This window comes from Diceros bicornis, chromosome 12, assembly GCF_020826845.1.
Source record: "Diceros bicornis minor isolate mBicDic1 chromosome 12, mDicBic1.mat.cur, whole genome shotgun sequence".
NCBI lineage: Eukaryota > Metazoa > Chordata > Mammalia > Perissodactyla > Rhinocerotidae > Diceros > Diceros bicornis.
The window spans coordinates 56,438,964-56,569,882 of record NC_080751.1 but is presented as its reverse complement, the minus strand read 5'-3'; the positions used below and the strand labels follow the sequence as shown (position 1 = coordinate 56,569,882).

Genomic DNA, 130,919 nt, shown 5'->3' with positions numbered 1-130,919 from the left:
TTCTCATACTGTAGTGTTTATAGGAATCACCTGGAGTGTTTTTAATGCTTCCCTGCTCACTCCCCTCCAACATGTTTCTGTTGTATGTGTCTAGGGTGGGGCCTATGATTCTGCTTTTGAGATTGGTGTAGGAAAATAGACCATGGTCTCTGCCCTTAAATTTAGGGTCTAGTTTAGAAAGCAAGAGCGATTAATAATCAGCTAAACATATACAAGAGCCAAATAGTTGTGATCCAGATTTTAAGTGCTGTATTAATAGAAGAGTAAGTTTAGCTGGTGAGAATAGTTGGGGGTGGCTTTTTTTTTTTTTTTTTTTTTTGGTGAGGAAGGTTGGCCCTGAGCTTGCACCTGTTGCCACTCTTCCTCTTTTTTACTGAGGAAGATTAACATTGAGTTAACATCTCTGCCCATCTTCCTCTATTTTGTATGTGGGATGCCGCCACAGCATGGCTTGATAAGGGAGGAGGGACGTGAATTGGTTCTTAGATATGTAGATCAATGGCCAGAGCTAAGGGGAGGGTAAGAAGGAACCATGGGCAAATCAGAAACAAGCTTTGCTTATGTGAGAAACAGCAAGTCTAACTGGACAGTATGATCAGCAGTGGGGAGTCCTGGTAAGCCCTTGAGAGTGGTGAGAGCAGTGTGCTGGAGGGAAACAAGTCTAGATGGGTTGGAAGAGGAAAAACAAGGGTTCTAGAGATCACATAGGAAGTCGTCATGTTAACTGAGATTTGAATAGGACCCGATTCAAATCATGGCAGAGGGCAATGCAGATTGGAAGTTCAGGGGAATATGTGAAGGGGAAAGAATATTTCTTGCCTGCTAGGAAGCGTAGTAGGGGCTTGTGGCACTATTCTAGGTTCTTTGGGTTATGTCATCAACAACCTGGTGAAGTAGTAACCCATTTTACAAAATAAGAAACTCCCAGATTAAGTCATTTGTTTAAGGTGGCACAGCCAGTTGGTGCTGGAGTTGGATTTTGAAACCAAGCTTGATGCCACTGGCCATTCTACTTTCACCTTCACCGTATCAGTTTCTCAGGATAAGGTCCTAAGATTTAGTTATGATGATTATAATGGGGTAATAAGCATGTGCTATAGCCAACAGGAAGATAGAATACTAGAACATAGTCTTATCTAGTTAAATGTAACCATTTAGTCCAACCTTGGTACCTTCTGACAAAGACTAATGCCCTTGAAAAGCACTTGGCTCTGTTTGCTACTTTTTTTTTTGCTTTAAACCTATACTACCCCTTACCACCTTGCTGATTTTATGTTTCCTCCTACTTTAAACTATCTTTTGGCTGAAAGTAAATGAGGCAGTTGCAATTCTCTAAATTGGCTTTTGGAGGCTATATACTTTGAGGGGTGTTTTTGTTACTTATTAATGGCTACAACAGTGAGTACTAGTGGTGAAAACTCAAAAATATAGGGGAGAGGAAAGAAGGCAGCTGAGTATAGTTTATGCTGACTTCTTAGGTGGATTAGAGATAGTGTATAATAAATGACTACTACAGTAGGACTCGATATGAGATCAAAAGCCACATAAGGGATGTGAGTGCCCTAAGCCAGAGAATGTTTTGCTAGGACACTGAATTTAGGTCTGAGATGTTCAGCACCAAGATGAAAAGAGAGGTCGTGTGTTCCTGTTGTATCCAGTTAAAGAGAAGGTAACAGTTGCTAAGGAAAGAAAATCTCTAGCACAAAATTCAGAAGCGTCACTGTTAAAGGTCGTTGAACTATAAAGTGAAAATGTCTCCAATGCAAGTTCATAAAATGCATAAATTTTCTTATATGCCTCTATCATTTTTATTTCAGTAAAATGCAAGAGTAAATTGTAAATTGATGGTGACAGGTCTACAGGGAGCTTAAGTAATAAAGTCTAGGTTTGCAGCTTTGTGGTGATTTGACTTGGCTGTAGACAGAATTTATTGCTTCTTAAAGGTAATTAACATTCTCATTAGATTGTGAGATGGTCTCAATTGGTCTTTTTTTTTTTTAAAGATTTTATTTATTTATTTTTCCCCCCAAAGCCCCAGTAGATAGTTGTGTGTCACAGCTGCACATCCTTCTGGTTGCTGCATGTGGGACGCGGCCTCAGCATGGCCGGAGAAGCAGCGCGTCGGTGCGAGCCCGGGGTCCGAACCTGGGTCGCCAGCAGTGGAGCGCGCTCACTTAACCACTAAGCCATGGGGCCAGCCCTCAATTGGTCTTTTGACTGGAGCTGGAGAGTAGTCAATCCAAAATGAAGCTCTCCAGTGAGTGCTTGAAGTGCAGGTTTTTAGTGTGAAATGAAAAAGGTCCATTTGCTTCAGATACCAGATGTGCAGGTAGCAGAGTTGATACTGCTTCGAAAACAATAGGACTCTAAGGAGAGGCCGTGTCACCTGTGCCTCCTCTAAAGTGCCTGGAGTATGCCATTAAAGCCTCTTACGTTTCACTTTGTCAATCACAGAAACAACTTAGGTCTGGAAGATATTGAAGGCAGATGCTGCAGTGAAACTACGTGTGTGATGAAGGTGCTAGCTGAGCAGCACTTTGTCCAGGCAAGCTCACTGGGATGAGAGAGAGAGATCTAAGTAATTCTGTAGGGTATGGGGCTGCTGCTCTGCCTTTCTCCGTGGCGTCCTCCCATTCCTGCAGTGAATCTCCCCACTGGGAGAACGCTGGAGCGTGGGCTGTTCACTCATCCCTCTTCATCAGCACAGGTTACACTCTGTCTTTCCTCCTACCAGGCCACTTAAGTATTACCTAGGAAATAAATGTTTGAAGAGAATTGTTTAAAGAACAAATCCCTAGGATAGGGATCACTTCCAGTTTAAACTCTAGGTCACTCATGTGGGATGTTACATTGATATTCTTTTACTTATTTATTTACTAATCACCCACCTTTGAGACTTCAACCACTGATGACTCTTCCCATCCCTGTCACCTAGGACTGTTCACTTTTCTTACATTATCTCCTGTCTTGCTTTTTACGTTCCCACGCTCTAGTTTTCGCCCCTGTACCTCTGTTCTGGACCACTGCATTATTTTGCTAAGTTATCATCGAGTGTTGGTCTCCCTCACAGACCCCTAGTCCATCTTGCACAGATCAGAAGGTTAATCTTCTGAATGCCCCGCATCCTGCTCAGGAATGTACAGTGGCCCCATTGCCTACAGCAAGGATCTGTCATGGTTTGAGCGCAGCTTGTCACTGTCCAAGCTTCTGGGGAAATAAAGCAGTGAGTTGAGCTGATGTAACAGTTGAGGACCTTCTCCAGGCCCCAATGCACTGTTACAGCCTCTACTCTCAACCAAAGTGCTACACAAAGCCACTCAGGTGTTCGCAGGCCTCAAAACGGGTCAGATAACAAAACCATTGCTTCTACCACCCCTTTGCTTAACACCTCTCTGTATCGGTTTTGGTTCTTAGCTGCAAACAGTGAAAACCAACTTTGGCTAATTTAAACAGTGGAGGATGTTTATTAAAAGGATACTAAAATTAGATTTTTATAAGAAGGTGGTAGTGGCATAATTTTTCATTTTCCACAAATCCCTCCATAAAAACACAGCAATTAGGATAGCAAAACCCATGAACAACGTGTACAGCACAGCTGTTTGACAAGGTAGCCCCACAAACCCCCCGACACAAGCAGGTAGGGACAAACCTCTAACAGAAGCAGGAGCTGCATGATATCAGCATCTGTGCAGAAGGAAACATAGGGAAGAAGGGCATCTAATGGATCTCAGACTCCAAAATAACCAGCAGGTTTTTGAAGGCTCTCCAAGCCAATTTGAGAGCAGCGGCTGAAACCCAAATGGGTTTGCACGCTCCAATAGCAAGTGAGTGCAGGGGATCCACTATACTCTCTATGAAGACTACAGCAGTCTGGGCCCTAAGAAATTCCCTTTTCCCACTAAAAGGAACCAGGGCTTCTTGGAGAAGTGGCAGATTCCACATTTGTGGCAGGAAGTTTATAAGATGAGCCAGAAAGACATTGTCACATCAGACAGCAATTCTCAGAATCTAAGGATGTGTCAGTAGGTCTTGGGAGCCAACTTGAAGAGGCCCACTCCGGCCAAAGAGAGGACCCCCTCCCCCTTTTAAGAAGTCATTTGCTCTCTCAGAAGTGCCTCTCTGCCTTTCCCCATCTCCTACTGTGGTGATATATAAGCCCCAAATTCTAGGAGACACATTCTTCTGTGAACTCCCGGATACATAGTGAATAAAAATCTGGTTTTCTCTTGCTAATCTATCTTTTGTCAGTTTAGTTTGCAAGCCTCCAAATACTGCACCTAAGAGAGTAAAGTTTTTCTCCCCAACAATAGTAAATGAGTTAAAGTTTTTCTATAGAGAAGTATTCCAACAAAAAAAGAAAGAAGAAATAGAATTTTACTATTTTGCAGCCTCTCGTGAATGAATGGATCTAGGAGTGATCAATGGCTACTAACTTCACAAAGAAGGAGATCCAACAAAATAGAGCCATTCACGCACCTTCTGACCATGGACACAATACTTCTTATGATGTGCCATGCCAAAAGATATCAAACCTCAGTCAGATCAAACCTCTGGTCTAGATCCAACTACCAATTTATAGGAAGTCGGAGGACAGAGGAACATTAAATTAAACTACGTTAATCAACAAAATCCAGACTGGTAAATTTTATAGGACGGTTGATCCAGTCTCTTCAACTATTAAATTTCAATGAGGAGAAAGAGACTGTAAAATAATGAAAGACTGGAAGAAAAGAAAAACAGGCAAAACTAACCCATAAAGTGTTTAGGGAAGTACAGAGGTAATACACTATAAAGAAAATTGAGGACATGATTACCCTAAAAGTCAGGATGGGATGTTCTCAGCAGGGAGGGAGGAGTTATAAATGGTAGGAGGCACATGGAGAGTTTTGAGGATAGCAAAATCCTATCTTCTTGCATGGATGTTGTTTACAAGGGTATTTGCCTTAAAACAATTTATTAATCTACACATTTGTTTTATGTGGGTTTTGAAATTTGTATTATATTTAACCATAAGGGCTCTGTGTGTGTGTGTTTAAAATTATATTGGGTAGCTCACAATCTCCAGGACCAGAGAACCGGTTTCAGAGGCTGCGCAGCCAAGACCAACGCTCAAAATCAGGCTTAGCGGAACTGGTCTGCTAAAGCCCTACCGTCCCTGCTGCTGAACACGGTGCCCCAAGAATTGTCACTGCTGCCTCTGGAAACAATATAGCTACCACCAATTGGAAATCTTTGCTAAAAGTCGATACTGTGCAGCCACTGCTTCTTTGTTTCAGTAGCTTCTTCAGACATCTTGGATGGTGAGGTTGGTGGTGAAGCCCAAAGTCCGTGCCCCAGATGCCAGGCAAGTGGCGGAAAGGATGTCTCATGTCTTCAGTTTCAATAGTGGGGGGCTGAGCTCTTGACTGTAAGGTGGGGGATTCAGGTCCTGGGTGGACAAAAAGAACAACAAATGTCCCCAACGCTAGTGATGCTCAAACTCTACTGCGCATTAGAATCACCTGGGAAGTGCTTTAAAAAAACCAACGCCAAGGTTGCACACCGGCCCAATTAACACAGAATCTCTAGGGTGAGACTGGAGTGTTAGTGGTTTTTGGTTTCACTTCCTATGTGGTTCCCACGTGCAGGGGAACCAATGCCTACACCCTTCCCACTCAAAGCATGGTCTTCAGATGAGCCACATTGGAATCACCTGGGAGCTTGTTAGAAAAGCAGAATCTCATCACGCGTGTGGGCGCGCGCACACACATGGAGCCGTACTGAATTAGAATCTACCTTTACACAAGAGCCCTGGGCGATGCACGTTCTAATTTGAGAAGGGCTGATCTACACTCTTCTTCCAACGCCAGCTGAGTCCCACCAGTAGGGATATTCCCCACTCCTGAGCAGGGAAGTGACCTCTCCCTTCTCTGTACCGAGAAGAGCACTTTCGATCTACATATTCTTGAGCATTTATTGCAGCCTTCCTTGGATGTGGGTAACTGTCTCCCATTGGCTCATCTCCTCACCAGACTGTCAGCTCTGGTGGGCAGGGACCCTGTCTTGTCCTCTTTGTGTCTTCACATCACTTAGTGCACTGCGCCCACGCAGCGGGAGCTCAGGAGTGTGGTAAGTGAACCTGTGACTTTCCTTCTGCTTCTTTCTCTCCACCACTTCAGCAGGGGCTGCGCGGGCCTCCTTGTTCCCACCCCTACTTTCCTGCACTCACATTTGTATTCCAATTTATTTTTTTTCTTTTGTTTTGTGAGGAAGATCAGCCCTGAGCTAACTAACATCTGTTGCCAATAATCCTGTTTTTGCTGAGGAAGATTGGCCCTGGGCTAACATCCGTGCCCATCTTCTTCTACTTTATATGGGATGCCGCCACAGCATGGCTTGACAAGCGATGCGTCAGTGCGCACCCGGGATCCGAACCTGGGAACCCGGGGCCACCAGCAGTGGAGCGCGCGCACTTAACCGCTGCGCCACTGGGCGCATTAAAGTTCCCATTTAAAGGCAACTTCAAACATAACTTTAAAATTCAAGTCCAGGTCTATTCCTACCAACCACCTCCAGATACAGGATCAACTGATTGACTCCTGTGGATCTCCATTCCCTTGTCTCTAAAAGGAAGTGGACCAGAAAGCCCTTGGAGACTCAGTCCAGTGTAAATTTTCTACGATTCTGAGGTTGTGCTTTGTAGGATAAACCAAGACTCACACTACGCTAACTCTTGTGAGCTGGCAGGGGTGGATCTGGAGAAACTCTAAGTTAAATATAAAGTCCCTGAGCCACCTCGTGACCATTCCTGGGAACTGCGTTTCTTCAGTGTGTCTGGAGAAACTTCCCCAGAGCCCCTCGGGCTGAGACCCATCATCGAGAATTTATGGTAAACATAGCCACACAAAATTAAATTCGCTCTCCCAACCCCCACTGAAATGGAAGAAAGGAATTTAAAAAGTATAGGAATACAAAGACAAAAAAAAAAAGGCAAGAGATCTGTGAGAATTAAAATTTTTATTTATGCAAAAATTGAACAAAGCTTTTTAAAAATGGGAGATGGAAAACAGAGCTAACTGTCCTTCCGCAGAAGTTACAACCTAAATGTTTTCAAAGGGGGATGCTGATAAGAGGGAGCAGACTGGCCCTGAATCTTAAGAGTTCCAGGATTTAGAGGCACCAGGTACCATGGGGAAAGTCAGGCATGTGGCAGTAGGGTAAAAATGGGGATGGGTAGAAAGTCTGTATAAGAAATAACGGGATCCCCAGGTGTCCCTGCCCACCCCTTGCAGCCAGGCGTTGCTGCCACCCCTCCGCGAGGTTATTATCTGCAGAAATGGAGTGACAGAGCCTCTAGTCTGAGGACAGCAGGCAGGGGGAAAGGTGGAGGTGAGCCGTAGGATCGAAAACAAGGCACTCAGTGAACACCTGCTTCTTGAGTAATGGGCTCCTTGGACTCTTTCCTTGCTTCTCCCCCACCTTCCCCAGAATTTTGGCAGCCAAACATTCATACCCAGGTGGAAGATTAGGAAGGCCTTCTCTGGAAAACCTGGCCCAAGAGAAAAGACCCACAAATACCGTCAGTTGGAGGTTTACCAACCGGAAGGCCGGCTCATTGCAGATTTTTCTGTGTTGAAGGCCTCCAGTCATCAAGACAGATGAACGTACATGAAGTTTCCAATCTACCTAAACATATATATGAAATCATTCTAACATATAGAAAAGTATAGAAAAATTAATAAAAATCTGCATACCTGACACCTAGATTTAACAGATTATTTGCATTCAGGTATTCAGTTCTTCATGTTAACCACAAAAGAGAGAATAAAACAACAAAAAACAGAAAAGAAAAACAAAATGCAGAAAATGAAAGAAAAACCCCAAACTCACTTTAATATTCTTGGATATGACATGATATTGAATCCATAAAGCACGAATAGGATGCTATAAAAAAAAGAAACAAAGAATGAGATAGATGGGGCCAGCCCGGTGGCATAGTGGTTAAGTTTGGCACGCTCTGCATGGGCGGCCCAGGTTCGTGGGTTTGGATCCCAGGTGTGGACATACACTACTGGTCAAGCCATGCTGTGGTGGCAACCCACATCCAAAGTGGAGGAAGATGGGCACAGATGTTAGCTCAGGACCAGTCTTCCTCAAAGAAAAAAGAGGAAGATTGACAACAGATATTAGCTCAGGGCCAATCTTCCTCACCAAAAGAAAAAAAAAAAGAATGAGATAGAATTCACTAAAATAAAAACTGTCAACTGAAATAAAAGATTAAAGAGAAGAATTAGAAAATAAAAGTCAAGGAAATCTCCCAGAAAGTAAAACACACAAGCAAAAAAAAAAAAAAAAGAGAGAGATGGAAAAGAGGAGGGAATGATAAGAAATTTAGAAGGCCAGTCCAAAGGCCAAAATTTGATTAATTGGAGGTGCTGAAAAAGAAAATAGAGGAAAGTAGAAGGAAGGTGATTATCAGAGAGAGTACAAGAAAACTTCCAGAACTGAGGGATCTTAGTCTCCAGACGAAAGGGCCTAGCACAAAAGAACGAAAAATTACCTACACCAAGGAATGTCCTCATGGCATTTCAGAACTCCAGGGATAAAAGAAAGGATTTTAAAAAAAGAAAAAGCATCCAGAGGGAAAAAATAGGTCACATACAAAGAATCAAGAGCCTGAATGATACAAATTTTCTTAAAGTAATACAGAGCCCTGGAAAACAATGGGCAATGTCTTCAAAATTCTGAGAAGGATGTTCTCTGTAGAATTCTACACTCATTCAAATTACCTGTCAAATATGAAATGACGTATTCGTATAGGGAAAGAGGTCAATCTTCTCCCGGCCTCCCCTTTTCAGGAATCGATTAGAGGACATACTCCAGCAAATGAAAAAGTGTGCTGAGAAAGAGGGAGACCTGAGCCCAGGAAGCCGGCGCTGCAGGGCCATGCTGCTGGCCTAGGAAGCAACCAACCCCAAGTGGCACCGGAGGCCGTGGTCTCCAGGAGGACGAGTGGGAGAAATCTGATTGACAGGTGTGTTACACAGCTCGTGGACCGTGTGAAAATAGGGAGGAAAGTCTTCCTATCAGCCAGGAGCAGTCTCACAGAGCAGGGATACAATCTGCCTTTTTTATCACAGGATCCCCAGGGCCTAACTGGTCCTGGCACATAGTAGGTGCCCAGTAAATGATGTTAAATGAGTGAATGAATGAATGAATGCACGAGCGAAAGTTCATCAAGCTTCATATCCGTGCTTTAAGCCAGGCAATAAACAGACCAGCTCCTCTTCCCCACTGCAGACACCTTGAAATGCAGGATAAATATAATTTTAAATGCATAGCCAAGTTCTCAAGAAAGGACAATCTGAGAGACAAATAGGTCACTTAGAAATCATATTGCACGGCTGTAATTTACAGATGCCCAGAGATGGAACATGACAAGCTCGTGGTCACACAGCTGATAGTAACTGAGCTGGGGGAGCCCAGGTCGCTCGCCTCCAGCTGAGGCTGTTTCCACCCTATCCTGGTGCCCTCCACTGGAGAACTAGCAGAGCAAAGTCCAGGCTTTGTGGTGAATTAGAACCTCCACTCCGGGCTGTGATAAATCCTCACCCTAGAGGAGATGCGTTAAGCAGGGGTGAAACAGCCCCCTGACTTTCCTTTTTTAAACTGGCTGCAACAATTAAAGAGGAAGTTGTTACTCCAGGCAAATTTTTAAGTGTTGACAAAACTGGATGATTCTGAAAGCAAATGCTTTCTAGAGAAGCAGTTCCAAACCATTTAGAATAGGGGAAATCTCTTTTAAGGGCATAATGTTTCACATAAGAGCAGGGAAAATGACAACTTGAAACATGCTGAAATATCCCTACTACTTACCAAAGATAAAAGCGCCGGCCCTTGATTGCAGACTCCACATCCCCCTCCAGCTCCACCCATTGCTCTCGCCCTTTTATAGCAAAACGCCCCGAGAGCTGTCCACGCTCCTCTCCAATCCTTCTTGCACTCCGCCTTGAATCAATCAAAATCGGGGCTGCGTCTCCGCCACCCCATCAGGAGAGCTCTTGCTGAGGTCAGAGCGGTGCTCAGTCTGAGACGTTGACTCCCTCAATAGCTCTCCTTCCTGGACACTTTCTTCACTTGGCTTCTAGGATAGCACTGTCTCCCCAACTCACGAGTCCTCCTCCCTCTGGCTGGTGTCTTCTTCCTCTTCTTACCTCTAAGTTTTGGAGAGTCTTAGAAGCCAGTTCTCAGATCACTTCCCTCCCCTTTGTCTAAACTCGTGCCCCAGGGAACTCCATCCAAGCTCAAGGCCTTAGACACCATGCAAGTCCTGATGTCTCCACGACTCCAAACTCATCCAGCCCCCTCCGCTGGTGTAGCTGTCCTAAGACAAACTCCTGGTCCCCCCACCCAACGCTGCCCACAGCCGTCCCCACCTCAGGAAGTGGCAGCGCCGTCCTTCCCGTTGCTCTAACCATCCTCGCATCCCCTCCTCTCTCACACCTCACATCCAATCCATCAGCTAATCCCATTGGTTGTACCTTCAAAATATGCGGAGAACCCACCACATCTCACCACCACCACGGCTCTCCTAGTCCAGCGCCCGTCACTTCCAGCGAGTAATAACGGAAGAGCTTAAGGGGTCGGCTTCCTCCCTTGCCCACAAGCTCCTCCCAACATAGCAGATACAGTGACCTCTGAAAACATTTAGATTGTGTCATGGTTCTTCTGAAAATACTCCAAAAGCTTCCTATCTCACTCGGAATAAAAACTAAAGTCCTTAAAATATTCCCCATTGCCCCCATTCCCATTCTGACCTCAAACAGGCCAAGCTCTGCCTCAGGGCCTTTGCATTTACTGTTCCTTCTGTTTGAAATACTCATCCTCCATGTATCAGGGCAGCTCACACTGTCACTTCCTTGTGGTCTCTGCCCAAATGTCCCTTATCATCCAGGCCTTCTCTGGCCACTCTACAAGAGAGGGCAGCAACACCACCCCAGCCCTGGGTTCCCCATCCTCCACTTGCTTTCTTTTTTCCTCTGTGGTTCTCCCCACCATCTGACATATTAAAACTTACTTGTTCAGTAGTTTATTGCCTGTCTCCCTACTGCGATACAAGCTCCATGTGGGCAGGAGCTCTGTCTTAGTCACTGCTGTGTCTCTAGCACCTAGACCAGCACCCGGCACACGGCAGGCACTCAGTAAGTACTGGTTGAATGAATGAACCTGCTCTCTCTGCCTCTACTTCCCAGTGGGAAATTCTCTATGAGGAAAGGGGAGAGCAAAGCAGACATTCTTGCTGCATTTTCTCAGGGTCGTGGAGGGATTCCTAGTGTCCCCAAAGATGCTTGTCTGAGCCCTCACAGGGAAGGGGCAAGACAAAATACAGCCTAATTCCCTGCTATGCCATCCGCTTTTATAATCTGATCTCAGCTAACCCTGACTTAGGATACAGACTCCGTGAGGTATGTGTTAATGTCCCCATTTGGCAAATGAATAAGCACAAGCTCAGCAAAGTTACATGACTTGTCAGGATCACACAGCTCACAGGAAGGAATACTCAGGCTCAATCCCAGAGAGGTCTGACTCCCAGACCTGGGTGCCTACCTCCTGTCTGAAGTCCAGGCCCTAATGAAGGGCCACTCCACTCCTTGATATCTGTACTAAAAATAAAGCAGTACTTTAGAAAATAACATAAGAAGTCTATAGACTATGATATTATCACAGAATATGGGACTTTACCCTGCACCACGCAGAGGCATATTGTATACAACTGATTAGAGTTTACAATTCCTTTATTCAGAACTGACTAAATGCCTTTGTTAATATTTAATTCCCCATAATATTGTAATAATAAGTGTTTATATAAAAATACATATAGAATAGACTCTTGTCGTTTATAAAATAGCCTTATATGAAACAAGTCTCAATAAGTTTAAAAAGATTGAAAGCACAAAAAGCATCTTCTCCAACCACAATGGAATGAAACTAGAAATCAAAACAGAAGGAAAACTGGAAATTTTACAAATATGTGGAAATTAAATGATATACTCTTTTTTTTCATTTATTCTTTTTTTTTTTTTTTTTGCTGAGGAAGACTGGCCCTGAGCTAACATCCGTGCCCATCTTCCTCCACTTTATGTGGGACGTCACCACAGCACGGCTTGACAAGCGATGCCTTGGTGCACACCCGGGGATCTGAACCCGGGCCGCCAGCAGCGGAGCGCGTGCACTTAACCGCTACGCCACGGGGCCAGCCCCTCATTTATTCTTTTTTTAAATGAGATATAATTGACATGTAACATTACATTCATTTCAGGTATACAACATAATGATTCGATGTAGGTATATATTGCAAAATGATCACCACAAGTCTAATTAACATCCATCACCATACGTAGTAACAAATTTTCTTTTTCTTGTGATGAGAACTTTAAAGATTTACTCTCTTAGCAACTTTCAAATATGCAATACGGTATCATTAACTATAGTCACCAAGCTGTACATTACATCCCCAGGACTTATTTATTTTATAACCAGAAGTTTGTATCTGTTGACCCCCTTCACCCATTTTGCCCACCCCCACTCCCCACCTCTGGCAACTACCAATCTGTTCTCTGTATCTATGAGCTCAGTTTTTTTGTTTTTCTTTTTAGATTCCACATATCAGTGAAAATTCCATACTGTTTTGATTACTGCAGCTTTGTGATATGTTTGAAATCAGGGAGTGTGGAGTCTGCAGCTTTGTTCTTTCTCAAGATTGTTTTGGCTATTCAGGGTCCTTTGATATTCCGTATGAATTTTAGGAATTTTTTCTATTTATGCAAAAAATGCCATTGGAATTTTGATAGGGATAGCATTGAATCTGTAAATTGCTTTGGGTACTATGGATATTTTAACAATATTAAGTCTTCCAATTCATGAATGCAGGATGTCTTTTCATTTATTTGTGTCTTCTTTAATGTCTTTCAGCAATGTTTTGTAGTTTTCAGTGTACAAGTGTTTCACCATCTTAGTTAAGTTTATTCCTAAGTATTTTATTCTTTTTGATGCTCTTGTATATGGGATTGTTTTCTTAATTTCCTTTATAGATTGCTTATTTTTAGTGTATAGAAACGCAAGTGATTTTTGAGTGTTGATTTTGTATCTTTATGGAATTTGTTTATTCTAGCAGTTTTGCTTTTTTGTGTGTGTGGAATCTTTAGTGTTTTCTACATATAAGATCACATCATATGTGCACAGAGGTAATTTTACTTCTTCCTTTCCGATCTGCATGCCTTTCATTTCTTTTTCTTTCCTAATTGCTCTGACTAGAACTTCCAGTACTATGTTGAATAGAAGTGACAAAAAATGGGCGTCTTTGTCTTGCTGCTGATCTTAGAGGAAAAGCTTCCAGGTTTTCACCATTGAGTATGACGTCATCTATGGGCTTTTCATATATGATCTTTATTATGTTGAAGTAATTTCCTTTTATTCCTAGTTCATTGAGTATTTTTATCATGAATGGGTGTTGAATTTTGTCAAATGCTTTTTCTTCATCAATTGAAATGATCATGTGATTTTTGTCCTGCATTCTCTTAATGTGGTATATTACATTTATTGGTTTTTTTGTATGTTGAACCATCCTTGCATCCCGGGCATAAATCCCACTTGGTCATAATCTTGGTGTATAATCTTTTTGATGTGCTGTTGCATTCGGTTTGCTAGTATTTTTTTGAGGCTTTTTGCATCAATATTCACCAGGGAAACTGGTCTATAGCTTTGTTTCTTGTAATACTTTTTCTGGCTTTGGTATGAGGGCAATGTTGACCTCATAAAATGAGGTTGGGTGTTTCCTCCTCTTTGGTTTTTTGGAAGAGTTTTAGAAGGGTTGGCATTTAATTCTTCTTTAAATGTTTGGTAGAATTCTCCAGTGAAGCCATCTGGTCCTGGGCTCCTCTTTGTTGGGAGGTTTTTGATTACTGATTCAATCTATTTACTTGTTATAGGCTTGTTTAGGCCTGTTTCTTCTTTTTTTTTTTTTGTGAGGAAGATCGGCCCTGAGCTAACATCTGCCAATCCTCCTCTTTTTTTTTGCTGAGGAAGACTGGCCTTGGGCTAACATCCATGCCCATCTTCCTCCACTTTATGAGAGACATCGCCACAGCATGGCTTGACAAGTGGTGCATCGGTGCACGCCTGGAATCGGAACCAGGGAACCACAGGCTGCCACAGCGGAGCACGTGCACTTAACCACTTGCGCCACTGGGCCGGCCCTAGGCCTGTTTCTTCTTGAGACAGTTTTGGTAGTTTGTGTGTTTCTAGGAACGTGTCCATTTCATCCAGGTTATGTAACTTGTGGGCATACAATTGCTCATAGCATTCTCTTATAATCTTTTTTATTTCTGTAAAATCAGCAGTAATGTCCCCATTTTCCTTTCTTATTTTAGCAATTTGAGTCTTACCTTTTTTCCTTGGTCAGTCTAGCTAAAGGTTTGTTATTTTTGTTGATCTTTTCGGAGAACCAACTTTTTGTTTCATTGATTTTCTCTATTCTCTGTTTCATTTATCTCTAATCTTTATTATTTCCTTCCTTCTGCTAGCTTTGGGTTTAGTTTGCTCTTCTTTTTCTAGTTCCTTACGTGTAAAGTTAGGTTATTGATTTGAAATCTGTCTTCTTTTTAAAAATAAGCATGTACATAAATTCCCCTCTTAGCTCTGCTTTCACTGCATCACACGAGTTTTGGTATGTTGTGTTTTTGTTTCATTTGTCTGAAGACGTTTCCTAATTTTTCTTGCAATTTATTCTTTGACCCATTGATTACTTAAAAGTATGTTGTTCACAGCAAAGGAGCCAAGGATATACAATGGGGAAAGGACAGTCCCTTCAATAAAGGGTGTTGGGAAAACTGGACAGCCACATGCAAAAGAACGAAACTGGATCACCATCTTACACTATATAAAAAAATTAACTCAAAATGGATTAGAATTGAATGTGAGACCTGAAACCATAAAACTGGAAGAAAACATAGGCGGTAAGCCCCTTGACGTCAGTCTTGGCAACGATTTTTTGAATCTGATCCCAAAAGCAAAAGCGACAAAAGCAGAAATGACTAAGTGGGACTGCATCATACTAAAAAGCTTCTGCACAGCAGAGGAAATCATCAACAAAAAGAAAAGGCAACCTACTGGATGGGAGAAAATATTTGCAAATCACGTATCTGATAAGGTGTTAATATCCAAAATACGTAAAGAACTCATACAGCTCAATAGCAAAAAAACACACAATCCAGTTAAAAAATGGACAGAAGCTCTGAATAGACATTTTTCCAAAGAAGCCATACAGATGGCCAACAGGTACATGGAAAGATGCTCAACATCACAATCATCAGGGAAATGCAAATCAAAACCACAATGAGGTATCACCTCACACCTGTTAGAATGACTGTTATCAAAAAGACGAGAAATAACAAGTGTTGGCAAGGATGTGGAGAAGAGGGAATCCTTCTACACTGTTGTAGGAATGTAAATTGTGGCAGCCACTGTGGAAAACAGTATGAAAGTTCCTCAAAAAATTAAAAATAGAACAACCATATGATCCAGCAATTCCACTCTGGATATTTATCTTAAATGAAATGAAAACACTAGCTCGAAAAGATATCTGTACCCCTGTGTTCATTGCAGCATTATTTACAATAGCCAAGATATGGAAATAACCTAAGTGTCCATTGATGGATAAATGGATAAAGAAAATGTGATAGACACACATACACACACACACACTGGAATATCGTTCAGCCATAAAAAAAGGAAATCCTGCCATTTGTAACAACATGGATGGACCTTGAGGGAATTATGCTAAGTGAAATAAGTCGGAGAAAGACAAATACTATATGATCTCACATGTGGAATCTAAAAACTGTATTGCATATTTGAAAATTGCTAAGAGAGTAGATCTTAAAACTTCTCATCACAAGAAAAAAAATTTTTGTAACTGTGTATGGTGATGGATGTTAACTAGACGTACTGTGGTGATCATTTCGCAATGAATACAAATAACGAATCATTATGTTGTACACCTGAAATGAGTAGAGAGCCCAGAAATAAACCCTCATGTGTATGGTCAAGAGGCCGACTTACCAAGAAGGTGTTTCTACCAGCTGTTCAGTTACCATGAGGTGACTGGGTGGGAGCTCTCTTACAAGTTCTGGAAACTTCTTGGCTTGATTAGAGCAGCAAGCCCAGGGCTCTCAGTTGCTGCCTTCCACCCCTGCTGCCTGGCTGGTGGCGGGAAGACTGGTGCAAAGAGCAGCAAAGCAGGTGGAAAGGGTAAATCTCTGGTTTATAATCAGTCAACTTGCCTGATTATAACAATAGCAGCCACGTTGGTTTTTTTTTTTTTAAACCTATTTATTTATTATTTATTTTATTTTTTCCCCCAAAGCCCCAGTAGATAGTTGTATGTCATAGCTGCACCTCCTTCTAGTTGCTGTATGTGGAATGTGGCCTCAGCATGGCCAGACAAGCGGTGCGTTGGTGCGCACCCGGGATCCGAACCCCGGGCCGCCAGCAGCGGAGCGCGCGCACTTAACCGCTAAGCCATGGGGCCAGCCCGCCGCGTTGGGTTTTTTTGTGCTAAGAATAATTCCATTTCCCAAGGAAATGGAGAATCTCTCCTTTTCCTGACCTGGTTCAGATGATATGTCAGTATGTTAACTCCTAGGGTTTGTTGCCATCTTCAAAATGTCAGATCTGAAGTCTGAAGAAGGAAGCTAACAGTCCTTTGGAAACATGAATATTGTTCAGGTTTTATCTATTGCTCAGATTGGTAGAGCAGAAGTTTTTAATTTTAATGAAGTCCAACTTATGAATTTTTTCTTTTGTGGATAGTGCTTTTGATGTATCTAAAAAGTCATCGCTTAACCCAAGGTCACTTAGATTTTCTCCTATGTTATCTTCTATGAGTTTTATAGTTTTATATTTTACATTTAGGTCTGTGGTCCATTTTGACCATAATTTTTGGGTCAGATTTGACTTAATTTTTGTGAAGGGTGTAACGTCTGGGTCTAGATTTATTTATTTATTTTTTGCATGTGTATGTCCTGTTGTTCCAGCACCATTTGTTGAAAAGACTGTTCTGTCTTTCACCATTGAATTGCCTTTGCTCCTTTGTCAAAGATCAGCTGACTATATGTGTGTGTGTCTATTTCTGGGCTCTCTATTCTCTTCCATTGATGTATTTGTCTTATTGTTCAGATCGGAATTTCAGTGGAATTATTGGACAATGTGTCTCAGCAGACAAAGTTAAAGCTGTTAGATCCTTAGCTAATTCATTGACTTGATTCACGCAAAAGATGTTGGACAGTTTCTACAGTTTTGCTTCATCATTTGCTCTCACTTGGGTCCAGATGATACCAAGTCCATCTGAAATGTTTATTCAGGCAAGTGTCGTTCTGAATGGTATGAAAGACAACTAGCACAATATCTCTCTTTTGGAAAACAATTCCCATGAAGTCATTTTTAAAGGATTCTGAAACGTTATCTTGTGAAAATAAACACACAACGTTTAAAAGCAGGAGATGAAGGGGGGAGGGAGGAGGGTGAAAGGGATAATTCGGTACATGTGTGTGGTGATGGGTTGTAATTATTTTGTATTTTGGTGGTGAACATGATATAATCTATGCAGAAATAGAAGTACAATGATGTACACCTGAAATTTTTACAATGTTATAAACCAATGTTACTGCAATAAACAAAAAAATTTAAAAAAAAAAGCAGGAGATGAAAAAGATAATGAAGCTTCAGTTTAAAAATGTCTTAGTGATTGTGAGGCTTAATTAGAAGAAGTTTTACAAAATAAAAAATATGGAATAATGAAAATAATAAAACACGATCATTTATTACTTTTTTCTTAAGCTTAAAATACTATTTAGAGTCAAAACTTTTTATTTGCTTTGGATAAACAGGCATTATTTACTTGAAAATAAAGCAAATTAATAAAAAATACCTAAGGAATAAGAGGCATAGTTTGATTTACTGTATTCAGCACTATTTACCAAAACTTAAAATTCTAGCTTCCTGAAATAAATATTTCATGAGTTATTTATTTTTAGGAAGGAGTATTTCAGGAAAAACCTATAGATAAGGATTGGGTTTCAATTCATCTTTATCCCTATAACATTCTCTTTTTTATGATAAAATATAAACATGCAAAAAAAAACCTTCTTGAATAGACTCCTTTCTACATTTTCTTGCATAATGAACTACATTAGGTAAATTACAAAGGTCAATCAAATTGTGGTTCCTTCCTACTTTGCAGGATTCTAATACATTTTATAATTCACATCACAGAAACAAGAAAGAAAATTTTAAATGAGCTGTTCTTCATTGTAGAGGACTTAAGAAAAGGAAATGAACACAATGTTATACCCTGACTTTAATAAGGGCTGGAAGTCAACAAATTGAATTCATTTTCTTAATGTCCTTATGAATGTCCCAGCCCCCTATAAGAATGATGACAATATCCATGTGGTGTTCCAAACATCAGCAGTAAGAAGGACTTCCAGACTGTTCTTTGGTCTATCCAGTCTGCTAGCAGAGAGGGCAGTGATTATAGTGTTCCATCCACAGAGATATGCAGCAACTGGACAGAATTGTGGACACATTTCTCTCAGACGGCAACACAAACTTCTTACTTGTTTTCATCTCTGACAAGCATCTCTCAGCTGGCCTCGACAGATGGTGCTGCCCAGATTACAGTCCACAAATCACTAAAAGGAAGCAGTAGTCCTTGAAGAAATGGCTGATTCCAGGGCTGGGCAGGGAAAGTACAGAATGACCCTGGAATGTCCTATTGTTCCAGAAAGTAAGCAAAATTCCAAAGAATTATGGGGACCATGCCAACGGGACACAGGAACTAGCCAAAAGGTGCTCCTATTAGTCAAATATAGGACAGTTTGAGCATCACAATAAAGAAAGAATTTAAAAGAATTCATGAATTAATAATAAGGGGAGGGGGAGGACAAGCTCCTCTTTACAGTAGAATGCCAATTAATGCCTGTATAAGGAATGATAGAGTTAGAAAATCACCATTTTGCAACCATCATAGTGATAATTGATTCAGGCAAGAATCAGCAATGGATGCTATCATTGGATGCAAGTGTGCTGAGGAGCAGGATGTTTACCCCGTCACAAACATCTTCCCGCTGATTCATTACTAATCACAAAGGGAAAAAAGGTACCTTTACAGTGGGGACACCTGGCAGACACCACCTTAACCAAGTGATCCAAGTTAACGTCACAAAAAATGGAACACACTGCCATCACATGTCTCCTGATGTGATGTGCTGAGTATTCCTGACAATGATGCATCAGCCCAAACTCATCATTCTACAGAACAAATGGACTGTACTCTTCAAGAACGTCAATTTCTTAAACGATAAAAATAAGGCTGAGAAACTGTTCCAGATTAGACTAGAGACATGACAACTAAATACAATGCATGATCCCCTAGATTAAACCTTGGGAAAAGATGCTATAAAGGACAATATTGGGATAATAAAAAATTGAATATGGACTGAATATTATGTATCAAGTTTCCTGAATTTAATAGTTGAACTCCGGCTGTGTGAGAATGTCCTAGTTCTTAGGAAATACATGCTGAATGGGTACTTATGGGCAAAGGGGCATGATGTCTGGGTCTTGCTTTCAAATGGTTCATAAAAAAAAGAATCATACATATCAAATTGTGAATCTAGGTGAAGGACATATGGGAATTTGTTTTAATATTCTTGCAACTTTTCTATAGGTTTAGCTTTTTTCAAAATAAAAAGTTTAATTGAAAAATAAAGTTGGGTCACTTCTACTTCTGGTAATCGTTGAGTGAGATCCTACCAGAGCAAACCCCACAGAAAAAAAAAGATAAACAACTCTGGACTTAATTCAAAAAAGCAGGTAAATGAAGCCCCTAGAGAGTGAACTATAGATACCAAATTTAAGTGAAACTCTGTCTTTAAAGGCTGAAATAAAAAACTGTCAACCCAGAATTCTATATCTAGTGAAAACATTTTTTAAGAAATAAGGTAAAATAGACATTCTTAGATAAAAGACAGAGAACTCGTTGCCGGCAGATTTGTGCTACAATAAATGCTAATATTCCTCCAGGCTGCAGGGCTGTAAGACCAGACGGAAACTTGGATCCTCAGAGAGGAATAAAGAGCGTCAGGAATGGTAAATATGTAGGTAATGTACAAGTCTATTTTTTTCCTTTTTATTTCATTATGATATGTAGGACTCTTGAAAGGAATAAAGACAACATTGTCTTATTTGGTTAATAAAATATATGTAGATATAATACATATAGCACTATAGTATATTGGAGAGGGATAAATGCATCTATATGTTACCTGTTTTCTACATTTAATACTGAAGTGGTACAACATTATGTAGACTGTGAAAATGTAACAATGAATAATGTAATCCCTAAAGCAACCACCAAAAAAAAAAAATAATAATGGAAAGAAGTATAGCTAAAAAGCTGATAGAAAAAATAGATTTATTTAAAAAGAAAAAAGAGGCAGGAAAGGAAGAACCAGAGGAACGAAAAACAGAGGAGATGAAGAGAAAACAATAAAACAGTAGGTATGGAGAGGAACTTCCTCAACCTGATAAAGGTCATCTACAGAAAACCGACAGCTAACATCACACTCAATGGTGCAAGAACAAAGAGGCTCCTTCTAAGATCAGGAACAAGGCAAGGATGTCCCTTTCACCTCCTATGCAACATAGGACTGGAGGTCCTCCACAGTGTAATTAGGCACAAAATAAAAGGCATACAGATTGGAGAGGATCAAATAAAACTGTCTTTATTTGTAGACAACATGATCACATACATAGACAATACCAAGGAGTCTACAAAAACAGCTATGAAAACTAATAGGTGAATTTAAGAAGGTTGAAGTTCAATATTTTAAAATGAGCTGCATTTCTATTCAGTAGCAAAGAACAGTTGGAAAAAATTTTTAAAATTATATATATAATAGCATCAATAAAATATTTAGAAGCAAATTTAGTGAAAGATATACAAGACCTGTAAACTAAAAACCACAAAACATCGCAGAGGGAAATTAAGCGCAAAATTAAAGAGAGGGCCCGCCCTGTGTCTTAGCGGTTAAGGGTGCGCGCTCCGCTACTGGCGGCCAGGGGTTCGGATCTTGGGTGCGCACCGACGCACCGCTTCTCCGGCCATGCTGAGGCCGCGTCCCACATACAGCAGCTAGAAGGATGTGCAGCTATGACATACAACTATCTGCTGGGGCTTTGGGGAAAAAAAAAAAAAAAAAAAGGAGGAGGACTGGCAATAGATGTTAGCTCAGAGCTGGTCTTCCTCAGCAAAAAGAGGAGGATTAGCACGGATGTTAGCTCAGGGCTGATCTTCCTCACAAAAAAGAAAAAAAAATTAAATAGAGATATACCATATTCATGGCTTAGAAGAATCAATATTGTTAAAATGTCAGTTCACCCCAAATTGATTTATAGATTCAGTGTGACCTCAGTCAAAATCCTAGTAGGACTTTTAAAAGAAATTGACAAGCTGATTCTAAAATTTCTATGGAAAATACAGATAAGCAAAATTTTGGTGTTTCCTTTAGTCTCTTTTTTTTCATGTATATATAAGATCATGCTGTTTTGTAACTTGCTCTTTTTACTTAATGTATTGTGAAAATATTTTTGTTCACTATTTTTTTTCTATAGGGTTAGGACCTAAACTCATATTTACTGCTTGCAATATTATTTTTAACAGCGGCACGGTGTTCCATTGAATGGATGTACTGTAACCATTTCCCTGTTGATTAACACTTAGATTGTTTCTGAAGTTCAGTTTTCACAAGCAACATCATTATCAACATCACATAATGAATCTTTAAGAAAATTCATGGTTATACATTCAGCATAAATTCTTGATTTTGGGGGAGGGCGTCAAAGGGGAAGTACGTTGTAGTAGTTATTAATGCTGTTCACCAACATTTCCAGTTCTCCTTCCAGGCATGTGGTAGGATTGAACTTCCCTGCTTGCTAAGAATCCCGTGGCCACATTCCCATTGCACCGTGATTAATGACGTTCTAGATCACGGCTCCTCTATCAGCCTGGGTCCAGGAGTGAAGATGTCTTAGGTCAGATCCCCAGGTGATTTGCAGTGAACATGTAGTGTAAGGGAAAAATAAAACTTAGTTGATTTGAGCCATTGAGATTTTGATATTGTTTGCAGTTCCACCGCCAGCACATTCTGAATGATATACACATTTTATTTTTTTTATTTTTTATTTTTTTAAAGAGAAGAGATTTTTTTAAAATTTTTATCTATTTATTTATTTTCCCCCAAAGCCCCGGTAGATAGTTGTATGTCATAGTTGCACATCCTTCTAGTTGCTGCATGTGGGACGCGGCCTCAGCATGGCCGGAGAAGCAGTGTCGGTGCGCACCCGGGATCTGAACCCGGGCCACCAGCAGCGGAGCACGCACACTTAACCACTAAGCCATGGGGCCGGCCCTGATATACACATTTTAAAGGCTGCTGATACATATTATCAAATTGTGCAATAGGGAATAAATAGAAGATGTCCTCTATATGGACGCTAAAATATCACTGGAATAAATAAGAACCATGATGCCAGTTAACTTGATGCCCACATGCGATTCTCATAAAACTGGTACCTATTTCCATTGCACATTGCAGGCAACAGCCACGGGGACGGTGTGACCACGAGCCCTGCTGCCGACCCTACGAGCATTCAGCTGACAGGCATCTGAGGACACAGTCATGATTCTGTATGATGCATAGCTGGAGCTGCTCCTGGAGAGAAATAGTGATATTATTTAAATCGTATACCCCAAAGCTGTCTGATCCTTAATATTGAGAAAGACAATCTGAAGGACAGTAGTAACCACAGTTTGAATAAAATGTCAGAAGTGTATCCATGGAAATTACTTAGTGATTGTGAGTGAAATGAAAGACAACTCCAAATAAATCAAGTGGTTATGTATGTTTAGCACAACTAATAAATTTGAAATAAAGAGGTAGTGAATGAATTTCTTTTATCAAAGAAACAGGTTGAATGAGGGCCCAGGGTGGTAATCTCCCTGGTGCCCTAAGAGAAGGCAAGCTGGCTGTACCCCGCTGTGGAGCACCTGCCATCCCCACGAAGCCTCCTGACTCCTCTCTCCCAGGGCCCAATAGGCCTTCACCCCAGAGGGCCCCAGCCTTCTGTGAGGCCTGGCTCTCCTTCTGGTGGGCAGCGAAATGCCTGCTTGGAGAATATTCCTATATCAGGATGTTGGAGGCTGGCAGGGCCTCAGACACCATCAAGTCCCATTCCTTCATTTGTAAAGTTTGAACTGGCTTTTAATTATCAAATAAAAGCCTCTTCACTGACTAAAATTTTGAAAGCATTTAGAAAGCAGGGAAAAAATATCACTTACTCCATGACCCAGACACAAACTTTTTTTCTTTTTTTTTGTGAGGAGATCAGCCCTGTGCTAACATCCGCCAATCCTCCTCTTTTTTTGCCGAGGAAGACAGCCCTGGGCTAACATCCGTGCCCATCCTCCTCCACTTTATATGGGATGCCGCCACAGCATGGCTCGCCAAAGCAGTGTGTCGGTGTGCGCCCGGGATCCGAACCAGCAAACCCCGGGCCGCCGCAGCGGAGCGCGCGCACCCAACCGCTTGCGCCACCAGGCCGGCCCCCAGACACAAACTTTTTTAACATTAGAGCATGTTTCCCTTGATTGTTCCTTTTGTTTTTTTATTTTTTATTTATTTATTTATTTTATTTATTTATTTTTCCCCCAAAGCCCCAGTAGATAGTTGTATGTCATAGCTGCACATCCTTCTAGTTGCTGTATGTGGGACATGGCCTCAGCATGGCCGGAGAGGCGGTGTGTCGGTGCGCGCCCGGGATCCGAACCAGGCCGCCAGCAGCAGAGCGTGGGCACTTAACCGCTAAGCCACGGGCCGGCCTGATTGTTCCTTTTCTTACAGTTCATTCATTCATGAAATCTTCTAGCCTGACTTTTTTACATAACACTATACCATGAGAATTTCCTCAAATCATTACCATTCTTTTGTAGGCATCATTTCTATTGGGTGCATAGTATTCCATGGTACATTTGCCTTAGAAATGCCTAATGACAGTCCAGCCCAGAGATGAGGAGATACAAATAATAATATTTATGACTACCATTTATTAAAATGTGTACCTGAGGGGCCGGCCCGGTGGTGCAAGCTGTTAAGTGCATGTGCTCTGCTGCGGCGGCCCAGGGTTCGCCGGTTCAGATCCTGGGTGCGCACCGAGGCACCACTTGGAAAACCATGCTGTGGTGGTGTCCCATATAAAGTGGAGGAAGATGGGCACGGATGTTAGCCCAGGGCCAGTCCTCCTCAGCAAAAAAAAAGAGGAGGAGTGGCAGATGTTAGCACAGGGCTGATCTTCCTCGCACACACACACAAAAATGTGTACCTGACACCATACTAGGTGTTATATACATTCTACATGAAGCGGGTACTATTTTTATCCCCATCTAACAGTGAAAGACAATGGTGTACTGGTAAATGTTTTAAAACCACTCTCCAGAAAAAAAAAAATCCTGATTCACAGCATTTGCCAATTTCTATGGTGTAAATATTCCCACTGTGGCTGATTTCAAGCTGTCAACATGACATCACAGAACACAAAATTGGAAGAGATGAACCATTACACACCATTACATAGTTTTTCCACCATACAGATACAATAGACACAACCTCAAGAGCATAGAAAATAGTAAAATGTAATAAAATAATCAGGATGTGATGAATCTTAGGTATTTATTATGGTTGTTGAATATAATTTGTTTATTTGTAACTTTTTATAATTTAATTTTTAATAATAGCTGTGTTTAATAACCCACTTGTGAAGTTCCTGTAATTTTGACAATTGGTTCTTCCCACCACTGGAAAGAGGTTAAGTGACTTATGAAGTCCACAGCCATTGGACTTCAACTGTCATCCTCCCAGCCCTAGGGTCATTTTGCTTTATCTGTTGATGCCTGCTGTAAGCCAGATACCATATTAGTTCCTGTGGAGAACTGAATATGAATAAATACAATGGGAGAGGAGTATATAAGTAAATGAATATAACACAAAATAATAAATTATATAGTAGTGGTGTGGTATGCACACTGAGAAAAGAGAGTTAGTCCTGTGTTGGGAAATTAGATGTTTTAAAAAGAAGGTGACACAGGCAAAGATCAACAATGGCTGCTGACATTACAAAATAGAGACAACTCGACATTATGTGCCTCCTGATGGAAGAACCACCACCTCCTGTAACATAGTTATGCCAAAAAAACAAAACTCAATCTGAATTTGATTTGCTACCTACATTCTGCTACCAAATGCAACATATTAAACTACCCTAAAGGACTGAATCAACAAAATCCAGACTGTGAGAAACATTACAGGACAAATAATCCAGTTTCTTCTACAAATAAATTGCAAGGGAAAGAATGTATGGATCTTATTGGGACCTTGATTCAAATAAATTGTAAATAAATTCCCCAAGAAGACAGTTGGGGAAATATGAACACTGAATAAATATTTTATGATATGAAGAAAATATTGTTAGTTTTTTAGTTGTGTAATATTATTGTTCTTATATTTTGTAAAAAAAGTTCATATCTAGAGATACATATTGAAATATTTATAGATGAAATGATATCTAAGATCTGTTCAAAGTTCTATAAGGACATTTATGTTCAACTGATCTTTGACAAGGGTGCCAAGACAATTAAATGGGAGGAAGAAAAGCCTTTTCAACAAATGGTGTTGGGACAACTGGATATCCACGTGCAAAAGAATGCAGTTGGACCCCTACCTCACACCGTACATGAAAATTAACTCAGTGGATCATAGACCTAAATGTAAGAGCTAAAACTACAAAATTCTTGGAAGAAAACATAGGAGTAAATGTAGCCTTGAGTTAGACAATAGTTTCTTACATATGACACCAAAAGCACAAACAAAAAAGAAAAAAAAATAGATAAATTCAACTTCATCAAAATCAAAAACTTTTGAGCTGCACACAGTACCATCAAGTGAAAAGACAACCCACAGAATGGGAGAAAATACTTGCAAATCATATCTCTGATAAAAGACTTGTATCCAGAATATGTAAAGAACTTTTGCAACTCAACAATAAAAAGAAAAATAACTGAATTTAAAAATAGGCAAAGGATTTGAATAGACATTTCTCTAAAGAAAATATACAAATGTCCAATAAGCACGTGAAAAGATACTCAGTACCATTAGTCATTAAGGAAAAGTAAATCAAAACCACAATGAAATACCACTTCATATCCACTGGGATGGCTATAATTAAAAAGACAGACAATAAGTGTTGGCAAGGATGTGGAGAAATTGGAACTGTCATATATTGCTGGTTATGGTGCAGTCACTTTGAAAAACATCCACTTACCATATAACCTAGCAATTCCACCACGAGGTAGAGAAATGAGCACATATGTCCACACAAATGTTCATAGCAGCATTATTCACAATGCCAAAAAAGTAGAAGCAACCCAAATGTTCATCAACTCGTTAATGAATAAATAAAATGTGGTGTATCTATGCACTGGAGTGTTTTTCAGCCATAGAAGAAACGAAGTACTGATACATGCTACAGCATGAGAGAACCTACAGCTAAGTGAAAAAAGCTAGCCACAGAAGACCACACATTTTATTATTCTATTATATGCAAATGTACAAAATCAGCAAATTGATGGAGACAGGAAGTAGATTGTTGATTGTTTACAGATAGAGGGAGGGCTGGGGAAAGGGACTGACTGCTAACGGGTACAGATTTTCTTTCAGGGAGGGATGAACATGTTTGAGAATTTGACAGTGGTGATGGTTGCACAATAGAGAGAATTTACTAAAAACATTGAATTGTATACTTTAAATGGATGAATTGTATAGTATGGGAATTATATCTCCATAAAGCTGCTGTTTAAAAAAAAAAATTCTACGAGGAGAGGAAGTAAACAGAAATAACATCAGCCATGGACTGATAAGTGTTGTAGGGCCTGCCCCGTGGCTTAGTGCTTAAGTGCGCGCGCTCTGCTACTGGTGGGCCCGGGTTCAGATCTGGGCGCCCACCGACGCACCGCTTCTCCGGCCATGCTGAGGCCGCGTCCCACATACAGCAACTAGAAGGATGTGCAACTATGACATACAACTATCTGCTGGGGCTTTGGGGAAAAAAAGGAGGAGGATTGGCAATAGATGTTAGCTCAGAGCCGGTCTTCCTCAGCAAAAAGAGGAGGATTAGCATGGATGTTAGCTCAGGGCTGGTCTTCCTCACCAAAAAAAAAAAAAAAAAAAAAGTGTTGAAGACGGGAGATGAGTACATAGGGATTCGTAACACTATTGTCTCTACTTTTGTTTACATTTAGAATTTTCTGAAAGAAAAATTGGGTACACTATTTCCTAGAATTCTCAGAGGTTTACCCAAATGCTCTCTGGTCTTCCCTAGTCCATGGGCTCAGAGAAGGCCATCTGTCCTCTAGACGGGTGGGGCGGGGTTGTTTTATACATCCCCGAGCCACCGCTGGCAGCTTTCACCATCTTTCCACTCCATGGACCACTTTGCCCACTCATGAGCAACTTGGCCAACCTCTGCCACAGCCTGGCCACTGGGCCACTAGTGGGCCTTGGCCACAGCTATGACCCCCTCCCTTACCCCCTCCTCCAGACCACTGACCTCTCGTGTGTCTTCTCCTCCAGCCAGTAGGGAACCACCTTCTACTTGTCATCACCAACCCTGTCAGAGGTGGAACCCACAGCAGAGCACCTGGGATCCCAGTGACCCACTCTTGCCTCTGCCCCTCAGCCCCACAGACTCCCCCAGAGGGTGAAGCTCGGGCACACCCTCATACACACCCAGGCCGCCTGGCTCTTTCACTTCCAGACCCAGGTGCTCAGGCTGGCCTCTCTGCTGAACAGCTTCCTCCCTCAGGGTGCTTCCTGGCTCTCTCTCCTGCCGCCGTTTTCCATCAATCTCAGCCCAAGGAAAGATCTAAGTGGTTCTGACTCTAAGTGAGGCTGAGTTCCTTACTACCTGGCTCCTGAGCCCCAAGCAAATCAAGAGGTGAATGTGTCTGGACACTTGTGTCAGGTCCCTGGAGATTTGCGAACTGTTAAAAAGCCCTGGAGAGGCTCTGGAACATTCTTCAATTGTTAGGAGGTGGGTCCAACCAGTTGGGTGACTCTGCCTGATGTCTCACACCTGTGGGGTCCCTGACTCAGCTGAAATCCAGAGTTATAGGGGTTTTGGTATGAAATATGAAGAGTGGCCTGGGAGGAGAGACGACTGGAGGAGGAAGTGAAGTCAGGCTGGACGGCAGGGTTGGAGAAGATGAAGGGGTGCCTGACATATGTGGAAGCAGAATTGCTAGGACTTGGTGACCAGTTGGATGTAAGGGTTAGGGAGATTTCCAGGTTGGGGACCAGGTGAAAGGTGAGATCCTTAGCTGGGATAGAAAATAAAAGAGGACCAAGTTCAAGTGTGATGGTTGAAATGGAACACCCATGAATGCCTCGGTGTGGGTAGAGGGGCATAGCTGGAAGTTGAGGTCTAGAGCTGAGGTGAGCCAGAGACGCTGAGTATGAGAAACCACCGTAAGTGTGGCGCCTACATCCAGGGCTCAGAGGCATCTCTCAGAGATGGGGTGACCATATGGCCCAGTCCCGGTTTATATCTGCTGTCTTAGTGTCTGGTTTACGCCTATTGTCCCAGTTTGGATGACAAATTATACGGCCACTCACTCAAGACAGAGCCTGCAGAGTAGAGAAAGAAAAGTGACTCTAAGTCAAGCCCCTTTTCATCCACTTGCTTCTTCCGGCCTCCTCATCCTCCTACCTCAGACCCTCCATTCCCTCCTTAGACTCCTATGTTTTCACCTTTCTCTATTTTCTTCTGCCCTTCTGCCATGTTTTTCTTTCCCACTTCTCTAGGGAAGAATGCACCCCCACCTCTACAGACCCAAGTGAGCTCTGTCCACCTTGGTTACCCCAAGTCACACCTCTGTGGTGGCTGAAGGAACAGAAAGCCTGAGGGCTGGCTACCCAGCCTTCCCCCAGGGGACAGGCCGTGAGCAGTTCTGTGTGTTGGGCCTTAGCACCGGCTGGAGGCAGGAGGCCTGTGTTCTCATCACAGCTCTCCTTCTTTCCTGCTGTGTGACCTTGGAGCAAAGCATTTCTGCTTTTGGAGTCTCCCTTTCTTTCCTCTGCAGAAGACGGAGGTGGAGCAAGTGATCTGAAGTGTCTCTTCCTGCTGAGAAGTTGAGTTCGTCTCATCCGTTGCCATTCCTCTTGGAGCTCAGGTCAGATCGTGTGGGATGTCAGTCACCTGGGAAGAGATGGTTTTGTGTGTACCTGTGTGAAGGCCTCACTGAGGTACCGGCTGAGGACTAGGGTCCACGGAGCCCTTTAAGGACCGGCCTGGGGGCTAAGGCCTACTTCTTGGCGGCCACACGGCCCCTCCACAGTCCTGCACCAGCCCCTGATCACCTGCAGAAGGCGCTGCAGACACATTGAGGGCCAAGGGAGTCCTCCGGCCCTGCTGCCCGATTGAGGTCACCGTAGCTCCTGGGAAGGGCTTCCCAAGAGGAGCTCCGGAGTAGGAGCCAGAGGGGTTGAAAAGGAAGAGGGGAGGAGAGCAGAAGAGGAAGAGCAAATTAGAAGAGAATGAGAGAAGGGTCCGAGGGAGAGGACTCCACCGCCGGTACGTGCCTGAACCTCAGTTTCCTCATTTACAGAACGGGAGCGACCACATACCGTGTGCTGTGTACATGCTGGAGCAATCTGGCTCGCCTGACTTGTGAAAATCGGTGAGAGGGCGCTGGGAATTTGGAAAGAGCTCTGTAGTGGCGCTGAGAGGGTGGTATCAGGCTGCAGTGGCAACCAGGGAAGGCAGTAGGATTTGTAGTCAAACCCCGGTTCAAGTCCGGGCTTCCACTTGACCTCTCTGAGCCTCAGTTTGCTCATCCGTGAAATGGGGTTAATGAGGCGGCCTCGCCCGGCTGTGTGAAGCTGGAGGTGACAAATGTCTTAGAGGCAGCGACCGCTGCTGGGATCGCAGCGGCTGAAGTGAGGGCAGGAGCTTTGGGAAGCGGAGCAGGACCGCGGTGGGTGGGCTACGACTCCCGGAGGCCCGGCACGAGCGGGCGAGGAGGCGCCGCTCCGGGCGCGGAAAAGGGGGTCCAGACACACTCGGCGGGGGCTGGGTGAAGGCCGACGCCCACCTCGACCCTGCACATCGCGATTCGCGTCTTCGTTCTCGCTCCAGGCGCCCGTGTGGGCTCCCCCGACCCCGCTGTCACCTGCACGCCCGGGGAGGGCGCGCGAGCCGGCCGCGCGGGGAGGCGGGCCTTGGCGGCGGCGGGCGCGGGCCGGGGGTGGGGGCGGGGCGGGGGCCGGCGCCCCGCGGGGAGGCCGGCCACGTGACGCCCGGAGCCCCGGCCGGGCGGCCAGGCGGGGAGTGCCGCGGCGGCCCCAGGAGGTGGCGGCGGGCGCGGGAGCCCGGGCCGCGCGGGACTGGCCGTCGGGGCCCCGGGACGGCGGCCCCGGGGGCGCCCATGCCATGGAGAAGCTGGCGGCCGGGCTGGCCGGCCTGCGCTGGAGCATGGGCGCCTTCCCGCTCGACCTCATCGTCAGCCGCTGCCGCCTGCCCACGCTCGCCTGCCTCGGGCCAGGTACCGCGGGTGCTGGGAAGGGCGGCTGTGGGTCCGCGCGCCCGCGGGGACATCGGGGACTGTCCCGGCAGGTGCCGGCGGGGCCGGGAGGATGCGGGCCCCGCGCCGCTCCTGGCGCGCCTCCCCCGGAGACCCGGGGCCCACGAGCCGAGGGTCCGCCTCCTCCTGGGCCCCGCGGACGGGGACAGGGACAGAAACCCGGGGCTGGGCCCCGGACAGAGTTTTCCGGCCCAGCTGGAGCCCGGAGCGCGGCCGAGCTGGCGCGCCCGCCCCGTCGGTGCACCCCGTTTCCCCCGCCGCCCCTCAGACCCCCGCCCGGGCCGCGCCCCCCTCCGTCCCTTTGTCTCCCGCCTCTCACCTCGATCCTCCCGAATCCCTTGGGCCTTGGACTCTCTTCCCACCCCCGCGTCCCCCGCCCCGCTCAGCCCCTCTTGGGACCCTTCTCGCACCCTCCTTTCGCGCCCCGGGGAGCAGCGTCCGGTGCCGGGGCGCGCAGGCCGCCTCCGAGGGAGGCCTGAACGAGTGAGTCCCTCCGGCGGGCGTGCCCCCAAGCCCCTGGCCCTCTCCAACATCTTGCCCCACTTGGCCTTGGGGCCCAGGGGCCCGGGCTGCTCTGCTGATGGGACCGTGCATGGGGGCCCGAGAGGGGACGCCTGGAGGCTGCCCGGAGCGAGGGGTGCGTTTGGGGGAAGGGGGCTGCTTGGCTGGGGGAGGGGCAGGAGCCGCGGCTGGCAGCCAGGCCGGGGGTTTTGTGTGTGAGAAGAATAGGAGTTTGGCCCGCGTTGGCACACTCGCTTCCCTGCATGCTAATGGGGCCCGCGGCCACAGGCTCCTCTCCTCTCTTCTCCGCGGGGCCCGGCAGCGCCTCCTCCGCCCCGCGGCGGCGAGGAGAGGAGTGGGCACAGTGTGCATCAGAGTGTCCGGCGAACGGGCTCCCTGCGAGCGTCCGTGCTCCTGCCGTCGGCAGGAGTGCCCAACGTCTTGTTCTCGGGATCGTCAGCCTGTGATCCCGGGACTGTCCGTGTCAGTCGCAAGGCTGGATGTGTGTAGTGTGACTGGGGGATGCTGGCCCGAGGGTGTGCCTGGTCGCTCCCCACACGTCCTCTTTGGCATCACCCCCTCCTGAGGGTCCCTTCTGAGCCCCTCATTCTGGGCAGGCCTCCTTTGACACTCTGGCACCCCTTTCTTGTCTCCTACTGCTCACCCGTTGTAATAGTCAGTTTATTGTCTTAACTGGGCTGCAGGCTCCTTGAGGGAGGACATCCTGCCTAACAAAGATTGTGGAGGGACTGAATGAATGAATGAGTCAATGAGCAAGTGGTGTGATGGCCCAGCTGTCTGACTGTGATAGTGCTGGCTATGGCTGTGTTCACATGAGTGTGAATATGTGATCAAAAATGTGTCTTGAAGTCTTGAGGGTCCCTGTGTGCCTGTGCATTTGGGAGGTGCCCCTTAGTGGGATCATGGGACTGAGTTGTGTCATTGGGGTGACAAGCCCCTGTCACTGTGGGCAGGTGGCTGTGCTGGCTCAACTGTTGGTGACCGTCGCCCGTGGCTGTTGGGGTGCCCTGTGTGGCTGTGGCCCGTGTCCCTGTGGAAGGGCGGGCTGGGCTTACGAGAGCTCTAAGAGGAGGTTGCAGAGTAGGAGAGCTTCCTCTGCCCCAGGGGGTGAGGAGTTGAGGAGGAAGAGTCAGACCCCCTCCCCAGCACCCAGTGGGAGCTAGGCCCCCCTCACAGGTCCAGAACACATCCTCCCCCCACCCCCCAATAAATGTATACACTTCATGGAGCCCGCAGCCATCAGGGTAAACCATTTCCCATTTGGCTAGGTGGCAGAAATTTAGTAAGTTGAGTCTGAGGCTGTGAAGGAGGCCTCCCCCACCCCCACCCTGCCTACCAGCTGCAGCCAGGAGACGGCTCCACTGGCCTCCTGGAAGCTGGGCCAGCCCCTCCTGCTCCCCTGGAAACCGTTGCTGGGGTTGGAGCCTCTGGGGCCCAGGACCCTCCAAACACCTCTGCCCCAGTGCAGCTTCCCCTAGGCCTAGGCCCCCCTTCTAAATCCAGCCCCCTCCTCCAGCCATCGTCACTGTGCTCCAGAGCCTGGGAGGATGAAGCACCAAGGGAAGGAGAGCCAAGCAGCAGCTCCTCTGAGATGGGTCAGGGAGTATCTGAGACTCTCCCCTCTGCTCTGAGGTCCCCTGAATGCGGGACACTGCCTGTGGCACTGGGAGAAATGGAAGAGGCTGCCCACGAGGGAGCTGGGCGTCAGCTCCTCTAAGCCCTGCCGTTCTCCCGACCTGAGTGACCCCTGGGTTTAGGGCAGCCCTCCCAGCTGGGACCCCCAACAGACAGTCCCTCCTCGGCCCTCTCTGTCCCCCCAACAAGGCCCTCCTTGCCAGGCCTAGGCACTGACTTGGGGGCCGAGAATTCTGCTGGAGAATTCCAGTGGTTCTGAGGCCCAGCTCCAGCGTCTGTGGCTCAGTAAATCTCCCTTCCTCACCCCACCCCTAGCTGGTTTGCCGCTCCGTCCGCGAGAGCCCCAACACCCTCCACTCAGTGCCTCACACTTGGCCTCTATTCTCTGTTCACATGTCTTGCCACCTCCCCACGGGCTGAAGGGCTCCTGGAGGGCAGGAGCTGGGCTGGTCTGCTGGGAGCCCCTGGCCCCAGCACGGGGCCTGGGACAGCAGACAGTCCAACTGAATGATGAATGAAGGACAGCGGCTAGGCTGGTTGCTGGGGCCCCACTGGGAGAGAGAGGGGGCCTAACTCAGCCCCAAGGCCACAGCTGGCAGCCTGCCTGTCCCTTGAGCATTGCTGACCTGGGCAGGGATCATGGGGAGCTGTCCCTGGGCGGGGGCTTGATGAGGAGGTGAGGAGGTCACCCTGCCTATTCTGTCTCTCCTCCTGATGTTCTCTTGTTCTTTCCTTCCTCTGCTATCCTCCTTGCCCCTCCCAGGGGAGTATGCCGAGGGCGTCAGTGAGCGAGACATCCTGCTCATTCACTCCTGCCGCCAGTGGACAACGGTGACCGCCCACACCCTGGAAGAGGGCCACTACGTCATTGGGCCCAAGATCGACATCCCCCTGCAGTACCCAGGTGTGCCCAGCCAGAGACGGATGGCATAAAGCCGATGGGTGGTGTAGGCAGGAGGGTGGGGGTGGGGAAGTCTTGGGGGAAGCTGTTGGTGACCAGCCTTTCCTTGGCGGCACAGGGGTGAACAACGACATGGCTGGCGGGGTAGTGATTAGGGTTAGGGTTAGAGTTAGGGCCCAGTGGCTTTCATACTGTTCAGTGAGCCCTGGGTTTCTGGTTGCAAACCTTTGTTTCACATTTTATTTTAAAATAGATTTTAAACTAATGATTAAAAAGATACCTACACCCTCAAATTGCTACAAATCAAACCATAACCCTAACTAGAGACCCCTGGTGTGGACCACGAGCTGCCTCATTAACCCTTTTTTGTAAGACCCTCAAAGAGAACATCTCCTGCCAGGATCTTCTCAGTATTGTGCAATCAAAACACTTCAGACACAAAGGGATGCTCAGCCTGATTATATGGCTGCATCTGTCAGCTCTAATCCTGTTTTTCCCAATTTTTGTGTTAAACTCATCATTTTCATTGATTGACTTTACAAGTGAATGTTAAATTTTAGACTTTTAAATAAGATTATGCTAATGAACTTCAACTTTTATCTGTTTTATATATGATGTTGATGCCCTACATAAGATTTTGTTTAAAGAAAGGATTCTGCTGCTAAAAAGAAGAAAATACAGCCCTTTAATTTTACACATGATGAAACAGAGGGCCTAGGAAGGGAAGCGACTTGCCCAGAGTCACGCAGGCAGCAGAGTGGGCGCTAGAACCCTGGGATCTTATCTCCTGGGCTGGTGCCTGCTGTGCCATACCAGGAATGCAGAATTGTTCTCCCCTGTATGGGGGGATGCGAGTCTGTGGCCCCATCCCAGAGATGCCCCTATGCGAGCCCAGGATCCCACAGCGTTCCAGACCTTGGGCTGAGCATTTTCATCATTTCATCCCCATGGCAGCCCCATGAGAAAGTCCTCTCGACTCCATGTAACTCACAAGGGAACTGAGGCTCCAGGAGCTTCAGGAGCTTGTCCAGTTCTGTGTTGGGAACCCTTTGAGCTGGGAAGGCTCACAGTCTCTTCCTCCCAGGTACTGCTGCTCCCCATCTGGCCCTGCCTGGGCCTCCCCTGAGCCAGTGGGACAGGAGGAGGCCCTTTACAGGGCTTCTGCTTTTTACAACAACCCCGTGAAGTTGGCACCCCCTAGCCCCCACACCCCATTTAAAAGATGAGGAAATTCTCTCCAGTGTCTCTCCGATCTGGGGTTCTGTCCTGGGCCTGCAGCCCTGAGGGGGCCTGCCCAAGCTAGAAACTTCCAGCATCAGTATCTGGCATTGGTCCAGGGAGAGGTCCCAGGTCGTCTTCTTGGGCTAAAAAAAGCAAAGATTAGAAAAATCCCTCACTGACAGAAATGTGACTTCAAAGACAGCGCCATTTGAGTTGTGTCATTAAAAGTCTGAGAAACCAAGGCACAGAGCCTCCATGGGAACTTCGGGTCCAGGGGGCTCCTAGCCTTTTCCGCTCTCGCTTTTGGTGCCCCCTGAGCGCATGTGTAAGGTGGCGGTCACGGGTGACAGCTGGCCTGCAGGGGTGCCACATCCCCATCTCCATCTTTCCGGTGGGCGGCTCCCGCCTGGTGGGGGCGGGGAGGCTGAGGCCCCCTAGGAGGGGGAGGGGCCGGGCCGCGGCTCCGCGCTGGTTCCTCCTAATGAATTAATAATAGAGTGGCCGGGCGGCCGGCTGCGGACCGCGGAGAGAGCCCCCGCGAAGGGGGGCAGGGGAGGAGGGGGGCGCCCCGCGCCGGGTGGCGCTTGTGACCGAGTGTCCAGGCCCCGGCCCACGCCCTGGGAGTCCGGAGACCTGGCTCCTCTGAGACCGCCCCCTGCGGCCCTGCCCGAGGGCCCAGCCGGCCTCAGTCCCAGCGGTGCCCTTCCCTGTGAATTAAGCAGGATGCTTCCATTTTACAGGTGGGAAAACTGAAGCCCAGAGAGATTAAATAATTTGGCCAAGGTCACACAGCTGGTTGGTGGCAGAGCTGGGATTCAACGTCTGTGCCTTTACCCATCGTTCTTTATGGAGCGGCCGCTCTGGGTCAGGGGCTAGGAGGAGGGGTGATAAAGAAGGCTGCTTCAGGCTGGAAGGCACGGTCAGGGCAGCGCGAGTGCGTCCTGGAAGGCAAGCACAGGGAGGAGGAGGGGAGGCCAGGGCGGGGCAGGTCCCCAGAGCCGCGAGGACCTCCGGGCTCACGTAGGGGGAGGCAGGAGAGGAAGCTGCCCCGGAGGGGCTGCAGGAGGAGGAAGAGGCTTCCAGGGGCCTCAGCATCACTCCCGGGAGGTCTCCCTTCCTTCCTCCGGCAGTAATGACCTGTGCTGGGCTCCAGGCTGCAGCGGAGGGGCGGTGCTGCTGCCATGGTTACATCGATCTTCCCTGCCACATCCTCCCCCGGCTCCAGCCCCGACTTGGCTCCAGCTCTCCCCACAGGGGCCAGCGGGCATTGCTCCCTGCCTGGCTGCTTGTGGTTGGGGGGTTTGCGTGTGGATATGGGAGAGGAGACGGGATGAAGGAAGGGGCTACTCATTGCTGATGGCAGCTGACCTGCGACTCCTGCTTGCTGATCTCCAGACCACTGCTATTGCTGGGCCCCCTCCCCAGTTTATCCCTGCTGCCGTCCAGGCTGCCACACGTCTGAGGCCTCTTCCCAGCAGGGTCTCAGAGTTGTTAAGGCAGGAGGGGGGGCTTCCTTCAGCTTTTTTCTGGGCATTGTCCCTCCTCATTCTTGGCTCTCCTTTTTCTTCCTGCTGCTAGATGTCGATGCTGCAGGCTCTACGCTTGGCCCTCTGCTCTTCACACCCTGCACCAGGGGGGTCTCAGTCTGGGTTTCTGGCTGGGCTTTGGGGGCTCCAGGGACCCCGGCACTGTACACAGAATGTTGTGTGTATTCATGGCTAGGACTACACTTAGGACATTTTTCTGGGAAGAGGGTCCCCAAAGGGTTAAAGTCTTCCTTTTCCCTGAGCCATCTTACCTGCCCCACAGCTAAAGCTGCGCCCTGTGGCCTGGTGACCTTCAGTCTGTCACTTCTGACCAGGCATCCCCAAGCCCTGCACCCACACGCTCACGTCCCTAGGAGAACACCTGGGGGCCCCCACTTGGTCTCCCTGGGATCGGCCCCTGTTCCTTCTAGGTTCCCAGTTTTGGTTAACAGCTCTGCCATCTCCGTTTCTGACTAGCCTGGTGGCCCAAGTCCCTTCCTCCCCTGCCCACCCCTCATCAGTCCCCTCAGTCTGATGAGTCTCTCTTCCATGCACCTCTTGGTCTGCTCCTTTCTGCTCTTCCCTCAGTCACTGCCCCGGCTCTTCACCAGAACCCGTTACTGGGTTATTTACCTGAATAGTCTCCTGTTATCTTATGGAGTTCAACTTGGATCTTGGTATTTTCTTGCTCAGAATGCTCCAGTGGGTCTCATTTCTTATGAAATGAAGTCCTACCATATGCCATTCAGAGCCTTCATAATCCAGTTGCTGTCTACACCCTGTCATCACCCTCCTCCTGTCCTGCCCTGCAGGCACTCACCATTTCGGGTAGGCAGTCTGCTTTGGTGGCTCTGTGTCTTTGCTCGTCCATTCTGTAAAACTCTTTTCATTCTTAAGGCCCCTCAGACTGTCAGGCAGGTTTCCCCCAACTCAGTGGTTCTCTAGCTCTTTCCTTGTGAGTCTGTTATAGCACTTGTCACATCTGCCATTGTTGGGTGCTCATTGTCACACACCTATATCTGGATTTCCTTGAGGGCAGACTGTTTTACCCAGATTTGCACCCTCTGTCGGGTCTAGTCCAGGGTCTGGCACATAGTGGGGGCTCCATAAATGTTTGTGGAACAAATAATGAAATGTTTGTGGAATGAATGGACCATGAGTGAAGCAACCATCAGGAAGACTCCAGAAGCTAAGGAGTCCCCTTGTCTTCCTTGGCCTGTTGTCCCCTCACCTATACTAGATTCTCTTCCTTCTGTGTAAGGCCTGAGAAGAGGACATCCATCCAGACGACAGGGAGGTTCACAGCCTGTTTTCATGCTCGTGTAGGTGGCCACATAAAAGGGGTCATTCTTTAAAATCTGTGTCTGCTGGGGACATCTGCTGAGCCAGCAACTGAGGGAGGAGCCCTGGACTGCAGGTTTGGAAGGCCTCGTCTGAGGGTGGCAGCTTTGCTGGGCTCAGGTCAGAGGCCTCTGGGACAGTGGGGCTGGATGTTGGACCAGGGCAGGGTCTGGGAACAGAAGTGGGGTCTGAGCGGCTCTTGCAGGGCCTCCGAGGTCTGGGGCTGAGCCCCTGGTCTGCCCAATGCATCAGTGTGGATCAGCAACCCAAGGTGGATGCATTGGATGCCAGATCCAGGCAGGGCCCAAGATCATCTGCTCCAGCCCCCTCGCATGAGGACCCAGAGAGGGGAAGGGACTTGTCTAGGGTCACAGCAAGTCACAGTGGGGCTGGGACCAAGCTAAGAGCCAGCACCTCCAATGCCACACTGATGCCTGGTCAGAGGCCAGTTCTGTGTCCACGTGTTTGGATGCCAGTTTGCATTTGGGTTTCTCTGGGCAAGCAGCTGCTAGCCTCTTCATGCACCCACAAGCTCTCCACGAGGTGAGGGCTGGGCTCCAGTTGCTCGGGATCTGTGCTCACCTGCCCGTGGAGACTTGAGCCAGCTGACAGCCCCTTCCACCCCATGCTAGTGCAGACCTGCTCTTCTGCTCACGTGAGTTCCAGAGGGGCTGGCTGAGATGAGGTAGCAAGAGGTAGGGACAATGAGGACTCTCGGGATGCAGGCCAGGCTCCCAGCAAGCAGGCCTGCCCTAGCAGCCTGCGTTCCCTCCTGTGCAGGGAAGTTCAAGCTCCTGGAGCAGGCCCGGGACGTGCGGGAGCCGGTGAGGTACTTCAGCAGTGTGGAGGAGGTGGCCAGTGTCTTCCCTGACCGCATCTTTGTGATGGAAGCCATCACCTTCAGTGTCAAGGTCAGTCCTCCCTGCACCAGCATGGCTCCCCCACGATACCCTTTCCTTGAGGGCAATGCTGACCCTGGTTGGAGTGTTGCCCTTAGCGTCCAGGAGGCAGAAGGTGTCACAGTGTGGCTTCTGGCAGCTCCTCAAGGGCCTTTGGCACAATCTGGCCGTGTCAGAAGAGCTGGGTCTATGACCCACCCGGCCAAAGAACTTCCTGGAAAAGGTGGTGAAGCAGGAGGAAGTGTGTGGCGGGTCCTGCCCTGACTTGGAGACCTTTCAGGGCAGCCTGTCCACTGGTAGGAGTGGTGGTTGTGGGGGACACAGAGTGCACAGTCCCCCACTTGGGTACAGAGAGCTCTTTACTGTTCACAAACCCTTTTTTAATCCATCAATTCATTTTTCTTCACAGTAGCCTCGTTGAATGGGTGGAGCATTATTATCGCCCAAATTGTAAAGATAATGATAATAAAAGTTGCCATTTATTGAATATTTTCAAAATATGTCACTGTACCTATAGTCTGTTTAATCCTTACAGCAACTCTTCCAAGTAAGAGTCATTCCATGAGGTAACTAAGGCCCCAAAGGTAACTCATTTAAGGTCGCACAGCCACCCTGTGGCCTCTCCAGGATGGAACGCGGATCTCCCCAGTCCAGGGCTCTTGATCTGGTCTCAGCCCTGGGAGGGCCCCAAGAGGAGAGCTGCCCCCTGGGTCCGGAGGGCCTCGCAGGGCTGGCTTTCTCTGGGGCCCTGGCTAAGGCCTCCCTTATTTCTGGGGTCCCCAGGTGGTGTCGGGCGAGTTCAGCGAGGACAGCGAAGTGTACAACTTCACGCTGCACGCGGGCGACGAGCTCACTCTCATGGGCCAGGCGGAGATCCTGTGCGCTAAGACCACCAAGGAGCGCTCGCGCTTCACCACCCTGCTGCGCAAGCTGGGCCGGGCCGGGGCGCTGGCCGGGGTGGGCGGCGGCGGCCCGGGGGGCGCGGGGGCCGCGGGCGGGGGCGCCAGGCCCATCAAAGGCAAGATGCCCTGCCTCATCTGCATGAACCACCGCACCAACGAGAGCCTGAGCCTGCCCTTCCAGTGCCAGGGCCGCTTCAGCACGCGCAGCCCGCTGGAACTGCAGATGCAGGAGGGCGAGCACACGGTGCGCGCCATCATCGAGCGCGTGCGGCTCCCGGTGAACGTGCTGGTGCCCAGCCGGCCGCCGCGCAACCCCTACGACCTGCACCCGGTGCGGGAGGGCCACTGCTACAAGCTGGTCAGCATCATCTCCAAGACGGTGGTGCTGGGGCTGGCGCTGCGCCGCGAGGGCCCGGCGCCGCTGCACTTCCTGCTGCTCACCGACACGCCGCGTTTCGCGCTGCCGCAGGGCCTGCTGGCCGGGGACCCGCGCGTCGAGCGCCTGGTGCGCGACAGCGCCTCCTACTGCCGCGAGCGCTTCGACCCCGACGAGTACTCCACGGCCGTGCGCGAGGCGCCCGCCGAGCTGGCCGACGACTGCGCCAGCCCGCGCCGCGCGCGCCTCTGCCTGCCCGCGCCCCCGCGCGGCCCCGCGCCCGCCCGCGCCCCCGGCCCGCCTGGCGACGGCGACCAGGAGTACTTGAGCCCCGACTGGGCCAGCGCTCCCGAGCCCGCCGCGCCGCCCGCCGAGATCCCCTACGAGGAGCTGTGGACGCACCAGGCGGCCGAGGGTCTGGCTGAGGGCAGGGCCCGGCCGCCCCCGGGGCCCGACCTCATCTCCTTCGGGGCCGCCGGGCCGCCCCGCCTGGAGCGCGAGGCGCCGCCGCCTCCCGTACCCCCCAAATCCGAGGCGGTGAGTGGACGCGGTGGAGGCGAGAAGGGAGGGAGCCAGGGCGCTGAGCTCTGTGGGCTCTGCCCTCCAAGGAGGTGGCCTGCCAGGGGGCAAAGTTTGGGCCTGGAAAGCAAGTTCTTGGCCCAGCCTTGGTGTCTCGGCCTCCTGCCCCTGGAGTGTGTGGCAGAGGGAGGCAGAGGTGTGGGGGAAGAGAAGAAGGAAAAGGGGAAGGAGAGGCAGGAGCCTTTGTAGTAAGGCAGACCAGGGATGGTAGCTTTGGGAGTTGTGGGACAAAAAGGCCAGTGGTCCCTAGCGCCAGAGAATTTGGGATGAGCCTAGAAGAGCGTCACCCAGAAGGTTCCACAGAACAGGAGTCCTTTAAGTTGTCCAGTGAAAGGAAGGTTCCATGGTGAAATAAGTATAGAAAATGTGCGTATGGTTTTCAGGCCTCCCCCTCCTCTCACTTTGGAGCCACAGAACATCGGTATATTAAAGGCTCTGAGAAGTCCTGCAGTGAGGAAACATTTTTATCTGTGTTTAGCACAGAATTTCCCAACCATACTTGTCCACAGAATATGGACAACACCTGTTAACATCCTGTGGCGTCCACTTTGAGTATTTGACCTATAAGGAAGGAATCCATATGCCAGATATTGTTCCTTCTCTTTCTCCCCCCATCATACCTTTTTCCTCTTCTTTCTCTCCTTTTCCCTGAGGAGGGACTGTGTCTGCTTATCTGATTGTTTTTGGTCTACTTGTTTATTCTTTTTCTTACATTCATGATGGATTTCCAAGGCCATAGGAGACAGTGTATGTGTTGTGGGTTCTTGAGTGAAACAGGCTGGACAGACTGGAAGGGGTGGGGTGGTGGGTGGCTGGGAGAGGAGTGGGGTGTAAGGCAAGGCAGCCTCTTGGCAAAGTGGGGCAGAGTGTCAGTCCCAGACACCCCCTGGGGACAGGGGGTGGACTCCTGGCCCTCTGCTTGCAGGTGAAGGAGGAGTGCCGCCTGCTCAATGCGCCCCCTGTGCCTCCCCGGGGGGGCAATGGCAGTGGCTGGCTCTCGGGCAGCCCCCCGGTGCCCCCACGCTTCCCTAAGCTGCAGCCTGTCCACTCTCCCAGCTCCAGCCTCTCCTACTACTCCTCTGGTCTCCAGGATGGGTGAGTCCCTTCCTTCTCTTGGTCCTGGGTCCTCCCAAGGTGGATTGAGGCAGGGAGGGGAGCCAGTGCTGAGGAGGAAGACCACAGGCCTGGGGTTTCAGAGGGTGCAGGTCTCCGAACAGTAGCCGAGGGAGAGGGATTGGGGTCCGGGGCCTGGGGCTCAGTGCCTTGCTCTTCACCTTCCTGTGTCACTTTGCTCCTTTCCTAAAGGATGAGCATTGGATGGGAGCATTGCTCTGGTTCCCTCTAGACTGGGATCTGCCACAGGGTGGAGTGGTGCCTGCTATTTTAAAATTTTTATGTAATTTAGTTTAGTTTAATTTTTCTTGCGATGGGGGATTCCAGAGGAAAGACTAGGGCAATCCCAGAGGTCTCAGGCCTTGGGGGCTGGGGTACAGGCTGGTGTTGCTGAGATCAGGGTGGTGGCCTTTGTGACCTGGCAGAGCAGTGGTTGGCTGTGTCGTGTGACCCTGCCTCGTCTCCCTCTTGCTCTGCCTTACCCTTCCACGCGTGTCTGTCTCTCTGCCCACAGGGCAGGTTCCCGCAGTGGCAGTGGCTCTCCATCACCGGATGCCTACTCCCTCTATTGCTACCCATGCACCTGGGGAGACTGCAAGGTGGGCGAGTCTTCCAGCCGCCCACCCCCGGGACCCTTGCCCTCAACCACACAGCCCAGCCAGGCCTCCCGGGCCCTTGCAGAGCCCCTGAGCAGTCGAGCTGCCTCCCTCTTGGGGGCCGACACCCCTGTCAAGGCCTACCACAGCTGCCCGCCTCTGTTCAGGCCTTCTCACCCCCAGAAACGCTTTGCTCCGTTTGGAGCTCTCAATCCCTTTTCGGGGCCTGCTTACCCCTCAGGCCCTTCAGCGACTTCCTCTTCTGGGCCCACAGCCACCTCGGGTTCCCTGGCTACCTCCAGCCCTGCTTATTCCCCAGGCCCAGGCTCGCCAGGCCAGGCCTATTCAGCTGCTCCCACCTCCTGTCCCACTTCCTCCTCCTCTTCCTCTGAGTGGCAGGAACCAGGCCTGGAGCCCTTTGATCCTTTTGAGCTGGGGCAGGGTGGTTCTCCTGAGCCTGAGCTGCTGCGCTGTCAGGAGCCCAGAGCTGTGGGGGCAGCCGGCCCTGGACCTGGCCTTTCGCCACTTGGACCCCCCAAGGCCTTTGAACCTGAAGGTTTGGTGCTGCGGCAGGTTCCTGCCCCCCTGTCACCAGCGGCCCTCCAGGGGCCCGAGGCAGGTGGAGCACGACTCCTCCTCACCCAAGGGCGTCTAGAAGGGCCTCCTGCCAGTCCCCGGGATGGGGTGACAGGCTGGGGAGGCCGGGATGCCTGCCCCTGGCAGCCTCCTGCTGACCTGTCTGCCCTCTCCCTGGAGGAGGTCTCTCGAAGTCTGCGTTTCATTGGGCTCTCAGAGGACGTGGTGAGCTTCTTTGCCCGAGAACGCATTGATGGCAGCATCTTTGTGCAGCTCAGTGAGGACATCTTGGCAGACGACTTCCACCTCACCAAGCTGCAGGTCAAGAAGATCATGCAGTTCATCAAAGGCTGGCGGCCCAAGATCTGACCTTCCCAGCTGTAGCTGCACAACTGGAATGCTGGCATGGGGGCCCTGGGGGCCAGCCATGGGTCTGCAGGGGGACAGCACCTCCAGAGGCAGGGCCTGCTTGTGGGGAGAATCTATGCCAAGACTGAGGCTGCTAGGCAGCCACTCAGTCCAAGGGAGACACACTTGAAATGGAGTTCTCTGGGGCCAGATCCCCGCACGGGGACGTCTTGCCTTTGAGTGTGCAGAGTACGTGGAGAGGAGGCTGGAGGCACAGGTGTGCACCCCAGCCTGGTGACACATTGCTGCAGTTCCCATGAGGGGCATCAACAGCTGGCTTGCATGGTGACCTAACACCTTCCCATGCCCTGCTAGAGCTTCACGGACATCTTGCACTTCTCAAGCGCGTAGGTTCAGGTTAGAGACAGGGAAGGAGGTGGTCCATAATTTAAGCACAAATTCCCCAACTGCCCTCTCTCCTCTGTGCTCTGTGGGCTGCTGGCCTAAGCTGCCCCAGAGTCGGGGTGCTGATTTCTCTATCTCTGGGATGCCCTTCCTTTCCTCCTCTGCTCCACCACGAGTTAGTTAGGTCCTTGGCCCTGAGCACAGGTGTATCAAGTACAAGCCTTGCCACTGCACCTCAGAGGCCCCACCTCTGGGTTTTGGTTCGTGGGTGACGACTTTGGAAGAGCACAGCTCTGCTGTTGACCTACTCATCTGGTTAGGGAGGCAGATGCTCCCTGACGTCTCTAGTGCCCTGGCTTCTGCCCTGAGCTCACTGCAACCAGCCCTCCATCCTGCCAGGTTGGGTCCAGTCTGCGAAGACTCTGACTCAATGGAAGAGCAGGTCAATTGAGGTCAGCTGTGGCCTTCAGTTACTGCCACTTCCACCCGCCTCCTACCCCCATCACTTGACTCGGGCAAACACTTGGTGTCCTTCCCTGGTTTTCTGTCACTGGCACAGGTGGAACGGGTGGGAAAGAGAAAGCACAGAAGCTTGGGAAAACCTGTCTTTTTCCCTCCTCCTGGAGCTCAGTCCTCCTGTCCTTGTTCACTGTTTCAAATCAGGTCTCTGTGCCCTAGAGCTCACGCATGGTGATCTGCTTGGCGCCCAGAGCGGGTTGGCTGTTGCGTACAACCACCTACCCCCCCTGTGCTGTTCCCTGTCTCACCTGCCTGGAGCCACTGATTCTTCTCGTGCCCACTGTCGTCAGGCCTGAGGTGCCAGCCTTCCCTAGCCTACCTGGATATTTATTTCCTCCGTTTTTCTATCTTAAGAGTAGTGAGGCTCTGCTGGAGCTCATGCCCCAAGCAGGCTGCCTCAGCTCTGAGGGAGGGGAGTCAGGAAGCAGAGCACAGAAGCTGCGATGCTGAGACATTAGGTTTCCTTGCCAGTCACTTAATGAATCCTCAAGGACTAGTGAAATAAATGCTAGATCACTGAAGAAGAGTGCCACTGGAATTCTGGGTGTCAGCGCCTTTCTTCTTTTGGAGGGCCATGGGACCAACAGGCACAATGCGGATGCTCTGGGCAGAAAAGGACTTTGGAATGGTGTGTGCATGCAGCTCATTCTTATGTTCCAGAGGCAGCTGGTAGTGCCGATCCTCATTCCTTTCTGAGAGCCCCTCACCAGCCCCTACAAGCACCTTCCAACTCCCACTAACATTTCAGCATAACTCACAGCTACCTAGTGCTGCATAGTAGAAAGACCAGACTTCAAAGCTCCATGCCATTAGCCAGGGCCCAAGTTTAACTTCCTGCACTGGCCAAATGCCTGCCTTGAGGCTCTCTCAGACCCCCACATTTAGAAGCTGTTAATGGCCTTAGTGTAGAGGATCAGTTCTCTACCTTCTACTGGTCATCTGAAAACCCCCACTCAGAGATGACTTGGTTTGAGAGTCTGGCGGCCTGGCAGCCAGCTGTGAGTGTTTAGTAGGGCCAGAGCTAAGCCCTCTGCCTGCCAGTCCTGCAACAGCTGGGCCCCAGGGAATAGCTGAGGTACTCGCAACTGGAGCAGGGGCAGGAGTCATCGGTACTGTCTCAGAGCTCAGAATGCCCAGTGTGATGGGACTTGATTTATGATTCTGCACACACTCAGCATGGGTCCTTCTGCCAGACCCAGTTAGTTAGGAGCCTCAAAGCTGTTTACCCAGCCTGGGCTCTGCTTCTGCCAGAACACAAGTATAGGAACTTTCCACACCAGAGGGGAGTGGAGCTATCAGAGCAGAGGTTGACTCAGCATTCCTAGTACTGCTCACACATGTGGCCTCTGATCATTGTGCAGGCACCTTCCATCTTCCGTGCTCTGGGGCAGCCAAGAAGTGCAGGACATATTGACCAGGAAAATGTTATCTCCTCTACTTAACCCCATTGTTCCCAGAAACATCCTGAGGAGCATGCGTCAATGAGTCACACCAAGAAAAGAAATGGGTAAAATTTTGCAACAAGGAAATGCAGTTTGGGGAAAGAAGTCTCTTGTATCCTGGTCCTCCATACCTGTTACACTTTTGCTGCTCTGCTCAGCCAGGGCCTCTTCCCCATTGTCAGCAGAAGCCCGGCTAAAGCGCTGAAATACAGTCAGGTTTAAAAGGCTTTAGGTTCATAAAGTTGCACTGTCATCACAGTCTCTCTCTTAAGGTGCTGCCTAGAACTCTCCCCACACACTCTTTGCCCAAAAGCTCAGGGCTTTATTCCAGCTCACTCCTTGAAGGAGTGGTTTAAACCAGAAGGGCAAAGACAGAAGAAAAAGGAACAGGCAGGCCGAGAGGCTGAGAGGAGTCTGGTTTTTATTGTTATCATGTATTTGGCTGGATGCAGAACTGCCCTCACCACCGCTGGCCACCAGTGGCCTCCCAGGAGGAACAGGCAGCAAAGATGGTTCCAGGGATGCTGCCACTTTGAGCCTCGGGGCTTATAAATTCAAGAGCACAGTGGGTTCAACCTTCTAACAGGAAGTGCGAACTCACAGCCAGACTTCACCAGGAGGGCGAGACGGTCGTAGCTGAAGGCACTGTAATCAAGGCACACACCCATTGCCAGAGTTTGTTTTCCTTCTGGTTACTCTGATAAATCTAGACGCCACTCTGTTGGAGAACCAGCACTGCCGGTAGCTGGGGTTAGTTTGCAAGCTAGCAGGGTGTGAGGGCCTGCTCACTGGTAATAAAATTTCTTGTTAGGGCTGTTAGCGTGGTCGACCAACAGCTGGCATGGGGTGAACTGTTTTCCATAGGCGGCCTCGTACTTCCTGAGCCGGTCCACTATTTTCTGAGCACCATATAGATCAACGAAGCGGAAGGGCCCTAAATGGAGAAACAGGACTTTGTTGAAGGAGACAGCAACACAAGCGCTAGGATAAAGCCAGTCACCTTCCCAACTAGCAAGACCAACCTCCCAGACAGGGGGGGAAGCCGAGCCCAAAGACCGCTCCGATGTCTCCCTCTGCAGCCGTGGCCAAGACCCCTTCCTGCAGGCACATGACGGCCTCATTCACGAATCTTGTCACCAGGCGGTACTGAATGTCTTCATCAGAGGAGCTGCCAACAGGGAAAGACGTCCAGGTAGAGGAGGAGTAAGAGAGGAGGGACAGGTGCAGAACATGAATGAGGCTGGTGCTACTGGAGCTCTGAGGACCAGCCTGTACCGAACCTCCAGCTCTGTAAGAGGGTGCCGCCAGGAGGCCAGCCGTTCCCTTGGAAAAAGCGGGGAGCTATTCACCCCAATTAACCTGAAACTGAGCACCTAGAACAGGGTCTGGCAGAGTAACAGTAAGTATCTCTCAAGATCAGCAGCTGTCAAGTACACATGATAATAAAGGGTTTGGAGCGTGAAAGGGACTAGGATGATTGTTTCAGGCTGCTCTCTGGGACCTTCAGAGGGAAGGCTGGAGCAGGGGTCTTCCCAAAGCTCAGCTGCAGCCCTCACCCTCAGGCCTGGCAGAGGACGAGGCGGCAAGTGGAAGGGCAAAATGTTTAAAGCATCAGGAGTGTTTTTTCTGGTCAGGTAGGGTGATCACGACAAAGGAGAAGGAAGAGGGGCCGAGAAGCTTGGGCTGATGAGAAACGTGTTTCTATGCTATAGCCGCTCAATTAACTTACACATCAGGCTTAGGAGGTATCTTCAGACTTGCCAAGATACTATCCATGTCAGAATTCAAATTCTTACTCTTCATGCCCTCCTGGTAGATGTAAAAGCCCTTCCCGGACTTGCGGCCTAAAAGAAGCAAGAAAAGGGAGAGTTACAAATTCTCAGAGCCTGCCTGAGAATTCTCTTCTCTCTAGTCTGCTATAAAGCTCTAGCCTCTCATTTGTATTCCTGAATTTGTATATCTAGCCAACCCTAGAAATTGAGTGTCAGAAGAGTTGGCAGAGAAGGAAAAGAGATGTTGTGTTTTCTGGACCTTGGAAATCTGTGTATGCAGATGGAAAAGGCCACGTGGGTGAGTTTTAATGTCCAGGCCCTAAGATGCCCAGGACCTAGCACTGACTTTGCTAAAGCTACTTTGCCAAGACAGGTGTTTAGGAAACACTCTTTCACAGGTCCTTCTGTAACTCTTTGGTCTCAGGAAACTTTGTAACTAATGGTGCTAGTTATGTTTCCTTGAGGCTACTCACCGAGGAAGCCCTTGGACACCATCTGCCTCAGCAGTTCTAGGCTTCCACCTTCAAACCGCTCCCCAAAGGCTTTGCCCAGATCTTCTGCTACGTGTTTTGCTACATCCACGCCAACTTCGTCCACCAGTGTGGTAGCACCCACAGGAAAGCCAAAGCTCGTGGTAAGGGAATCCAGCTTCTTAGGGTCAACTCCTTCCTGAGCGGGGAGGAAAGCAGGGACCTCAGGAGAAGGCTATCCCCGAACCCCCCCAAGGGCTCCCTGTGCTCGTCCTCAGAAACAGCCTTGTGCAACACCCACTTCTCTTCTGGGTGCCACTGGGCCAGGCCCAGGACTGTTTCACTCAGGGAAGCACAAAGAGGCTTGGGAGCCTCAAGGGGAAAGGCTGAGCGTTCCCTAACCTACAGCACTTTAAGGAAGTTTAGAGATGAACAAATTTTTCATTTCCTTCTTGTCTGCAATTCTGAATCTCAATAATAATGCGATTCCATGGCAGACAGGCCTAAGTTTCCCATGACCAACAGAAGAGACATTACCAAGGAGCAGTGCTACAGAGCCCTGTGGTCCCTGTGTCTGACAGTGACTGGTGAGGAGGGGCCACCCCCCTTCCTGCCGGTGAATGACCTGTATGGCCCTGGGAGGGGTCTGTGCACGGCAGAAGCAGATGCAGCACCAGTGAGACCAAGTGGGCCCTGTTCTGGATGGTCTCTGCCTCAAGGGGGATGCAGAAAGAGCATAGAAGAGCACGTCGGGAGGCCTCTGGCCTAATGGAGCAGGGAGGAAACGAAGGGAGCAGAGCTAAAATTCTGCCCATTTTAGTGTGGCATAAGCCCATGACTTCCCACCACTGTGCAGAAAGGGAGGGCAAGAAAGGGCCTTTTTGGAGAAGAGCCAGGAGTTAGTCTATTAGAAGGAAGCCTGTTCCTCATCTTGACATTACCAGTTTGGAGGACTGGTACAAGGAGGGGAAGGTGCCTCAAACATTCTGAGAGCAATACCAACCTGGAGAATTCTGATGACTTCAGACATCATGGGTGCGAGACACCTGGTGGTGTAGAAGCCAGGTCCATCCTGCCAAGGGAGAGAACATGAGCTCACTGGCCCCTCTGTTGTGGGTACTGCCCTAGTCTGAAAGCAGTCTCCCTTCCCCAGGCATCCTTTCAAGATGCCAGGTGATTTATAATGCCAATCAGAACTCTTAAAATTAAATTGCAGGGGAAGCCATAGCTAGGGGCAGCATGGCTTGAAGCAAACAGCACAGCATATAGCTTCACAGTCACCTGAAAGGTCTGGAATGGCTGGGAGAACCTGCCATGTCCCAGACTCTCCCCACTCCAACCCCAACTCAGCAGTACAGTCGATACCACTGTCCATACTGTAGAGGACCAAGGGGAGAGCATATCAAAAGTTGATTTATTTGCCCCAGAAGAGTTACAAACAAGCCTGGAGATACAAGGAGTCTTAATAGAACTTTTCCAAACCTGATTCTGTGTTACACAGCTCCCTACCTTAACCACAATGATGACCTTCCCCTGCTTGAGACCAACTGCTACAGCAGAAGCAGTTGTGTCCTTAGAAGTTTTCTCAGTTGTGATAATCTCCAGCAGCTGCATCTTGTCCACAGGAGAGAAGTAATGCATGCCAATCACCTGGCAAAGGGAACAAAAAGCCAAGAGATTTAAGAAAGCTGAGGAGGGAACCTAATAGCATTCATATTTTCCTAGAAAAGCACTGGAGAGAAAGGCAGTTGTGATACAGGAATACTGCTTGATACCATCCAGTGGTTTGGTTCTGTGGTTCTTTGATAAAAAGTTCAGTATGTCCAGGGACAGCTTATTGGAATCTTCCTCTTCCATCTGGTTCTAGGGCTTTTCACTAAGGGCACTTGAGCCTCCCAACTGTTAGTGCCAACATCACAGCTAAAGGACAAATTAGATTTATCGGGGAAGAATGAGTGAAGGCTCCACTTATATTAAGGATGCTGATGGTTTTGGTGAGAGGGTCCACTTTTTTGTCGGGGGAGGTGGAGCAGGCAGAAGAATTAGTTAATATCCTGGTCTAGCAGAGATGGTTTTTGGGTTTTACACAGATGGGTCTCACCATTGGGATACTGGGTTTAAAAAAAATTTCTCAACACTCAAATGCACCTGAAGACTCATTAAACAAGTGATTCTCAAAGTGAAGCACCCAGACCAGCAGCATTAGCATTCACTGGGAACGTCAGAACTGCAAATTCTCAGGCCCGCCCCAGACCTGCTGAACAAGGAACTGTGGGAGCAGGCCCAGATCTGGGTTTAAGAAGCCTTCCGGGGATTCTGATACATGCTAGAGACCCACCTCATTAAGCTAACAATTAGATTAGTCTTCACAACTGAACTGTGAAAGAAGTCTAATTCATGAATTTATAGTTTTGTTCCCCTCCACTTTAGCTGTAAGATATCACTAATAACATCTACCATTTATTGACTGCTTACTATCCACTGCTCTTCAATACATTTGTCATTTATTCCTTACATTTAATTCATTAGTACTCTGTCAACTAGTCAGTCTAATTATCTAGATGAGGAAAAAAGACATCAGGAGGTTAAAATCAGAAGCTCAGGGTCATGGCAGAGTGGGAGTCCATCACAGGAGGGCCTGACCCCAAAGCATGCTCCTTACCACACATAACACACAGGTCACTTAAATGATCTGTAAATTTAGCAATCCAAAAGTTGCTTCTAATCCCTAAATTGTTCTTTAACTTATATCTACAATATATAAAAGGACAGGACCTGATTCAGACTCAGCACTTCTGAGTAAAAGAAAGTAGCCTTTATTGACGTATAATTTATACACAATAAAATGCACAGACCTTAAAGTGTTCCTTTAGATGAGTTTTGACAATTGTATACACACCCACATAATCACTACACTAAACAAAATCTATTTACCTCACTTAAGAAAGTTATGCCAGAGGTGACTTGTCCTGGACTGCTGGTACTTTCTCAGTTGTGGCACTGACAGTCCTGGGCCCTGGGAAAGCTGTCAGACCTGGGCAAACTGGGATGGTTGGTCACCCTACTTGTGCCCCTTTGGCCTCACTTTTATATGAATGACATAAGGCAAGCAAGTGACAACAGCTCACCAGTATACCTGGAGGCTAGGACTGCAAAGTGTGATGCTTGTTCCATTCCATGGGGAGAATGAGAGGCTGGCATCAAAGTAACAACAAGAGATCCTCCTCTGCTGAGTTTTTTTTTTTTTTTTTTAGTGAGGAAGATTAGCCCTGAGCTAACATCTGTTGCCAATCTTCTTTTTTTGCTTGAGGAAGATTATCCCTGAGTTAACATCTGTGCCATTCTTCCTCTATTTTGTATGTGGGTCACCGGCTGATGAGTGGTGTAGGTCTGCACCTGGGATCTGAACCCGAGGAACCCCAGGCCGCTGAAGCAGAGCATGCCGAACTTAACCACTAGGCGACAGGCCCGGCCCATCCTCTGCTGATTTTAAATGCTGTGGAGCTGCTTTGAGTGATGACATGGCCAGACTGTCCATCTGCCTTTATACTGTTTTTGTGTCTTCCCTCAGTGTCACTACCATTGCCACTTCTCCCTATGACCTTTTCCTGCCATCACTGAACCTGCCTCTATCAGGCCCCACATCACTTCTAACCTGCTGTGTGTTAGAAAACAAGATTATCCTGTGGTGGCAAGCTTTTAGAACAGGAATAAATAGGCTTTGGTATTTTTAGTACATGGACTTTGCATTAACAATTTCAGCTGCTTAAAGGTCTTTTATATTTCCTGCCTACTTTTGGCTGCTTCTGGCTAACTGGTATCCTCCCGAGAGGTGAGGTGTTTTACTTCTCCTTGAGTGACTTCACTTCCCCTTGATTACTCTGGTAGACAACAGAAGCGCAAAGATAAATGTCTAGGCATCATTCCAAATACTCACTGAAAGTGCTTCTGCACCCACCCCTTTCATGTCCTGGGTAGGTCTAAATGAACCCACAGGTGGACACATCCCACCACACCCCTCATCTTCCATTCCTGGATCTGGAACCAAACCCGTCCTAGACAGTCCCCAGCATCTGCTCTGTACTGAAGTGATATTTTGGAGTATCCCTTCTTATTTTAGGGCCTATCTTCTAAATCCTAATTGTAATAAAAGGAGTTTTTATAGTCTGAACCTGAAAAATAATACCCATTAGGGATGCAAATTACCTATAAAAGTATATTTTAGTTGTACTTATTCCTGCATTTCACAATGATTGTGGTATTAGCTTTTCTGTGCCCAGTTTTTGGGAATATCTCATCCCCCCCTTCCCTTCAGAATCAGCACCAGTCCCTTCTCATGTTCTAAGCCTTCATCAGTGAGCCCAAAGCAGTAAAACATTTTGGGGTTTTCCTCTGTTCAGAATTTACCTTCTCAGGTCTTTTGCTGACAGCAGCAATTTCATTGATTGGGAGAGCAGATGTGTTACTGGCAAAGACACAGTGATCTGGAATCACCTGCAGGGGAAAGGCATTTAAGAATGTGTCATGTAGGCCTGAGAGGTGACTAGAGTCCAAAGCACAGCTATGAGTGACACCTGGGCCCAGCCCACCCTCTTACCCAGAATTGCCCAGACAGTAGATACCATTCACCCCGACATTTATGATCATCTAGGGCGTCTGTGTTAGGGAGTGTGCTGGCCTTGTTCTCTTTCCCCTTTAGCCTTCTTCTAGTTATGGCCCAGCATAAGGTCACCTACTCCTAACGTGGAGACTGCATCTCAGTAGTTGGGTAAATAAAGACACCTTAGATAAACACTGAAAAGATGGCCTTGACTCAAATGTCATTCATTTCAAGATCTAGTATGGGTGTTGATCTCTCTTCTTGTTTGGATCTTTCCTCAAGTCTGAAAGCTTATGATACCCCACCCTTCATCTTTGTAAGAACAAGCCATAATGTGCATGCCTATCTCATTTTATACAGTGTGTTACTAGAAAACGGTACACCACTATAATTACATCTACAGTACATGAATACTATTAACTATGAGCTTTATCAACCTGGAGAATAGTCTCTAATGTAGACTGTCTCAGTATTCTGTCCATGAATCTCAAGTTATTCATGTTTTCATTCAGATGCTTAGATGAAAAACATGGAAGGCACACCTGTCAAATTTGTGCAAATCTTGGACAGGCAGAACCCTAACATCAGAGATGAGAATCAAGGTTCAGGATACATTCACCACACTGAAAAGCTGAGTGTAAAACGAGATCAATTATAATCGGGAAGTGTAAAGGTAAAGTACTGCACTGAGGTTTTTTATAAAAGAAGAAAGGGAAAAAAAGAACTGGATAGGCACCTGATGGACAAGACCTGGCTTGGCAGGAAACTTGTGATAAAGATCTCATGATTTTAGTTAATCAAAAGTGTAATGTGAGTCGACAGTGAGCATGACTGTAAGAAAGCTAACAGTCTCAAGTTGCATTATTAGTGGTATGGTGTCTGACGCTGTGGTAAAATTCTCCACAAAAGCAAACCAATGTCTCCAAAGATGGCTGGCAGCAATTCTTCTCTCCTTGTACCTGCGTGTCTCTCCTCCCACCCAGAGGAGAGTCTATTTCCCCTCCCCGTGAATCTTGTGACTTGCTTTTACAAATGGAAAGTGGCAAAAGTGACTCTGCCATTTCCAGGCCTAGCCTTCCTGAGCCCGGTAGCTTCTGCTTTTGCTCTCATGGAAGCCAGCAGCAATGCTGCAGAGATTTGTTCACAGTCTGCACTTCTCTTGATCCGATCCCTCTTCTTTCTCTTTTCTTTGATCACTGGCTTCCCGAATGCTAAAACTAACAAACTTTTCTCCGTCGTGATACCCTCAAACCCAGATTTTTCAAAGCAAATACCATCACCTAGTCAGATGGCAAACACTCTTCTCTCCACTTTGGCCATGCCTGCTTTTGCTGCTCCTCAGGATGGACCTACCACTGGCTCAGCGTGTCCTCAAAGCCCCGGGAACATCACGATCTAAGCTGAAATGCCACCTAGCACAGATGGAATATAAATCTACCCAGCTCTTCTGCGTTTTCTCCCTCAGTTGAATCTACATTACAGTTTGTCTAAAGAAAAGATTCTGGAATGTGTCTCACAAGTGGAATCTGTCCCAAACAGAGCTGCTTGTCTAAACCCTCCTTAGGTTCAGTCTTTAGTAGAGAAGGGATTGCCCTCAGGTGGAAGGGCATCTTAAGAGTACAGCCCACTACTCCAGACACCAAGAGTGTTGCCAAGTCAGTGCCATTTCATTTACACCATTTACTAACCCACATTCTGTTTATTTAGCCGTAGGCCAGTCAAGGCCCCGGTTCTATCTCGTGCCTGGATTACTGCCATTTCTTCTTCTCTGGGCTCTTTCTTTATACCACCCACTTCAAGTACTTGTTTTGTTCGTGTCACCCCCACCTCAAGAAATGGCCATGTAGAGCATCTGGATCAAGACCAAAGTAGCATTTCCATAAAATGAGCATCTGAAACCTGCCTGGAGAAACTGTTTCTCCCCTATTTCGTTTGCCGCCTAGACTTGAAGAAGTTTAGTTATGGCTTGTGGCCAACCAAAAATGTCAAGACATCTGGCTACACTTTATGAGGTTATTTGTATGTCTGGGTGACTGCACCCCACAGAAGGCTAATGAACCCTGTGCTCAGGTTAATCAGCGACTTGATTTTCTTCCCTTAGGACTGAGATTTGACCTTTATAACATACGCAGTGTGCCTGAACTCACATAAAAACTTATGCTTGGAAATGAATAGCCCTATAAAAAGAACCACGAGTTTCCTAGAGTTCCTTTGAAAAACCCCATCTCTGTGTCCTCCACTCACTATGCCAGGGTTCAAGTACAAGCCCCTTACTTACCGCTTCTACTTCCTTTAGCACTCTGTGCTTAAGACTAAGGTCCTCAAAAACAGCTTCAATCACCATGTCGGCCTTTTCAAAACCCTGGTAATCGAGCTGCCCAGTCAAGTTGCTGAAAATGGAGTCCCTTTCAAATGATGTTAAAGCTTTCTTCTTCACTTTATCATTCAATCTGGAAAAACACATTCCTAGTCAGAGGTGAAGAACAGGAAACTAACATTTATTGCGTGTCCGTGGCCAGACAGTACGCTATGTGTTTTTCACCAGCTCTGTGAGGGGGTTATAGCACTTCCATTGTGAGGGAGCTGAGTTGCTCAAAGAGGCTCAGAGGGACTCGTGGTCACATAGCTAGGTACTAGGGTACCAGGACTGAAAGACTGGTTGACCCCCAAGTCCACATTCTTTCTACTATAAGATGCCTCTAAATGCCCAACTTACATAAACTATATCACTCATAAATGTTAAATTTGGCAACAGGAGTAAACACAAATACTAGAATGGCAAAACCAAAAAGCAGCTCTGGTCATTCTCTACCTACAATAGGAGAAACAGCCAATGTGTGTCCTAAACCACGTGGATTTACACTTGCTTACATAACATATTGTTATTCTGTAACTGTAATCTTCTAGAGGACAGAGACCAAGCATTATTTCTTATATTCTTAATCTACTTCCCAGTCAGCACCTAGTAGCACATTGTATTGATTACATAAAATATTAACTCAAGGTTTCTTCTTTCCCATAGAGAGCTAAAAAGGATTCCTGTTACTCATTTAACTGATTATTTTTTATTGCCAAGGAAAACAGGCTCTCTTAGGTTTTAATCTGACCACACTTTCAGAATAAATGACCTAGAGATTTCCTCTGAGTGAAGAATGAAGCTAAACCCCATTCACTAATTTTCTTAGCCAAAAGAAAAATTAAAGCTACAAAATAAGTTCAAAGAATTATTAAAGTCTTAAAAGTATGGGTGCAAACCGCCTAGTTTCTGACAGCAGTCAGCAAATAAGATGCCTGTCAGAGTTCAAAACATGAGTAGTTGTTCTAATTCTAATGCCTAATGAAACTATTTCTGAGAGAGGACAGGAAACATGTATGTCCCAAGTCAGCAGCACAGTGAGGGGCACCTGCCCTAGCCTGACATTTCTAACGCACAAAGGGAAACCCAGGACACCTGGATCCAAAAGAGACTGAAGGGAGGAAGCTATTGTAGAGCAGCAATTTCTCATTTTGGTGACTCTATGCAATGCTGTTTGGGGATGCTCGCATGCTAGTCTCAGGGCGGTGCTGTTATCTAGCACACACCTTTTTTTTGTGGTCAGAATCTTTTACTCCAACTCCTTGCTATCCTACAATAATCTGCCAAAATGATTAAACCTGCCAGGTCCTGGATAGCATTTTGGTGGCAATACATGAGCTTCTCTGCAGAAAAGGGGTAAAAACTTGCTTAAGCCACGTAATCCATTTAAGAAACCAAGAAGAGTTCACTGAGCTAAAAGTCACATGCAGGACAGTCTAAGTGCTTGTCCATTACACTGGAGCAGAGAACTGAGCTGAAACCAATTCCCAGTTTGGCCCAGCTGCTGCTCCACTTTCCCCTCTGCAAAACAGGCAGTACATGTGGGGAGGAAGGAAGCAAGGTAGGGGAGAATAATATTCACTGTTTATTAATTCAGAGGTAAGGTTTATTAATTATTAAATTAATAAAATTTATTTATTATTAATTTAGACTTTGGGACAGTCTGTAAAGCCTCAGACACGGTGGAACCAGACCAGCTAACTGCTTCTCTACAGTAATGCCAGTCAAGAAACACATGGTTCAGGAGTTCTGACCCCAGGTCGACCTTCACCGTGCAGTTACCGCACATGTCCTCACTCCCTAACCTCAGTTCTCTCCACAAAGACACTCAGTCACGCCGTCTCAGTGTTCCATGACAATAGAGTAATTAAATAGAAACTATCAAAATTCACAAATGTGGCAATTTCTAGTCTGATACGAAAGCCTAAAATAAATGGCATTTAAAAATATCTAACAGTTTTCTCTTCTGCACTCAAAGACTACAGATTCTAATGATGTTAATGGTTTATAATATATGTAATAAAAAAGTGAAGGAAGGAATTAGCAGTTCTAAAAATTGAAGGAAAGATGGCTTAACTATGGAGTATCTAGGACTCACCATGTTCAGGAAAAAGGAAACTGTGACAGCAAAAAACAAAAAAAACATCGTAACTCCTGGCAGAGGCAGAGAGCAGGCTCACCCTTTGAACACCTGTTGCTGTCCTCGGCCCAGCCCGGCTAGGGTAGCATCTTTAAGTATAGTCTTCAGGCCCTTATCCACGGAGACTTGGGCAATGCCAGCTCCCATCAGCCCTGCGCCAAGAATGGCTAGGTGCCTGAAAGGAAAGGATGAAATGACTTTTGGTAAACAACTCTTTTTTTTTTTTTGTGAGGAATATCAGCCCTGAACTAACATCTATGCTAATCCTCCTCTTTTTGCTGAGGAAGACCAGCTCTGAGCTAACATCTATTGCCAATCCTCCTCCTTTTTTTTCCCCAAAGCCCCAGTAGATACTTGTATGTCATAGTTGCACATCCTTCTAGTTGCTGTATGTGGGACGCGGCCTCAGCATGGCGGGAGAAGCGGTGCGTTGGTGCGCACCCGGGATCCGAACCCGGTCCGCCAGTAGCGGAGCTCGCGCACTTAACCACTAAGCCACGGGGCCGGCCCATGATAAACAACTCTTAAACATTTCAGTAAAAGTGGGAGATTGCCCAGGTTATCATCCAATAAACCAACTAAAGCAGGCGCAACAATAGGGTATTTCAAATAATTTTTACGTATAAACATACACCTTTAATAAATGATTGATTTTCAAAGTTAAATGCAAAAATCTATTAGATCCCAAAGAATTGGTCTACCTAAGAAGACAGAATTCTACGGATCTTCAGTCATGCCTGGAGATCACTGAAAACGAAACAACCCAGTTTAAGTCAACATGAGAATTTTTGTTTTCCAAATAAAAGCCAACTTGCAGTGATATGCCCAAAGATGAAATCTCTCTTCTTCCAACTACTTGTTAGTGATTTTACCATTTTCCAGTCATCTTTCACTTCTCCTGAAATCTATGCCTTTACTACTCCTTACTTGGAGGAGGTCAAAGTCTCCTGGATGGTTTCTTTGCTTCCAGACCATGCCTCCTCCTCCAACACCTCTATACAGGCACATGCCTGCCTTTTCCATCCTTGAATTCCTCTTGAACTTGTCAGGACCATTTGGCTTATCTCATAGTATTCTGGAATGGCTTCATGTACATTATTTTTTTCCCCTCAATTAAATTCTAAGCTTTATGAGGACCAGAGATCATATCTGATTACTCTTTTTAGTTTTCCATAGTTCTGGAACAATGTGCCATATTCCCACAGTAAATAACTAAAAAATTTCTTTTCAGAACAACTTTCTTCATAAAAGCAGTCCAAGTTGACAGCATTGTAGATCTAAATTTGAGTTGTAATGCAGGATAAAGTTTCATTCCTAACAATTCTGATTATAATATAGTTCAAAAATCATATTCAAGACCTAAAAAGGAAATCTAATTTCAAGTCCTGGGAGCATCTTTCAGATGCAGCTTTGTAATAATACATGTACTTATATGGTGAGTGTTAAGTAATTGGAGAACAATGAGAAAATAGGGTAGAGAAATATAAAGAATAGGGGCTGAAAAAAAAGATTGAGGTATTTACTGCATCAAAGTTAAAAATTTCTGTTTGACAAATGACCGCACAAAATTAAGATAACCATAGACTAGGAAGAAGTTTGCAACATATATAGCAGACAACGGATTACTACTGGTAAGTATGAAGAACATGCATATATCAATTTAAAAAGACAACCCAATAAAATGGGCAAAGGCTTCAATAAAGCAATTCACAAAAGAAGAAAACAAAGTGCCAATAAAGATGCTCAACTTCCTTAACAATCTGGGAAATGCAAATTAAAATGAGATATTCTCTCCCCATCAGAGTGGCAAAATTTAAAATGTATCAATGAGGATGTATGAAAATTGGTTCTTTCATGCATGGCTGATAGAAGTATACTTTGCCTTACTTTGGAGGGCAAATTTATTAAAATCAAAAATCATGGGCCAGCCCCGTGGCTTAGCGGTGAAGTGCGCGCGCTCCGCTACTGGCGGCCCGGGTTCGGATCCCGGGCGTGCACCAACGTACAGCTTCTCCGGTCATGCTGAGGCCATGTCCCACGTACAGCAACTAGAAGGATGTGCAACTATGACATACAACGATCTACTGGGGCTTTGGGGGAAAAAAAGGAGGAGGATTGGCAATAGATGTTAGCTCAGAGCCGGTCTTCCTCAGCAAAAAGAGGAGGATTAGCATGGATTTTAGCTCAGGGCTGATCTTCCTCACCAAAAAAAAAAAAAAAAAAATCGCATACTCTACGATCTAGTAATCTACTTCTCATTGTCTACCCTACAGAAATGCACTTATGCACAAGATGCTGTGACGAACAGTTGTACAATGTTTATAATAATGAAAAATTGGAAACAGCCATCAATCCCTCAGTAGGAGATTAAAAGGAATGAGTTAACTGATATGTACCAATATACACAGTTTCCAAATCATACACTGAACAAAAAGAGCAAGTTACAGGATTCATATAGAAGGATCCCTTTTATATTAAAATACTCAACCTGTAAACACAAAACAGTATCATCTAGTATTTAATCTTATTTGTAGTAGTTTTTTTTTAAAAAGGAGATTCTGTGTATAAAAAATTAATTTATAAAAAAAGAATAGATAAGGAATTCAAATTACCATCCAAGGTGAGGGGAAAGAGGCCTAGAGAGACAGCATGGAGGTATTACTGACAACTGGGAAAGCAGGAAAGGGGACAGTGTTCTTTATTAAATTTTAGTTCAATCTATATTTTATTCTGATAACTTATTCTTCATTTCTAAGATGATGTTAACTTTTTCTTCAATTTGTTTCCCAAGTTAGGTCAACTTTTATATCATCCTGTTTTTTTGTCCATTTAGTTCTGAATTTTTGAATTTTTGATTCAAGATGATTTTTCTTATTTGCAAATGCTTATTTAAGGATATTTAGGGCCGGCCCCGTGGCTTAGCGGTTAAGTGCGTGCACACCACTGCTGGAGGCCTGGGTTCGGATCCCGGGCGCGCACTGATGCACCACTTCTCCGGCCATGCTGAGGCCGCGTCCCACATACAGCAACTAGAAGGGTGTGCAGCTATGACATACAACTATCTACTGGGGCTTTGGGGGGAAAAAAAAGAAAGGATATTTAATTCTAAGTTGAAAGTGTTCTGTTATAGATTTCTTCTGCATTGTTGCTTATTGGGGGGAGATTTTCATAAGCTTAAGTATTTTGATTCTCATTTTCTTGTTCTCTTTTATATGAGCTTCATTGGATACTGCCTGTCTTTTTTGTGTATTTGGTACACAATAACACCTTCTCAAGGTGGTATTATAAACTATCTGCATATACAATAAGAGGTAGATGCAGACAGGAGTAGGAGTCTGGGGCGGCTAATTAGGTTTCTTAATTTAAGCATACCCTCTTCTATTGCTAAATACAGTCTCTTTAATTGACAGCATTTCTTTGTACGTGGAGGGATCGGGGTAAAGGGGTGAGGTAGGGGTAGGAGGTGGTGTGTCATGTGGTTTTGTGATTTTGCAGGACTCAATAGTTTTCTCTTTTGCTTCTTTTCTTTCCTGTTACAATAAAGTTTCCCTCTTATATAATTAAAAGATAGCAGCAGCATCTGCCTTCTATCTATGCTACGCATGGGAATGGGTGGCTTTGTTGTCCTTGCTAATCTGTTTGGCTTTTGTAGAATGTGTGGAGAGCTGCAGATTTAAGTGGCCATCATTATTCTAGTGCAACATACACCCATTGAATGCAAGACACTGTCAGTGTTAGGTGGAACAAACGCAAGGACTGGTGCTGATTACTACATGTGCAGGAAAAGTAGTTACGGTTGTATTTCATATTCTATTTGGAAATCAGCCCTCTAGGCTACTGTCTTACCTGTCTCATCCAGACTTCTTATCCATTTTATCTTCTGTTTTGGACTGTAATCTCGTTAAAGGTGAAGGGAGGGAGAAGCTAGTAACATTAGCTGCTTCTCTTAAATCTCTCACAGCAATTCAGCAAGAGCAGTGTTTCTCAACCTTGGCACTACTGACACTTGGGATTAGGTACTTCTTTGTTGTGGGGCCTGTCCTATGCACTGCAGGATGCTTAGCAGCATCTCTGGCCTCTAGCCACTAGCTGCCAGTAGCATCCCTCCCTCCTCAGTTGTGACAACCAAAAATGTTTCCAGACATGTCAAATTTCCCTTGGGGCAACACTGCCCAGGTTGAGAACCACTGAGCCAGAAGGTGAGTTTAGGGGCATTATTAAACTTAAGATGCTGAAGAGCCATTCAGGCAGCATAACACTGAAAGCCTTGCTGAAGAGAATAGACATGAAACAGGCAAGTAGAATCTCAAATGCTTAGGTTGTAAGCTAAAAGAAGGATAAGCCTTTAACAATTAGAATGAGGCTTTATGTTTTTTTTTTTTTTTGTGAGGAGATCAGCCCTGTGCTAACATCTTCCAAGCCTCCTCTTTTTCTGCTGAGGAAGACTGGCCCTGGGCTAACATCCGTGCCCATCTTCCTCCACTTTATATGGGAGGCCGCCACAGCATGGCTTGACAAGTGGTGTGTTGGTGTGCGCCCAGGATCCGAACCGGAGAACCCCGGGCTGCCGCAACGGAGTGCGTGCACTTAACCACTTGCGCCACCGGGCCGGCCCCCGAGGCTTTATGTTTTTCAATGAGGAAGAAGTATGAGTTCCCAGAGATGGTATCTCAAGTCACAGGAAGAGATAAGATCATTAAACAGTGCACAGTGTGTGTGTTTGGTTTAGGAAGAGGGGACCTAAACCCGATTTCTAGGGGACATCAATAGAGAGAAAAGAAAGCCTCCATAGGAGCCATTAGAGAGGTCTGGAGAAAACTCAGCACAGGCAGAACTCTGAAAGCCAAAAAGTTCTTGGTAGGAATAGGGATCTAATGTGCTCAGGACAGAAGAGGTTTAGGGCAAGACTAAAGCTGTAAATCTATCTCTGTAGATCTTCAAAGACATGTAAAAGCTCGGCATATAGTGAAATCCACAAGGGCTTCCTAGGTGGAGTTTAACTTACTTAACCTCTTTTTGCGGAGCTCCAAATTTATTCTTCTTGCACAGGACCTGACCATGGTAAAGTCCTATCAAGGCCTTTGATTCTTTGGTCATTGCAAGCTCTCCGAATTTCTGAAAAGTAAAGAAGAACAAGAAAAGGTACAACTTCAGAGTCTCAGTGATGTGGATTCCTTCGGTTCAGTTTCTCTGCAGTGCAGAGGTGACACATGCAAATCCTCAGGTCCTCCAGGGTCTCAGTGGCGCCTGCGCTGCGGAATCTGTCTGTCTTCTACTGGTGTACCCTTTCTTAACCTTTCTCATCTGCAGCACTTTCCGACTACTGCTTTGAAAAGGTTATGGATATAACTGAGCTCGCATTCTCTACACCAGAAGTTGTAGTAACCTTTCTCATGGAATTAGAGTGTCAGAGCCAAAATGGACCTTCACAATCATCTTAGCCAACCCTCTTGTTTTAAAGATTGGGAAGAGGAGGCCCAGAGAAATTAAGAGAACTTGCTCAAAGCCACATTGCCTCAAAGTGGCAGAAACGGAATTTGAACCCAGGCAGTGTGACTCCCAACTCCATCTCTCTTTCCACTGCAGCAGGCTGCCCCATGTGATACCTACCACTTTAAAAAGTACCATAACACTTGCAGAGAGCAAGTCTCAACTTAGTGGTTAAGAGCGTAAGATTTAGAGTCTGGGTTTGACAGAATTGGGCTTGAATCCTGGCTCTGCCATTTTCCAGTTGTGAAGCTTTCTCCGTCCTTAAAATGGGAAAAACAATATCTATTTTACAGTATTGTTGTGGGAATGAAATGAGAACTAGTAAAATGACTAGCGTCTCAATGTTAGTTATTATCATCATCAATATTACTAGAATTTACTGGTACGATTACACGGTTACAAACAGCATTTCAAAGAAGGAATCCCTCTAATAAAGTTGCTTTCATGTCCTAGTAGAACATGAAACAATGTTCTACTAATCTTGATGCAGTAGGTTCTATTCAATAAACCACTCATTTTCAAATCGTGGGCAGAGATCCATCAGTGGTCATGAATTTAGTGGGTTGTGATAAGTAGAATACATAGAAAATATTGAGTACAATGTACACAGTGAGGACAATTATTGATTTGTGAAACTTATGCTTCACTTTTTCTGTACATATGTACATGTGTACCTGGTGATGATGTAAAAGAACAAATCAGAAGCTCACTGCAATAAGCAACCCAATACAGGAAATGGTTTCCCTGGAACTTGTCCTGAGCTCTTCAGATATCTTCTGTCCTATTATCAAAGAGCAATCATTCTTCAATGACTGCTTACAACTTAAAAACAAGCCAAACCACTTAAATCTACAACTCCACCAACTTGTTAGAAAAATGGAAGGGGTGAGGCTGGTTCATGCATCCCTTCTGCAGTCTTTTTTGAGTGAGTACAAAACATTTCATTTCATTTTCTAATTCACCAGAGAGAGGTTGGGCTTCAAAGTTTTATCTCCAGGTCCTAACAAGTAAGAAATGTATTTTTCTATCAATGTATTTCATTTTATCACAACAAAACCAGCCCAACTACAGAACAAAAACGTCCAAGCAATTCCTTCTGAAAGGATTAGAACTCTGTCCCTGCTCTTCCTAATTAACACCCTCAATATTGAGAGCAAGTTCAAATATCTGCAGGTACCAGGGTTTTCTCAGCATCGACTTGCTCACTGAGATTAATGATAAGAAATGATAACCACTGGAAGAAAATTTTTTTACTAGGCTTTGGATACTTTTTCTTTTTTCAGGTTTATATGGAGTTTTAGATCTTGGTTTTCCTGTATCTAATAATAAAAAATTGAAAGCAAATAACTTTACCTGAGATTCAGCGAGATAGCCAGCATCACTCCCTTGCTCGATTCCAGTCTTTACCACCTAAAAAACATATAAAGCCCTTGTTCACTGTTGGAATGGATTGGAGAGATGCACAATAATCCTGAATAAAACTGCTAGTGGTGTCAGTCTTCAAAGAGTAAGTCAAATGTCTAGACTGGAGTGAGAAAGAGAAGAGGACTGAGTGCCTGGTTGCTTGAGACTCACCTAATTCTCCATCTCTGAGCCTACTGCTAAACCTAGCATAAAATGGAAAGAAATACAATAGAAGAAAGAGACTAAAAAAGTCAGAATAGGAAAAGAACACAGAGGTTCCACAGCTCAGACTCCACCTCCTTATCCACCTCTGAATCCTGTTATTTTGTCAGAGAAAGAGTGGTCATTACCCCTTTCCAAGTCCAATAGGTATACCCTTTCCTCTTCATTACCTTCCCTCCTACTTAAATTACTCTTCCAGCTTCTCTCCTGTTCTCGAAATGTAGGCAGATCCCCAAAGTTCCACTTTCAGCCCTTTCTCCTTTATGCATTCTTCCTCAGGCACACCATCTAGTTTATCACATTAATCATGAACTCTATGAAATTCAATTTAACACTTGGAGTAAGTACTATCCTGAGTACAATGGCAAGTATAAAAGATGAAGTAATGACCCTGTACTCACCATCATAATTTACGGGAATGACAAATTTAAAAAAAACTCAAGTAAACAAATCTACATTCTTAACTGTGACTTTTCTGTCTAAACTACTGTTGCTTGAATTTCTTGAAATAGCTAAACTTAACACTTTTAAAGATTTTATTTATTTATTTTTTTCCCTCCAAAGCCCCAGTAGATAGTTGTATGTCATAGCTGCACATCCTTCTAGTTGCTGTATGTGGGACGCGGCCTCAGCATGGCTGGAGAAGCGGTGTGTTGGTGCGCGCCCGGGATCCGAACCCGGGCCGCCAGCAGCAGAGCGCACGCACTTAACCTCTAAGCCACGGGGCCGGCCCAAAACTTAACACTTTTAAAACTTAGTTCATAATCTCCTCTGGGCAAGTCTGTTACTACCTTCATATTTTTACTTTTACTATAGTATCTCAGGTCTCATTCAAACTTCAAGTCTGAATTACCAAGATAGCTTCCTAGTTCACTGCTCTATTTTGTCTCTCTTTCTAATCCATTTTTACTACCATGAAAATGGTTCTCTATGATCCGTATAGGACAAAGGTCAAATTTCTCAATTCATTATTGACAACCTTCTAAAATCTAGCTTCAATCTGCCTCTCTGCAGACATTTCACTATCCTCCTAAAAAAACTGATCATTAAATGTTCCTTAAAGAGCCTCACGCCTTCTAGCTTCTGTAATTTTACTCAAAATGCCCATCCTACCTGGCACTACTTTCCCTTCACCTATTCTTTACCCACTTTTTAGTGTTCAGGTGAAATCCCATGAGGCTCTTCCTGATCTCTCTGGCTCACAGTGATTGTTCCCTCCTCTGTGTACTTAGCAATTTTCCTCTGTCCCATTATCTGGCATTGATCCTATGCTGCCTTATAACGTCCCTTATACTGTTACTGCCTTACAGCATATATATGTCTCATCTCCCCCGCCCAGACTGTGAGATGAACCGAGGTAGGAGATCATGTTTCATATTTTCATGTACTTTGGTGTCTTCTGCTCAAAATATATTTGTTGACTGATCCATTCGCCAATTTTGAAGTCTTTGATTATATGCTCTCTTACTCCTGGACTTTCCAGACTGAAGAGTTCTCTAAGCTTTAAAGTCTACCTTTAGATAGAAGTTTCTTCAACCCTGGGATCATTTTAACTATCCTCCTTGATCTTTTTCAGAACTTCCCTGTATCATTACATCTTTTTTTATAATTATGGCAATGGGGAAGTAAATGAGACACTTTAGGTACTGACAATGGTTTTGACTAAGGATAGAATACAGCCATCAATTTTTTTTTTTTTTTTAAAGATTTTATTTATTTATTTATTTTCCCCCCAAAGCCCCAGCAGACAGCTGCATGTCACAGCTGCACATCCTTCCAGTTGCTGCACGTGGGACGTGGCCCCAGCATGGCCGGAGAAGCGGCACGTCGGTGCGCGCCTGGGATCCGAACCCGGGCCGCCAGCAGCGGAGCGCGAGCACTTAACCGCTAAGCCACAGGGCCGGCCCCCAATTTTGTTTTAACGACCTCAATTAATGCCCAATATTTTATTGGCCTTGTTATACTGATATGACATAGGTTCCTTTCCTGGTTTATAACTGGTAGTTTTAAACTCAACAACTACTGAGTATGCCTGGCACTAAGTATCCCCAAGTATATCACTTTATATGAGTCCTTATAGCTTGCTATGCTTTTTTGGTAAGTACTTTAATAGCAGAATTAAGAACTTTAGCACTGGCATACATGGTCCAGAATGGCAAATAAAGAGTATTGCTTTATATAAAGGGAGGAAATATGAGCAATGTGGGAGTATGGGATAAAGACTCACATCAATTATTTTCAGAGGTGCAGGATAAAGGCCTTTGGTCTGCTTTCGTACTTTTTCTTCCACCTTTTTGTAAATCTGTTGCCTGACAAATGGAATACCCATGGCGTACGATGTCAATTCTGTAAGGTAAAATGCTTTTAGATCTTACTGGAAAGAGCGTAGCCTTCCTTGTTAGTTTGCTCTGTAAACTCTATAAAAATGCAGTAATTCCAGCTATCTGAAAGAACTGCTCTTTACTCTGATAAACAAATCTAAATTTCAACCTAAGCATTGATTTAAACATAGTTTAATTAGTTGATAATTAATTAAACTAGCTGGGTGTTGGGTACATGAGTGTTTATTACACTATTATACTATTATACTTTTGTATTAATGTTTAAAATTTTCCAAAATGAAAAGTCTTATAAAAATGGCTTTAACTAACCAGTGTAAAGTTTAGGACTTGACTCTAGAGTGGTTGCACCCCTTAGGGTTGACTTTATGCCTAGAGTAAATGATGCATTTACCTCTTCCTAATTTCAAATAATTTTATAGCAAATAAAATTAAAGTCCCAGGAAAGAAGCTTTGTCTTTGTTCTTTGATAATGATACTCACTTTCCACCAATCCCTTGTCTCTCTTTGGAGAGATTTTCTTATCAGCTAGTCCTTTGGCAAAAGTAACTGCAACTTCTTCTAGGTATTCAATTGTCCGTTCCTCTGGAGGCTTTAATCCTGGTCCTGTAAAAATGAACACAACAGACTGGAATGCAAATCAGGCTTAGATCAGTCCCAGGTAGGCAAAAACCCAGACATGCCAAAGCCCAAGGCTCAGCACCCACTCTCCATGTCAGACTAGAGACTGGTAGGTGGCAGAGTCATGAACTATGGACTCAAAGAAGAGAAGTAACACTGAGCAAAAGTGCAACAGTGTGCTTAGGTAGAAAACAAGGTCTTAAACCATCTCAGTCTGGCTTCCACTCCTGAGTAGGATGCAGTATGTCTCATGAGGCCTGTATTCTTCCTGCAAAACTGGAAAAAAATGAATAAATTGCAAAATCACATTCATAAAGACACGAGAGAACTGTGGAAGCATCAAGGACTATATGAACTAAAATTCCAGAGAATGGAAGAGCCTGTCTAAGGTGAACTGATGACTGCCAACATTGTCTTTGCTGAGGGTATGTGATGCTTTTGGGGATGCGTTGAAGACTGGTCTTAGCTCAAGCAAAAGGATGCTACTGGGGGAAAGTGAAATGATCAGAGTCTTTGGTGGTTGCATACAACAGATAAGAAGCTAGAAGAAACAAATGCAAGTTTGGTTTTCCCAATGGAACATCTGTGGGGTTCTAAGGTGATGTGGGAGGCCGGAGAGACTGGGTCAGAAAGCTAGAGTGAAATCTCTCATAGTGTCATGATATTTAGAACAGAAAGTACTTCTACAGAGAAAGGGTATGCCAAAAACATGCAACTGATTTTCCACAATGCATCGGCCTGATACTGAACTTGCTTGAGGCCGGAGACTAAAGAGCGAGACTCAAAAAATCCAAAGGCTATTTTCACAGGGCTATGAAAACAGGCCCTGCCAGGCTCTCAATCAAAAGCCTAGAAGAGCCACACTGGAGGAGGAGGTGGCTGGGGTTGAAAAGGCAATCTTGTGTAGTCCTGTGGTACTTAAGAAACAAAATCCCAACAGAGGGAGAAGCCTGCAACAAATATGCAACCAATCTCTCCCTTAAGAAGTTTGCCCTATTTTGAACCTGTGTGGAGGAAGAAGAAAAAGAACTAAGCCCCAAACTTCCTAATGGCAAAAATGCATAGGGCCCACAAAAGTCATAATGGAGCCTGCAGGGAGGCCAAGGCAACTGGCATTTGTGAAGCAGAATACTGGAGAGCAGCTGCTACACAAAAGGAGAGCTCCAGAGATCTACTGAGCGGCCCCCTGACGCTTTGACTGAGTATTATTCTGCACATGCATGAGAGGAAAGAGGCCGGGGAAAGAACCATCATAAAGGCATGAAAAGAAGGAAGAAAAAAATGGCCTATAGCCAGGAGACAATCAAATGATAGAAACAGATGCAGAAACGAAAAGACAAAATCAGCAGACACAATGTTAGTAAGGCTACTGTCAATTCATGCCATATGGTCAAGAAGGTGGAGGAAAACAGAAACATAATAAGGAGAAACTGAAGACATAAAACTGAATCAAATCTTACTTCTAGATATGAAGAAAAACAACACCTGAAATGAAAAATACACAGGATTGGATTAATAGGAGATTATATCCTGAAGAAGAAAAGACGAGGAAATTTGAATACATGGCAACAGACTGAAAGAGAAAAACTGAGCTTCATTTTGGGACAATATCAAGTGATCTAACATATATAAAATTGGAATCTCAAAAAAGGGGTGAGGGGAGACAGAAAAATATTTGAAGAAATAGTCACAAAGTTTCCAATTTTGATGAAAACTACAAGCCCACACTATCTAAGCTCAATGAATCCCATGCACAACAGACATTTCAAAAAAAAAACAAAAAAAAAAACAAACCAAGGTACATCATAAATAAATTGTTAAAACCAATAATAAAGGGAAAACCTGAGAGCAGCCAGGGGGCTAGAGGAAGACATATTATATATAGAAGAACAAAAATAAAAACGACAACCGACTTTTCATCAGAAATTATGCAAGCCACAACACAATGTAGACATTTATAAAGTACAAAAGAAAAACACTGGAAAACTGGAATTCTATCCATCAAAAATATCTTTGAAAAATGGAGTTGAGATAAAGACAAATCAAAAGGTGAGAGAACTAACTGCCAGCATATCTCAAACGACAGAATATGTTAAAGAAAGTTCTTCAGGTTGGAGGAAAATCAAACCAGAGGGGAACTTGGATCTGTACAAAGGATAAAGAGCACCAAAAATAATAAATATATGGGTAAATCTAAAAGACTTCTTTCTCATTTTTAAATCTTTTTAAAAGATAATTGTTTAAAACAAAATTAGCAATATGCTAAGGAATGTATAATACATGTAGAAGTAAAATATATAACAACAATAGCACAAAGAATGGAGAAAAATGAAAGGATACTCTTTTAAGGTTCTTACCCTATATGTGAAATGACATATCATTTCAAGACAGATTATATGTTAAAGATGTATACTGTAAACCCTAGAGCAACCACTGAAAGGGTAAAGTGGGCCAGCCCTGGTGGCCTAGTGGTTAAGTTCCACGTGTTCTGCTTTGACGGTCTGGGTTTGGTTCCCAAGTGTGGACCCATAACACTTGTCTGTCAGTGGCCATGCTGTGGCAGCAGCTCATATTAAAAAAAAAAAAAAGAGGAAGATTGGCAACAGATGTTAGCTCAGGGTGAAACCTCCTCAGTAAAAAAAAAAATAAAATAATGGGGTAAAGTAAAGTAAAAGTCCAATAGTGAAGATAAAAATGATTACTCCAAAGGAAAGCAGGATGAAGAAAAATGGAACAATGAATAAATGGGACAAATAGAAAACAAGAAGCATTAAATGAAGTCGAAATGCCAGAACTGTGTTGGTGTACTGTAGAGGAAGATACTGAAAGGCTTAAAGAAACTGGAATGTTAGCAGGGATTTATCGTGCTGGACGTGCTCAGCCACCGTGGAACGGTTAGAGAACATATCTTTCACCACAACTATGAGAAATCAATGGTTTACATTATCCCAGGATCCCATTATCCCTGTTGCATTTAGGGATCTCAGGGTGGCAGAGGTCAAGTAGCAACATTTAACTGCCAAAGGCAAATTGGGCATGGCTACTGTAATGAACAGCAGAGCCAAAGCAGTAATCAGAATAGTCTGACTTGCGGAGACCTATGGCGTTGGCTAGTTGATCATGGTGTTCCCAGAAAAGAAACAGATGGGTAGTCCACTAAATTCTTACGTGATCTGTATAAGCAGAAGAATTCTAGGTCTAGTACACAGAAGTATAACTTGAATCACCAAAGAGAGTCATGGCCCTCAAACAATTCCCAGAAACAAGCCAGTTTGCAGACCTAAAACCTCTTGAATGAAGGGGACATTGCATCCCCTTGAGGGGATTATGCTGTTAATCTTTTTCCCAGCCTTCCCCAAAAGGTCCCTATGGTCATTTACCTTGGGGAAAGGGAAATAATCTGACTTTTTGGGGATTACCGAACACTGGCTCTGAACTGACACTAATTCCAGGAGATCCAAAATGTCACGGTGGTCCACCAGAGGCTTATAAGGCCAAGTGATCAATGGAGTTTTAACTCAGTTCTACCTCACAGTGGCCTAGTGGGTCCCTGAACCCATCCTGTGATTATTTCCAGAATGCATAATTGGAATAGACATACTCAGCAACTAACAGTATCCCCATACTAGCTCCTTAACCTGTGGTGTGAGGGCTAGTGGAAAAGGCCAAGTGAAAGCCACTAAAACTGCCTTTACCCAGAAAAATAGTAAACCAAAAGCAATCCTGCACTCCTGGAGGGATTGCAGAGATTAGTGCCACCATCAAGGACTTGAAAGATGCAGGGGTAGTGATTCCCACTGCATCCTCATTCAACTTGCCTATTTTGGCCTGTGCAGAAAACAGACAGATCTTGCACAATGACAGTGGATTATGGTAAACTTAATCAGGTGGTAACTGCAATTGCAGTTGGTGTTCCAGATGCGGTTTCATTGCTTGAGAAAATTAACACACCTCCTTTTATCTGTTATGTACTTACTGATCTGGAAAATGCTTTTCTCGATAGCTGTTAGTAAAGACTACCAGAAGCAGTTTGCTTTCAGCTGGAAAGGCCTGAAACACATCTTTACTGTTTTATCCCAGGGGTATATCAACTCTCCAGCCATATGTCACAATTTAGTCCATAGAGACGTTGACTGCCTTTCCCCTCCACAAGACACCATGCAGGTACATCACATTGATGATATTATGCTAAACGGACCTAGTGAGCAGGAAGTACCAACTACTCTAGACATATACATCTTAGCGAAATTTCTAGGGGTCCAGTGGTGTGGAGCATGTTGAGAAATCCCTTCCAAGGTGAAGGATAAGTTGTTGCATCTGGCCCCTCTTACTACAAAATAGCCACCACACCTAGTGGGCCTCTTCGGATCTGGGAGCAACATTTCATTTGGGTGTGCTACTCTAGCCCCTTTACTGAGTAACTCAAAGGCTGCTGGTTGGAGTGGGACCCAGGACAAGAAAAGCTGTTCTTCTATTTGGACCATATGATTCAGACCTGATTGTGCTTGAAGTGTCAGTGATGGATAGAGGTGCCGTTTGGAGTCTTTGGCAGGCCCCCATAGGCGAATCACAGTACAGACTCTTAGGAATTTGGAGCAAAGCCCTACCATCCTCTGTGAATAACTACTCTCCCACTGAGAAATAGCTTCTGGATTGCTAGTGGGCCTTAGTAGAGACTTAAAGTTTAACCATGGGCCATCAAGTTACCATGTGACCTGAGCTGCCCATAATGAAATGGATGTTGTCTGACTCACTAAGGCATCAAGTTGGGTGTGCACAGTAGCACTTCATTATCAGATGGAAGTGGTATATGTTGAGACTGGGCTTGAGCAGTCCCTGAAGGCACAAGTTGCATGAGGAAGTGGCTAAAATACCCTTAATTCCTCCTTGTCATTCTCAGCCTGCACCTGTGGCCTCATGGGAAGTTCTTTCTGACCAGTTGATTGAGGAATAGAAAACTCAGGCCTGGTTTATAGACAGTTGTGTGATATGCATGCACCACCTGAAAGTGAACTGCTGTAGCACTACAGTCCCTTTCTGCGACATCCCTGAAGGACAGTGGTAAATGGATATCTTCCTAGTAGGTAGAACTTCGAGCAGTGTACCTGGTTGTTCATTCTGTACCTGGCTTGTATTGTATCCTCCTAAAATTCATGTTGAAGCCCTAACCCTTAGTACCTTAGAATGTGACTGTATTTGGAGATAGGGCCTTTAAAGAGGTGATTAAGTTACAATGAGGCCGTTAGGGTGAACTCTATCTAATCTGACTGATGTCCTTATAAGAGGAAATTTGGACATACAAAAGAGACATGAATGCATGGCGCAGAGGAAAGACCAGGTGAGAACACAGTGAGAAGGCAGCTATCTGTAAACCAAGAAGAAAGGCCTCACAAGAAACCAAATCTGCTAAAACTTTGATCTTGGACTTTTAGCCTCCAGAACTATGAGAAAATAAACCGTTGTTTAAGCCACCCAGTCTGTGGTATTTTGTTATGGTAGCCCTAGCAGACTAATACACAAGGACATCTGGGGAATATGTATGTGGCTAGACCTCTCTGAATAGGCAAAGAATGTGAAAATATTTGTCTCTCATGTGAATGTTCACCAAAGGATGACCTCAGTAGACGATTTTAATGATAAAATGGAAAAGATAACCCATTCTGTGGATACCAGTTAGCCTCTTTCCCCAGTCACTCCTGTCACTGCCCCATGGGCTCATGAACGAAGTGGTCAGGATGGCAGGGATGGAGGTTATGCATGGGCTTAGCAACCAAGGCCTACCTGGCTACAGTCGCTGTTGACTGCCTAATCAGCCAGCCGCAGAGACCAGCACCGAATCCCTCATATGGGGATTCCCGCAAGGTGAGCAGGCAGCTACCTCCTGGCAGGCTGATTACACTGCACTGCTTTGTAATCAGCCCTTTGTTCTTACTCGACTAGATGCTTACTGTGGATATGAATTTGCCTTCCTGGCATGCAATGCTTCTGCCAAAACTACCATTTGTGGACTTAACAGAATATCTTATCCACCATCATGGTATTCCACACAGCATTGCTTCTGACCAAGGAACTCACTTCACATAAATGTGTGGCAAGGGGCCATGCTCATGAAATGCACTGATCTTACCATGTGCTCCATCACAGTGAAGCAGGTGGCTTGATAAAATGGTGGAATAGACTTTTGAAGACTCAGTTACAGTGCCAGGTAGGTGGTAATACTTTGTGTGGTTGGGGCAATGTCATCCAGGACGCTGTATATGCTCTAAATCAGCCTCCATTATATGGTGCTGTTTCTTCCATGGTGGGGATTCATAGTCCAGGAATCAGGAAATACAAATAGAAATGGCTGTGCTATTACCCCTAGTGATCTACCAGCAAAAATTTTGCTTCCTGTCCCTGTGACCCTAGGCTCTGCTGGTCTAGAAGATTTAGTTCCAAAGGGAGTAATGCTTCCATGAGGAGACATAGCAATGATTCTATTGAATTGGAAGTTGAGACTGCCATCTGACCACTTTGGGCTCCTCACATCTCTAAAACAACAGGCAGAGAAGGGAATTACTGTACTGGCTGGGGTGATTAGTCCTGATTACCAAGAGGTAGTTGAGTTGCTACTATACGATAGAGGTAAGAACAAGTATGTCTCGAATAAGGGAGAGCTGTTAGTGCTACCATGACCTGTAATTAGTTAATGGGAAACTACAACCCAATTCATGCAGGACTGCTAGTGGCCCAGACCTTTTAGGAATGAAGGTCACCCCACCAGGCAAAGAACTGTGACCAGCTGAGGTACTTTCTGAGGGCAAAGGGAATATGAAATGGGTGGCAGAAATAGGTAATTATAAATACCTGCTACGGCCACATGACCATTTGCAGAAACTGAGGAGTCTAGCCCTTTGCCAAAAACCTATGTGTGATTTTTCAGACCCAACCGTAGGCAATTACAAAGGCTTTTTACTTGGCACACCTCAGGGGGAAAGCTGTCCTTCTCACACCAGACTTGGTGCACAGCCAGTGCACTGCTGTCTTTAATGGGAGTTGCAGCTAAAGACTCAGGTCTCCCTGGCTGGCTACGCTCTTACACATAGTTGTATTCCCAGCCCAAGTGCTTTCATTCCTAAGTCTCTTTATATGGGACCTTCAGCCGAGGCTTCCTTTTTGGAGGAGGAGGGGAAATGTTAAAGACATTTTCCCCCATTCTGACTCAGTGCTTTTTCACTCCTAGCTCTCGAAATCTGAAACAGCAAAATCACAAATAAAAAGCACAAAAATGAGAAAAACATGGCACTAAAGAGGCCATGAAAAGCACCCTTGTTGGCTGCATGAGAGTTGAAATAAGAAGGTAGAATGTTGCCTTGTTTGACCTTAGCTGGGAACATGTGCGTTGGGAAACCTGAATTTTTCGCCACTCTACACATGTCTAAGAATGACTGCAAGAGCACTACAAGTATTATTTTTGGGATTACAACAAATTTTAGTGAGTAGGTGAATTCACAGACAGGGAACCCACAAATAATGAGGATCAACTGTACTCTGATTACAAGAGAATTAAACTAGAAATCAGTAACAGAAAGATATCTGAAACATCCCCAAATATTTGGAAATGAAACAACACAATTCTAAATTATACATGGGTCAAAGAATAAGTCACAAGAGAAATCTGAAAATATTTTGACCTTCATGGAAGTGAAAATATAGCACTAAAATATGCAGATAAAGCAATGCTAAGAGGGAAATTTAAAGCTTTAAATGCTCATATTAGAAAAGAAGAAAGGCCTAAAACCAATGGTCTAAGCTTCCACCCTAAGAAACTAGAAAAAGAGCAAATTAAACCCAAAAGCAAGCAGAAAGAAAGAAATAATGAGATAGCTGAAATCAATAAAAGAGCAAACAAACAGAGAAAAATTAATGAAACTAAAAGTTAGTTCTTAGAAAGATCAATAAAGTTGATAAATGTCTAGCCAGACTCATCAGGGAAAAAAGAGAAGACATAAATTATCAATATCAGGAATGAAAGAGGAGACATCATTACAGAGTATAAAGGTATTAAAAGAATAATAATGAAGTATTATGAACAACTTTATTGCAATAAATTTGGGAAGTTAAATGAAATGGACAAAATCTTTGAGAAACAAACTACTATAGCTCACTCAAGAAATGGAGAACCCGAAGAGCTCTAGATCTATTAAGGAAACTGAATTCACATGTAAAAACCTTCCCAACAAAGAAAACTCCAAGTCCGTAAGACTTCACTGGTTAATTCTATCAAGTATTTAAGGGAGAAATAATATCAATTCTACACAAAATCTTCCAAAAAATAAAAGGGGAGGGAATATTTTCCAACTCATTTTATGAACCCAGCATTACCTTGATACCAACACCAGGCAAAAACATCACAAGAAAAGAAAATTATCCCTGAGACTATGATCTCTCATGACCAGACATAAAAAATCCTTTACAGGGGCCGGCCCGGTGGCGCAAGCAGTTGGGTGCGCGCGCTCCGCTGCGGCGGCCCGGGGCTCGCTGGTTCGGATCCCGGGCGCGCACCGGCACACTGCTTTGGCAAGCCATGCTGTGGCGGCGTCCCATATAAAGTGGAGGAGGATGGGCACAGATGTTAGCCCAGGGCCGTCTTCCTCGGCAAAAAAAAGAGGAGGATTGGCGGATGTTAGCACAGGGCTGATCTCCTCGCAAAAAAAAAAAAAAAATCCTTTACAAAATTTTACCTGATCCAGCCAGCAATTTATAAAAAGTATAATACATCATGACCAAGCGGAGTTTGTTCCAGGCATGCAAGCCTGGTTCAATTGTCAAAAATCAGTGTAACTGACATTACTAATAGACTAAAAAAGACGATACTACACAATCATCTTATTAGATGCAGAAAAAGCATTTGACAAAATTCAGCCTCTATTCTCAGCAAACTATAAATAAAAGGGAATGTCCACAATCTGATAAAGGGCATATATGAAAACCTACAGTAACATCATATACCCGACAGCATCAGGGTGAATGCTTTTCCCCTAAGACTAGAACAAGTTAACAATATCTGCTCTCACCACTTCTATCCAATACTGTACTAAAGATCTTAGCCACCGCAGTAATTCAAGAAGAAGAAATAAATGCCACCAGACGGGAAAAGAAGCCAGAATGTCTGCATCTGTAGACAACATGATTATTTACATAGAAAATCCTTAGGAATCTACAGAAAAAGCTACTAGAACTAATAAATCAATTTAGCAAAATCACAGAATACAAGGTCCATATATAAAAATCAATTGTATTTATACGTATTAGTAATTAATAATGAGAAATTAAAGTAAAAAAGGTACGATGGCCTAAAAGTATGAAATCCTTAGGTATAAATTTAACAAAATGTGTGCAAGATATATTCAATGAAAAGCATAAAATACTACTGAGAGAAATTAAAGATGACCTAAATAAACAGAGAGTTATACCATGTTCATGATGAAAAGATTCAGTATTTTAAAGATGTCAATTCTCCCCCAATTGATACATTGATTCAATGCAATTCCAATCAAAATCCTAGCAGGTATTTTTGTAGACATGGATGAGATGATTATAAAATTTATATGTAAATGCAAAGAAACTAGTAAAGGCAAAATAATTTTGAAAGCAGAGAACCAAGCTGGAGGGGGTCACACTACCTGTTTTCAGGATTTACTACAAAAACACAATAATCAAGACGGTGTGATAATGGCTTAAGTAAAGACATATAGATAATTAGAAATAGGAAATCCAGAGCCAGAGGCAGACCCAAACATATGGGGTCAACTGATTTTTGACCAAGGTGTCAAGGTAGTTCAATGGGAAAAGAAGAGTCTTCCCAACAAATTGCACCAGGACATTTGGATATTCATAAGCAAAACACAGACTCAATCTTTACCTCACACCATATACAAAAGTTAACTTGAAATGGATCACAGACCAAAATGTAACAGCTAAACAACAAAACTTCCAGAAGAAAACAGGAGAAAATCTTTGTGATCTTATTAGGGAAAGATTTCTTAGATACAATACCAACAGCATGATACATAAAAGAGGACCTTGATACACTGGACTTCATCAAAATTAAGAATTTCTACTCTTAGGGCCGGCCCCTTGGCTTAGCGGTTGGGTGCGTGCGCTCCGCTGCTGGCGGCCAGGGTTCGGATCCTGGGCGTGCACTGACGCACCGCTTCTCCGGCCATGCTGAGGCCGTGTCCCACATACAGCAACTAGAAGGATGTGCAGCTATGACATACAACTATCTACTGGGGCTTTGGGGGGAAAAAAAAAATAAATAAATAAAATCTAAAAAAAAAAAAAGAATTTCTGCTCTTAGATAATGAAAAGACAAGCCACAGACAGGGAGAAAATATTTGCAAGTCACAAATCTCATAAAGGACTTGTATCCTGATATATAAAGAACTCTGAAAACTCAATAATAAGAAAAACAACTCAATAGAACAAAATGGGCAAAACATTTGAACAGACACTTCACCAGAAGATATGCAGAAGGCATATCTTCTGATTGTATTGAGAAGTATTGAGAAGAAACTCAATACTTTTGGTCATTAGAGAAATACAAGTTAAAACCACAATGAGATATTATTATATTCCTATTAGAACGTCTAAAATTAAAAAGACTGACCATGCAAAGTGGTTGGTAACTGGAACTCTCATATATTGCTGGTAGGAATGCAAAACGATATAATCACTTTGGGAAAAGTTTGACAATTTCTTAAAAGCTAAACAGGGGCTGGCCCTGTGGCTTAGCGGTTAAGTGCGCACGCTCCGCTATTGGCGGCCCGGGTTCAGATCCCGGGCGCGCACTGACGCACCACTTGTGCAGCCATGCTGAGGCGGCCTCCCACATACAGCAACTAGAAGGATGTGCAACTATGACATACAACTATCTACTGGGGCTTTGGGGAGAAAAAGGGAGAAAAAAAAAAAGGAGGAAGATTGGCAATAGATGTTAGCTCAGGGCCGGTCTTCCTCAGCAAAAAGAAGAGGATTGGCATGGATGTTAGCTCAGGGCTGATCTTCCTCAAAAAACAAAAAACAAAAAACAAAAAAAACCCAAACATACATCTATCATACGGTCCAGCCAATCTACTCTTTGGTATTTGTCCAATAGAAATAAAATATATGTCCACATAAAGACTTGTGGGTGAATGTTCATTGCAGCTTTATTCAGAACAGCCCCAGAAACAACTCAAATGTCCATCATTCAGTGAATGGATAAACAAATTATGGGATATCTAAACAACGGAATAACACTTGGCAATAAGAAGGAACAAACCGCTTATATATGCAACAACACGAATGAATCTCAAAAGCATTATGGTAAATGAAAGACACAAAAAGCTACATACTAGAAATGTTCTATTGTATGATTGTGGTGGTGTTTACACAGCTATATACATTCATTAAAACTCAAATTGTAAATTAAACATTGGTAAATTTATTATTATGTAAATAACATTTCAATAATACTGATTTTTAAGAAATGCAAGATGGTGATGAACACACAATCTGGAATGGTGGTTTCCTTGGGTTAGGGGAGGCAAAGAAATTGTACAGGGGGAAGTAGCACATCAGTAGATGTCGATTATTGTTAATATTCTCAGATTGGTTGTTTCATACATGTTTATTATATTATCAAAAGATACCAAACACTGAAGGAGGGTTACCATGGATAATGATACAGGTAATTTAAGAACTAAAAATAATGACTTAATTCAATTCTGTGCTCCTGATGTCCAAATTATAAAGTAAAATAGAAATTGGCATGATATTGAAAATGATTTAGTATTAGCTATGCTTAGAAAACTTCATTCTTCAGAATGATGACTCATTTCTTAGGAGTTTGAGTTTCACTCTAACCAATATTCAGTATATTAACTCTTTAAGAAAACAAATAACTTCATAAGGCCCAACTCTGAGGTGTGGTAACACTTACCAAGGGGTTCCACCAATTGGTCAACCAGTCCCATTTTCTTTGCTCTGTCCACACGAATGTTTCTACCAGTCAGCATCATGTCAAAAGCAGCAGGCACTCCCATCTAACGTGCAGGCAAGGATCAGAGTATAGGAGAAAAAAATATCAGAGTGATAATTACAGTTTACAAATTATTCAACTGAGCAAAATAAATATTAAAATGAGAGAAGTCAAACCAGATTTTTATGCTATTTATCAAACAGTTAAATTTTACAGACTAATACACATTTAGGTAACTTTTGGGATTAGAAACCTCCAGCTGAAGCAAAAATGTCTTTATATCTCTTCTTTTATTTCAATATGTAGGATTTGTGTCTTATGGCTTACAGTAACCTTCAAATACCAACTATAACAAAACAAAACAAACTCAGCAATATTTTCTATACACATATAAGGCTTATTCATTCTTTCAATAAATCCTCTTGACAATTTTACACCATAAATCTTCCTATTTTTCTGTGCCCAGACTATATCAACTTCCTCCAAAGAATATTTCTGCTGAGCCTTGTTTTCACTGAGGAATCTATAGTGCCAGAAGCTATGAAGTTCAGTTGGCTGTCAAATCTGATATTCAGATTGCTCTGCAGCCTCCAGGTCTGACTGGCCTTCCCTCTCCTTAACAATTCAAAAGCCTGATAGGCCTCTTTTGGCTCTACAGAATACAGCAATGAGATCGTCCAAATCAGGCAAAAGGTCTGCTTCATATTTATCATGAAATATGACCCATGGATTTGAAAAACTGTTAAGATGGTACTGTGCAGAGAAGGAACAATTAAACTATACGCTCCAGAAAGGGGGAAGACATATATCTTATTTATCTTTATTCTTCATCAGGAACTAACAAAAGATCTTGATTAGTAATTTTGATTAAGGAATTGAAAAAATAAATACCAGGAATAAAAATTTGTTATTGTTCCTACATACTCACATTTTATTTGGTTTCTCAATTCTACAACGAATACCCATATTATGCCTTTTGTACAAGAGGAAATAGATCTAAAGGGGCGTATAGGTACTGAGGTTCTAAAGTTCACAATGGGGTCTTCAACTCACCATTTTGGGCAGCTTTTGTGTGCCTCCTGCTCCTGGTAAGATCCCCAGCAAAACTTCAGGGAAACCTAATACTGTTTTTTTATCTTTTGTTGCTATTCTGTATTGGCATGAAATGGCAAGCTTCGAACAAATGAAAGAAAATTAGAATGTTAGAAAATGGAACTATAACATCTTAGGATCCATGAGGGTCTAAAGATTACTTATGAAGTGGGAATGTGCCCACAGAATAAACTGAAATTCCTTAGGCTGGCACTTGATGCTTTCCACAATTTACCTTTCCAATCTTATTTCATACTTTCCCACTAACTTAAGAACCTCTTTTTGGGTTGCAGATCTCCTTAAAAATCTGCTGAAAGCTATGGAAGCTCTCAATAGAAAAATGCACACACAATTGTATATGCACTCCAGGTTAAGAAGCCCTGTACCCTACAGAGCCTCTCCTTTTCTTTTTTTTTGGTGAGGAAGATCAGCCCTGAGCTAACATCCATGCCAACCCTCCTCTTTTTGCTGAGGAAGACTGGCCCTGAGCTAACATCTATTGCCAATCCTCCTCCTTTTTTTCCCTTTTTCTCCCCAAAGCCCCAGTAGATAGTTGTATGTCATAGCTGCACATCCTTCTAGTTGCTGTATGTGGGATGCCGCCTCAGCATGGCCGGACAAGCGGTGCATCTGTGTGCGCCCAGGATCTGAACCCTGGGCCGCCAGTAGCAGAGCACACGCACTTAACCGTTAAGCCATGGGGCCGGCCCCCAGAACCTCTCCTTTTCAATCAAGCAGGCCTACCTATGGTGTCCTATTAGGCTTTGCTTAGCCTTGTCTTTGGTCACACCACACCATCTGTGGAATGCTTTTTTCCCCACTATTTTCTGGTGAATCGAATTCTGCCCATCTTTTAGGACCAGGCACAGATTTCCTTAATTAATATATGTGAAAGTGTCTAGCATAGAGCCCAGCATATGATAAATTTATTTATCAATAAATGTTATTTTCTTTCACCCTCCTTCTCTCCTACATGCTCCAGTCTAGTAAGCATCTCTTTTCTCAAATCTTATATTATTTACCATCTTAACTACTCACAAAGCACTTAAACCTATTATTATGCATTGTACGTTTCAACTAGACTTAAGTAGCTCAAGAGCATGGATCACACTTCTGAGTCTTTGCCCTGCAAACCTGAACCAGGTTTTTAGAATTGAAAGGGACCTTAGAGAGCTAGTTCAAATCTTCTCAATTTATAAATGAAAACATTACACTTTAGTTCACTGGCTCTGTGCCATGAGAATAAGGATTAAAACCTATCCAGAAGTCTGACAACTAAAAAGAAAGCTGATTCTTCTCCAAGAACTTTTCTCAGGCAAAACAGTAGCCTAAAGGCTTACAGCTGATGAATCCCACCAATGAGCTGAGCAGGGTCTCAATGACTTTGGAATCAATCTATACCTCAAGTCCTCCTCCTAAGCAGGATCCACTGATGGCAGCTACAATAGGCTTTGTGGACTTCTCAAGTTTCTCAAATAGTCTCTGTCCTTCCTGTGATATTTGCATTAACTCTTGATGGGTCTTGCAAGCAGCTAACATGCTGCAGTAAACATGAAAGCAGAGAAGAAAAAAACCAAAGATGAAACTATAGCCTACTTTGTTCAGTACCTCATCTACTATGTATCCTGATCCTGTCAAATATCAATATTTGGTAGTCAATCTTCAAATACTCTGAAGTTTAAGGATGGTTTTGCCTCAGATAGTACTATTATCAGTAACATCATCTATCAGGAATGTTAAATTTCTGGATTCAGAGAACATGAAACAAAACATGTTGCATAATTTATTTTTGCTTCTATAACAAATCATTAGATTACAAAGCTCTGAGAAATGAGAAAATCATCTTCTGGTAAATATTTTCACTATTAGATTAAACATTTTAACTATGAGGTAGTTTTCAGATTAAACAGCAATCAAAATGACAGGGAAAAAAGGCTTTCAAGTGGTTTAGAGGGATCTAAAACCTTTAAATAGATCTCTAATGATTAAAAAAATCTGCTACAACAATGTTGTACTCAATGTCCTTGGATTTAAATTTCTTTCATTTGCTACTTTGTTTCTGAACACATGTAAGCTGTGGATTTTGTACTTTTGACCAAACATTAACTAGTTTTTCATCATTTTATATGCTGAGAGTTGCTCAACTAGCCTCAGGGAAGCTGCAAGTATTTTCCTATGGATATAGGTAGCTACTGCCAGGTATACTAGCATCTCACTAGGCTGAAATAACTGACTTAGAAGAAAAAGCACTTGATACAGATAATTTAGCTTTTTTTAAAAAAATAAACATTAAATAAATATGATGTTTATAAATTTCTAATTACTATACATAAACAAAAAAGGGTACACAATGTGAAGCAAGGTTTAAAAATATACAAACACCTTAAGTACAAATTACTAAGCCTATAATGCTGGCTATCACTGCCTAAAGTAGAAAGAATAATATAACAAATACCCATATTTTGAGAGCATTAACAACTGCTAACATTTTAACCAATTAAACTAACACTAAGATATCATTTCTCCTTATATATGCTTTAAAGAATTGTAAACAAGTTATATATGCATATATCCTACCATTTAAAAAAAAAGAAAGAAAATATTAGCTGCATCAGTAAAGTTCCCTTTGACAATCTTCTCAAGTCCTACCAGCCACTTCACTTACCCTGAAACAACTATTTTCATGTTTGTAGTGTATCCTTCCAGACCAACTACATATTTGTATCCATAAATAATATAAAGAAATATTTCATGGATGGTTTAAAAATGTTTACATAAACTATATACTAGACAAAACATTCTGCAACTTGCTTTTTTCCTTAAAATTAACATTGTTTTTGAGCTTTAACATTATGTGGTAGATCTAGTTAATTCCTTTGAACTGTTTTGTAATATTCTATCATGTGACCGTTCCACATTTTACTTATCCATTTCCCTACTGACTGACATTTAGCTTGTTCAAATTCTTCATTATTTTAAATTACACAGGGATGAACATCTTTATACATGGGTCCTTAAAAACAAAGGATGGGATTTCTCTGGCATATATACCTAGAAGAGGTATCACTGGATTATATGATACACGCATTTTCAATTTTGCAAAATGCTGCCAAACGGCTTTCCAAAGTGGCTGTACCAGTTGGTATTCCCACTAGTAATATATTAATTTTCTCATTTCCCCAAGTCCTTGCTAACATGATATTTTCAAACTTTTAAATGTTTTCTGGTCTGATGGGTAACAAAAACGGCATCTCATTATTTTACAGTATTTTTTTATTCTGCTCAAATATTCCTCATTGAACTGCTTTCGACTTCTTTAAGGAAAGGCTATATTTAGTCTTACACATGGTTTGAGCAACAAGCCCCTCTTTTTTATCAACTTTATTATACTCATGAAAATAGCTTAAAAAAAAAAACTTGCACAGAATTTACTTCTACCTTCTTTCAAAAGGAAGAATGATTTGGCCTAAGAAACATATTATTAGCCAAGATAAAAGGTGACTTCAAATTTCCTAAAACTTACTTGATATCAGCACCTGCAATAAAGCAGCCTGGCTTCGATGAGATAAGGATGGCACTTCTGATTTGATCACTAGCCCAGATTTCATTCATTACTTCTGTGAACTCTGATTGCAGTTCTTTATTCAGTGTATTTACCTGCCAAAGGGAAATACATATAAATCTAAGAGTTTAAATTCTAAGTACTAGATGTGCAAATCACCAGCAAATGCTATTTTGATTGTAGGAAATATGTTTATTCAGCAGAAATATACTGTTAGAAGCAAGAAAGAGAGACAGGAGAAAAAAAAATAAAAAACCCAGTAGTTTTCTACTCAGGTAGCTTCGGCCAACTATAAGCATCATTCCCTTTAAAAATAGGTTTACTCAAAGAAGGAACTCAGGGTCACATTCCTAAGAGTTTGAATCATATGCAGGCTATAATAAGTCTACAAAGATTTATTGGTATGGAAAAAATTTGTATAATGTTAAGGAAAAAAGGAATCAAAATTAGACACATACTATGATCTTAATTTTGTAAATATTTTTGCTGAAACTGGATGAAATGTTATCCAGTTTATCTGATAATAATTAACATGATTATCTTTGGGGTTGCAGTGTGAATGAGTGTTATTTTCTTCATTATAGTTTAAAAATTTCCTACCATAGGCATGTGTTATTTTTGTGTTCAGGAAAAATACTCAACTTGGAGAATTCTAAAAAAATATCTTAAGTTTGAGTCAGTGGGTGCCAAGATTTACTCTAGTGAGGGGGACTGGCTCTTATTTTCCTGAATTTGTGATAGTTGTTAACTGCTTCCATCTAGGTCCTCCTATTTCATCTAGGCCTCTGTTAATAAGATTTCTGGAATATGAAACCTTTACACCAATAAATAAATAAAACTCTTCTTGGCAAAAGACTGCATTAATGCTGCATGCTTTACTGAAGTTGCCAAAAACAAATGAAACTCCACTTTGAATAGAACTTGACTTCTAACACGTGAACCGCACCAAATCATTTAGGTCCCTCAGGAAGCTTACCAACCACATTTAACCCAGCCAACTTCCTATGAATAATGACTTATGTCAGGCAGGCAATGAAGAAAGCAGATTTCATAATCTCACAGTTGAGATGGGTAGGTGAGTTTTGAATCTTTTAAGCAAAGTTTGTACTTTGGTTCTCATCTAATAAGTCATCTCATCATCCTACACTGTAACAGAAGACTAGTTTTATTAATCCTTCATGTTAATCTGACACGGTCAACTAGAAGGAATTCTTAAACAGGAACCTCTGCTTCAGAAAACTGCATTCCAGAGGCCAGCCCCGTGGCGTAGCGCTTAAGCGCGCGCGCTCTGCTGCTGGCGGCCCGGGGTTCGGATCCCCGGCACGCACCGACGCACCGCTTGTCAGGCCATGCTGTGGCGGCGTCCGACGTAAAGTGGAGGAAGATAGGCACGGATGTTAGCTCAAGGCCAGTATTCCTCAGCAAAAAGAGGAGGATTGGCATGGATGTTAGCTCAGGCCTGATCTTCCTCACAAAAATAAAAAAAAGAAAGAAAACTGCATTCCTTAGGCAATTTGTCAAACTCTCATAACTAATTTAACTATCAAAACTATAAGTTTTGATAAGATTACTGCCAGATTGGTGGATTTATTTCTTTCCCATTCAGGACTGGATTCCTGAATGTAGTTTGTAGAAATAAACTGCAGCAAGTTAAATTAGGTACCTTTGAATTGGGTGAGTTAATTCGAACAACTGCCACATCCCCTTTGACTCCATAGTTAACATGGGTTCTGGCTAAAAAGAGAAGGAAAATTTATTTGTAAACATGTTTATTGCTAAATAAATCTAAAAAGCAATGTAAGCATATCGATGAGAAATTAAACTTACTCAGCAAAGCAGAGGACCCTGTAAAGGTGCGGCAAATATAACCTATAAGAAAAAAGTATTCTGAAATTAATTATTTTACCAAACAGAATTTCTGTAGCACCTGTTATATATATATATCAAAGCTGGAATTCGTAACAACAACAAAACAAAACTAGAACGATGTGTTCTAGGCCATTATTATGACCACTACCATATCTTCATTTCAATTATCAGGTCATATGAATATTTGGATACTAAATGTGGTAGGTAGAAGAATGGCCCCTCAAAGATATCCACATCCCCAGAAAACTGTGAACATGTTAGGTTATATGGCAAAGGGGAATTAAAGTTGCAAATGGAATTATGGCTGCTAATTAGTTGACCTTAATATAGGGAGAGTATCCTGGCTTATCCAAGTGGGCCCAATATAATCACAGAGGGGAAGAGAGAGGCAAAGAGAACCAGAGAAATGGCAGCATGAGAAGGACTGAGCCCCATCTTGCTGGCTTTGAAGAAGTTAAGGGATACAGGCAGCCTCCAGAAACTAGAAAAAGCAAGGAAATAGATTCTCCCTTACAGCATCCAGAACGAACACAGCCTGCGAACACCTTTGATTTTAGCCCAGTGAGGCTCATTTCTGACATCCATAACTGTAAGATAATAAATTTGTATTGTTTCAGACACTAAGTTTGTAGAACCTTGTTACTGCAGCGATAGGAAACGAATACACTAAGAAATAAGTATAAGTAATCTATAAAGCAATCCATTATGTCAGTTCCTAAGGTGTATCTCAACCATGTTCTCTAGCCCCATCCTCTTGCATTTTTATGGAGAGATGGACTTCCCAGTGTTATCAAAAGTAAAATCAAGAGGCACTACTGGCTATTATAAATCAAACAGTCCATGTCACACTTTGCTATTTTAAGAATTTCTAATTGAAAAAGTCTATATTGCACTCAACAACAACACTCCTACTCCATGGATAACAAAGACCAGCTATTCTCCTCCTCCTTTCCTGATCACTTCACTACTTGAGGCTCTCCAGCATAATGATGACGAGATGATCTTTGGAGCACAAGTCACCACAAGTCCCAACAGAATCCAAGCTGGACTCTGGGTAGAAGGTAAGGAACATGGGGGAATTCTAGGCAAAAATTCCAAGTTTGTTCTGGGCATTACTCTACCTCTTTTCTAGCATTAAAGGCTCACCTCTGCCCTGTTCTCAACCAAACATCTTACTCTAGATAGTAACCAAGTTGTTCTGGAGGCTAGCACAGGGTCAACATCCCTTAATTACAACTTCTAATCTTCTTTAAAAACACCCTGCTCTTTCTTCCTTTGTCTTTCATAGTCATAGTTCACCTCAAAACATATCTCCTATGCACCTCTTTTACTCCTTACTCCTTCTCCCTACCCACATCTGCCAAATCTTGTCCATAATCTCTTAGGAAAAAGTTTTCTCTTTCTTTGTTTCTAAAAATAAAAACAAATCATTCCTTAATAATTGATAACTGTAATAGCAGTACACATGAAACACCTGTACCCAGGAAAAGGCATAAGTTTTAAAGTAATATCAAATATAATAAAGAACTAGTGCTTTAATAATATCCAGTGATTCCTTCAAGTATTTCCCCTAATTATACTAGCTTTCCCTAAGTATTAGTTATTTAGTTCTTAATTACTGGTATTAAAACTTTTTTATTTCTAATTTTCATTGAAATATACTGTATTTGGGCTACATTAGGGGCTATATGGTCTTGGAATCTGCAAACGTAATTTAGGAGAGTGTGGAGTGCCTATCTAATTTAGGAGTGCTATTATTTAAAAAAAAAAAAAACAGTTAAAATCCTTAGCAACCTCTTAGGGGCTAAAACTTTCCACTAGCCTGTGATCACCTGTCTCTCTCTGTGCCTACTCTCTTTCTAAATCCCCTACCCTCATCTGGTTCAGAATTTGAAGGATGTCAAACAAGAGTCTAAGACTTTGCCTTAGCATGCAATGATAATCAAGGACAATGGACAATAAAATCAAACGATTTTGGCCATTTTATGTCATGGTGGTATTCTAAACACAATTTTAAACATAAACTCTACCAAAAACATTTCTACATGATTTAAAAACAAACCTTAGAATCATACCCAGTTCCAAGGTGAGAATGACCTATATTTGACCAGGAGGCAGGGACCCATCTGGAATGGGGAACTATTACATATGGCGAAAGCAGAACCAACAGACTATTCAACACGTCCAACTGGACTGGGATTCCCATTGCAGTACTGAGAAATGATTCCAGAACTATGTTGGGCATTAGAATCAGTCGGGGAGGCTCAAATATACTCACAAATTCCTGGGCAACAGAGAACTTAGAAACACAGAATCAGAATTTAAGAGAGCTGAGCCTCAGAATCTGTATTTTTTAAAAAGGTAACTGAAGTAGACAGCAAACTAATGGGCATGTGGGAACCACTAATTTGGAGAACCCAGTGATGATGCAGTGGATTTGGAGAGGACCATCAATAGTAGCCAATGCTCTTGCTTCCTCTATCTTTCTCTCTACTCCACAGTTCTTTCAGGGAGGGGAAAAGAAGGCACAGAAAATAGCAGCTTTATACTGGCAAAGCAACATATTATTTAAAAAAAGAAAGAAAACTGTGTAGATGGCACTAGAACCAGACTGAGGTGATGTCTGGTTCTGTACCCATTTTTTCTTTAAGCAATCCAACTCAGTCCACTTAGTGCAAAGACAAAGGACCTGAGAGTCAAAAGACTTGGGTTCAACCATCAAGTTTATAGGTTACTAGCGGCATGACAATGCACGAGTCTCTTAGTGCATTTCAGTGTCCTTATAAAGGCAGAAATAAAAGTGATGTAATGATTACATATAAAAGTACCTGTAAGTCAAAGTGCCACACCAAAATAAACTAAGATAGGAGAAGCCAGCCATCTCCTCAATCCCCTGTGCCTCTACTTCACTAACAATATACTTCCCTTTGCTTTTCCATCATTTGAAATCTGTATCATTTGTATTTCACTCTCTTCTTTCTTTATATTTGTATCATGGTTCCAACCTTTCGCAAAGCTTTATTTTGAGATTCCATCTACAATGATGTTTCTCTTCCCTGCCCAGATTTTGATCTTTATTATCTACTGTTTTGTTCTCTAATCACTGCATCTGTAGCAGGTATTTCCCCCAACTAAACTGTAATCTCTTCTAACATCACCTCACAGTCATTCATTCAGCAAAAAAAATTTATTGTGGCCTACCTATGTGCCATACACTGTTCTAGGCACTTGGAGTGAATGAAAAGACAAAAATCCCTGTCGTTGTGGAGCTTACATTCTATGGCAGCAGGGGATATGATATCTGGGAAGAATATATACTCAGTAGAGATAAATGAAGACGTGAAAATAGGCCTGGCATAAAAAGAAGTTGGCCTGTAAAGTAGAAATTCCAGTGGGAGGAGAGCCAGGGAATAGGCAATTCTAGCTAGAACAGGGTAAAGTGGATTAGAGTGGCAATGGACTGATTGGGAATGCAGGGTGGGAGGGATGGGGTGGAAATACACACAAACACCAAGAAACATAAACATGTAAATAAGCATGTTAGAAGATAAGTGCCTAATCAAAAAAAAAAAAAAAAGAACAGGTTGGGGGGTGTGGGCATGTGCTGGAACTTTAAAGACCAAATATTTGAGGGGCCGGCTTAGCAGTTAAGAGCGCGCGCTCCACTGCTGGCTGCCCGGGTTCGGATCCCAGGCGCGCACTGCTTCTCCGGTCATGCTGAGGCCGCGTCCCACATACAGCAACTAGAAGGATGTTCTAGTTAAGGATGTCTAGCTATGACATACAACTATCTACTGGGGCTTAAATAAATAAAATCTTTAAAAAAAAAAATAAAGACCAAATATTTGAGACAACAAGTTGGTGCTCATTAGCTGACAGTTCAAACCATTTTAAACTCTTATCCATTAACCTACCTTTACCACACACATACCCGTATACACATACAGAAAACCTCCTCTAACTCAAGAGAGACAAAAAACACAGAAAATCAGTAAATGTACAAACATATCTGGAAAAGAATTCCAAACCACAGTCAACTAAGTCAAGCTGGAGTACACCGAAGCTTTGCTTTTGGAAGCCAGCCTTACCCACTACCTAATCAGGAGGGCTTACGTCAGAGCAGCTGGGTGAACTTTAGCCTATATCTCCTGCGCTAGCAAGCGACAAAGAAACCTTTGTCCTACTTTTTAAAACATTTTAATAATTTAACTCAAGAAGATACCTATAAGACCTAAGATTTCACGGGCAGAGGGTTGGATTATGGTGACACAAATTTCAAATACGAAAATGTTACTTTGGTTGTAACAATCAACAACTTTTCTCAATATTCAACCCTGGGGGAAGGCACAGGATGAAGGAAGTGCGAGTCAATTTTAAATACACACCATCTACTAAGGTATTTGCCTCTAATTCATTTCCTGTGAAACTATTTTACCACTTACATAATTAGGAATTTGGATTTAGGGTAGGAGTGGGAATTAAATAAGATATTTTGGTCAAGATGTGATTTTCATTTGCCAGTCATATTCAGAATTACAGCACTTGTAGGGGAGAAATGGGTTAAAACTTCAAGGATTACAAATCAGTTTCAAGAAAATTTAATCATCCACTAGTAACTGTCAATCTCACTAAATGTTTGGCAATGTCTTGGCACAGACTTTCAGTGTAAAGGACCAATCTGTTGAGTCTAAACGGCAAGCCAGGTGTGCAAGTAATTTTAAATTTACTTTCTAGACGTTTTTTCAAAATTTATAAATTGCTGTTAAAAGGGGCAATAACCATAATAAGCCATATTTTCTTATTGCTAAAAACACAATGCAAAATATATATACATTTATATGTGTGTATATATATTTCTATACAAGAAATATAGAAAAACTAAGCTTGTAACTTTTTATTACACATGTAGAATATAAAAATTACTTAAAAAAACCTGCTTTCCACCTAAATAACTCCTTAAAAGCTCACAAGATGGTATTATTCCCCATTTCACAAATGAGAAAATAGACACAGAAATTGCCCAAGGTCACCAGAGGGTAAAAGGCAGAGCCAGATTCAAACCCAGAAGTAACTACAAATTTAATGCTTTTAGTTGCTCTGTCATGCTATTTCTCATGTCAAAGAAAATCCATAGTCTCAATCATTCATTTTACAGATGACGAAAATAAAGCCCAGTTAGATTAAGGTATTTGTCCAAAGTCACACAGCTAATTAGTGACTAGAAACCACATGATCTGACTACAGGTCAGTGTTACACCAGTTGCTAATCCATGAGAAGTACCTTAAAACCAATACAGAGGCAAGTTCAAAAATATACATTTGATTTTTTAAAAGCGTTAAACCAAAAATGTGGAAAATAGGAAACAAAACAAAACAAAACTGTTAAGGTAACGTGACCAAATGCTAACAGAAGGTATGTGAGTAGTAAAGAAAACGGGTGATTCTTTCTTCTTAAGCCCTCCTCCCAATCTTTACAACATTTCGATTTTTGTAATACGACTGGTACACACACACACAGCAGTCCTGTGGAGACTAAAATCAGCGGTCGAAATAAGAAAGCAGAAAAAGACTCAATCAGCCAAAATTAATCCCTTACAGTAAAGGGAGACTCCAGTTAACTATGTAAAAACAGCATCCTTACCCCAGTGGTTCAGGAGCAAGAAGGCATATTACAAGTTAAATTTCTAATTAAATAACCGCTATTAAGTACAACATGCAATAAAAAGTTAGTCACATTTCACCTTACAGATTTGAGACGGGAAGAAAATGCTTGATTTTCCACAATCACCCACTTTAACCCTTTCACTGCCAGTTCGAAGAGAAAAAGAATACTGCTAATGCAAGCCAACTGGGTATCGTCAGAAACAGGATTAGAAATAGTTCTTTAAAAAATTATCTAACATTTTATTGCTTAAGATACAGGTGTTTGCGTATTTTTAAAAACGTTTCTTCTAGCAAGTTGCAGGACTTCCCCTTGAAATTCAACATATGATACATTCACACTGGGATTATTGGAATTCCAAGAGTTGAGCTCCCTACCGAAATGTGGTAATAGGTACAAAAATGGTTTTGAGGGAAAGGAGCAGCGAGTGGCCGTCATTTGCAAGGCTGGTTAGTTCCATCCAAGCAACTTTTAAGACAGCTTTTGTTACGGGCAAGGTGCTGTGGAGCCACAAAGTTGTGACAGACTGGACTATCCCAGTCCTCCTAGCACTCCCGATCTAGTGCAGAGAAGTCCAAGGCCATCATTCAAGAAAATACGAGGAACGTGAGCCCAGAAGTGCGACGGGGAGACCTGCGGAAAATACCAGATCGGTTGTACAGGACTCAGACACGTTAGGGGTTATGGAGCTGAAACCGCTGCAGGACTCGGAGTCATGAGAGAGAAAGTATCAGTCCTCGTGCAAGGACACAGACGACAGGGTCCCAGGGCAGCATCCCTCCCCGCCATCCAGGGCTGGGCCCGGGCAGGGGCGGTGAGGCGGCAGCGAGGGGGAGACGCGGCTCCGGGACTGCCCCAGTCTCCGCTGGAGTTCTGCCCGGGGCGCCGGAGCGCCCTCAGCCAGGCCTCACCTGGGCAGCGGAGCGTCCTGGAGCCGGTGAAGCGGCTGAGACTGCCAATTGCCCGGGAGGCCACCATCTCGAGCTGAAGACGACGAAAGTTGACAGTGCTTCAAGCGGAGGTGGCCGAGCGGCGGACTTTTTTCTTCCTGCGGCCTGTCGTTTGCCAGGCGCCCGATGTCCTGCCTGACTAAAACCCCGATGCCAAGTTGCCGCCGGCGCCTTAACTCTGCCTTTCGCTTCCGGTAATGGGGAGGAAAGAACTCTTTCTCCGCTGGAAGGAAGGAAGCCCATCGAGGAGGGGGCCGAGTGCCGAGTTTTCCAGTCAGGCGGCCGGCGGGCAGCCCGCGAGGCGGGCGAAGCCCGCCGAGTGCGCGGAAGGGCGTGAGGGGTCCTTTCTAGCAGGACCCGCCCCTTGTTTCTGCAGAGTGTTGGCACTTGGGTCCGAACGTTGCCAGCCGCGGGACCCTGAGCAGAGGCGAAGGTGAGATGCTGCGTGCGCTCGACTTTCAGCCTGACCGGTTACCCGCGGCGAGATCCGCACTTCCTTTCCCACCTGCTTCGCCAGTGCCCGCGGCCGCCTCCCCTGACTAGGGGAGTCGAGTTCCAGGGAGCAGAAGGAAGCTCCTCTGACAAGGTCTACAGTAGCAATGCAATTAGGGCAGTACCTTGAACTAGCGTTATGTCTATAGCTCCGAGCAGCCGTGTCACCTTTGTCTTGTAATTTATCACCGCAAGTTAAGGAGCTGTTTGCCTGTGTGTGTGTCGGCTTAGAGCCCTGGGCTTTGTTGCGGTGTTTGTAACAACCTGTTTTGCCTGTAGCCGGGCCAGCTGCTGTAAAGATTGAGAACAGGCCCACCGGTTTACTGCATTCTTGCTACCAAGGGTGGGACTCGGTCATGGGACATTCGGGACTCGAGTGTGGAAGGAGCTGAGACCTTCCTCTATCCTGCTTGGAGATCCAGTGTTCCAGAGAATTTTCTAGTCCAGGAGGAACTTGGCGATCATCTGGTCATTCATCCCCTTCACTTTATCGCTGAGGAAACTGAAGGCCGTGAATCAGAGTGAGAGATTTTACTCAGAGCCACAGGTGGTAGAAATAGGACTAGAGCCTATGTCTACTAACTTTTAGTCAAGAGCTCTGCATTGCATGATGGCTGTTTTTATGCTGGAAAGATGGGCTCGAGGTGATTGATTTCAAAAGGAAGTAACATTGAGGGCCCCCTGGGCACTTTCACACCATCTCGTTTAATCCTCAACGATCCCAACATTATTGTTATTTGCATTTTCTAGGTGAAGTTTGAGAGGCTCAGAGAGTTTATGTACATTTTCTGGTAGGTGGCAGAGCCAGGATTCAGACAGAAATCTGAGTCTCACTGCTCACTGCATTGACTCTTCAGCAAGAGAGGAAGCAAGAAGGGACAGGGGAAGTGGCAGGGAAGTTGAGACTGAAATGAGGAGTATGGAAAGAAAGAAGAGAGGTTTTTGTTTAAAGCTCAAGTCACACAGTGAGTCCTCCATCACTGTAAGTGCTTTAAGCAGAAATTGGATGACTGTCGATCATTTAATATGCAAAAAGGATTCTTGATGATCTCTGAAGGCCCTCCACCTCATAAGATTTTTACAATTCAAAGCTTGCCTCCTGCCCAGGTAATGCTCTGTTCTGCACCTAATTCCCTGTAGCGCTTAGTATTTAGATCAAAGGTGGCCAAGTTTTTCTGTAAAGGGCCAGAGAGTAAATAACCTAGGCTTTGCAAGCCCAATTTGATCTCTGTCATAAATTCTTTGTTTTGCTCTACAACGCTTTTTTTTTTTTGTGAGGAAGACCAGCCCTGAGCTAACATCTGATGCCAATCCTCCTCTTTTTTGCTGAGGAAGACTGGCCCTGGGCTAACATCTGCGCCCATCTTCCTCTACTTTATGTGGTACGCCGCCACAGCATGGCTTAACAAGCGGTGCGTCAGTACGTGCCTGGGATCCGAACCCGTGAACCCCGGGCCACCGCAGCGGAGCGCGTGCACCTAACTGCTTGCGCCACTGGGCCAGCCCCTCGACAACTCTTTAAAAATGTAAAAACATTATTAACTAGAGGCCCGTGGGTTGTAGTTTGCCAGCCCCTGATTTAGATCACCCTTTTGGCTCTTGACTTTTTTGTTCCCTGTATTTCAACAAAATCATAAGCTCCATCAGGGCAAAAATGTTATGTTTCTTACTGGGGCTTACGTGGAGGGGAACTAAGTACATTTCTCTCACCACTCACTAGAATTAATAACAAACACATGTATGACCTACTTTGTATCAGGCACTGTTCTAAGTGCTTATGTATATTAACGTAGTTATTCCTCACAACCACCCTATGAGGTAGGTACTGGAATTATGTACATCTTACAAATTCATCTTACAGATGAATTATCTATATCTTACTCCTAAAACAGAGAAAGGTTAAGTAACTTGCCAAAGGTCATACAGCTAGGGTGGAGCCAGGCTTTGGATTTAGACAGTCTGGCTTTAGAGTCTGCTTTTAACCATTACATTGTGTCTTAATGATGTAGTAATGAGCTGTTAGAGCCACTCCATCTTGCTTTCCTTACTTGCCTAGCCCCTTCTTCCTTTCCCATGCTCCCAGGTGCCTGCAGCTTCTTTCATCTTCCCATAGTTCCACACCCTACTCAAGCCTGCCCTACCCTAGAGTTTCCTTACTCCCCAGATCCTTGAGTCAAAAATGTCTGTTTCCTAAAGCTTAGAGCAAATGGCAGTAAAGGTCAAGCTTCCCATAGGGTTGTTTGCTTAGTCCCTCTTTCTTTTGAAATTTCTCTCTACTTTTTATTAATTATTGAAGAAATATATATTCTATGTAATTTTTTTCCGGAAACTACAGAAAACTAAAGAAAATAAATACACCTAAAATTCCACCACCCAGAGCTAACTACTGTTAACATTTTGCTTTGCATTTTTCTGACTTTTTAATGCATTTGTATATTTTTATGTATCTATATAAGATATTAATATATGTAGATTTTAAATAAAAATAGAATTATACTGTACATAAAAAAAATGTGCTTGCAAAAAAAAAATTAAGAAGACAGAAGAGTACAAAATGAAAATCCCTCTTTATCCTTTCCATAAATAGATGCCTAGCTTTATGGACTTTCTTTTCTCTCTCTCTTTTTTTCTGTCATCAAATGGAGTCTTACTATATATATTGTTCTGCAACTTGTTTTTTCATTTAATTGTGGACATCTTTCCATGTCAGTATATACATGTGTATCATTGTGTGTTTTTTTTTCCTGAAACTGCTGATCAGTATTCCGTGGTATGTTTGTACTATAATTTATTTAACTGTTTCTTATTAATAACTATTTCCTATTGATTTAGGTTAGTTCCGGTTTTCCACAAATGTAAACAATGCTACAGTGGACATCTTGAGTATTTCTATGGGCTAGAGATCTATGTGTGCTGCACATACATCTTGAATGTTTCTATAGATTGAAGACCAATAAGAAGAATTATTGGGCTCATAAATTCGTAATTCAGATTTTGATAGATAACTAAAATTTGCCTTCCAAAAAGGCCTTAGCAATTTACACTTCTGTCAACTGTATACGAAAGTGCCTGTTGAGTTAGATCCATTCTTAACAGAATTATGTATTAGCCATATTTTAAATTTTTGCCAATCTGATAACCCGAAAATGATACCTTGTTTTAATTAAAACAAAAAAAAGGTTAGTGAGGTTCAACATTTAAAATTTTGATTATTTATTTATTTATTTTTTGTGAGGAAGGCTAGCCCTGAGCTAACATCAGATGCCAATCCTCCTCTTTTTGCTGAGGAAGATAGGCCCTGTGCTAACATCCATGCCAGTCTTCTTCTATTTTATATGGGAGGTTGCCACAGCATGTCTCGACAAGTGGTGCGTCAGTGCGCCCCCCGGATCCGAACCTGCGAACCCCGGGCCATCAAAGAGGAGCGCGTGCACTTAACTGCTACGCCACTGGGCTGGCCCTAAAACTTTGATTATTTGACATTTTAATTTCTTCTGTGAATTGCTCATTTGCTCATTTTTCCTTTTGGTTATGTATCAGGAAGGAGCCTTTCAGTCACAAATAACAAAATTCATCTCAAATTGGCTTATTAGAGGGGATTTATTGACTCACAGAACTGAAAAGCACAACCAGAGGATAGGTTTCAGATGTGATTCAATCAGGGCTCTAGTTTCTTTTTCTGAAATTCTCGGCTCTGTCTTCTTTTGGGGTCAGCTTTATCCTTATGCTAGCTGTTTTCATGTTTGCAAAGTGCTTTAGCCATGCCAAACCTCAGAAGGAAAGATTTGTGTTCCAAAATTCCAGGCAGAAGACTTAAATGTCAGACTGACTAGACCATCCCTAAATCAATACCACTGGTTGAGGCAATACCATGAATGATCGTTTTAGGCCTTGGTTCCCTGAGCCAATGATCTTGGTAAAGAGAATGAGATTATTCTCACTGGTTTAAACCCTAGAGTTGGGCTAGATTCGATCCCATGTAAACCACAAAGACAACTACATAATTGCCTTTGGGCCACTTCGTGTCTCCCTGGTCAGAGTCCCTTGACTATCGCTAGGTTGGTGAGCCTAGAGAGTGGATTCCTCTGTCTCTTTCCAATCCGCATGTTTGGAAATGTGAGCTATAGGGAATCTTCTTTTAGTCTATAAAGACCCAAGAGAAACAAAGCTTTAAATTATCTACTGTATTTGTATAAAAAATTTAGCAGCAAAACCCAATAAATATTTATCTCATATAGTTTCTGAAGATCATGAATTTAAGGGCGATTTAGCTGGGTTGTTCTGACTCATGAGGTTTCAGTCAGAGTGTTGGCCAGGGCAGTTGTCATATGAAAGCTGGCCTGTGCTAGAGGATCCACTTCCAAGCTCATTCACATGGCTGTTGGCAGGAGGCGTCACTTCTTCAACACGCGATCCTCTTCACGGGGCTGCTTGAGATGTGCCAGCTGGCTACCTCTAGACTGGGTGATCTGAGAGAGAGACCAAGACAGAAGCTGCAGTATCTCTTACAGCCTAGTCTCAAAAGTGACATGTCATCACTTCTGGCATATTTGTTTACACAGACCAACTGTGGTACAATGGGAGGTGACTGTATGAGGGTGTGAATACCAAGAGTTGGAGATTATTGAAGGTCATCTTGGAGGCTGGCTACCACAGCCTTCATAGGCAAATCTTGCCAGTTTACCCTTAACTTTTTTTTTTGTAAGTTAAAGCATGTTTCAAAATTGAGAAATTATAAAATATGTACAATGACAAGTCTTCCTTACACCCTAGCCCGTGCTGTAGTTACTCAGTTTCCTTTCTCTCAGACAACCTTTATTTTTAACATCTTATTTCTACTTCCAGGGATATTTTATACAGATTCAAGGAAATGTGTGTACTGTTTTTCCTCTTTTTAACAGCTGTACACACTATTTTGCATCTTGTTTTTTTCACTTAATACAGGTTAGAAATGGTTCCATATTGGTACATAACCATTTCTGTATCTTTTACAGCTGTATAATATTTCACTGGGTGGTTGCAGCGTGGTTTACTTAATAAGGTCCCTATTTATTGGTTGTTCTAATCTTTTTTATTGCAGTGACAAATGACATAGGTCATGTCCCATGTGTAAGTAACATCCATCAAGTAAATTCGTGGAAGTGGAATTGCTGGATCAAAAATTAGGTGTAGTTGTACGTTTGACAGCTAATTGCCAAATTTCTCTCCATAGGGGTTGCACCACTTTACGGTCTCACTGGCAGTATGTGAGAGTACCTGTTTGTGCATACTCTTTTTTTTTTTTTTTTTATAATTTTTATTTATTTATTTTTTTCCCCCAAAGCCCCAGTAGATAGTTGTATGTCATAGCTGCACATTCTTCTAGTTGCTGTATATGGGATGCGGCCTCAGCATGGCCGGAGAAGCGGTGCGTCGGTGCGTGCCTGGGATCCGAACCCGGGCGGCCAGCAGCGGAGCGCGTGCACTCAACTGCTAAGCCACGGGGCCGGCCCTGTTTGTGCATACTCTTACACACATGCTATATGTCAAACCTTTGAGTCTGCCAATTTGACAGGTCAAAAATTATATCTCTGTGTGGTTTTAATTTGCATTTCTGTTATGAATGAGATAGAACATCTTTTCATATATCTAAGAGCCATTTGTATTTCCATTTCTGTGAACAGTCTGTACACATCCTTTGCCCATTTTCTTCTTACTGATTTGTAGGAACACATTTTTAGTTTAGCCTTTTGAGAGGGAGTGGTTAGTATATTTTAAGTATTTTTTTAATATATGGGGTTTTAATATTTTTTAATTTTTTATTTTTTTGAAACAATATCAAGCTTATAAAAAGCAGCAAGTGCAATACATGAACTTTTTTTTCTTACAGCAGTTGAGAGTGAGTTGCTCACATGATACCTCACCCTCCCTGAATACTTCAGTGTGTATTTGCTCCAAATACAAAATCAGGAAATTAACATTGGTAGCTTCATGACCATGTCCAGCAGTCTCTCTGCTCCTTTGGCCCTAGAGAAGAGCACAAACTCTGGAGCTAGACTGCCTGGCTTCAAATCCCAGCTCTGCCTCTTACTAGCTGTGGGTCTTTGGGCAGGTCACTCAAGCCCTGTGTGCCTCAGTTTTCTCATCTCTGACAAAGGGTGTAATAATCACATCTACTCCACAGGTCGTTGTGAGGATTAGATGAATTAATCTTTAGAATAGTGGTTTGCATACTATGAAAGCTATGTCAATGTAGCTATAATAATATTATTAGAGGAAAGATAGTTGGTGATAGATAAAATTTTACAGTATTTTATAGTAGCCATGGATGAGGTTATCAGAGATCATAGACTACAATATAAGCTACGAATTGTTCAAATAACCCAGGATATATTTTTGTTCTTCTCTTTTTAGATTTCAGAATGACTTCCATCCTCACTTATACTTTTAAAAATCTTCCCAGTACCTCAAAATGGGCCCTCAGATTTTGTAAGTTTAATTTGGTCTTTCTTTTTTAAGATTAGATTTGGATTTATAAGCATCTTACACAGACGTTGAATTGTGTTGCTTTTTGTAAACACTTTATTTTGTCTTCCAGCTGTAAGACCTCTGAGCTGTTCCTCCCAGCTACGAGCTGCCCCAGGTATAGTAATTTGTAAAATAAACATTTCTGATTTAAATGTTAGAGTCTAGATTCTAGATTTGTGAATTCTGAATAAATACCAAACAAATTTGCTAGTTCTCCCATTTTTATGAGCAACATGAACATCACTATTGCCTTCAAATTAAAACAATATGGAGCCAATCAATAATGATATTACATGGTGTGGAGCTGGGCTGTAGGCTGTTGACAGGAGGCTGCTTTCTGGGATTTGGAGGCTGATGGAGTCTTGGAGGTTCCATGAACCTTGCTCGTCAGCTAATTCACCCACTGGCTGTCAGTCCTAGAGGTGGTTAGCTTAAAACACTCTTGAGACTGTTGTGGAGCCGAAAATTAACTTTTTATTTATTTATTTATTTTTCCCCAAAGCCCCAGCAGATAGTTGTACGTCACAGTTGCACATCCCTCTAGTTGCTGCATGTGGGACGTGGCCTCAGCATGGCCGGAGAAGTGGTGCGTCGGTGCGCGCCTGGGATCCGAACTCGGGCTGCCAGCAGTGGAGCGCATGCACTTAGGCCATGGGGCCGGCCCCGAAAATTAACTTTTTAAATTTCTAATTAGTGATAGGCTACTCTGTTAATGAATATATTCTTATCCTGGACTCATTTCTGAAATAGGGGTGACTGGGGAACTAGTTAATAAAAGAAGGTTGTTTAGTCAATATGAAATGAAAGAGTAAGGAAATATGTTGATTTTATATGGTCATTGAGACCCTTGGCAAACCCAATGAGTTAGACTTCTTCATTGTTGAATACATTGTTTTGCAGAACCTCCTGTAGGTGGGTATCTTCACTGGCCAGTGCTAAAAAATCCCTGACAATTTTGTACCATTATTCTCCTTGCCCAGGCCCTGTATTGACCTATGACTTCTGATTTGGGTTTTATTATGATATTTCTCCTTGGATAATAACTTAATAGGAAAAGCACCTTACCAGGATTCAGAAGACCTGTACTTCATTCCAGTTTTCTCTCTTTCTGGAGAGTATGGCCTTAAACTGGTCACTTTACTTCCCTGTGCTTTAGTTTCTTTGTCTAAAAAAAGAATAATAATTCTAGTCTTTTTAACCTCAAATAGTTATGAAGATATCTTGAAGCACTTTGAAAACTGTAAACTCAACGTAAATAAGTGCAAGATGATATTTTTATATTGTTTTACGTATAGTACATCCTAAGAGGTCTGTTGCCTAATCCGCACTAGAGAAATTTCATGTTGTTATATAACAAATATATTTCCTGTGGCCTCTAAATTCTAACTAGAATATAGATTTCTATTAGCCTCACAAAGAATTAGTCCTTTCTGTCTCATTTCACCTCTTCCCTAATTCTTTTTTTTTTTTTTGTGAGAAGACCGGCCCTGAGCTAACATCTATTGCCAATCCTCCTCTTTTTTTCCCTTTTTCTCCCCAAAGCCCCAGTAGATAGTTGTATGTCATAGCTGCACATCCTTCTAGTTGCTGTATGTGAGATGCCACCTCAGCATGGCCGGACAAGTGGTACGTCGGTGCACGCCCGGGATCTTAACCTGGGCCGCCAGTAGCGGAGCACGCGCACTTAACTGCTGAGCCACGGGGCTGGCCCCACCTCTTCCCTAATTCTGATGTTTACCCGGGCCCTTGCTTTGCAGTCACACAAATAGACCTGAATTTGCCAACTGGGAGAAGGTCATCCTGAATACCAACAAAGGGAAAGAATTTATCTGGCATTTAGAGTATTCTTGGGCCGGCCCTGTGGCTTAGCGGTTAAGTGCACGTGCTCCACTGCTGGCAGCCCGGGTTCGGATCCCGGGTTCCCACCGACGCACCACTTCTCTGGCCATACTGAGGCCGCGTCCCACATACAGCAGCTAGAAGAATGTGCAACTATGACATACAACTATCTACTGGTGCTTTGGGGGAAAAAAAATAAATAAAAAATTATTAGAGTATTCTTCTTTATGCTGCTCTTTACCTGTTTTTGTATGTTTCTGTCTCCCCACCTATATTGTAAGCCCTTGTAAGACTTAAGCCTTCTTGTATCCCTAGTGTCTAACATTGTCCTACAAGTAATTTGTGTTAACACTGATGATAGTGGTGCAGGAAGGCTCATGGTAAGACAGAGGAATGTGACAAGCTGAATTGAGAGGAGGAAGCGGGCATGTGCCCGTGCTGAACAGGTTTATTGTTGCAATAATTTTATAACTGATTCCTCTTGAAGCTCATGTGACTGTCCCTGCTTGACAGAGCTGTTAGCATGAAGGAATATGAATAGAGGGATACAGGATTTATTGATATTTTCAGTCATCACGTGAACTGGAAATGTAAGTGTCAGGAGGAAATTTTGACTGATTCAGTGGTTCTATCTCTATATATCTATATCTATCTATTTATATACACACACGTATGTGTGTATAGCAGTGGTATGATACATGACACATCTTTTATCTGCTTTGATTTTAACTATATATATAGAATCTAGAATGTATATCAGTCAGCCATACTTAGAGTTGGGAGGAGCATTTGAGGTTGTCTAGTCCAGCTCCCATATTTGCAAATAAGAAAATTTTGACAGAGCAAGGACTAGAACCCAGATATTTTAATCCCCAATTCGGATTCTTATAATACGTTGCTACTGTGTGCCCATAGCACTGAAGAAAATATAAAAAGGAGCCTTTGAGAAAATTCTGATGTGGTTAGGAGCCAGTGTGCACATGAAACAGAATGAAAGTCGTTTGGGTGACTTGAACACACAATGAGGAATGAAGATTATTTTTAAGTGTGGCTTGTAGCATTAGTTTAATTACTTTGTAATATGCTAAATTGTTTGAAATAGCCAATTTTTGCCCTAGAGGTTGCCAGTAAAGTTCAGAGGCAGGAACTACAGGTAACTGTAGTTATCAGGGACAGTTTTACTGGGAGGTGGAATGTGAACTAGGCCTTGAGGGATAGGTAAGAATTAGATGGACAAAAAGGGGCCACTCAGATAGGAGGGTACATGAATAAAGGCAGGGAGGTTGAAATAGCAAGGCTGTGAGGGACTGAGGGCTTGCTTATCTTGTTACACGTTGAGGAGTAGGGGAAAGTACTTTTGGATTTTTAAGGTGGAAGCAAGTAAAGCAAAAAATGTGTTAGAAGAGTTAGGAATTTGAATTTTATCTGAAAGTGTGTAAAGGAACATGTGGTCATTTCTTTAAAAGTGGAATGACATGACATCGTGTCATCTGACTTTCCCTCTCATCACTTTATTCTCTCAAAGGTCAGTTGTGAGTAATCTGCAAATCTTCAAATTCAGTGGGCTTTTTTTGGTCCTCATTCTCCTTCAATATTGAAACATTTGACCATCCTGTGTTCCTTGATACTCTCCTGCTTTGCTCTCATACACTCTTCTGTCCTCATTCTCCCACTGCCCTTCAAGTCTATCTTCTGTCCCACATCATCTCTCTGCTCTCTAAATGTGGGGAGATCCCAAAGCCGGGTGTCTTTATTGTGAGTAATGGACCCACTCACGTTAAGGATAAGAGGGCTCGTGTACAACTAGGAAGGTGTTAGGAACCAAGCAGCCCCGGGGGCCACCTACTTTTCTCTCTCATGTACCACGTGGTATGTCATCTTCCTGGCCTTTCTGCTTCTCTCTTTATATCCTTCTTCACTCTTCTTGCTAGCTTCTTTGCTTACTCAGGGTTTTTGCTGCCCCATAACTCTACAAGTGACTTCAGTTTACCATTGCCCTGGTTCTACCTCATGGCATCCTTTTGGCTTCAGCTTATTTGCATTTCTTCCAGGCTTCTTTGCTTAGACTCGTAAGACAGAGAATATGACTGGCACAGCTTATCACTTGTAGGTAGATGACATGGTTTGCTGGGTGGCCACTTGATGGATTGACATTTGGTGGTCCAGTACCCAACTTGAATTTAATCACTTTTGGCTGTAAGTTTAGGGACATAGCATCTATGACTACCCCTTTGGCAGAGACTATAAGCAGGGCAGCTCCGTTTAGAGGGGGCTATGGGTGAACTGCAAAATATGTCTCTGCTTTTTTTGTTGTTGTTGTTATAATTTTATTTATTTATTTTTTCCCCCAAAACCCCAGTAGATAGTTGTATGTCATAGCTGCACATCCTTCTAGTTGCTGTATGTGGGACGCGGCCTCAGCATGGCTGGAGAACTGGTGTGTCCGTGTGCGCCTGGGATCCGACCTGGGCTGCCAGCAGCAGAGCGCGCGCACTTAACCGCTAAGCCATGGGGCCGGCCCTGTCTCTGCTTTTTTTATGTATTCTGAACTTCAAAAGTCTCATGCCTCTTGCATCTACACCTCACTTCTCTTCAGAGCTTTAGTTTTGCGTCTCTAGCTCCCTATCAAATGGACATATCCTCCTGGATGTCTCTCCATCACCTTAAAGTTAGCATATGTGGTTTTTTTTTTTTTGTGAGGAAGATCAGCCCAGAGCCAACATCCATGCCAATCCTCCTCTTTTTGCTGAGGAAGACTGGCCCTGGGCCAATATCCATGCCCATCTTCCTTCAGTTTTTTTTTTATATGGGACGCTGCCACAGCATGGCCCAACAAGCGGTATATCGGTGGGCACCCTGGATCCAAACCCAGGCCGCCAGCAGCGGAGTGCATGCACCTAACCACTACGCCATGGGGCCGGCCCCAAAGTTAACATGTTTAAAACTTTCTTCCAAAACCAGTTCTTACTCTGTGCAGAGTAGCTAGGTTTTCTTAGTCTCTAAGCTTCCTTTATAATCCTATTTCCTTTTTCCTTTTTTTCTGTCTGATTGATCGTTAAGATACCTGGGTTCCCTTTGTAAAATCTCTTGTATTGGTTCCTTCCTTTCCATTCGCATTGCTACTGCCTTTATCCTGGCCTTTGGCACCACATACTTGAGTTTGCCAGTCTCCTCACTTATCTCCATATTGCCTTTATCTCCTTCACCAACACCTCTCTGTTAGAGCTGCCAGGAGAATCTTTGTACCTCATTTTATCGTGACTCTTAGCTTTGACTACTATTTCCTTCAAGTTGGTTATAGATATTTATCATAAATAGTTCTCTAGGGCCGGCCCCGTGGCTTAGCAGTTAAGTGCACGTGCTCCGCTGCTGGCAGCTGGGGTTCGGATCCCGGGCGCGCACCGACGCACCGCTTCTCCGGCCATGCTGAGGCCGCGTCCCACATACAGCAACTAGAAGGATGTGCAGCTGTGACATACAACTATCTGCTGGGGCTTTGGGGGAAAAAAATAAATAAATAAAATTACAAAAATAAATAAATAAATAGTTCTCTATGATGTTAGTGGGTGTGGTAAGGTGTTTGTTAAAATTTTATTCCCAACAATTTAGGATTTTTCTCTGTCTCTGATAACGAAGGAGTGATGATAGAAGGTGAATTCCAACATTAACAACAAGAAAAGAATGAGATGGATTTAGATATACTAACATGGAAAGATCTTCAAGCTATTTTAAGTGAAAAGAGTATACATAATACACAAGTGTATGCATGTACATGCATTAAAAGAAAAGAGATTTAAAAGTATATACACCAAATTAACAGTATCCACCTTTGGGAAGGAAATAACGTAAGGAGGGAAGGCATGAAGCAAGAACTTGAGTTTTTACTCTCCATATTTTATTATTGTTTACTTTTTTTTTTTTTAACCACAAGCACACATTCATGTTTTATTCTTTAAAAAAATTAGAGGAAAGTTGCTCTTTTGATGTTAGAGAATAACTAGGCAAATTGAGTCAAACACTCGGGAGGCAGTCCAGGTTTTTGCGGAATGGCAATAGTCATCAACCAAATGGCCTTTATTTCTACATAGAAAGGCAAGAATATCAAGTTATGTGAAGAGTGAACAGTGTCAGTTATTACAACTTCTAGTGTTAAGGGCAGACTTATGTATAAAATTGGTTGCTTTCAATGTGATACATTTTCAAACACTTGATAAAAATAAATAATTTTGTTAATGGCATAAATACCCTCATCATGGGTATAATCTCTGTTTACCTTAAATATTATCTAGAAACTTTTAAATACTAGTCAATTTCTTAGCCTTTTTTTTTTAAATATTGAAGAGGTTTGGTAAATGGCAAGTGCAACTTGGCATTGAATGATATGATTTTTCTTAGAATATCTGTCTTTAAAAATGTAAAAAGTCATCTGACTTCATATATTTTAATCAGTAGTTCTTTGAACTTTATCTTAAAGCTGCTCAGACCAAATCCAAGAAGACCTTAGCCAAACCTCATGTAAGGAATGTCGTGGTGGTGGATGGTGTTCGCATTCCATTTTTGCTGTCAGGCACTTCGTAAGTATGAAATGATCATGTTATTTATTCCTTTTTTTGCCAGCTTTTGAAGTATGATTGACAAATAAAAATGGTATATATTTAGGTTGTACAATGTAATTTTTTTTAAGGTGGACAAAGTGATAATTTAATATATGTATACATTGTGAAATGATTACCATAATCAAGTTAATTAACACATTCATCACCTTGCATAGTTTATTTATTCCTTCTTTTAAGGCACCTTCAAAAGTGGTCTTTGTAAATGTAACCCCAGTAGGTAATGTATTGTTAATGGACCAATATATAGGTAGCATTTCCATGAAATTAATGTAGAATAAGTCAAGCCACTAGTGAAATAATACGGCAAAATTTGTTTTTCATCCTTTCTTGTGAACAAGCCTGGTGTAGTATTAGCTTGAACCAGCCCTATTTTGAAAAGCTATTGTGGGTCGAGATAGCCTTGCTTCCAACAGAGGTATCCTTTCCTTGTTTGGAGATAAGTGCATTGTTTCTCTGCGTCCTCAGAAGTTTGAATAGTGAGGATGTGGGCCCATGGGCATTCTGAAGGGCCTTTAATCCACTGCTTTGGCCTCCTGGAAATTATCAGAATTGGAGTTGACAGGGCTGGTCCAAATCCCTGGCATAGCACAACCCCAAGTGTATGAAACCAGAATGATCCTAGACCAGCCTGAAAAGTCCCCGGAACTAAACTGCTATTCTCCTTAGCCTTTTCTAATTGTCTTCTGTCCCCAAGAGAGGCGCAGTCTGTCCAAAAACTGATAATGGACTTTGGTAACTAGGTTCAAACCAAATGAAACATTAGTTCTATTCTGTTCAGATTGTTTTGATGTTTATATTTTGAACAAGCAGTCACTAAACTTAAAAACATGCTGGGGAATATTAGGCATCTGCTGAAAATAATGAAACCTATCTTATGTACTAATATGGAAAGATCTTGAAGATATGTTAAATGTAAGAAGCAAGGCGCGGAGCAGTGTGCCATCACTTGTGGAAGATGCACACCCGTGTGTGTCATGTGTGTGTGTACACATACATACACAAACAGTAAATGTTTATTTTTAAACAGGGTTTAGTACCTGGTTCCTATAGAAGTAATGCCGTAAGGAAGTAGTGGCGAAGTTTCATTCACCCTCTTTTCTCAACATAGTAACCCATTTACCAGCGTTTCTCGCTATAATCTCTTTCCTGTGCTGACACAACAGCAGTAAGAGTAAGAATTTGAAGCTTTAGCAGCAGGAAAGTGAAGAGATAGGATCCTCTTTGTACTGCAGCAGCAAGATAGGAAAAGAAAGTTCCAACAGGAGAAGAAAGTTCTTGGCTAAGAAGACCATTTTTTTGGAAAGGCTGTTTGTGTACTATGTAGATGTTTGATTCCAACTGTTTTACTAGCTGTTAAACATATACACTCAATGAAATCATTTATTTAAACATTTTCTTTAATAATTAGTATTTGCATGAAGTTTGAGATATTCAGCAGATTAGTATAGGGTTTTTTCCTTTTGTTGTTGTTTATTGTTGTGTTTTAGTTTAATTCAGGATCCTAATTGAGAAAGAAGACGAAGTTGATGAGCAATTTAGTGGTACAGAGAAGATGTTAAAATGTATCAATGGGGATATATGAAAATTGGTTCTTTCATGCATGGCTGATGAAAGTATACCTTGCCTTACTTTGGAGGGCAAATTTATTAAAATCAAAAATCGCGGGGCCAGCCCCATGGCATAGTGGTTAAGTGCATGTGCTCCGCTGCTGGCAGCCTGGGTTCGGATCCTGGGTGCACACCAATGCACTGCTTGTCAGGTCATGCTGTGGCAGCGTCCCATATAAAGTGGAGGACAATGGGCACGGATATTAGCCCAGGGCCAGTCTTCCTCAGCAAAAAAGAGGATGGTTGGCATGGATGTTAGCTCAGGGCTGATCTTCCTCACCAAAAAAAAAAAGGTACATCCCTCATGTCCCTTTAGGCATCACAAAATAAATAAATAATATATTTTTTAAAAGTCTTAAAGAATATTTAATATTTAGTATTATTTAGAATGTTTATAATATTTAATATTATTTAGGATACTTAGTTTTAAAGAATATTTTAAAAATGTCATGCTGGACAATAAGATATTGTACAACATTTTTGTTAGATTCTTAACCAACTCAGTGGGAGTTCAGGCGTGCCGGATTTTTGAGGATGACAAATTAGCAAAGTCACACAATTTTTTCGTTTGAAATGATGGACTGCCTTAGATAGTAAAGTTAAGTGCATTTGCAGCAGCGTGTTAGATGATCTCTTTAGGTATTTCAGATAGAATGAAAAGCATTTTTTATTAAAGCTCTGGGCTTTTGGTTTAAATTATTTATTTTCTTTCCCCAGATATAAAGACCTGATGCCACATGATTTGGCTAGAGCAGCACTTTCGTGAGTAAAAGCAGTTTTCTTACAAGCACTTTTCTCCAGTGTTTGCACTTGAAATAGTATGTTTAATAGAATTTCTGCATCTAGGCTATATTAACTTTTATGTGGTGAAAAAACACTTTACAAGGTTCATTTATTCTTCATTTTAGCCACATGTGCTCCACAAATTCAAGCAGCTGGTAAATGTAAGGCATTATCTCATTCGTTTTCTATTGATGCTTTGCCTTTGTATTTTCAGCCAGCCACAGGTCTTTCCTAGTTTGAAAAAACCCTTTAATTGACCTTTCTGCCTGTCTGGCTCTGTTTCTTCTATCCCTCAAGACTTTAAAAATGAATGAAAGCAGCAGCTGCTTCTCTTTTCTTGCTATCCATTAATTCTCTTTAATCTTATCATCATGTTTCCATTCCCATTGCCCTACAATGACTATACTTTGGAAGCTTCTCTTAATAATGACTTGGAGATCACTGAAGGCGCCAGTCTTTTCTCAGGTCACAATCTCTGTATTCTGTAGCACTTGGCACTGTCAGCTGTACTAGAAACTGTCTGCCTTTGACTTCTTAATATTATGCCTTTATGATTTTCCTTCCATCTCCTGATTGATTCTTTTCTGCTTTTTAAAAAACTGGAATTCTTCCTCTTTCTCTTTTTTAAAGGTATTTTATAAATTTCAATCCCTAGAGCTTTGTATTTTTCTGTATGCATGTTTTCCCTTAAAAATCTCATCTACTTAATCTTTATTTTTTTATGTAGAGGACTCCCAAATCTCTAAATTTGACTGATTTTCTTAGACACCTCAAGCTCAGCGTATCAAAAATAAAAATTATTGGGACTGGGCCCGGTGGTGCAGTGGTTAAGTGAGCACGCTCCACTTCGGCGGCCCGGGATTCGCAGGTTCAGATCCCAGGTGCGCACTGATGCACCGCTTGTCAAGCCATGCTGTGGTGGCGTCCCATATGAAGTAGAGGAAGATGGGCACAGATGTTAGCCCAGGGCCCATCTTCCTCAGCAAAAAAAGAGGAGGATTGGCATCGGATGTTAGCTCAGGGCTGATTTTCCTCACAAAAAACAAAGCCAGCTTATTATCCTATTTCTGATAATGGTGCTATTTCTGATGATGGTCCCAGGCTGGAGATTTGCAAGTTTTTCCTCAACTTTTTATTTTAAAAAATGTCAATTGTACAATAAAATTGAAGGAATAATACAATGAACACCTAAATACCGTCCACCTAGATTTAATAATTGCTACCAGTTTGCCACATTTGCTGTATCTGTATAGTTTGGAGCGTTTGTCAGTAAGCTGCAGACATCTTGCTACTTCAGCCCTAGATACTTCAGCATTTATCTCCTAGGAATAAGGACCTTCTCTGCTATCCACGATACCATTAGCATAGCTAAGATGGTAACAGTGATTCTGTGATAACTTCTAACATCCAGTTCATTTGTCAAATCTCCCTCAATTGTTCCAAGAATGTCTTTTCTTTTAATAGTTTTTTTCTAAACCAGGACCCAATCAAAGTTCGTATTACAAATGGATATGTCTCTTTAGTCTCTTTTAATGTAAAACATTTTCTTTCTCTCTCCACCCCCCTCATGACAATGACTTTTTGAAAAGTCCAAGCCAGCTGTCCTATAGAATGTCCCACATTCTAGATGTTTCCTCATGGTAATATTTAACTTTCCTCTATGAATTTCCTGTAAACTGGAAGTTAGATCTAGAGTCTTAATTAGATTGAAGTGAAACATTTTTTGGTAAGAATGCTTCATGGGTAAAGCACATGGGTATTGCATCATATCAAGAGACACATGATGTGTGATGCTAAATGTAACCACTTGGTCATAGTGGTCAGACTGCCGGATCTTTTGATTATAAAGGTACATTTTTTCCCTTTGCAATTTTAAGTAATCTGTAAAGTAATATCTTAGCACCATGTGAATAATTTGTTTCCCTACAATCTTTCACCAAATGGTTTTAGCATTCACTGATAATTTTTGCATGAATCAGTTGTTATATTTGAGATTAAAAATTTGTGATTGTTCTAATTCTATTATTCCGCCTGTTTTTATTGGCTGAGATTGTTTTGTAAAGATCAGTTTTCCTTTTTTAAAAATAATGATGAAGACTTATGGATTTTTATTTATTTATTGTGTTATAGCCCAGCTGAGTCATTATTTGTTTTGATTTTTTATTATCATTATTATTATTATTATTATTTGTGAGGAAGATCAGCCCTGAGCTAACATCCGTGCTAATCCTCTTTTTGCTGAGGAAGACCAGCTCTGAGCTAACATCCATTGCCAATCCACCTCCTTTCTTTTTCCCCAAAACCCCCCAGTAGATAGTTGTATGTCATAGTTGCACATCCTTCTAGTTGCTGTATGTGGGACATGGCCTCAGCATGGCCGGAGAAGTGGTGCGTCGGTGCACGCCCGGGATCCGAACCTGGGCCGCCAGTTGGGGAGCGCGCACACTTAACCGCCAAGCCACGGGGCCGATTTTTTATTGTTATTATTATTTTTTTCGTTATTCATTTTGAAGCTCAGATTATTTCACATTTTATGTGTGGGAGCTCTTTCAAGTTGGCTCTTGTGTCCTTTTTGTTTTTTTAGTATAATATTATTTTTTGAGGTATAATTTGCATACAATAAAATGTACAGATTTTAAGGCCATAGTGTGATGAGTTTTGACAAATGTGTACACCGGGTTCCTGTTTTTGATATGGTTTCGTTAGTCTTTAAGTGCTTTCTAATTTTTGGCACAAAAAAGATCAGTGAGTTTCACTTTGTACTTTCCATGCCTCAGACCTGGTCTCAGTCATTTTTTTTTTTGAAGAAAAAGATTATCCTTGAGCTAGCAACTGTTGCCAATCCTCCTCTTTTTGCTGAGGAAGATTGGCCCTGGGCTAACATCCGTGTTCGTCTTCCTCTACTTTATATGGGACGCCACCACAGCATGGCTTGACAAGCGGTGAGTCGGTCCATGCCTGGGATCCAAACCTGCGAACACCGGGCCGCCAAAGTTGCGTGCGCAAACTTAACCGCTACGTGCCACCGGGCCGGCCCCCTCAGTCATTTTTTGCGAAGCTCTGATTCCTTTAATGGGGAATGGCGTTTAGAAACCAAGTCTGAGTTCAAGGTGTGCTCATTCCTACTGGAGTGTTATTTGTCTCTTTTCTCTTTTAACTGAAAACTTTGGTTCCAACTAACATTACTATGTATACTTATCTGTTTTATCCTATTCCAAATTATTTTTTATTCTTCCTATCTAACTTCTCATTGCCAAATGAGCATCAAATGTTGACTTTTTAACTCTTTCATTCATTTCTTCTTTGATAAGGTGCCCCATGCTTTCAAATTAAGGAAAAAATACAGTCTCTGCTCTTTTAAATTCAAGGTTAACTTTTTTAAAGAAGTGCAGTGTTTTAAGTGCTTGTCTATGGCACTACCTTGATGTGTGAAATGATTCTTTGCTTTGGACTTCTGCTTGCAGGGGTTTGTTGCATCGGACCAGTGTCCCAAAGGACGTCGTTGATTATATCATCTTTGGCACGGTTATACAGGAAGTGAAAACAAGCAATGTGGCCAGAGAGGTCAGTAAAACAAACTTTAGATTGATTAAAGACATTGAGAGGAGAATCAATTTGAATTTCAACTAACAGAATTTACTCTTTAAAAGCTATTAAAATCCATTAAGTAAAGTTATGTTTGACTTAAAATGTGATTTTACAACTTGAATAATGAACATTATTGAATATTTAAAAGAATTATACTATAAATCAAATGAGGTACTGTATACTTAGTATAGCATACCATATAGTATATATTTTTACTATACTATAAATCAAATCAGTTGTTTCAGCTGGTTTGGGAATTGTTATTTGTCTATCTCTTGTGTTAGGAAAACAGAGATTAGAAAAAACGTTTGGCTGATGTGACTTTTAATATTGTTAGATGTCATGGCTTCTAATTAACTTAACATTTCAACATTTTGCAAAGAACTTATTTCATAGTGTGGTTTTTGTTGGAGGTAGCCTTGCTTATTCATTTGTTGCTGTTGACTAGATGACACATAGGGCAGTTTCTGTTTAAACGGTTTCCCAGGAGTTTACTTTTACCCTAGTTGGCATAGCTACATGTAGTGTTCATTGGGTAGGTGAGATAATGACAGGCCTTGGAACTTCTGTGACACGTCCTACAGGCATTTCCTGGTGAATAATCCAAACATGTCTTCTGGGCTTTGTCTCAATTTGAAAGTGATTATTTGGATAAAGTTGGCTTCAAAGCACATTTCAGCATGCTAAGCATTTTCTTTATTTCTAGTCTGTGCTTGCCATCTTATTGGGCTTAGTATAGTTGTAAGGGCAATAACTTCCATCACTGTCAGCCAAGAGAGGGGAAAATGAGCAGGACTGAAAGTATTTGTTCTGCCGCACTTTTTACCAGTCAGTCAAAGTTAAAACTGCTGAAGGCCTAGCGTTACTGAAGCCCACAAAAATCAACTGCGTATTGGTAGGGGGTGCAGGAAAGAAATAAGAACAAGAAGAGGTTTTTTACCCCTCCTGGTTTTTATGTTTTTCTCTGGACCTGCACATTTCTAAATATATTGAATATGACAGTTTTGAGTACATCAAGCTATTCACAATACATTTTCAACTTTTACATTTTGAAAAAAACAAAGTGACTCTTATAAGAGCACTTAAAAAGTAAATATTAAATCTGTTTCAATTTCTCTGTATTTCTATTGTAGTCTAACACTAAAGCCATCATGTTTTTCCCTAAATTCTTTTCTGGAAATTTTACATCCACATGCAAATCTCGGCTATTGATTGACATGAGGTAGATTCCCTCTTCCTGCCCTGTACTAATACCAGTTGTGCTGCACACTGGGTAATTTTTGCAGTGGCTGTGGGGAAAGATTGAGTTGCAGGGATAGGTTACAAGAATGTCTCTCTAAAGTTGTATTGTGACCTAAAAGCTAACATAACTTCCAGCTAGAGATTTTCTTTAGTACCTGTTGTCTTTATTAATAATATTAATATGAAATCCTAGCTAATCCTAACTAATATGAAATCAACTCTGGTGCTGAGTTCCCATGAACCGGATTTTACTGAAAGGCCTCAGCAGGTTTCCCTGCTCTCTAACTTAACTAAGACGCACCTTCCTCCTTTCCCCGTAGTATACTCTCTAGAGCCTAAGCTTGCCTTGAGAGCTATTCAACTTTAAATAGAAGCATGTGGACAAGGTTCACCAGCAACTACTTCTATTTAAAGCTCCTTCAGTCTTGAGAGTCAGCTGGCGCCAAGGGTATAACGCATGCTAGAAAGGACCTCGTGAAGATCAGGCCGTTACAACCTGAGTGCCCTTTACGTTGCCCCACTGGGCAGCTCTCCTCCCCTGCCCCTTGAAGACTTGCCTCTCTCTTCCTTTTGGATTGGTTTACATTGAGAGGCTGACATGCAGTTGCCAGGGTGTAGTTTTCAGCAAAGTCAGCTGGGCCCTCAGTATCAGGTCTGCCTGAAAAGACCAGAATAAGACATGTATGCTTCTGTAACACATTTATATTTCTATAGATTATCTAAGTAGTGTAACTATAAAGGTAAAAATCAGTTAAGAAACATTGAACCTCTTTAATCTCGACTTTGGAAACTTTTTTTTTTTTTTTACCAAATTACAGGTGATCTTGTATTCTAAGGTTAATTAAATAATTTCAGAAAAAGGCCACTAAAAATGAATTCCTCTAATGGGAATCAGAATGTCATAGTAAATAGTGGTGGTGTTGCAGGGTTGTGGGTGGAGGTGAGAGCTTAATTTTAAAGTGAAACTTTAATGCTATAAAAATAAGTAGTATTTTATTGTTGCGCCTATCCATTAATTCTTCACATAAACAAAACTGGAATCAGGCATTGATTGGTTTTTGGCAGCATAATTTCCCCAGTAAATAATAAAATAATAATTGTCCTTGTTTCGTGTTTGACTTTTACTGTGCCATCATAATAGATGCCATTTTGCAAGATTAATGGAGGGCCTCCGTTTTTCTCAAGTTTTCTTAAACTATTGTCTTTTGAAACACCTATTGTGTCATTGACCAGTTCAGTTTTCTGTTTTCCATTTGTTAACTGATCTAAACCTTATTTGTCAGAGGTTCACTTGTGGCTTGGGCAGTTTTCCCACGTTTCTTTCATCGACTTGAACTCTTGCATATTTGTCAAGTTTTCCAATTTGACTTTGCATTGGATCCACAGTGTGCTGTCTGAAGAATCAGACAGCCAGTGAGAGAGGCAGTGAGAGTAGAGTGTAAAGTGGGAACTCTGTTTGTGGGTGGTCAATTCTGTAGAAATTGTTTTCATGTTTGATGACTTTGGCTTTACTACTAAGGCTTAATAATTGTAGGAACACAAATCATGAGGCTCTCACCCTATGATATAGTTCATCATTCCATCAGCTGTATTTAACAGATTTACTGTAGGTTTTTTGAAAATTTAAACAAGTTAAAATCAAATTGTATATTGATATCCTTGAACGCTCTGAGAAAAGCACTGCTAAGAAATTAGGTGAGATAGAAGAGGATGTAGCCCTGTGTACCACACTAGAAAATGGGTGCCAGGAATTTGGCAGAGTGCTTGTCAGTGAAGGGCTAGATGAAAAATTAGTAAACCATTTCTGGATGGGCTTTTAAACGTTACTCTGTGGAGTATTAAACTCAAACTCTTTCCTGATTTACCGCATAGTGAAGTAGTGCTCAAAGCATCATTTGCATGTAGCATTTCTTTATAAGTGACCATTTCGTTCACTGTATTTCCTGAAGGCCGCCCTTGGAGCTGGCTTCTCTGATAAGACTCCTGCTCACACTGTCACCATGGCTTGCATCTCTGCCAACCAAGCCATGACCACAGGTATGTCTACTTAAAAGTAGAAAGTACATGTTCATTCCCCTTTGTCTTTTATATGATCATAAAAAAGTACTTTTCACAGAAGTAAATGATTAGCAGGGATCTCTGAATTTGTGTTTTTAAAAAAATAAGGTAACATTTAAAATTTTTGATTTTGACAGTAGTTCTCAACCTTTTTCTTGCTCTCTATACCTGAGAGACACAACCATTCGTGTAGTTTCTCCATCAGTAATGTGGCTGGCTCTAGCAGGGAATCATCAACTGGAGGAGTATGTCTCTAGGAAGGGGCTTCTGAATCTGAGGCATGGGTAGTTTATAACCTGCTAGGTTTTACACCTGGGTGATTCTAATATGATACTTCCCCAGGAAGATTGTGGCCCTCTTCTCTCTACCATCACCATAGTGATAAATCACTGCTTTAGATGGTACAACTCTTTCCTCTACTTTCTCCCCACATCCTTGGCATTTTTATGACTAGTTACAAATTCTTCTAACAAACTTTAGCAAAATTGTGGGACATTTTGTAGCATCAGTGCTTACTGTGAAAAGATAGGAAACCTGAAAGATACAGTAATCACATGCTCTCTTAGTAACATGAAGGCCAGGTTGGGCAGCCTACCCCATGGGTGGCAGGGAATGAAGCCAGAGGCGGTGTTGGGGGCATTCTCCACTCGACCCAGCATGTGACCACTCCCAGGTAGAGGAACAGACTACTTGCCAGGGACCATAAAGAGGGAGGGGGATGTCTTACATCTCAAAAGCCAGAATTTCTTCGACTTGTAGTAGAAATTAAAATTCACTTTATAATAAAAAGAAAATCTGAAAACTAAAGCTGGGAGCATACAAAATATGCTAAAAGTTCTGGTTTAGAATATGATTTGTTTGAGTTGGTCTGGTGGATATTTCCAGAAGTTGATGTCCTTATGGCCTGAATGAAACTTGTTTTTCTCTAGTGTATTGAATGTAGTTTTAGTCGTTTAAAAAGATTATCTTTGTACAACAGCAGATGTTGTACAAAGCTGATAACTATCTTACAGCTTTTTAATCAAGAAGCTTAAATGATCAGTGGTCTCTTAATTTCTGCAGAAGATGTTCATGTTCATATGACCTGTACCCTGTAGGTGTTGGCTTGATTGCTTCTGGCCAGTATGATGTGGTCGTGGCAGGTGGTGTAGAGTTAATGTCTGACGTCCCTATTCGTCATTCAAGGAAAATGAGGAAAATGATGCTTGATCTCAATAAGGCCAAGACCCTGGGTCAGAGACTATCCTTAATCTCTAAATTCAGATTGAATTTCCTATCACCTGAGGTAAGACTTGTGAACTCTTTCATAACGACTTATGTGTCCAAAGCATCCCACTGCAGAGATTTAGAATTAGGTGAGACAGCATGGGTTCAGTTATATTCTAATAGTTGGAGATTCTGTTAGTTACACAATGGGAAGGGTTAATGATTTGGTCATGATGAAAAATAAAAGGTAGTGGTTAGAGAATTTGTAACCTCTTTAGGATTTAGAATTTGCACCTCTTTAGAGATGCCCTGCTCACAAAGAGCTTCCTTGTCTGGGTCTTGATTGCTAGTAGATGTTAACTTTCCCATAACCCTAGGTGTGGTGAAACACCTGTTAACAGGGTACCTGATCCCGTATGTCTCCTTTCCCAGCTCCCTGCAGTGGCTGAGTTCTCCACCAATGAGACTATGGGCCACTCTGCAGACCGACTGGCCGCTGCCTTCGCTATTTCTCGACCGGAACAGGATGAGTACGCGCTGCGCTCGCACAGCCTGGCCAAGAAGGCACAGGATGAAGGACTCCTTTCTGATGTTATACCCTTCAAAGTACCAGGTAAAACAGTCTGCTCAACTTTGTAAAGGGGAATGCATCGTGATATTTGTTAGGGACTTCTGAATTGCTCCTAAAACTCCGAAAACCCTAAATGACTTTTCAGTAAATATGTTTTGGTTCTGTTTCCAAAATACTCAGCCTTTATTCTTAAACATGGACTCAAGTTTTAATTTATGTTGTAACAATAGGAAGAGAACAATAGGAACTTCAAAAGAGAAGTTTTTATAAGAGTCTCCTTTTAGATCTTCCTGATATATTTTAGTTCTTATGTACATGCCTATTTTTTAAATTCTTCATTCATATGACTTCTGTATAGAACAGCTAAATGTGAATGAATATCCTAAGAAAATAAGGTGTCCTTTTTTTTTGTTAAATCATTTAGATATAACATTTAGATTTCCCAAATACCTTAAGAGTTGAATTTAAAATTTGGTAATATCTTGATAACTATAAAAGCCTTTCTTTTAGCAAGTAGGTATGGTTTTCATTTGTTCGTTAGTTTTTAAAACATATTTCTCTAGAGAACATATATAATGCTTGTAGTTCCTCAGAGTTAAAAAGTTCATGTTTTTACAGGAAAAGATACAGTTACCAAAGATAATGGCATTCGTCCTTCCTCCCTGGAGCAGATGGCCAAACTAAAACCTGCATTCATTAAGCCCTATGGCACAGTGACAGCTGCAAATTCCTCTTTCTTGGTAACTATGTGTGCTTTGTGTATTTACTAGTGACTTTCATAGTTGTGTACTCTCAGTAGAAAGGCGTGAAATAGATTTGTTTATATTATGAATAGAGAATTAAAAATATAGTTATTCATTATAAAGATAATATTAAAATAGAATCATAGTTTTTAAGGCCTTAGAAGTCACCATTCTCATACAGAAAGCTATTCTCTTCAGGCACTTAACCCGTCAAAAAACTTTGATTGCCACTAAGCATTGGAGGTTAAAAGAACAGATGATTGTAATATAGAGAGAAAGTGCTGTGGTGGCTGTAAGCATAGGTTGCTGTAGAAGATACATAGATGGGGGAGTCAGAGACGCTTCTCAGAGGAGATAGCACTTGAGCAGCGAATTTTGAAGGATGAGTACAAGCCAATTCAGGAAGTGTGTAGAACACATTCTGGGCAAAGAGAAGAGCAAATGCAAAATCAGGGAGGTATGAGAGCAAGGGCCTCTTTGGGGAAAAGCTTGGCTGGAGCAGAGGATATGAATCTGGGAGGTCGTATAAGACATGGAAAGTAGGCAGAAAGAGTGATAAGACACCTCTTCTAGCTCTGATTGTTAGAAAGGGTGCTTTATACTGACCCCCACGTTATTTTCCTCTAAGCATCACGGAATAAATCTACCCTCATTTTTTGTTGTTATTGTTTTACTTATCTGCAGCTAGCTTCATATCCTTCCTTGTTTTTTTTTTTGGCTCCTCCTCAATTAAACATCCCTATTGATTTTGCTTCTGCCTGTAAGATGTGGTTTCCCTTCTCCTACCACCTTGGGTGTAGTCTTCTGGATATAGTCCATCTGTTCACTGTTTCTTTTGCAATATAACTCTCCTACCCGGACATAAAGTCTGAAACATAGACAAATGTTTGACATATTTGACCTTGGTAAGTGACTATTTAATGCCTGCTTTTGGGCTAGGGGAAGGGTGCTTGGAGTGGTTCCAACAGGATGGTACAGCACTCCATTAAGCCCAAGTGGTAAAGGACTGGTTAGATGATCATTTCAAAAACCATATTGGATGATAGGGTCATATGGCATGGGCTACACTCTTGCCAGATCTGAACCCTTTTGATTACTTCTGGGGTGTGCTAAAGGTGCAGGTTTATTCATTGAAAACCAGAAACACAAATCATCAGAGGCAACATAGCACAGGTATGTGGATTTTTGGAAGTGTGTTAATGCACCACATTCATTGCAGTTTTGCACAATGGCACATTGAACATATTATTAAAGTAATGTCCATAAACCATTTATTATGTATAGTCACCTATGTTTCCAGACTTTATGGCTGCCCTATTGGAGGTGGCCACATAGTCTCTTCAGGGTTACTGAGTTATAAAAGTGTAGTAGAATTGTTTTAATTTTGCAAACTCTACAGAATAGTTTCCTTTTCTTTGGAATTTTGGATTTTTTTTTTAATTTTTGCAGCTCTTTCTTTTGAAGTAATGATAAAGAGATTTTTTCAGTGGTACTTTGTCCCCCAACTTCTCAATTGTCAGTTGGGAAAAAGCACATGGGGTGTGTCCAGAGAGAAGATCATGGTTCTGATGTTCTCAGCTGCCTGCCTGTTTCTCTCTCCCATTGGTTTGCTTGTTATAGAGTCTATAAGGAGAAGAAAATCACCCAGAAGCCACAGGCAGGAAGCAGCTGAGAAACAGTCCAGAAAATGTACAAATAAATAAGTAAATAAGAAATTGTTTTAAATCATAAAATTCCCCATATTCTGCACCAAAAGCAGAAGACTTTTGTTTTAAGTTTACTGTGAATACATATTTCTAAAGTTACCTATTTTCTTCATCCATTTTGATAATTATGGTACTTTTTGAATAGGCTCTTCTACCCTCATCCTCCAAAAATGAGTCCGTGTGTGTGTGTGAATTGTGACTTCATGGATAAAATGAAAAGGTTTTGTTATAGAGAATCACTGTATAAGTATAATTAGTTGATAGATTTAGGAACAGGCCGTAGAAGGTGGCTGTTGGAAGACCTCCAGACTGGCTGAAGAATTTAACATTATTGTCCTGGTTGACGTTTCAGACCGACGGTGCGTCTGCAGTGCTGATTATGGCAGAGGAGAAAGCTCTGGCCATGGGTTATAAGCCGAAGGCATATTTGAGGTGAAGTAAATGTGCAAATAAATTGCCTCTGGTTTTTTATTTAATTACTGGTGCTAACCCCTCTACTTTTTTATTTTTTACCTAGGGATTTTGTGTACGTGTCTCAAGATCCAAAAGATCAGCTTTTACTTGGGTAGGTGCAGTGTATATCCTTGGACTATAATCAAAAATATTTGATTACCCACATTTATTACACAGATTTTAAAGTATGTTAAGCCCTGAGTTCGTAATTGGTTGGTGTGTTGGATTTTTTTAAAATAATAATCCTTTGTGTTGGTATATCATTTTATAGTTTTAGATTCTTTTCCACCTTTTCCTATACATTTCTGCTTATCTATACAACATTGTATTCTTTTTTCAGTAAGCTCTCGTAAGCATTGTTTCATATTGCTACACACTCTGCTACAGGATCTTCAGAACAGCCTTTTAGAAAAACCTCCTCATGTTTAGACTGTCCCCCCAATAAGGCTCTGCCCTCACTGGCCTTCATTATGTCCTTCAAACTATCCCTCCCTGTGCTTTGCCCTTTGAGCTCAGTGTTCTTCTCGCTCTTCACATTATTAGTTTGTCGTTCTCTTTGACTGTTTACTTCTTATCTGCTTCTCTGACCCTAAAATATAAACTGCATACGGGCAGAGCCATGTCTGTTCAGTTCACCGTTGTATCCCCAACACTTGGTCAGTATTTGTACAGCAGAATCAATGAATGAGTGGAGGACGTTCTAATACCTGTATAAAACTCAGTGTGGGGAATATGAAGGGCTCTTAGGTTAAAAAATACAAGTTTTAACATATTACTTATTTTTTCTTTTCAGACCAGCATATGCTACTCCAAAAATTCTAGAAAAGGCAGGGTTAACAATGAATGATGTTGATGCTTTTGAATTTCATGAAGCTTTCTCAGTAAGTCATTTTAAAGACACATATCAAGGACTATAATCGTAAAAAAATGTGGTCCATGTTGGTGGGAGAGAACAAGTCGTAGTTTATAATATGAGTAAAACAGGAGTGGAGCTTTATGTCTGAGGTACTGATCTGCTCTGCTGGAAGGGGCGTAAGGGGAGGAAATTGAGGGCCACACGTACATTGATGAAAAACGTACCTTTTGAGGCTATCTCCTAGAGGCCCATCAAAAGTACCAAATTGTTTCTTTGGGAAATTTTCACTGAAAACTGATTTAAAGATTTGCTCAACTTTAAAGTCAGACAAACTCTTGCCTAAAAGAAAGCCTTAAGGGACATTAATAACAAGGTCCTTGTTGAATTGTTTTCCCTTCTAGGGTCAGATTTTGGCTAATTTTAAAGCCATGGATTCTGATTGGTTTGCACAAAACTACATGGGTAGAAAAGTCAAGGTAAGTTTCTGATTAAAAATATGTTTGAATTTCCAAAGCATTTTAATATCTGGAGCTTAGTTACCTGCTAATAAAAATATGAGGGGAAAGCTTCTCCTTCTTATGAAGAATTTTGTGTTTCATTAAATATATTTATTTCTTAGTTGAAAATAGTTCCTGGAAATTCTTTAGAAGAAATAAAAGCAAAGTTCTAGATTGTCTTTTGTTCTTCTATTAGATGATGTTAGATGAAAAATAAATGGACCCTTGGCTTTTAGAATTGATCTAGAATTTCTTTCTTTTGCACTAACATAATTTGTGATGTGTCTTATGTTAGTTATTTCCCTCTGTCCCTGTTACTCCCTGTTACTAAGAGCCTGGCCTGCTTCTTATCTTAAGGAAACTCATCTTTATGTTTGTGTCTGTTTTTGTGGGACCAGGTGGGATTGCCTCCTTTGGAGAAGTTTAACACCTGGGGTGGATCGCTGTCCCTGGGACACCCGTTTGGAGCCACTGGCTGCCGGTTGGTCATGGCAGCTGCCAACAGATTACGGAAGGAAGGAGGCCAGTATGCTTTAGTGGCTGCCTGTGCAGCTGGAGGGCAGGTATGTCATAGCAGGTCCACAGGAGCTTCCGGAAAGTCATTTTCTTTGAAACAAAGCAAGCTCATCCAAGAATGTTTGATTTAGTTTAGTTTGAAACATTCTTAGAGTGATATTTCCGGTGACAGATAACCAGAAATAAAGCAGCCCATTTTGAGGGGGAGAGGAGTACAACTTTGATTCTGATAGTACTTTGGAAGGAAGATGCTATTTAAATCCAAGCTATTGTTTTTCCTAAAATAATGTTTACGTTTTTGTTTTTAGAGGTAATATATGCTCATTATGGAAATACAAAAAGTACATAGGAAAAAAATTAGAATCACCTATAATCCCCTTACCAGACACTATCATTATTAATCTTTTGATATATTTTCTTCTTTAATAATAAAATTTTATTTATCTAGTCACCATGAGACCTTATTTATAAAATCTCTCCAAGAAGAACACTACCTTTCTGGAGAACTGTACTATACTTTAATTGGAGAATTAATTTATCTCTGGATAACTTATTGCTGTTTAGCTGGGGGAAATTGTGTTATTCTAGATTTTTCCTGTCTGCCTCACTTGCATTACAGACACAACTTCCTACCTGCTATAGCGTTTCACTCTGGTAATAAAATCCAAAAGTAAGACTGGCTGTAATCTGTTGTTTTTTTTTTTTTTTTAACCCTGATGAGAACAGTTTTGTGTTCCTCCAGATTACAGAAATTTTCTGTTGTTGATCAAGATGAATAAATAAGATATGTAAAAGCATAAACATCTTACGTTCAAAAGCCTTTATTTATGGCTTTTCCTCAGAGACTTTGAAGAAACAAGGGATCAGTTATTTATAGCTTGGAACATTTTAGACTTCATGATCAAAAGCAATTTTTAATCTGTGTAACTTCAACTGTAGCCAGTTAGGACAGCACTTTGCATAGTCCACATAGGTTAATGTCCTTTGGTTTTGAATGTTTGTTCCCTAATTTTTTATCTAGCACATAGAGTATAAAGAACACAATACTAGATGGTTTTGTGGATAAACAAAGAATAATAGCCAGTACCTTTCTTCTAGAAGTTTACAATATAGTGAGGAGAGAGGAAATGATGCATCTTAGAAACTAGATTAAACTTGGCATGTTTCTTCAAGAGCCAAATGAGTGATACAAACGTGATTAGGTCAGAGGAGGAATCCGGCATTGTGGATGTAGAGCGGGCTTTCTCAGCTTTGGCACTATCAACATTTTGGGCCAGACAATTCTTTGTTGTGGGGAGTTGTGCTGTGTGTTGTAGGATGTTGAGCATGGTGTCTACCTAGGAGGTACCAGTAACAACACGCCCACCCCCACCCCCTTACATGCACAGTTGGGACAACCAAAAATATTTCCAGACAATTGTCCTCTGAGGAGGGTGGGGGGCAAAATTGCCCCCAGTTGGGAACCACTGATCTAGAGCAATATAAAAGATTTTGGAACGTGAAAACAATGCGTTTTAAAGAAGCTGCCTTGTTATGGGCCCTTCTCAGATAACCCCAGTCAGTCAGACCTTCCCATCCTTTTCTTTTTTGTTTGCTTCTGCCTTTATCCAGGTATTTAACCATTTGTTCTGCCCTACAGTGTACACTAGATTGAGGACAGAGACTGTGCACCTACACAGTGTTCACCTTGGTGCTTTATAAATAATAGTTGCTTAATAAATATTTGTGGGGATTGAATTGAACCTAGAAGCAGGCAGATTAGTTAGGTTATTAACTGGTCTGATGGCAGTCCAAGAGATAGAATGACTGGGATTATCAGATAGGACTTAGCCTCATGAAATCATACATTTCTATGCTAGGTTTAAACTAGAGAGTTAACTAATACATAGCACTGTGCTTAGTGCTGGAGAAAGGATTGTCTGCCTTCTTACTTTGTGGGCTCTCTGATCATCTTCTTCACTGGAGTAGAGTAGTGAAGGAGATCCCAGGCTTTCTGGAATCCTCTAGACCTGGTTTCAAATCCTGGCCCTGTTACTTAACAGCTTTGTAGATTTGAATGAGTTACTTCACCTTTCAAAGCCTCTGTTTTCTCGTCTAGAAATTTACTTTTTTGGCATTCACCATATCGTGTTTATTTTTGTACAGGTAAAAAAATGCTCCTATGGTCTCTTGTTTTAATAGCAGCCATTTATGGAGCATCTATGAGGAATCAGACTACTACACAGACTGATGTATATATGTATACATGTATGTATATAAATGTGTCTGTGCATAGAGACACACACACGTATTATATGCTATCTAATTTAATGCTCACAAAAACACTGAAGTAGGCACCATGAGCCCCATTTTATAGAGGAAACTGAGGTTCAGAATGGCTTATAACTTTCCCAGGATCACACAGCGTTTGCATGTTAGTGCCAGGATCAAACCCCAAAGCCTGTTCTCTTCCCATTGTTCTCTGCTATCTTCGTGCTGACTGGATTCGTAGTCTTTCATTGCTCTAATTGAACTTTTTTTCCCCTTTACAGGGCCATGCTATGATAGTGGAAGCTTATCCAAAATAACAGATCAGGAAGAGGTGACCTGGAGTTTCTGTGCAACACTCACACTAGGCAATGCCATTTCAATGCATTACTAAATGACATGTGTAGTTCCTAGCTCCTCTTAGGAAAACAAAATTTGTGGCCTTCTGTTTGCAATGAAGCCTTGCCAGTGTTCTGAGCTTTTCAGTAATCATGGCTTACTGCTCTTTCAGGGATTTCTTAGTCACCAGAATCTCACACAGTGATACTTTTAAGCAATTGTTTTGTCTCTATTTTCATTAAAGACTAAATAAGTAGTTGCAATTTGGAATTATCTTTGTAACATTTGCAAATCCTGCTCATTCCTATTTGTGACCTAACAATAAGTGTTTTCTATAAAATACAAACCAGTGTGCCTAAATTAACTTAATTATGGAAAGATAATTCAGAATTGAAACATCATTGAAAACTTATAGTGAATATTTGGATATATAAATATTGTCTTGGTTAAGCTTAATAAAGTAGAGAAGTACTGGAGAGCTGTGTGTCTTATTTGTTATTAGAGGTAACAGGTGGTTCTCTTGGCTTAGGGGAAGATTTTGCCTTTGGTCACTCATCTGTAACTTCTACCCAGTTTAGTCAACCCTGTGGCTGCCAGGAACATACAGAGGGTCCTGCTTTAGAATAACACTTTTTTTTTCCAGTGCTTGATTGAAGTAAATTTATTTCACTGTTTGGAGATGCTTCTGTTTGCCAGGATTTAAATGAAGTGTAAGGAAATTTTTAAATTTTGATCAACAGACTAAAAATCCTCTTGGGTTTTTGATAGCCAGACTGCACTAAATCACATGTATGCTGGTGTTTTAAGGAAGCAAAAGTCTTAGTCGTGGCCATTGATGTGAATGTTGCTTAGGTGTCTGAGAGTTACTGGCCATCAGAATCATCCTCTAGTTCGGGGGCAGATTGGGCAGGGGAGGAAGTGCTGTTCGACGGACCCAGCATCACTTCCCTGTGATTTCTTTGGGAATTTCAATGTAATGCAAGTTTTTAATACTGAAAACCAGTATATTTACGTACATATCACAAAAATCAACTCTGGATAAATATAAAGGTAAAAAACTTTTTGAAATTTAGAAAAAAATACCACTATGACCTTAGGTTGGGGAGAGAGAGAAGGGGATTTCTCTTTTTGTTGTTTTTATTTGGCTGGGAGAGATTCGCCTTGAGCTAACAGCTAACATTTGTACCCAATCTTCCTCTCTGTCTCTCTCTCTCTCTCTTTTTTTCCCTCCCCAAAGCCCCGGTACATAGTTCTAAGTCCTTCTAGTTCTTCTATGTGAACCGCTGCCACAACATGGCTACTGACAGATGAGTGGTGTGGTTCCATGCCTGGGAACCGACCCTAGGCTGCCGAAGCCCAGAGCGCCGAACTTGAACCACTAGGCCACCAGGGCTGACTTGAGAAGGGGATTTATTTTTTTTTTTTTATTTTTTTATTGATGTCATAATAGTTTATAACATTGTAAAATTTTAGTTATACATTATTGTTTGTGAATCACTGTATAAACGCATCCTTCCCCCCCTTATGTCCACCCCCTAACCCCCTTGCCCCTGGTAACCACTAAATAGTTCTCTCTGTCCATGTCTTAGTTTATCTTCCACTTATGAGTGGAGAAGGGGGTTTCTTAAACAAGACATTTAAAGTGCTAATCATAAAAGAAAAGATCTATAAATTTGTCTATGATGAAATAAGAACTTTTGTTCTTATTTTGTATTTTTTTTTGTGAGGAAGATCAGCCCTGAGCTAACATCCGTGCTAATCCTCCTCTTTTTGCTGAGGGAGACCGGCCCTGAGCTAAAATCTATTGCCAATCCTCCTCCTTTTTTTCCCCAAAGCCCCGTAGATAGTTGTATGTCATAGTTGCACATCCTTCTAGTTGCTGTATGTGGGACGCGGCCTCAGCATGGCCAGACAAGCGGTGCGTCGGTGCGCGCCCGGGATCTGAACCCGGGCCACCGGTAGTGGAGCACATGCACTTAACTGCTAAGCCACGGGGCCAGCCCCTGTTCTTATTTTGATAGAGTGAAAAGACAAGCAAAAAATGGGGCAAAGGTATAGATGTATCTTAGAAAGGATAGATATATATCTTATATATGTTGTAGAGATGTATCTTACAAGATATTTGATATAGCTATATCTTACAGAGGTTCCAGAATATATAAAGAATTCTTCTAAATAAGAAGAAAGAAAACAGTAAAAAATGAGCAAAAGATATTAACAGTTTTTAGAAAATAATATACAAGTGGAGAATAAACTTGAAAAGATGCTCACTAGTAATCGAGAAAAATTAAATGAAGATCACGATGAGATAGTATTTTATACTCACCAGACTGGCAAAAATGAACAAGACTGAGCATACCAAGTGTTGGTTAGGATGTAGAACAATAGGAACTTATGTACACTGCTGGTGAGACTGCAAATTGATACAACCACTTTGGAAAGTCATCTGGCATTATCTTGTACCTTTGAATATGACACACGGTCTGTAACCCAGCATTTCCACTCTTAGGTATATTTCCAAAAGAAACTTGCACACGAGTACTAGGAGACATGTACAAGAGTGTTCATAGCAACATTGCTCTTTAACAGCAAAACATTGTAAATAATGAATGTTCATTGACAGGAAAGGTTAAAAAACAAGCAAAACAGTACATTTCTAGGATGCCTACATATGAGGTAAAAATATTTTCTAAAACAGTTAAGGGAAGAGAAAAGAGAAATCTTTCTTGCAGAAGAATTCCAAATAATGTATGTAGATACTCCATGCTCCAGAAGGTGGATCAGGCCCCTTCCCCTTGAGTGTGGGCTGGACTTAGTGATTCAACTCCAGTGAATAAGTATGAAAAGGGAAAATGAGGCAACCTTACAGTGGAGAAACCTGGGAAACACTAGCTTAACCAAGTGGCCAGGGTTAACATCATCAGTGCTGTCCTGTGCCATCACATATCTCCTGTGATGTAATCAGAGAGGCCCTTCACCTCAGTGGTATTCTTTCCAAATACCCATAACCCAGTCAAATAGAAAACATCAGACAAACCCAAATTGAGGGACATTCTACAAAATACTTGACAAGTACTCAAAACTGTCAAGGTCCTGAAAAATGAGGGACTGAGAAACTGACAGGTCAGAGGAGGCTAAGGAGACATGACAACTACATGTAATGTGGTATCCTAGATTGGATTCTGAAATAGGAAATGGACACTAATGGAAAAACTGGTGAAATCCAAATAAAATCTGGAGTTTAGTTAATAGTTTAAAAAAGCCCAGAAATAAACCTTCACATATGTGGTCATATATGGTCAAATAATTTTTGACTAGGGTGCCAAGACCATTCAATGGAGAAAGGACATATGTATGTCCTGTATATCCACATGCAAAAGAATGAAGTTGGACCCTTACCTTATATCATATACAAAAATTAACTCAAAATGGATCACAGACCTAAACTTAAGAGCTAAAATTGTAAAACTCTTAGAAGAAAACAGGGGAAAAGCTACATGACATTGGATTCGCAATGATTTCTTGGGTATGACACCAAAAGCACAGGCAACAAAAGAAAAAAATAGGTTAAATTGGACTTCATCAAAATTAAAAACTTCTGTGCATCAAAGGACACAGTGAAAAGGCAACCTATGGAATGGGAAAAAATATTTGCAAATCATATATCCAATAAGGAGTTAATATCTGGAATAAAGAATGCCTACAACTCAACAACCAGAAAAACAACCCAACTTGAAAATGGGCAAAGACTTCGAATAGACATTTCTCTAAAGAAGACATACAAATGACCAATAAGTGCATGAAAAGATGGTCCATATCACTCATCCTTAGGGAAATGCCAATCAAAACTACAAGAGATACCACTTCACACCCATTAGATGGCTACTATCAAAAAAACAGAAAATAACAAGTGCTGGTGGTGATGTGGAGAAATTGAAACCCTTATGCACTGTTGGTGGGAATGTAAAATGTTGCAGCAGCTATGGAAAACATTATGGCACTTCCCCTAAAAGTTAAAAATAGAATTACCATATGATCCGGCAATTCCACATGTAGATATATACCCAAAATAATTGAAGATAGTCTTGAAGAGATATTTGTACATCCACGTTCACAATAGCCAATAGGTGGAAGCAACCCAAATGTACATTGATGGATGAATGGATAAACAAAGTGTGTATATACATACAATGGAATACTATGCAACCTTGAAAAGGAAGGTAAACCTGTCACAAGCTACAACATGGACGAACCTTGAGGACATTATGCTAAGTGAAATAAACCAGTCACAAAAGGACAAATACTGTATGATTCCACTTATATGAGGTATCTAAAATAGTCAAGTTCATAGAGACAGAAAGTAGAATGACAGTTGCCAGGAGTTGAGGTGAGAGGGAATGGGGAGTTATTTAATGGGTCTAGAGTTTCAGTTTTGAAAGATCAAGGGTTCTGGAGATTGGCTGCACAACAATGTGAATGTACTTAACACTACTGAACTGTACACTTAAAAATGGTTAAAATGATAAATTTTGTCTTTTACCACATTTAAAAATAATTTTTTTTTTTAATAAAGGTGAGGGAAAATATTCAGAACAGAGGTTACCTCTGGTTGGGGGGCAGTGGAATTGGATTGGAGAGGAGCATACAGGTAGCTTCAGTGGTGTTGCTCAAGTTCTAGTTCTGAGGTTGGATCATACGTCCACCCAACTTTACGTAGGTGATATACTATTTCAAAACATTCTATATATGTAAGAGAAGGCCAAGTTATTTTCATTTGCATGACTGCCACAAAGATCACCCACAGCCAAGGTGGTGGTTGCAGATGCCTCCATCTGATGTAAACCTTGATGTTTGCTCTTAGGTATCTTAAACTGGTTATGCTATTCTTAAAGATCCCAATTTAAGTGCCTATCTTTTCGTGTAAAACTGATGGTCTCTGATTCTGAGTAAAAGTTCATGTTCTTCCTATGGTCTATATAGTTCATTCATTCAACAAATACTTATTGAGTGCCCATTATGTGTTAAGCACTGTTCTAGATGTTGAGGCTACAGCAACCAAAGAAACAGACAAAAATTCTTACCCTCTTTGCTTCCATCTTTCCAAAGAGAAGAATCCTAATTCTTTTCAGCCTATCTTCTCCCCAATCCGTTGTGTCATGTTTATTTTCTCCAAGCCTCTCAAATTCTGGTCTTTCTCGGGGAGTGAAAAGCAGTAGAAGGGTTTTTCAGTCTTTTTCAGATTTTAATGGATGGCTCAGAGGGCTTCTGCCTAGATCCACTGTGATTTCCAGGGATCCTCCGCTATCTGAAAGTTCGCTTTACGTCACCTCGCTTTCATAAAAGATCTACTTTAGTACCTGTTTTCACTAACAGAAAGAAATCCTAAGAAGATTTTCGCTTTTGGGAAAATAGAGGCAGCACGCAACCCAAGCAGTGAGAGTGGCGCCACCAAGTTCCTTCCCCGGGAACTACCCTCAGCATCTCAGCGTCAAACCACCATAGCTTTGAACTATGTCTGTGACATCCATCTGTGCTTTACCTCGAGTTATTTTGGTAGGTTATTTTTTGGGTCTCAGAATGCTAAAAAAAATTTCCCATATAAATGAATGGTAATTGTTTCTTCGCTTTAGGCCGTTTCGGCTTATGAAATGTTTCACAGGAATGCTCGGCTGTCAGATTGCCGGGTAAACCTGTATTTGGGACTCTGAACAGGTATACTCTGCTTTTCCAATGAAGCCCTCTTCATTGAAATGAAGCCCTTAATCATTGATTAAGAGGAAATGGGAGAATGTGAGGGTGGAAGGACAAAAATAGTAAGTAGAAATACGTGTCTGAAAAGACACATCATTGTGAAAGAGAAGAGGCATTTAGACATGTTGGCAATGTTCATAGCTGCAATGAACTCAGCTAGGAGCCCCTTTCCCCCTCCATACTTAAAGGACTGTCAGTGATCAAACAGAATTGATTCCCAAAGCAGAACTCCAGATAGGGAGTTCAAAGCTTCCTCAGGAACCCCTAAAGTAGTCTACCCTTCTGTACAAACCTAAATTCCAGGAGGTATATTGTTTGTGTTTCTTTGCTTGTCAAGTTTCTATTTTTAAATAGGCAAAATGTTCAGGGGAACTTTTTCAAAATCATTTTATTTTTTTCTAATATAAAAATACATGCTCATTGTAAAAAAAATTTCAAACATTATAGAGTAAGTAGAAAATGAAATATCAAGTAGAGATATCCACTGTTAATGTTTTGATATCTTTCCTTTTCAAGGCACACATATTTGTATGGACATATGGACCAAAATTGCATAGTATAATGGCATTCTGGAACCTTTTTGTTTTACTTAGCTATGTAGTCTAAACATCAGTAGGTGTAGCTATACATCATCATTTTTAATGACCACAAAGCATTCCTTTGTACGGACTTATCCTCATTTGTTTTACCAAGTGCCTCTTTTTTGAGGATGCAAACATGGGAATGCACATTCTTGGTACATTTATCTGTTCACTTGCCTGCTTATTTCTTTAAGCCATCTTTTTAGCAATGGAATTGCTGCTAAATCTCACTTTCTTATATTTACCACCAGAGCCTTCTTTTTCAATCCTTTTTTTTAATGATGAGAGCCAGGTGAACAAAGGCTTAATGTCATTTCATTTATTAATTCTAAAGTGTGTTTTTAGCAGCAAAGCATGCATTGAGTATGTGCAATCATTTGAGAAGGAAAATGAGAACACAAACATCTACAAAATCATACTCAGAAAAGGGGTCTCTGCTCCTTCTAAAGTGAAAGTGGATTATTTGATTATTCAAAAAAT

General features: G+C 42.8%; 3 protein-coding genes across 5 annotated transcripts; 2 read left to right on the top strand and 1 right to left on the bottom strand.

Moving 5' to 3' along the window:
- The first annotated feature begins 30,549 nt into the window (after positions 1-30,549).
- GAREM2 (GRB2 associated regulator of MAPK1 subtype 2) lies at positions 30,550-44,181 on the top strand. The gene is made up of 6 exons (XM_058551622.1): positions 30,550-30,748; positions 33,708-33,848; positions 38,714-38,844; positions 39,616-40,647; positions 41,615-41,784; positions 42,317-44,181. The coding sequence occupies exons 1-6, from the start codon at positions 30,637-30,639 to the stop codon at positions 43,341-43,343; spliced, it is 2,613 nt and encodes an 870-aa protein (XP_058407605.1). The 5' UTR covers positions 30,550-30,636; the 3' UTR covers positions 43,344-44,181.
- A 1,911-nt stretch (positions 44,182-46,092) lies between these two features.
- Positions 46,093-92,467, bottom strand: HADHA (hydroxyacyl-CoA dehydrogenase trifunctional multienzyme complex subunit alpha). Its single transcript, XM_058551624.1, has 20 exons — positions 92,203-92,467; positions 85,588-85,629; positions 85,424-85,494; positions 83,722-83,855; positions 81,600-81,738; positions 80,160-80,279; positions 79,068-79,170; positions 66,965-67,087; positions 66,370-66,488; positions 63,870-63,926; positions 62,032-62,141; positions 57,067-57,201; positions 54,809-54,980; positions 52,338-52,424; positions 49,440-49,580; positions 48,934-49,002; positions 47,934-48,129; positions 47,418-47,532; positions 46,711-46,856; positions 46,093-46,622 (listed from the first exon to the last, which is right to left on the bottom strand). The coding sequence occupies exons 1-20, from the start codon at positions 92,267-92,269 to the stop codon at positions 46,474-46,476; spliced, it is 2,295 nt and encodes a 764-aa protein (XP_058407607.1). The 5' UTR covers positions 92,270-92,467; the 3' UTR covers positions 46,093-46,473.
- Positions 92,468-92,578: 111 nt separating this feature from the next.
- HADHB (hydroxyacyl-CoA dehydrogenase trifunctional multienzyme complex subunit beta) lies at positions 92,579-124,609 on the top strand. Of its 3 annotated transcripts, none has more exons than XM_058551627.1 (16): positions 92,579-92,674; positions 99,127-99,201; positions 99,311-99,355; positions 105,554-105,653; positions 108,020-108,064; positions 111,550-111,649; positions 114,865-114,952; positions 116,071-116,258; positions 116,612-116,792; positions 117,369-117,490; positions 119,552-119,631; positions 119,717-119,764; positions 120,446-120,533; positions 120,910-120,984; positions 121,404-121,568; positions 124,053-124,609. In XM_058551627.1, exons 2-16 carry the CDS (start codon positions 99,135-99,137, stop codon positions 124,086-124,088), a joined length of 1,428 nt encoding a protein of 475 aa, XP_058407610.1. In that variant the 5' UTR covers positions 92,579-92,674; positions 99,127-99,134; the 3' UTR covers positions 124,089-124,609. The 3 variants fall into 3 exon arrangements, with proteins under 3 accessions (XP_058407610.1, XP_058407609.1, XP_058407611.1); XM_058551626.1 differs by lacking the exon at positions 92,579-92,674 and adding an exon at positions 93,302-93,377; XM_058551628.1 differs by lacking the exon at positions 92,579-92,674 and adding an exon at positions 93,402-93,840.
- The last annotated feature ends 6,310 nt before the right edge of the window (positions 124,610-130,919 follow it).

Coding starts and splice junctions, on each gene's coding strand:
- HADHB (XM_058551626.1), top strand. CDS start 93,341: ATGATGGCTGTTTTTATGCTGGAAAGATGGGCTCGAG. Junction 116,259..116,611: donor TGAATTTCCTATCACCTGAG/GTAAGACTTGTG, acceptor CTCCTTTCCCAG/CTCCCTGCAGTGGCTGAGTT. Junction 120,985..121,403: donor ACATGGGTAGAAAAGTCAAG/GTAAGTTTCTGA, acceptor TTGTGGGACCAG/GTGGGATTGCCTCCTTTGGA.
- HADHA (XM_058551624.1), bottom strand. CDS start 92,269: ATGGTGGCCTCCCGGGCAATTGGCAGTCTCAGCCGCTTCACCGGCTCC. Junction 52,425..54,808: donor TGCTAAAGGAAGTAGAAGCG/GTAAGTAAGGGG, acceptor TTTCCCCTGCAG/GTGATTCCAGATCACTGTGT. Junction 49,581..52,337: donor TCAGCAAAAGACCTGAGAAG/GTAAATTCTGAA, acceptor TCCCTTTGCCAG/GTGATTGGCATGCATTACTT.
- GAREM2 (XM_058551622.1), top strand. CDS start 30,637: ATGGAGAAGCTGGCGGCCGGGCTGGCCGGCCTGCGCTGGAGCATGGGC. Junction 38,845..39,615: donor CCATCACCTTCAGTGTCAAG/GTCAGTCCTCCC, acceptor TGGGGTCCCCAG/GTGGTGTCGGGCGAGTTCAG. Junction 41,785..42,316: donor TCCTCTGGTCTCCAGGATGG/GTGAGTCCCTTC, acceptor CTCTGCCCACAG/GGCAGGTTCCCGCAGTGGCA.